General features: G+C 32.3%; 10 protein-coding genes, 1 long non-coding RNA gene and 1 pseudogene across 11 annotated transcripts; 3 read left to right on the forward strand and 9 right to left on the reverse strand.

The window, feature by feature from the left end:
* Nucleotides 1-12,414: 12,414 nt before the first annotated feature.
* Nucleotides 12,415-14,566, reverse strand: LOC137811763 (berberine bridge enzyme-like 21). The gene has a single exon (XM_068613597.2). It carries the CDS (start codon nucleotides 14,153-14,155, stop codon nucleotides 12,524-12,526), a length of 1,632 nt encoding a protein of 543 aa, XP_068469698.1. The 5' UTR covers nucleotides 14,156-14,566; the 3' UTR covers nucleotides 12,415-12,523.
* Nucleotides 14,567-17,996: 3,430 nt separating this feature from the next.
* Nucleotides 17,997-20,465, reverse strand: LOC137811764 (berberine bridge enzyme-like 21). Its single transcript, XM_068613598.2, has one exon. It carries the CDS (start codon nucleotides 19,838-19,840, stop codon nucleotides 18,140-18,142), a length of 1,701 nt encoding a protein of 566 aa, XP_068469699.1. The 5' UTR covers nucleotides 19,841-20,465; the 3' UTR covers nucleotides 17,997-18,139.
* A 5,082-nt stretch (nucleotides 20,466-25,547) lies between these two features.
* Nucleotides 25,548-28,229, reverse strand: LOC137811765 (berberine bridge enzyme-like 21). Its single transcript, XM_068613599.2, has 2 exons — nucleotides 26,263-28,229; nucleotides 25,548-25,853 (listed from the first exon to the last, which is right to left on the reverse strand). The coding sequence occupies exons 1-2, from the start codon at nucleotides 27,869-27,871 to the stop codon at nucleotides 25,741-25,743; spliced, it is 1,722 nt and encodes a 573-aa protein (XP_068469700.1). The 5' UTR covers nucleotides 27,872-28,229; the 3' UTR covers nucleotides 25,548-25,740.
* Nucleotides 28,230-33,010: 4,781 nt separating this feature from the next.
* REME1 (Pentatricopeptide repeat (PPR) superfamily protein) lies at nucleotides 33,011-35,232 on the reverse strand. Its single transcript, XM_068613600.2, has one exon. It carries the CDS (start codon nucleotides 35,181-35,183, stop codon nucleotides 33,270-33,272), a length of 1,914 nt encoding a protein of 637 aa, XP_068469701.1. The 5' UTR covers nucleotides 35,184-35,232; the 3' UTR covers nucleotides 33,011-33,269.
* A 5,724-nt stretch (nucleotides 35,233-40,956) lies between these two features.
* LOC137809732 (berberine bridge enzyme-like 8) lies at nucleotides 40,957-42,611 on the reverse strand. The gene has a single exon (XM_068610821.2). It carries the CDS (start codon nucleotides 42,588-42,590, stop codon nucleotides 41,007-41,009), a length of 1,584 nt encoding a protein of 527 aa, XP_068466922.1. The 5' UTR covers nucleotides 42,591-42,611; the 3' UTR covers nucleotides 40,957-41,006.
* An 8,659-nt stretch (nucleotides 42,612-51,270) lies between these two features.
* Nucleotides 51,271-51,671, forward strand: LOC137809733 (uncharacterized). The gene is made up of 3 exons (XR_011080803.2): nucleotides 51,271-51,375; nucleotides 51,452-51,521; nucleotides 51,598-51,671. It is a non-coding gene; the product is annotated as an uncharacterized LOC137809733 (long non-coding RNA).
* Nucleotides 51,672-55,361: 3,690 nt separating this feature from the next.
* On the forward strand, nucleotides 55,362-57,159 carry LOC137811767 (tetrahydroberberine oxidase). Its single transcript, XM_068613601.2, has one exon. The coding sequence runs from the start codon at nucleotides 55,375-55,377 to the stop codon at nucleotides 56,971-56,973; it is 1,599 nt and encodes a 532-aa protein (XP_068469702.2). The 5' UTR covers nucleotides 55,362-55,374; the 3' UTR covers nucleotides 56,974-57,159.
* An 8,443-nt stretch (nucleotides 57,160-65,602) lies between these two features.
* LOC137811768 (tetrahydroberberine oxidase) lies at nucleotides 65,603-67,320 on the reverse strand. The gene is given in 1 exon segment (XM_068613602.1): nucleotides 65,603-67,320. A coding segment is annotated over 1 exon segment (1,656 nt). The 5' UTR covers nucleotides 67,303-67,320; the 3' UTR covers nucleotides 65,603-65,646.
* Nucleotides 67,321-77,457: 10,137 nt separating this feature from the next.
* Nucleotides 77,458-77,563, forward strand: LOC137813180 (small nucleolar RNA R71; annotated as a pseudogene).
* Nucleotides 77,564-92,732: 15,169 nt separating this feature from the next.
* Nucleotides 92,733-94,566, reverse strand: LOC137811769 (tetrahydroberberine oxidase). Its single transcript, XM_068613603.2, has one exon. The coding sequence runs from the start codon at nucleotides 94,489-94,491 to the stop codon at nucleotides 92,881-92,883; it is 1,611 nt and encodes a 536-aa protein (XP_068469704.2). The 5' UTR covers nucleotides 94,492-94,566; the 3' UTR covers nucleotides 92,733-92,880.
* A 15,733-nt stretch (nucleotides 94,567-110,299) lies between these two features.
* On the reverse strand, nucleotides 110,300-112,154 carry LOC137811771 (tetrahydroberberine oxidase). The gene has a single exon (XM_068613604.2). The coding sequence runs from the start codon at nucleotides 112,114-112,116 to the stop codon at nucleotides 110,494-110,496; it is 1,623 nt and encodes a 540-aa protein (XP_068469705.1). The 5' UTR covers nucleotides 112,117-112,154; the 3' UTR covers nucleotides 110,300-110,493.
* An 8,702-nt stretch (nucleotides 112,155-120,856) lies between these two features.
* On the reverse strand, nucleotides 120,857-122,603 carry LOC137809734 (tetrahydroberberine oxidase). Its single transcript, XM_068610822.2, is given in 1 exon segment — nucleotides 120,857-122,603. A coding segment is annotated over 1 exon segment (1,617 nt). The 5' UTR covers nucleotides 122,581-122,603; the 3' UTR covers nucleotides 120,857-120,963.
* Between the last annotated feature and the right edge of the window lie 21,576 nt (nucleotides 122,604-144,179).

The following is a 144,179-nucleotide window of genomic DNA, read 5'->3' on the forward strand; positions in this document are numbered from 1 at the left end:
CTCAAAAATATTTTTAACCTTTAGTAAGTGTGACAAATGGAGGTTATTATAACCCTTAAAAAAAAGTCTCTTAAAATTAAATATTTTTTAGTAAAATTTGACTTAAATTAGTTTAAATATTCACCGCATATTAAATATTTAAGTAATTCTTTATATGGAAAAATTTATATTTAATGTGACGGTAGTTGAAAAAAAAACTAATTTAAGTAGTTATGTATTATGGTCAATGTTCTTAGTTAATAATTAGGAAATTTGAAAGTTATTTGAATTTTCCTTGAAAGAGTCCTTCATTATAGGCTTGATATGCGTCCTTGACTTGACGTTGTTCCAATGAGCTAAGAGGATTTGAATGAGCTTTTTCAGTGGTCTTTGATCCTTAGGAAATCTTCCCCTTACGTTAAATAATAAAAATAGGTGAATGATAATAAGCATAATGGATCATGAAACTATTAAAATATATAAAATGATAATTATTGAAGAATTATCACCAATCAATTACGGATAAAATTAATTTAATGGATTTGAAGATTTAAAATTAAAATTATTTTTATAAAAGACATACTTAAAATGTTTTACATCACTTAGTATTATTTAAAATCAAAGGCAACTTTGAGAATATTTTTTAAAGATAAAAACTTGATGGGGTTATAAATTTTAAAGAAAAACTATAATATATCAAATGTAATTATTAAACCATAATAATAATATTTTAAAGAACTTAAGACAATTTCTTAGGTCTCAATTAAACTTGTTACAAGACATTCAAATATCAAATCACGTTTAAAAGTAAAAAAAATAAAAAAATTATAAATACATTCCTCCTTAACTCATTAAAATATCTTTTAAAATTAAAATCATGACAAATGATATAATTAATCTCAACCATATTATATTACAGAACTTGAGATATAATAAAAACATAATTTCTCTACCATTTTAGTTTTAAATTTAATTACTGGTTAATTTTTCGATTAAATTAATAGGAAGGTCCTCGTCCTGCAGTTTATTTATTATTTTTCTAAATAATTTCCCTTAATTTAGAATAATTTTAATTTTATAAATTTATCATTGAATCCCAGCTTATTATTATTATTATTCTGGAACAAAAACAATTACTAATGTTAACAAAAGTATCGTGCCATGTTACTTTAATGTTAAATTATTAGTTTAGAACGAAAAAATTAAAATAGTAACTAAAAACTTCAACATAAGAAAATATTGAAAAGATAAAAGTAAACTTTTTTTTTATCTTAAAAGAAGAGATAACTTAGACTATAGAGTGGCTTTGGAAGGAACAAACTCATCATTAATAACCCTACTACAATCTTTTGTTACATTTTTTTTTCAGGACAAGATAGGTGTTAATTTCTGATTTAATTCTTTTCATTGTTATTCTTTCCCCTTTTTATTTGCATTTTATTTGAAACTTTACCCACTTTACTAGTAAGCACAGCAAGTGACTGTTGTATAATATGGAATAAAATAAAAAGTCAAGAAAAGTATACATGAAATAAATGAAAAGTCAAAAGTAAAAAAAATAAAAATAAAGATACAAAATATTTTTTAAATATTTATCATAAAGTAGTGATAAAGGAAGAATTTTATATTATATACAAATAATTTAGATTTATTGTATTGAAGTTCGTTAATATTTTTAGCCTACTTTTAAAAAAAATATTTTACTATTTACTCTTATTTACTTTCCCACTTTTGTTTTCAATTCATCATAATTTTATATATTTTTCTCTCTTTTGTTTTCAATTCATCTTAATTTTATATTTTTTTTTCTTAAAATTGATTGATTTCATATCAAAGTGAAATTGATCTTGTTGAATGTTTTTAGTGATATATAAATATATATATATATATATATATATATATAAATCTTTTGAACCTTTAAGAATTTTGTTAACCATTAAAATTAAGACTTTCTTATCCCAGTTAATTGTTGAAATAATATTGTCAATTTTATAAGTTAATTCATGATAATTTTATTTATTTTTAATATTTATTTAAATTAACGTTATTTTAACTAATATTAACACATTTTTTAATATTTATTTGACTTAGTTAATAATAATCTTATTTATGTGGTATGTGTCTATATAACTTATGATAAAAATATAAATAAAATTTAATTCAAATATGTAAATTTAAATATGATAAGATTTTATGATTCCATTGAACTTTTACTAATGAAAATCGATTAATTTTTTTAAAAATTTATATAAATATTATGTTATATTATAAGAAAATCATTAAATAAAAATTAATTTAAAAAAAATAATAATTAATTACAGTATTGACTAAAATAAATATTATTTTAAAAAATATTATTATTTAAAATAATTCCTATTATTAATAAAATTTATAAACTAATTTTTAAATTGGTATTTAATTAATTAATATTTCTTTTTTCATAATATCAATATGAACGTTCCTCTTCTATAAAAAAAATTATATCCTTTTCTCACAAAATGACCATTTCAATTATTCGTTTAATTCAGTCACTTTTAACTCATTTTATTTTATTTTTTATTTTTTATATTTATTTATTCATTTATTTTTTATTTGTTTTTAATGTGTTAAAAATGAGGACGTGATTATATTTAGTTAGAATTATGAAATATCCTTTTCAAAACATTATTTTTATTAGCATAGACCACACTTACATTGAACAATTTTAATTAAAAATTGATTTAAAATTTAGTAAAAATAAATATCAAGCTATTTAGAGTTAATCCTTAAAAGCTTATACTATGAATTGTGATTATATATATTTCAACCAATGACTAAATAAAAACTTATGAGATTGGGTTTTAAAATCTTTATATTAAAGATTATGGAATCATCCAAAAAGCTCATTCTTACACATTACATTAGACATAATTAAATTGCTGTCAATCACAACAGTTCTATATGTAAAAAAATCACATAAATAATAAAAGTAGCATTGATGGAAAACTTCTAACTTTAAGTTTATTCAAAAGTAGAGAAAAGGTTAAGTGCCAGAAAAAAGTTCAGTTGGGACAAATCAAGAAAGTTCAAAGTTAAAAGAAAAGTAAAATGTAATTTACCCTAAAAATAACATTTGTCAAATTGAACCTTTCTTCTTTACATTATTTTCATTTGATTATAAATATTTTTATTAATCTAAATATTTTACTGTTATGTATTTTTAAATTTTCCTGAAATAAGTATGTATGTTCTCTTATAATTATAAAAAAAATGAGAAAAGAAAACTCTAATTTTTTTTTTCAATATCTGATGTTTGAATCCGAAACATATTGCAAACTTCTCAACTTTTACTAGTAGATCATGGTGAATTGGGAAAATTCTCATTTTAATTCTTCAAAGTACATGTTATCATATTTGTTCATTGAAATTGACCATGATAAGAAGATTAAGCTAAAAGCCCCGACAACAAATATAGATGATAAAAGGATTGAGTAAGAAAAGTAAGGTTGACAAAATAGTTAAATAAATAACTAAATTATGCTTTCTATTATTAACGTACACCTTTCACTTTCTGCTTTAAATTAAACCATGCTTTTGGTGGTATACCCCTCTTATCTAGATATCAAAATTGATTAAGTTTTATATTATACTTATTAAGAGGTCACTAAAATGAACCAACAATTTTAATATCACTTTTTAATTTTTTTGAAAAGAATTACAAAAAAATTCAACACCAATATAAATTATGAACAAACTCATAAAAAAGCTTAAAAAATAATCTACTATTTGTAAACAGGAATAAAGTTGCTTTTGTTTGTTCCAGCAATTTTCATCTTCCTACTTTAGCAACATTTGAGACACAAATTTTGTAAATATGCTCAAATACTGAGATGAGCACTACGTCATATGCTCATCATGGTGATGGTATATTTATTCTTTTATTTTATTTTTTTAGTTTTATCACTTTTGCACATTGAGATGTATAAGTTGAGTCGCGGTAACTCACGGACAAGACGAACTTAGCATTTTCTTTAATTGGAATATTAAGTATTATTAATAGATACTATTAAAATTTATATGTCATTTTACGATAAATTTTAAAAGAAAAACTATTTGTTTAAATAAAATTCAATAATATAAGTATACGTTAACAATAATTTAACACATTAAACAGTTATTTAACAGAAAATAGTAATTTAACATTAAAAAATAAAAAAAATTAAATTGAGAGAGAGAGAGTATAGCAAGGTAAGGAAGATGTTGTCGTAAGTAGCTTACTTTCTTTGGAAAACAAGGACGGTAGCAAGGTAAGGAACAGCAGAAGAGAGAACTTTGTTTCTCATGACGAAAATAATTAGCATGAATGGGGTTATGAGGTAATATGAAAAGAAAATATATTAGAGATTGGGTTAGTAAGGAACATGTAGATATGATCTGTTTACAAGAGACTAAATGTTTTGTGTTCAGGAAGGAGAGTTGTTATCTTCTTTGGGGTTCTAATGAAATAGATTGGATTGAAAATGATGCTAGCAATAATGCAAGTGTGGAATTATTACGTTGTGGAGAAAGAATAACTTCCAGTTGTCTAGTTTTTTTAATGCAAATAATTTCTCCATCATTGAAGGGGTTTGGAAGGTTGAGACTAAAGTACATGTCATAATTATAAATGTTTATTGTCTTGGCTCGTTGAGGGAAATGAAGTTGATTTGGGAGGAGATAAGTCAATACAGGAAGAATCAAATCTTTAAGGCTTGATACGTAGTTAGAGACTTTAACTCTATTCGAAGGTAAGAGGAGAGGAAGAGTTTAACTAACACAATAATAATCTTACAAGACCGTTTTGGTGTTTTTTTTATTACATTAGTTCTTGTTGTGCAATATTTTTGTTATGGGTTTTTGTTATCGTCTTTATGCTTGTGAATGTTTATAGTAATTTTACTCTACTTGAACTCTTTCTTTAACTTTCCAACTCAAACACGCAATGCTTAAAACCATGGTTTTATTGAAGTGCTTGACCTTCTTTGGTTTATTGCTACATAATGGCACACTCTCAACTGACTATTATTGGCGTTGCTAGTGGTTAGTGGTAATTAAGAAAATTGTAATTGAATTTTTTTTAATTGCATTATTATTATAAAATTGAAAAGAAAATTAATGATATTGTATGCTTATTTTTTTAATATATCTAATTAAATATTTTTATCATTACATAAATGGAAAGATAAATTATTAAATTTTTTTCTTTTATTTTATAATTTTTAAAGGTAATATAATTTAATACTAATGTTTCATTTAATTAGAAAAATACAAATTGTTATATTTATGTGTGTGGAGGCTTGCTTGTATCCGAGATTAATGAATTTTACTATTACTAAATAATAATGCAAACGTTTTAAAAAAAATTACTATGACGGTTATTACAATATCTAACGTAAAAAGTCTCATTTACTATGACAGGTGACAGAAATATCTGTCATAGAAAATCACTTACTATGACAGTTCTGATGAAAATCATCATAGTAAATGATATTTTCTATGACTGTTCCAAAAATACCAGTCATAGAAAATTTCGTCTGAATAGTAAGTTAAACTTAATATGACAGTTCTTCAACCAACATAGAAAGTGCAAAGTTTCTATATCACCTGAATTTATATCGACATCAGAACCATCGTGAAAGTTTCATAGAACCGTCATAAAAAGCTCTTTTTGCACTCATTTTTGCAACAACCCTCCTTTGTACCAAAATTCCAATATTTTGTTCTTAGGTCATTCATTACAAGAAAATCAATAAATAAAAACTAATTTTAGAGATAAAAAATAATTAGTTACTATATTGACTAAATTAAATATTATTTTATAGACTAAAAAAATTATTGATATATAAATTAATTTCTATTATTTATTTTATTGATGTAGAGTTTTTAATAACAACGTTAAATTTAATTATTTAATTTTATATATATTATAACGTTCGCAAATTGATATGAAATTCTTTTAATAAATTTTTCACTTATCACCTAAACCCATACTAAAATTTAAATAATAAATAATTTTCTTTAACTTTTGTCAACTTAGTCGACACTATCTTCCTAATTTGTGTCCTGGAAACCAATGCTAATTACGTTTATATGATAAACCAACTTTAATGTATTAGTCACCATCAAATTAGTAGTGTCTATTACCATTGGGATGATAAGTTAACGTTTAATAGAATTTAGTGTGTGTATTTAGACGATGCTAATATCTCTTTCATATAGTGAATGAAACATTTATTTCTCAAAACGATGGATAAAAAAATAAAAAAAGAAAAGAAATGGGAAAGTTCTTTTTTAAAATGGGTTCAATAGCTATAGTTCTTATTTTTTGTGCGCTCTTAACACCCATATATAATGTATGACAGAGCAATTTTTAACAACAAACATGTATATGATGTAGTCATTGACGAAGGGTAAGAGTTGAATAACTTGTTCCCTTACTCCGAAAAAACAGAACCACCATGTGTATATTGGCTTGTTGTGGTGCCCACACGCAGATGGGTTGACCCTATTCATCGAACTTCAACCTTAATTTCAAGACCCATATGAAATGTGGAAACGGGAAACTGCACAAAATAATTGCGAGTGTTTCGTCAAAACAGACATCCGCACCTAAAAATCTCAAACTCTGCAAAATGCAGTTTTAGGTTCTGACCAAGCATTAACAATGCACTTGTTTCAATCATTCAACTAAGTTTTCTGTCGGTTAATGCGCAGGACAAAACCCTTTTCTGCTTTCATACCTAGAGCTTAATTTGCTGTTCAAAGTTATTCTCAACTCAGAAAGAGGGTAAAAAAGTTCCAATTTGTTATCTGCTTCAACTTTATATATATATATGTAAATTTTTATTAAGAATTAACATTTAAAATTAATTTAATATTCTAAAATTAATTTATAAAATCAGATATGAACCTACTTATATAATATAAAATGTTTCAATAATAAAATGTTTTAATTTTTAATCAAATCTCTAACTCATCTTTCATATTATATAATATAAAATGTTTCAATAATAAAATGTTTTAACTTTTAGTCAAATTTCTAACTCATCTCTCAATTATAACACACTATAGTTATAGTGTCAACTAGTGTGACTATATATTTATAGTAATAATCTGATAAGAAATAAACTTTAAATTTAATCAAATCTTATAAAATCGATTTATAAGATAAAATTTACATATTTTATATACTATAAAATGTTTTAATAATAAAATATTTTAATTTTTAGTTAATATTATATTTTCACCGCACTCCACACATGTTAGAGTCATCAACTCATATAATTATATATTTATAATAACAACTCAATCTTATAAAATCGACTTATAAAATAAAATTTTCATATTTTATATAACATAAAATGTTATAATCTTTAATGTAATTTTATAAAATCTACTTATAAAATAAAATTTCCATATTTTATATAACATAAAATGTTATAATCTCTAATGTATTCATGTACTTAAATCATGCAACAAACCTAACACGCAAGCATTGGTTGACAATGTGCTGTGATAAACCATTTATTGTTATTTCTATATCTATTCATGTCTCCACCAAGTTTTGCCTCTAGACTTTTGTACACCACTTTAAAATCCACTGAGGTACCTAGACTTGGCAAATCTTCTGCGGTGCAACTGTGTACAGACTAAAGACTTCTCAGCTCTTAGAAGGATTTTGTTTCAAAAAAATCCTTTTGCTTTCATGTGAGAATAAGAGAAATTATATCGTAACTTTTATTATAATTGGTTAAGAACACATAGGGAGTTTCTAGACTAGCAGTTATGCAAATATCATCACTGAATCATAAATATTCAGACATTAATCAATCCACAAATCAATTATATATCAAGATAATATATTAAAGATGGAATTGAAGAGTTTATTCACAGGAAACTTTTACATATAAGTTAATTTTAATTTATATAAAAGAATGTTGTCTCTGTTAAAAGCTATTTTTTTTAAAAAAAAAATATAGTGTTAATTGAATTAGCTTTACATATGGTCCTTTTACAACAAATGTTGCAGTTGCATCACCTTCAATTAAGCAGAAGATGGATCAGTTTCAAATTGAATTACCATCACAAAAATATGATCATGTAGGAATATATAAGGATAAGTGGCACTAATTTGGAAGAGTGAGTCGTAGTGAATGATTAGGTGTCCATTATTTAGCCAAGTATTGGAATATACATGTGGTCTTGGTGGAAATACACCAGGACTGCCATGAAAGACTGCAATTCATCGTCAGAAAATGCTGAGTGTGTGTAAATATATCTTAATTATCTTTATTTTTGGAAGACCATCAAGTGTGGAAGAAATAAAAAAAAAATCTTTCTTCTAAGAGATGTCTGTATATGATTCGTATTAACTTTTGTATAAGAATAATATTAATTATTAAATTAAATAATTCGAATTGGAATATGTTTAAATTGCATTGCATTGGTTAATATAATGTTGTGAAATGTAATTATGTGGTAATCTCAAAATTTGAGAGTTGTCGCATTAACTTATATAATCACTAAGTGAATGAGACATATACACTTCATTAACCTAATTCTTTCAAATTAAGGTTATAATGAAGAGTCAATAAAATTTTTGTAAATTATTTTATTGAATATGTACACAAAAATTATTTTATGATATTTGAATTATGATAGATGTCCAATATTATGAATTATTACAATAAGAAAGTCATTAAATAATAATTAATTTTAAAGATAAAAAATAATTAATAATATATTAATTAGATGTTATTTTATAAATTAAAAAACTATTAATATTTAAAAAGTCATCAGTATGTAACTTTACATGCACTTAATTTACATATTTTTGTGTAAGTAGTAAATAATATTTTCACCTATAGATTTCTGATATAGGTAATTGTAAATTTTCTTATATAGTTGATAGCCCCTCATTTTGTTCTTAAATAACTTTTGTTATATTCTCCCAATGTAACTTTTGTTTGTATTGTGGACTCTCCCAATGTAGCTGTGTTGTAATCACTTTTTCACGTCTTCCTTCACCTGAATCTGCATTCATTGATCAGTATCATTTTCATTTTCCGTTCCACCCATAATCACTTGAGCATATTTTGAGCTTGTTTTCTTTCTTCATACTTTTACATATCTTTTTGCCCTTGTGTTGTTAAGTTGTCCTTGTGCTCTATTAGTCTCTCTTGTCAGTTTGTGCACTATCTCATTATGATGGTATCTTGGTCTGTTAACATATATCATTCATACTTCTGATCCTTATGCTATCCAGTTGTTTCTCAAGTGCCACCAGTTCTAAAATTCCAATATATATACCTCACATATCCGAATTGTTGCCCTCTAAGTGTTTGAAAATTTGTCCACATTTCATTTTCACCATTGTTTAACAGAAAATGAGTGAAGAAAAAGGATGTTTCATCCATTATGATAGATGATCTGCTTTTGGTGATTACACATATTGCGATAACGGTATGAGTATTAGTTGTTAAACTTGCAGACAAGTGATGGGTGGGGCGAGGAGGACAAATAAAGAAACTCTTTCCAAAAGTAGGTACCACACTTTACATACTGTTCTTCCTCCTTCTTGCACATGATAATATCCCTAGCCAAGTCTTTGATTTCAATGCATTCAATTTCAACCACCTAAAGGTGAAAGAGCTGTAACATCAACTAACTACCAGTAACAAGAAGTCACCCATTTAAGGTTTATTCAGGAACATTTTTCTTATATTCATAAAAAAGGTGCAATAATTCTGGGATATTTCAACTATGAAATGGCACATGGAACTTGACCTCTTCATCCCCTCAAATATCATCAATCAAGTGATATTGCATGTGGAGAAAACTTACATATAATATTATAAATAATTTTGTAGTTATTATCTAATTATATCATATCTAAATTTTGACTTTGGTATATAATGTATTCAATAAAATAAATTATAAATATATTTAAATTTAATTTTTTTTATAAAACTCGTGTTAACATAGTATGATAAATCTTATAAAATATAAATTAAAGAAGTAAGACTCTAAATTCAAATGAAGAACAATACTAGCTAGGAATAATTATATTAAGTTAAGTTGTATCTTCTTGTACCTCTATATTTTTCTTCCTACACCTATACATTATTCAAAATATCCAAATTATCCTTGATAGTTTTGTGTGGTTCTGAAATAGAGGGTATTCGGTAAACTAAAGGTATTTTCAAAATAAGAAATTTGGAAGACAAAAAATCATTCTAGAATATTGTTTCCAAAATACTTTTCTTGACTTTTGGAATGGTAAGTCTGAAATTTATAAAATGTATTTTGGAAAAGATATTTCAAAATGGTTATAGATTATTTTTCTGGGAATAGGTTACAGACTACTCACTACACCAAAAAGTAAAATTAGCTGCAAAAGAAAGTGAAGGTGATGCTAGGAACCCTAAATAGTGTCCACTAAGCCTTCATTATTAAAAAAAATAAAATAAAGTGTGGGTTATATGGACATAACCTAAAAAAAAGTGTGTGAGTCAAATGGTCACAACTGGAACTATAAATAATAATAAAAATTTAAAATTTTGTAGGTTAAGCCTACGCAAACATAATATATATATATATATATATATATATATTTTAAATTAAAGTTAAATATGTAATAAAATTATGAAGGTTAAGTCCACGCTTGTTTAAAAATTGTGTGGTCAATCCATTGACTGAGTCCATGCTTCTTTGAATAAACAATATAAAATATAATTTTGTGTGGGCAACATGTAGACTAAGCCCACGCTTGTTTAAAAATTATGTGGCCAACATGTTGGCTAAACCCACACTTCTTTAAATAAATAATATAAAATATAATTTTGTGTGGGGAACATGTAGGATAGGCCTACGCAAAAAAAAACTACACTTTTGCTTATGGATGCATAAATTTGGAAGTGATTTTTATATATTTTGGATTTTGAAATCTGGAAGGTCATTTTCGTATTTCATTTAAGCTTCTAGATGGTCATATCCGGAAGTGAGTTATGAGTTCTGGATTTTTATATCCGGAATGGTGTCCTATAAATGGTGTTGAGGATTGAGATTCATAACTCATTTATATTTGCTTACAGATTTTGACATTTAGAAGGTCATTTATGCTGTCTAGGTAAGCTTCCGGATGGTGAAATCCAGAAGTGACATATTAGTTACAGATTTGTATATCCAGAACTTTGTGATTTGATTTATGGATATGATTATCCGAAAGACAAAAATTTAAATCATTAAGGACAAAACAAACATTTCACGTTCATGTATTGGGTGCAAGTCTAAATTGATATGGTGTAGGGAGAGTTAGCCTAGTTATAATACTTACAATATGGGCCAAAATCTTGTTCTGAGCTGCTGGCCATTTTTTTGTTTAGAGATTTGCAAGGGCCCGTTAATAATATCAACTATAACAGTCCAGAATACTTAAATGTAGTTTATGCTAAATGAATTATTGTTTGTTATTGCTTTACTCTCCAGACTGCTGTGCAATATTATTTAAATTTATGTCCACTTACATAAACAAGTATCCAGAAAACCAGTAAAAAATATTTTATTTTTTTAGTTCATTTTAACAATATGCTAAATAAAAAAAATGGACAAATACATGTTTCCAGTTTACTTAATTCAACTTTTTAAGCTTTGAAAGACTTCTTTTTAGCAATGATTTAACCTCAATACGGGATTGATGTAGTTATTTTTTCAGCAATGATTTCAGTGAAAGGGTTAAGTTATATGTATAGGATACGAATGCTAGAGTTATAGAATGATCCTAATATTAATTGGGTGTTTTTTTTTCTAATTATCAAGTTTCTCTTTTTAAAGGTAAATAATCTTTATTTTGTCTTTGTGTGATTCTAGTATTTAATTATTGATTTTTTCTCTTTTTAGTTAAACCTAGAATGAGTGTACTACTTATATATATTCAGAACATTTGTTTTGATTTGAATAATAGTAAAAAATGATATTCATTCTCATGTCGTTTACCTTCCTTTTACTCTTTTGTTCATCTTTGTTCTTTTTTATTCATCTATGTTCTATTTCATAATATGGTATCAGAGCTCTGATTAGAACTCTGGTTGCTACATTTATCTATGGGTGAAGTTGTTGATCCTACACAATATCTTTGTTCACCTTACCATGTTAGTTCATAAGATAATTCATCATTGAATACAGTTTACTTTCTCATTACACAACAAGAAAGACAAGTTTTTTATGATCAATCTAAGACAATGATTACTACTAGCAAAGGAGGATATTATAAAAACAATACTACGACCTATGGTGGATACGGAAGAGGAAGCTATATAATCTTATGCGCATATAAGCCTTTTGCAATCCAAACAACCAAAATTATTATACACATTTGATTCATTGCGAATAAAAAAGCATAGTGAAGGAAAAACCAAATAATGAAGGAGTTTTGTCTAACAGGATAAAACTTCCCCAAATACACATTTTCTTGATGTAATAAAAATATACAAGAGTTGAACCAATCTAATAGAGAAAAGTAGCAAAGTCAACTAAATGAATTGATTGGTGCAGTTTCCTTATGCCCTGGATATGATGGAATGCTCTGTTCATTCCAGAAAAAGTTTTCAGGATCAATTTCAGTCTTAGCCTTCACCAACCTTTCAAAATTATTCTTGAAGTACTTCATACTATAAACTTTTCCATCTTGGTAGTTATTTTTACCATGATTATTGATACCAATATCAAGGTCTCTGTAATTAAAGTAGGCACCCCTTGGATTCTTGGACACAAAAGGAGTCATGTAATTGTGCAGCACTTTAATCTCACTCAAAAACCTTTCTTCTGCAGCAGCTCCTAGTTCCTGCCAACTCACAGTGTACTGAATCTTATACAGATTTCCTGCTCGGTGAGGAAACGGAGTAGAATCAGAAGGGACCTCGTTCATTTTCCCTCCGTAAGGGTTGAAAACAAGCTCCACTTTTCCCAACTCAATCATCTTTTTCCATATCCATGTCAACTCTTTTCTTGAAATTGGGGTCTGAACATAATCAGATTTCCTTTTGTTGGAATGCACAGAGTAATGGGTTCGGTCAAGCAATGCATTAACTGAGGAGCCATCATTGTAATTGGCCCACCAAACCACAGAATCAATCCACCTCATTTCATGACAAAGTTCCTTCTTCAGTCCCAGCAAAGGAAACTCCTTCCCCAACAATGTCACGAGCTCATTAGCCTCTCCAAGAAATAATGCCTCAACTGAGGCTCTGATGGTTTTCTGTCCCTTCACAACATTGGAGCGCACAGGTTGTAGGACAAGCCTCAAGAAAAGCCTATCATCTGTGTGTGGTGCAACCTGCTGCCACTGCACAACTAGATCAGTGGCATTCTGCTCCAAAGTCTTGTCAACTTGAAAAACTGTGACCCTATCTGGCACAGCAACAAGTTTAACAGTGTATGATAAGATGACTCCAAAACTTGCTCCTCCCCCTCCTCTTATAGCCCAGAAAAGATCTTCCCCCATGGTTGCCTTGTCAAGAACCCTACCTTTGACATCAACAATTTTAGCATCAACTACATGGTCAACAGATAACCCATATTTTCTTATCATGTTACCATACCCTCCTCCACTCAAGTGGCCACCAACTCCTACAGTTGGACAAGCCCCAGCAGGAAAGCCATGAACTTTACTCTTCTCCCAAATCCTATAATAAACTTGTCCAAGACTGGCACCAGCTTGAATCACAGCAATCTCATTTTGCACGTCCACTGTGACATTCTGAAAATTGAACATATCAAGGATGACAAAGGGTCCCTGGGAGACATACGAAACACCTTCAAAATCGTGGCCTCCACTCCTGATTTTAAGTTGAACATCGATGCTTTTGGCGCACACCACACTGGCTTGTACATGGTTTTCACTTTGAGGGGTGACAACAAGTGAAGGCTTTTGGATGGAGGGGGAGGTGAACCTTGCATTTCTGGCAAAGGCTCGAAGAACTGAGGTGTAGGATGCATTGGTTTGGGCATAGACTATGTTAGAAACATGATCTGGTTGGTTTGTATGGCTTTGAAGACAGTGAAGAAAGGTGTCGTAGATGGATGTGGTTGGCAGAGAGTTAGAGAGATGAAGAAGCAGAACAATAACAGAAAGAAATGGTAGGGAAATTGGGTTTTCCATTTGTTCTATTCCGGAAAGCTTGGTACATGGGTTGTCCTGTTATCACTTTCTGTATTCCTAGTTGGACCACCCATTATCTCTTCCTCGATAGTGGAACATAATAATTGAGTTCCGTTATCAACCCCCTCGAAGATATTTTTATTTCTCAACCCGTTTCGTTTCATAACTCAATTATGCCAAAAGTGTGTCAGTGTTTGTCCTGTGCTCGATCTTTTTGTAGATTTGTTCATGTACTTTGATGCACATGGGTAACATGCGCCCAATATAACGATCAGAAAACTTACAGGGTTAATGAAATTCAAATGACAGAAAAGTTGAATGAAAATCAAATTCGTATTCAGAGAAAATGATTACAGGTTTCATGGGTGTTGGGGTTCTTATAGGCCTCCAGACTTCAAATTCACTACAATACAATTGAAAGTTCAATTGTTCAGAGCACAATAATTAAAGTTCATTCTCAGTGAAGCCTTGTCCTATTTTTAGTTTTTGTCTTTTCTTTTAATACTTTTCTTGAGTAGGAATATGCTTTGATTACAATAATTTTATTAATCTTTTTTCATAATTCTTGAAATCCGAAGTGAGGGGCCGCCTAAAACATCCATTCTCACAAATTCTTGTTCCAATCTTGTTATGTTACAACCTTTCATATTTTCAATTTGGAATAGCAAATTATAGAAGGTTTTTCGATCATATTTTAGGATTATTTCTATTGATCCTATGTCAAGGATTACAAAGTGATAAAATTCTTTTACACTAGACAACTTAATCATTATTAGATGATATAATTAGATGATCTAATACTATGTTAGACGGTCTCATAAGAAAATATGAATTTTGAAGATAAGAAACACTGATATGTTAAAGATATAACAAAGTTAAAGTTAATTGATATGCATGTATCAAAGCTTTAATTAATAGACAATCTACAATTTTAACATACTAGATGGTCTTAGAATGATTAACCTGTTAGACGGTCTCGTTTTGTTAGACGATCTCAGAGAATTACAACTTACTACACGATCTCAAAATGCAGTAAGTTTTGGTTGGTTTATCCTTTTGTTTTCACTACAGATTTTATTAGTTTATATGATAATTTTTTACTGACTTTATTGCATTAAACACTTTTTTGTTAAATTAATTCATTGGGTTTTACTAAATTAATTTACTAACTTTTCACTACATATTTTTCCTCATTTTTTCTCAAATTATACTGACTTTGCTGCATTAAATTAATGGTTTTGTGATTGGATTTTACTAGATTATTTTACTGGCTTTTATATACTGGTTTTTGGGCAAGATTTTTTGCAGAATTTATTGTATACTAAACATTCTTACACTAATTTGTGTCATAATAATTCTACTATATGTATGAATCACATGGTCATGATGTATCTTATTGAAATACTTACATGTGGATGATTAAATTTTCAAGGAATAAATCGGTAAAAGCTATTATCTTGTATGATTGGAGGGTGGTGTTAAGATTACTCATTCATCTTGATTATTCATTACAAATGTTATTCTCAATGTTCTCCTAATGTTATTCTTAAGTATCTTCCCCTAATCTTTTTAAAAATAAAATTTGATTTATTTACTAATTTGGATACCTCAATAGATGGAGGTTGGACCTTGGAGATTTAGATGATAGTAAATACAAGATGAAAATTTCTTGTAATTAACATTGGTGAAACTCATTTATCCTGACTACTCACTACTTTAGGGATCCAAATCTTTCTAAAAACCAAAAAATATGGTTTATATATATATATATATATATATATATATAGCACTACAGTTTTCTCCCATGTTTTCTGAAAAGTAAAAATCTGATCCAATTACTATTTTTGATGCAATCCTAACTAGCATTGTTATGAGTCTTTTGTTTTGTATTTTGGGGTGCAGAATTTTGTGGAATTGGGTGGCTAAAATGGGTGAAAGAAATTGTGAAGCATTGGTGTATGAATGATAATGAAGTTTAAGAGATGTTAGGCCAACTCCTAATAAGATTCAAGCAAAACACTAATAGAAGTGTAAACTTGAGAGTGAGAATTTGAAGACAAAGGAGCTAGCAACTTGGCAACATTTCTTTATCAATTCAAATGTAATTTACAAATGGGCTAACACTTGTATTTATAGTGCTATGAGTAGTCAAGGTACAAGCTTTAACCCTAAAAAAACTCTTTAGATGGTCTAGAGTTGCATTGTTGTCCAAGAGGCTCAATTGTAACTCTAATTAGACTCTTTCTTTTTCTATTTACACCCTACTCTAATTGGTAAAATAGGCCTAAAACATGGTCCAAGATAAAGTATATACTTTGTACAAATTTATAAGACTAGAAAATTTGGAAGAAAAAGTTAAAAATTAATTCTTCATAAAAATAGAGTTTTATGACCTTCTTCTTCCTTTCTTCTAGTCATATCCTTCCGAAGCGGTACTCCATATTTTTTATAGTGTGTTTCATCCAAAATTATTCTAAAAACTAGAAAAATATGATTTATTCATTTACTGCTTTTATGACATTTTTATTTATGTAGAATATATATCACACTTTTTTTTATCTTCTTGTTTGACACATATGAAACCTATATCAATTTAAAATAGATTAAGATGAAACTTCACACCTACCCAACCCCTTTACAGTAGATACTGTAACTTATTTCTCATATATAGTTGGACCACTAATGTAGCATAAATATCTGTCACTTTGAAAGGCATATGACATTCCACTATCACCTTTGCTTAAATTTTAGATGTTCCACTAGTGTTGGATGGTCCAGGTGGTGTCATTTTACCTTTCACCTACAATACCCATGAATCCTTTAATTAGTTTATTTCCCCAACCCATGTAATTATTATTATTATTATTATTATTATTATTATTATTATTTAAGGATAGTAATAGAAGGAACAACTGAATGTAAAAAAACAAAATTTATAAAATTTATAAATATATGTATATATAATTTACCTTATGTAATATAAATGACTCATGATATGAAGATGTATGTGCAACATGTTATATTTATAGATCTTATTTTGAATAGTCTAATTATTTGGTTTAAATTTAGTTAAAACATGAAAAACTGACTAGACCGTGATGTGCAGTAAAACATGTTCATAAACTCTGATTTTGAATTATCTAACCACATAATTATTTTTAATCAAAGAATTTTCTAAATAGAATTCCATGTAAAGCTTATTAGACGCGGTAGTACAAACATTAAACGCTCTCTGCAACTATACATGAACTCTGGTAGATGCTCTTTGCAAACATTACTTTCTTTATCTTTATTTCTTTTTCCATTTAGTACGAGAATTTTAGTATGAAAATTTGAATAGTATACAATATATTCCTTATATAATTTTTACTATTCCATATCGATTAACAACATAATTAGTTAGTATTCATTATTAATGATTTTTAAAATCCAATTATTTGTATTCAGAATAAAAAACATAATACTTATATTTAATTGGATAGACAAGAAAAAAATGTTATATAAAAATTATAAAATACCTTATGAGAAGAGCATATTTCATTTTCTATTCTAAATTGCATCTTGTTTTAGTGATTTGCACAAATTTCATTCATCTTTTCAAAATTGTTTCATTGAAATTTGATATAAAAGTAAAAGAAAATAAATGAAAATTATGTCTTGGTTAAATAAATGATATCTCAAAAATAATTCAATTAAATAAGATAAAATCTACTTTAAATTTTACAAACTTTTAAAATAAACTTATTAGTGTTTATTTTACTTGTATTCAATTAGCTGGGTACTACCAAGAAAAAAAAAATTTACTCTGTTTTAGAAAAAAAATAATTCTAACCTGCATCCATACAACCAAAATTAATGTACACATTATCAAGTAATGAAGGAGTTTTGTCTAAAAGATAAAATTTCCCCAAATACACATGTTCTTGATGTACTAAACATGTACAAGAGTTGAACCAGTTTAATAGAGAAAAGTAGCATAGTCAACTAAATGAATTGATCGGTGAGTTTCCTATGCCCTGGATATGATGGAATGCTCTGTTCATTCCAGAAAAAGTTTTCAGGATCGATTTCACTCTTAACCTTCACCAATCTTTCAAAGTTTTTCTTGAAGTACTTCATACTATAAATTTTACCATCTTGGTAGTTATCTTTACCATGACTATTGATACCAATATCAAGGTCCCTGTAGTTAAAGTAGGCACTCCTTGGATTCTTGGACACAAAAGGAGTCATGTAATTGTGCAGCATTCTAATCTGAGATAAAAACTTTTCTTCTGCCTCAGCTCCTGGTTCCTGCCAACTCACAGTGTACTGAATCTTATACAGATTTCCTGCACGGTGAGGAAACGGAGTAGCATTAGAAGGGACCTCGTTCATTTTCCCTCCATAAGGGATGAAAGCAAGCTCCACTTTTCCCAACTCAATCATCTTTTTCCATATCCATGTCAACCCTTTTCTTGAAATTGGGATCTGAACGTAATCAGATTTCCTTTTGTTGGAATTCACCGAGTAATGGTTTCGGTCAAGCAATGGATTAAGTGAGGAGCCATCACTGTAATTAACCCACCAAATCACAGAATCAATCCACCTCATTTCATGACAAAGTTCCTTCTTCAGTCCCAGCAAAGGAAACTCCTTCCCCAACAATGGCACGAGCTCATTAGCCTCTCCAAGAAATAATGCCTCAACTGAGGCTCTGATGGTTTTCTGTCCCTTCACAACGTTGGAGCCCACAGGTTGGAGGACAAGCCTCAAGAAAAGCCTATCATCTGTGTGTGGTGCAACCTGCTGCCACTCAACAACTAGATCAGTGGCATTCTGCTCCAAAGTCTTGTCAACTTGAAAAACTGTAACTCTATCTGGCACAGCAACAAGTTTAACAGTGTATGATAAGATGACTCCAAAACTTGCTCCTCCCCCTCCTCTTATAGCCCAGAAAAGATCTTCCCCCATGGTTGCCTTGTCAAGAACCCTACCTCTGACATCAACAATTTTAGCATCAACTACATGGTCAACAGATAACCCATATTTTCTTATCATGTTACCATACCCTCCTCCACTCAAGTGGCCACCAACTCCTACAGTTGGACAAGCCCCAGCAGGAAAGCCATGAACTTTACTCTTCTCCCAAATCCTATAATAAACTTGTCCAAGACTGGCACCAGCTTGAATCACAGCAATCTCATTTTGCACGTCCACTGTGACATTCTGAAAATTGAGCATATCAAGGATGACAAAGGGTCCCTGGGAGACATACGAAACACCTTCAAAATCGTGGCCTCCACTCCTGATTTTGAGTTGAACATCCATGCTTTTGGCGCACACCACACTGGCTTGTACATGGTGTTCACTTAGAGGGGTGAGAACAAGTAATGGCTTTTGGATGGAGGGGGAGGTGAACCTTGCATTTCTTGCAAAGGCTTCAAGAACTGAGGTGTAGGATGCATTGGTTTGGGAATAGACTATGTTAGAAACATGATCGGGTTGGCTTGTATGGCTTTGAAGACAGTGAAGAAAGGTGTGGTAGATGGATGTGGTTGGCTGAGAGTTAGAGAGATGAAGAAGCAGAACAATAACAGAAAGAAATGGTAGGGAAATTGGGTTTTCCATTTGTTCTATTCCGGAAAGTTTTGGTACATGGGTTGTCCTGTTATCACTTTCTGTATTCCTAGTTGGAGCACCCATTATCTCTTCCTCAGTAGTGGAACATAGAAATTGAGTTCCGCTGTGATCAACCCCCTTGAAGATATTTTTATTTTTCAACCCGTTTCGTTTATTAACTCAATTATACCAAAAGTGCGTGTCAGTGTTTTGCCTGTGCTCGATCATTTTGTAGATTTGTTCATGTACTTTGATGCAAACGAGTAACATGCACCCAATACAAATATATATATACACCAGATGGCATCGGAGTTGCGCCGGAAGGCTACACAGTAATTTATATAAAAGAGTAAATAATTGAGAAGAAGATAAGGAAACTTACGCGGTTGATGAAATTCAAATGACAGAAAAGTTGAATGAAAATCCTCAAATTCTTATTCAGAGAAAATGTTTACAGAGTGAGCAAGAAGGTTTCATGGGTATCGGGGTTCTTGTCGGACTTCAAACTCATTACAATACAATTGAAAGATCAACAGTTTAAAGTACAATAATTGAAAATCTTGTTTTTCTTTTTTGTTTGTACAAGAGATATCTCTCTCAATGGGATTTTGATGATTTTGTTCAGCTTTTAATTGTTATCCGTTTCGCTTCTCACTTTTTTTCTCGCCAAACTAGAGGTTGAGAGTCTCGAAGTGATCTCCTAAGTGATCTCTCGTTATTGTATTTTTTAAATGTTTAGAGACTACAATGAAATGAAAGGAGCTTCATTTGTTATAGAGTATAAAATATTAGTATGCAGTATATATTGTATATAATAATACTTGTTTTTTTTTGTTATGTAGTAAGGCTTTTTTCACCTCTTTCAAAGAAGGGGGCACTCAACCGGTTTACTCAGCTTCCACCCAATTCAGTAGATAGCTTCAAAGCTTTGTCAGTCAAATTTAACACTCAATACGCCACGAGCCGACTGCACCACATATCATCTTTAGTTCTTCTCAATGTTAGACAAGAGAAAGGAGAACCTCAATTCATGGAAAGGCTTAGCAAGTTGTCTCTAAGCATCAGAAACCTTATGCCAGAGATTGCAATGCACCATTTGATATAAGCTCTCCGACCCGAACAACTCACGGATAGTCTTAGAAAAAAACCAACAAAAAACTTAGATGATTTGAGAAATCTATCAACTAAATTCATGCAAATTGAGGAACTACGTGACTATCACAGGAATGCTCGAGTAGACAATGGAGGAGACAAGGAAAAGGAGAAAGACCAAGGTAGCCGGCATGTACCCGATCGTTCTGATAAATTCAGAGATAACCAAGGCCCTCGATTTCATACATACACCCATTAAATGTTGATCGGGGAAAAATCATGGATGAAGCCGTGCATGCTGACCTGATCCCAGCATTGAAAAAGTTGTTAAGTCTAAGGGATGTCGACATGTCTAAACAATGTCATACGATCGAAGAGTGTTAAGCTTTAAAGGATAAGATTAAAGAACTCGTCCAAGTTATTCACTTACGCAAGTTTGTTCAAACAACGAACAGAAGCTCATATCAATCTCCACAAAGAGAAAGGTCTTCGTCCAGGGAGGAACGAAGAGAACCATATCCTCGACGTGGTCTAGAAGAACGATCATGACACCTCAAGGACGACCGACGTCCTACAAAACAACAAACAAGGAGCAAGAGCCCCAGACAGGGTGATCGTTCAAGAAAAAGTGAAAGTCCTCGGCATAATGACCGCTCAAGACACGACTTTCGTGAAATCATAAACACGATTGCAGGGGGATTTTCAGTCGATAGTCGTGGCACAAAGGAGGGACGATCATGTCATTATGATCGGCGTTCTTCGTCAAGGAGAAAAAGTCCCAAATGTTGTTAAGGATGAGGCGCTCAGAAAGTAATAAACACAATCCCTGGAGGATTTGCATGCAGGGATGCTCCAGTTCAACCCGCAAGAATGATTAAAGGGTTATCCAATCAGTCCCTTCAACTATTAAAGACCGACTGAGAATCCATTCAATTTTCTTTTCAAATGATGATTTCATTGCTATTGATCCAGCTCAGGACGACCCTATGGTCATTACAGTAGAAATTGACAAATTTGCTACCACCAAAGTTTTGGTAGATCAAGGTAGTTCAGTCGACGTCTTATATTGGAAAACCTTAAAAACAATGAGGATTCCAGAGTTAGAAATCCAACCTTATGATGATCAAATAGTAGTGTTTTCGGGAGAGCAAGTAAATACTCGATATTACATTGACTTGTATACAACGTTCGACGAAGGCAGATACCTTTGCAAAACCATCAAAATCAGGTATCTTTTGGTTAATGTTAATACTTTATATAATATTTTTCCCGGACGATCATCCATCAACCGCCTTCGAGCAATAGTGTAAACTCCACACCTTGCTATGAAGTTTCCATCGGCTTCGAGTGGCATAATCATTGTTCATGTTGATCAAAAGGTAGGTCGAGAGTGCTATGTTCCAAGTTTGAAAGTCGAGCCAACCAATCAACTACGTTGCAGAGAATCACCACGCGATTGGTCAACAGAATATAGAAGAGGACGCTCACTAAGGTCCAAAGGGTCGACCAGAGATTAGTCTCGAGAAATAAAATCTCTTAGAGGAGAGCATATGGTTGCATTAGTCGACTTCGACTGAATGATGCTCGTATTGAGCCTGGCAAGGGTCTCCGCCCGCTATCCCTACGTGATGAAGAACATGCAACACTCATAGGAATTTCATTAAAGCTGACCGACGACAAATTAGTAAGTCAAACACTAATTGATAATGTTGCTTTGTTCGCATAAACAACCACTGATATGCCCAGAGTAAGTTCATATGTCATTACACATCGTCTTTCAATTTATAAAGAAGCAATACCAATCACCCAAAAGAAAAGAAAATGGGTGAAGAAAAGCGCAATGTCGCACGTAAGGAAGCCGACAAGCTCGTCAAAGTCGGTTTCATAAAAAAAGCACACTACACCACATGGTTGGCAAATGTGGTCATGGTAAAAAATCTAATGGTAAGTGGAGGATGTATACGAATTATACCAACCTCAACAAAGTTTGTCCAAAAGATTCTTATTCTCTACCAAGCATCAACCATTTAGTTGATGGAGAGGTCAGTCATCATATTTTAAGTTTCCTAGATACATATTCAGGATACAATTAAATCCAAATGCATCCAAGGGACAAGGAGAAAACAACATTCATGACCGATTGCAATAACTTCTATTATGAAGTCATGTCGTTTGGCCTAAAGAACGTTGGTGCAACTTATCAGAGATTGATGAATTATATTTGATCCTGCCTGTTGACCAGAACGCAAGAGCCTTGCCTCGTCAAAGGTAGCTTCCTCTGGATCGGCTTTGCACCGTGTTAGCTTCCGCCCTTCACCTTGATTCACCTCAAGAACCTGCAAAAGACAGAACGGCGCCGCTGTGGCCGATCGCGCTCCGACGCTCAAGTCAGCGACTGAACCACCAAAATACTAAGAGAAAACTAAGAACTCCAGGAACCGTGCAATGTTCTCTCTCAGCGTACTCAAGTTCTCGCAAGCGTAAAAGAAGTATTCTAAAACACGCTACCTCAGAAGTTCGTTAGAATCCCTTATATACCTGTGCACTTTCTCTCTCCTGACAGTTACACATCTGGACATGTGGCTCGCATCCAGCTGTACACGTGTCACCATCTAGAGCATCCTCTGCTTGAGCGTCACTTCTTACTCTTCAGGCTGTTCGACTAAGTTACCCATGCAGGAAGTAACTCGGTGTATAGCTGCCTTGGAGCGCGATCTCTTCTGTGTGGCGAGTATGGGTGTCATCATACACACCTTCCCTGTGGTCTCGCCGACCGCCATTATATTATCCTATTATGAAGATCCTAGCTAAGCATGATTTGGTCGGACGAATGATTAGACGGGTGGTTGAATTATCTGAATTTCAAATCCAGTATCAACCAAGAGGGGTAATCAAATCTCTAGCCTTAGCCGATTTCACGACTAAACTTAGCCCCTGATTGGACGAGGATGAAAATCTCCCATGGACCTTACATGTGGATGTTCATCCAATGACAAGTCATGCGAAGCAAGTGTAGTGTTTGAAGGACTAGGCGAAAGTTTGATTTTGAAACATAAAAAAAACAAGGAGAATATGAACCATTCTAGCCGACCTCAATTAGCATATGACATGGAAGCTCAACAACTTATTTGTAGAAGCGACTCTCAGCTAGTAGTCAAACAACTTAAAGAAGAGTATACACTCAGTCGTTATTGAATTGTATATCAAAAGATCAAACCGACTACATCATGTGTGAAATACACGAAGGTGTATGCATGAATAATTCAAGAGCAAGAACAATGGCTGCTAAGGTACCAAGGGCAAGATACTATTGGCCGACTGTGCAAGGCGACTGCACAAAGCTTATTTGTAAATGCCTAAAGTGTCAGGAGTACGAAACTTTATCTCACCAAAAGCCTGAGAACCTGCACTATACCCTTTTCCCATGGCCCTTTGCAAAATGGGGATGAAAATCTTTGAGCCCTCCAACCCAGGTAAAGGACAATGTAAGTTCCTCTTAGTTGGAATTGATTATTTTACTAAGTGGATAAGGCCAAACCATTAATGATCATTACAACATGAAACGTTCAAAATTTTGTATGGAATAATATAATTTGTCATTTTGGCATACCACATGTCATCATCACTGACAACGGTTGACAATATATCGACCGAGGACTCGCTGAATTTTATGAAAAACTCAACATCAAGCACATCAACAGTTTAGTGGAACATTCTTAAACTAATGAACAGGTCGAAGCTGCAAACAAACTAATTCTTAATGAATTGAAAAAGAGACTCGACAAGCCAAAGACAAATGGACCGAGGAACTCCTTAAAGTCTTATGGACTTACAAGTGGATGTTGCAAACCACCATTCAGAAAACTCCTTACAGCCTAACGTACAACACTGAAGGTATGATCCCAATTAAGGTAGGGGAACCTTCATTACGACATCAATTATTTGACATTAACATAAATGAGGAGAGCCTATTAGTCGAACTCGACCTCATCAACAAATTCAGAGACACTAGAAGAAGCTTGTAAGATTCCGACGCAAGAAGGTATAATTCAAAAGTAACAACTCAAAACTTCCAAAAGGGGGACGTTGGTGCAATAACTTACGCTGTGCATACACATGTACATTACCTTTGCCTGATGTATGAATAATTATATTTATGCTTTGAAATTTTAATGAATAAATTTTATGTCTTTTTCAATTTACAGTAAAAAAAGATAATTACTACATCATTTATCTAAGTAAAGATATGTGTTTTAAATGAATTAAATTCTACATGGCTTTAATTTAAGTTGATCTATTTTTTCAATAAATTATTAATTAATTTAGTTTTTTTTTTAAATTAATAAAGTAATGCAAGTAATAGAAAATATTTTAATACGTTTCAGGTACAAATCCCCACATGCAACACTTTTTAATTCGTCTTTTCAGGTTTCATAATGGATGCAATTCATTCATTCAGCTCGGTTTCACTAACATTCTTTGACCAGAAGCTCAATTTTTGGGGCCTTACATTCATATTGGATTATTGACCTAATTGAGTAATCAAGCTATAGATATCTTTATCTTACAATTTACTTAAATTTAAATTATAGATATCTTATCATAATATGTAACTTGAATTAAAATAGTATATATATATATATTAATCTTATTTTAAGATTTTTTATGTATACCCTACAGTAGATTTTGAATGAGATCATTATCCAGCAACCACTTTCAATACTTCAATGGTTTCCTTTCTTTCCAAAAGAAACATTTGCTTCAGTGTAACTTATTCTCTCTGCTGGATTATTCAACAAATTTTAACATCTTCAATTCGAAAACTCCCACTACACAACCTAATTAAAAGTAAAACAATCTAATTATTCTAACTCCATATTTGATTGCAATAATCATATTAATAACTCAAGGATGAGCAACCCTCCCACCTTTGCCATCAGTTTCCAATAAAGGCTGAAGTGTGACAATTTGGAAGCACCAGATTTACTTGCTCCAGCGTCCAATCCTGCAATCAGTGAAGAAATGACATTAGAAATTTGAGTACTGCATGTCTGCAATCCTAACTTTTGGTTAGAGGGGATCACACTATCATGTTATAATAAAATAATAAGGTATTAACTTCTTCTTTACTGTTATAACCCGGAACTTAGAGAGCCTAATGATTCATTCCAGAAAATCACATACTAAATAAATCAAGTTTTATATTGCATAATTATGTAACTTTTTTACCAACGCCAAGTGCAGTAAAATTCACATCAGCAGGAATCAAAGTGATGCAATTTCTTGAACTACCCAAATTCTACACTATCATAATCAAAATTATTCACTAAAATAGTAGGAACTAATAGGCCAAGCAATTTAAAAGGAACTAACAAGTGCATCAGTTTCATTGTTTGATTATCTATATTGCTAACCTGTATGAGTTGGAATACTCTGTTCATTTCTGAAGAAGTTTTCTGGATCAACGGCAGACTTGATCTTGACCAACCTGTCAAAATTGTCATTGAAGTACTTGACTCCATAAACAGCTCCTTCTTTATAGCTATTATTTCCAAAACTGTTGGTACCAATATCAAGGTCCCTGTAATTTAAGAAGGCACTTCTTGGATTACTGGACACAAAAGGGGTCATGTAACTATACAACATTCTAGCCTGTCTAGTAAAATTATTCTCCAATTCAACTCCTGGTTCATCCCAATTCACCGAGTACTGAATCTTGAACAGGTTCCCTGCACGGTGAGGAAAGGGCGTTGCATCAGATGAAACCTCACTCATTTTCCCTCCATAAGGATTGAAAACAAACCCAGTTTTCCCCAATTCAACCATCTTCTTCCATATCCCTTCCAAACCCTCTTTGGAAATTGGTTTCTGCACGTAATCAGATTTCCTCTTGAGGAAACTTGCTGAATTTACATTCCTGTCAAGCAGTGCATCAGGCTTTGTGATATTGTCAAAATTTGCCCACCAAAGCACCGAATCAATCCAATTCATTTCAGTGCAATTCTGCTTGCTCAAGCCAAGAGTAGGAAACTCCTTCCCCATCAATTTAACAACTTCATCAGCCCCTCCAAGAAACAAAGCAACGACAGTGGCTCTGATGGTTTTCTGGCCCTTCACAACCTTAGAACTCACAGGCTGCAACAGCAGCCTCATGAAAAGCCTATCATCAGTGTGCGGCGCCACCTGCTGCCACTGCAAGACAAACTCAGTGGCACTCTCATTCTTATCCAAACTCTTTGCTACCCTATAAACAGTAACAACTTCAGGCACTGGAACAAGTTTAATAGTGTATGATAAGATGACTCCAAAACTTGCTCCTCCCCCTCCTCTAATAGCCCAGAAAAGATCTTCCCCCATACCCTTCTTGTCAAGAATCCTACCCTTGACATCAACAATTTTAGCATCAATAACATGATCAACAGCCAACCCATGTTTTCTCAACATGTTACCATACCCTCCTCCACTCAAGTGGCCACCAACACCAACAGTGGGGCACACCCCAGCAGGAAAGCCATGAACTTTACTCTTCTCCCAAATCCTATAATAAACCTCCCCAAGTGTGGCACCAGCTTGAACCACAGCAATCTCGTTTTGCACATCCACAGTGATGTTCCTGAACTGAAACATGTCGAGGATGATGAAGGGTTGGTCGGAGACATACGAGATGCCCTCGAAGTCATGTCCACCACTCCTGATCTTGAGTTGAATCCCAATGTTTTTGGAGCAAATCACAGCTCCTTGGACATGGGGTTCTTCCAAGGGAGTGACAACAAGCAAGGGTTTTGGGGTTGAAGTGGTGTTGAATCGGGCATTGCGAATGTAGGCTTGGAGAACAGAAGAAAAGGAGGAGTTGGTTTGAGCAAAAACTATGTCGGAAACGTGGTCTTGAGATTTTGTGTAGTTTGTGAGGCACTGGAGGAAAGAGGTATACACAGATTCTGCTGTCGGTGCTGCCACCGAAGCAGTCACACTGAGAAGAAGAAAAAGCAAAACCCCAGATGGGAAGAGACTTAAATTTTCCATTGGTTTGGTAAGTACAACTGTTGGGGTTATTGATTATGAAAGAGAGTTTTCTTACAATAATATTTGTTTTTTCTTCCCCACGCTTCTAACGTTGAAACACCCACAGTTTGAATTGTCAAAACAAGATTACATGCATCTCCTCTCAGAGCCAAAGACAGAACTAAGACACATACATATAGAACCCTCGTGTTCCAACTACATCGTGCATTCCCTTTAAATGCGGCACCTTGTTGGGGGACACGTAATTGTTAAGCAATCTTGGTTCTTCATAGTTTGCACAATTCTACACGTGCATTTCTTCTGTACACTTCTTTTAAGGCTTTGTTTTCTTTAATAGTTCAGGAGGAAAGATGTGAATAGATATCAATGATTTGGATTAAGGATGTGTAGGGAAAGGAGAGAGTGAAACTGTATGAAGAGTGATTTCTCTCTTCTCTTCATATGCAAAGATTTGAGGAGAAAACCACTTAGGATGATGTTTTTTTTTTTTAGTATTCTTTTTTTTGTTTTGTCATTCATGCAATAATGTATATATATCACAATTATCATATTATGATATTTCATACTTTATTTTATATATTTTTTCTTCTTTATAAATAAATTTGTTGTACAATTTACTCTATATATAATTTTTTTTATTATAAAATATCTACATGGTTATGTATCTACATACAATCTAAATCAATGAATATAGAAAACTTTCAAAATGTATAAATAAATATAACAATATATTTGTATATATTTAAATAATATTATTCTTATGATTATTTTCATGTTTCGATAATATTAAGTAACTCGTATTTTTTTCGAATATTTAACGGTATCAAAATAACTTATTCAATTGTATTAAAAATAATTTAAAATATTTCAATTAACTCAAATCTACATAAAAATACATCATATTTCATTAATTAAATATTTTTAAATACAAGGATAAATTTGTAAAGTTACAGTTTACACTTTTAAAAATAATTTTAAAAACATCAACCATTTCATTATTCACAAACTCGCATAAACTTTCCTCACACACCACCCTAACATACCATAATTTAAACAACCTCACTTTCTTCATTTTCTTTTCACATTCTCAAATTCATTATAAGTTTTCGTCTTCTTCCCATGAAGCATCATAATTTAATATTGGTTCTGTTTTATAGAAAGCAGTAAACAAATGGTGATGATGCTTGTGGCTGCTCCGATAAACATCGTTGTCTTTGTATTATTCTCAGATGTCTTCATGGGAAGTTTTTAAGACATGCATGCTTTCCTACCATTATACAAATAAAAAATCGGATGCTGAATATAAACTACGCAATCTCAAAATGCTTCATTAATCAAGCTGGCAAGCAGATTATTAGCGATTGATTAATGGGCCCAAATGTGGCTTTCTTTTCTACCATTTGATAACTACGTGTTGACCGATCGATTCTATAACCAGTAATCCTGTGTGTTGCCACACTCTTTAAAAATAGAATAGTCTATAATTTAAGTATATTGAAAGAATACATTTAATTTGTACAGGGTTTAATCAATCTTTTAACCCCTTTTTAAATCTCATATTTCTTTTAACATTTATGCTATGATCGTTATAGTTATCTTCTATTCACTATACAAAATATATTACGATTTTTAAAATAACAGAGGTTAAAGGAATCATAGTAACCTTTTTATAAACAAATATAAAATTTACATTGATAATAAATTTATCTGATATAAACAAATATTTTCTACATTAATTAAAAGTAGTAAAAACGAATGTAGTTTGAATTATTCTTGTTCTCTTTTCTATTTTGGTTGGGGCTCAAATTAGTTAAATGTAAAAAAATATTTTTTTTACAAAACTTTAGAATAAGTGTACATAGATGTTTTTATAGGATACAAACTCATATTAGAAGAAATAAAGTATGTTTCCTAAAACAAAACTTAATTATATGGTCTTAAGTAATATTACAAAGTACTTCATTACATATAAACTCATTATACTTTTGATTTACATGCATTACAAAAAATATGAAATAAAGAATTTGGCTTTAAAGGAATATATATGATAATCTAATTTGAAATGTGAAAAATGTCAAGCATTTTCTTATAATAAATATTTTTTTATTCCATAAAGGAGATTTTTATCTCCCAAAATAAATGTATATTTTATCTCCTTAAATGTGTATTTTATAAGTGAAGAAATAGAATTTCAAAAAAAATTTATTTAAGAGTGATTGAATTGGAAATAAAGAGAGTTCTCTAAGAAAAGAACTCGTGTTAGATTTTGTAAATAAATTTATTCAGTTATCACACACAAAATCAGACATTGCTTATGCACGTAAAATATCTCAATCTAGCACAAAAGCTAGATTTGAGCATTTGCTTAAGGTGTATGTGAAGGACTCTAGATGGAAATCATACTAGATGACCTTAAATAAAGATTGGCACCCCTATGCAATTGTACTTTGACGAAAAATTAACCATAAACATTGTCCATAATCTAATACAACATGATAAAATCAAACTTATTGAAACTAACAGACATTCATCAAATATGATCTTGTAAGAGGTCTTGTGGTTACAACCTATGTCCCAATAGAACTTTAGATAGCACCTATTTGCACTAAGGAGCTTACTCGGAGCATATTCTAAGATCTTGTAGGCAAATTGGAAATTATTGATATTCATTTACTAACTTGAGGGGAGTATCATAAATAACACACTATTAGGATAAAAAAAAACATCAATATCTCCATAGTTTTAGAAGATTCTTTTTCATTTCAACATTTTTTATTTTCTTAATTTAGAGAGTTTGATTATTACAAATTGAGGTGATAATAATGCAATTAGTTTAATTGTTATCAATAAAATAATTTTTTAATTCCTTAGTTTAAGTTATATATGTATATACACACACTCTAAAGAAAATTCACCATCCATCTATCAATGTTTTAACAAACTTGAAGACCACATGTAAATATGAAACTGCATAATAACATACTTTGGATGACCAATGATATTTAAGTGTACCTTCCCATATAGGATAAATTTTAATAGAACCCTTTTAATAATATGGTATAAACTTTAAAGTCAAGATTGTCATTTTGTCAACAATTATTTTAGTGACAATCTTAAACTCAAAATTAGATAAGACAATGACATGAAGATTCTTATTTATTAGCACCATGTTCCTTGGAAATGAACACCACCATGTTGGAGTTATAACTAAGAGCAATCTATCTATTGAGGAAAAATCGCAAAACAATTTAAAGACATAAGAAAAGATCAATTTTCAAAGCTTGTGATAAAAGGTATCACCAAAGCCATCAAGGCATAGGACATTCTTTCCGCTTAAGAAGAAAACAACTTTATAACTTCCTCCATAGATGGAATAACAAGAAATTCAACATTATTTTGAAAACTTATGAGTTTAGGAATCATATCATAAAAGTATCATTGTCTTTGTAGTTGTTATCAACTAAGAAAAGGTCAATAAAGTAATGTACAATGTGATCCTCAAATTCATTGTATCAATTATCAAACTACTATCAACTTTAAAAGAAAAGATGTGTTTCGTAGACTATTTTAATTTTTTTAATTTTATTAAAGAAACTAATGTCATGATACTTTAGTCTTCTCTCTCCATATTTTATTTTGGATATCTAATTATTTTTCCAAATATATTAATGCATTTCCCCCAACATAATAAGGTCCACATTATTGTTGCTTTCATCCATTTCTACTTGAATGTTAACGTGAAAATGGTCAAATACATAATAAGGAAGACTTGTATTGTGTATTAAAAAAGTACAAATTGAGTGTTCTTTGGACCTCAATCACTCCTAACTAAACAATCAGGTATTGTTTGAAACAACAACCACTTATGACTAAGATATTAAGTATTTTTTTTAACAATAATCACTCTTGTCTAAATCATTTGTTTGCAAGAAATATAATAAAAAGATCACAGGGTTGTTAACTAAAAGAGATGTTATGTGTTAAGACAAATACAATATTATGTTGCTAGATTTACAAGCTTTTTACTTAAGTGTTTGTGGAATCTTGTTTAGTCATTCCTTTCTTCTTTAAGTATATCTTCTATTTATAGAGAGCTTGGAAAGATAGTTCATGTAAATCCTTTTCTAGTCATTGTGAGACATTAACAAATTCTTCTATCTTCCACTAAGTCTATCCTGTCCTCGTAGATGTTGAGGGTTGCATTAAATGCTCTTTATGCAACAATAATTATAAACTTTTACTTGAAAAAACATATTGATACCTATATAACTTATCAAGTTTAGGTCAAAATACTTGATCTCGTAAAAGTCAGGACCGTACAAGAGAGATATATTATGCAAATGTGGTAGATTGTCCTTTTAGAGAAATTGTAAACATAAAATAATGTTGACACACTCTTCGAGAGATTTTCTGGTATTGACGTTCATTGTGAGATCCTCTTGATGGTCTGAAGAAAGAACATTTTATGCAAAACATAATATAAACATATATAATTTAAGAGGGTACTATAAAATGTTAAAGAAATATCTTATTGTTTGTCTTAAGTGAGAGGTTTTCATATAAAGATAAAAATGTTGTGGGTTGACGTCAAATGAAACACTTTCATTTATCGAGATTTTGTACTTAAAATTAACTGTTATTAAAAAAAATTATTTTGTTTGATTTTTTGTAAAAGTTTTACAATATTATTTTAATTATATTCTTTTTTTTTATATAAAAATTAATGACTGTTTAAGAAATTTTTTTATACAATATATAATAAGATTCGATTCACCATTCAAAATAATGAAGAAAAAAAAAACGATTCATAACTATGCTATAGAACATAAGATCAAGTTGAAGACATATTTATTAAGGCACTACCAAGGATCAAGTTTGAGCAATTATGACTTATGTCTTGCCTCACGGAGGGGTGTTAAATTATGATACAAATTTCTAAAAAGAGCTCAAGAAAATAAAAATCCTAGAAACTACTAGAACTAACAATTCTTAGAATTATGAGAACAATCTAGAAATGTAAGCACAAGATGTATTGTGTGTAAAATACCTAGAATAGACAAGTTATAGAAAATTGAACAAATTTGTGGATACTTATAACTAAGGGGTCAAAATTACGTAAAAGAATTCAGGAACCAAAAATTATTGATGATTAAACATTTAGGGACTAAAATTGTGGATATTGGTAAATTATAAGAAACAAAATTTAAATTAAGCCAAGAAAACTATACAATAAAAAAAAAGAATAAGCTTACTCAACCTGACTGACATTAACTAACAACAATGCTACTGCTGCACACTTTATCCTCGTATAAATATCAGTTGATTGTAGAGTCTTGTATGCTGCTACGAGCCTAAAAGTTGTCATGGATTCTGTCTCATCGTATGTGCTTCTCATCTGCTACCAATAGTCATCACAGGAGCATACCCCATCTCTAAAATGATGGTATCGAATAGGGTCTCTAATTACAATATGCCGTTGCTCTAACTTTCCTATGAGTTTTGCAAACTTATGACAATCTCCACAAATCTTTAGGTTCTTCCATATTCTAATAGTTTTCTCCTTTGGAAAGCTCATGATACCAAAAACAATTGCCAGTTTCTCACTGTGGTATCTAAGAGAGTCTTCTCTCTGTTCCCCTTCAAGATCTTGTAGTACAAAATTTGTGTCAGGTACATAACCAGCACCAGTAAGCCTACAAATAAACTGGTTCAACTGTCTATTGATCTCATCTATTTGAGGATGTGATTTATCTCCCAAAATAAAAGCATGTATTTGCTTATTGACTTCAATCCAGCTGCATCCAGGTTCTTTCCTTATGCCCCTTATTTTCATAGCCCTCCGAACTTCTGCAACCTCATTCCACCTTTTTGAATTTGCATAAATATTAGATAACAACACATAGGCTCCCGTGTCCTGTGGATCCAACTTTAGAATCTTCTTAGCAGCATATGTGGCTAAATCCACATTCTGACGTACCCTGCATGCATCAAGCAAAGTCCTCCACGTAACAATATCTGGCTCACAATTCATTTCATGAATTAACTTAACCATGTCATCAAGCTTCCCAGCTCTTCCAAGAAGATCAAGCATGCACCCATAGTGTTCTCTTTCAGGATCTACCCCATACAAGTTCTTCATAGATCGAAAATAGACCCAACCTTCATTTACTAGACCTGCATGACTACACGCAAACAGAATCCCAATAAATGTAATATGATTTGGTTTTGGACCCTTCACTTTCATGGACTCAAATAAATTGAGTGCTTCCATACTGAAACCATTTTGAGCTAACCCAGCAATCATGGTGCTCCACGAGATTACATCTTTCTTGGTCATCCTATTGAAAATGAACTTTGCATCCTCCAAACTACCACACTTACAATACATATCTAAAAGGGCATTGCTGAGGATAAGATCTTGGTCAAACTTTAGCACAAGAACATGGACCTGCCTCCCTAACTCCAACAACGACAAACTAGTACACGCTCTCAAAATACTAGTAAGCGTTGACTGGTCCGCCCTAAAACCCGCTCTGCCCATGCTCTTGTAAAGATGTAAAGCCTCATCCCCATCACTGTGCTGAGCAAAAGCAGCAATAATGGAGTTCCAAACAACAGAATCTCCAGTGACCATCTCACGAAAAACACTCAAAGCTTCCAACAACTCCCCCAATTTTGAGTAAACATCAATGAGCGCACTGCGAACAAATACATCAGACTCCAAACCCACTTTCATTATCCAAGAATGCAGCTGTTTGAGATCGGACAACCTTTCACACGCTCTCAAAACAGAAGAGAAGGTAAACATGTTAGGCATGACACCATCCCTAAACATAAAAACCAAGAGCCTCAAGGCCCTTTCATTTAGCTTGGCATTAGAGTAAGCAGATATCATAGTCGTCCACGATACAACGTTTCGTTCAGGTATTTTATCGAACAGTACCTGTGCTTCTTCCAAGAGGTTGAATTTGACATACATATTGATGAGAGTGTTGATAAGAAACGTTTTGGGGTGGTACCCGTTTGAGAATATGTGGTGATGAACGCGTTTGCCTTCCCTGACAGCACCGTGAGCCAAGCAACACTTGATGAGCTCAGAATAGGTGATGGCGTCGGCCCAGACTCTGCGTCTTTCCATGGCATCCAACACATGCATGGCTCTGGGAAGGTCTCGTTGGTGACAATGGTTGAGTAGTGATTCCGTCTCTGTGGGCACATAGTTTGAAGACACGAGAGAGGAGTTACCACTGTATGAACAACGATGCAAAGTGGTTGGTCGCAACAATTGTAAGTGCTTTGATACACCTCTCATAGGTTCAGTTCGCTGGTTCTCGCATGGGTTCGAGGAACAAAAAACACGGAAAATTAATGGTTACATAGTTTGAATATTGACAAGTGTTATTATTATTATTATTATTATTATTATATTACTATTAAGAAAAATATGCCTATTCATATTTTTATTATATTAAAATAATATTATTTTAAAAATATATATAATTTTGTAGGAATGATATTAACAAAATTAAAATAATACAGTTTAAATATATATATATATATAATATTTTTTTAAAATGATATAAAAAGAAATGTAATGATTATTTTAAACAATGAAATTATTTAATTATTTTAAAGGATAGAAAATTTGTTTAATTTTTTATTTTATTAAATAAATAAATAATAATTTATTTATTAAAAGATAATATTATTTAATTTCAAAATAATTTTAGAGGAAGTTATTAAGTGATGTATTCTTTATATAATATTATAGATAAACGTTTTAAAAAAAATGTTCTAAAACATCATTTCTCTTTTATCTTTATAAAAGAATTTGATCCATTTCTTATAATTATTTCTAAAGTAAAAAATTTACTATTCCAGACGTATGTTAAAAATGTCTTCTTAAGACTTAATAAATATTACACATCATAAACGGAAGTTTTTAACATTTGTCACTATCATATATTTTTCAAAAAATTTACAAAAATGAAATTTACCAATAATGGAGAAAATAAGACATGACAACCATCTCCAAATGTCACGTGTGTAATTTGTAGTGTAGTTAGAATCATCTATTTTAAGTGCTTTTTTTTATGTAATAATATTTGAGAATAATTCTATGTTATGATGGGTAATCAAAGATTGGAAAAGTGTGTTTACATGTGCATGAGTATTGCAGCAAAGAGCGATTACTTCTGTGATGGAGTGGAGATTTGATATAGTTACGAGCAACAATACTTATAACTCTATTAAGGATATGAGAAGAAATGGAGTAGGACTAAACACCACATGACATATAATCACTAGAATAAGAATATAAAAAGATTCTACTATTAGAGTTATACTTATGTGCTATAGATTTTTAGAATGGTCTATAGCTAAAACTATAGATTGGTTGCAGTATTAACCTACCATGAGTGTTCTTCGTTTATTAGGAGGGTTACAGAAACTGGTTTAGGAGGTGTGGGTTGTCACAAACATTTTGGGTTTGCTTGTTTAGTAAGCTAAAAAATAATGCTAACACTTCTTTTTTTTATACAAGTTGGAGCATCCCTTAAAAGTTGGAACATCCCTTAAATGTTCAATTTCTTTCTATTTACTATTATTTGTTGATAAAAAAAAATCAAATATCTAACCCTCAAACTCTTTGACAAAATACTTTCCTACTTTCTAGACATCAAGAGTCACCAAAGAAGACAACATTTGTACTTCGACTTGACCAAGAGAATCCTTAAGATCTACATCACACATTCATTCTGAGATTTCAAAATTTAAAATTTCATCTTTTGAACCAAGTTTCACTATTTATATGTCTTTACAAGTATCTTCACATATTATTCTATTTTATTTACAAAAGACTAGACAAGAGTACATGTGACTCGAGCGAATCAACTAAGAGCATAGAAACGAGTGAATCGACAATCTTTAGTGTGTAGTACTTGAAAAATGTTATGAAGTTAGAAATAAGCAAAACATTACTTTTTTTAATATTTTTTTATTTTAAATTTTTCATATAAAATATATCTATTTGAGTTTTTATTAATGGAGTTTTGTGTTTGATATATAATATTACTATTGAAAGCCTCAAAACCCTTTTCTTTTTACACTCGAACAACATCTAATGGGATAGCAGTTTGGGGGAAGGGAGACATAGCACCCTCATTCTCAATTTCATTTGTCTCGAAAGAGTGATCATACACGAAAAAACCAAATACATGCCAAAAAGCATTGTCAAATATCAACTATATAGAAAAGTGATTAAATGGGTTAGTATTAGTGGGGATTCACAAAGTCATTCAAATAAAATATACAAGAGATTTCAAATGAACTAAATCATGGGTTTTTGACCATGATGGATTATTTTGTTTAGTTTTTACCAAAATAGGGTCCGTTTAAAAAAAATTACAAATTTAGACAAGTCGTGCCAAGGCACGACTTCATATGCACAAATCGTTTCAATTTGACACGACTTTGTCATGTCATACTAAAGTCGTGTCAACTTGGCACGACTTCTGGCCTGTCATACTGAAGTCGTGCCAACTTGACACGACTTCTGCCACGTCATAATTATTTATTTATTTTTTATTTTAATTTTATTGTTTATATATTGGATAGTAAGTTATGTAATGTTAAAAATTAATTTGATACATAATTTTCTAAGAGTGTTAGTTTTAAAGAAAAAAAAATTGGATATATAATTATTTTTAAATTATTTAATTATTTCAAAATAATTAAAAATTATTTATATTATTTGACTTATTTAAAATTTATATAATTATTTTTAAATTATTTAATTATTTCAAAATAATTACGGTACTTATACCTTTTTATATTTTAATATAAATGACATTAAAAAAATAAAAAATGTATTATTTGAATTGTGATAAAAAAATTATTACTTCAGAAAAAAAATGAATAATTATGATACACGATTATCCAATTTTTTGTTTCTTAAAACTAACACTCTTAGAAAATTATGTATCAAATTAATTTTTAACATTACATAACTTACTACTCAATATATAAAAAAAAAATTAAAAAAAAATTATGACGTGACAGAAGTCGTGTCAAGTTGGCACGACTTCAGTATCACATGACAGAGTCATGTCAAATTAGAACGATTTGTACATATGAAGTCGTGCCAATTTGGCACGACTTGGCTAAATTTGTAATTTTTTTTAAACGGACCCCATTTTGATAAAAACCACAAAAAATAACCCCATCATGGTCAAAAACCCCTAAATCATCATATATTATCTGCGTGCTTTATGGAATATTGTTTTTGTGGTTGCTTTTTTATGTATCATTTAAATTCATCTTTTCCCTAAGTAAATTTGTTCAAACAAATATTATAAATATATTTTTTATTCTATTGCAAATATTTTCACTAGTACAAAAATAAGAAAAGAACGCTCCTTATTTAATGCGGTTCAGCGCTTAAACGCATTAGTAAAAAACGCGGTGGCATTTTTGAAATTATTTTGATTTACAAATGAATAACCGCATTTGTAAATCAAAAAGCTTGATTTACAAATGCGGTTTTTAAGTTTAGCCGCATTTGTAAATGGTTTTTACCCTAAAAAATTTAGGCGCTCAACAGTTTCGTTCATTCTTCGTTTGCGCTCATATCTGTTCTTCGTTTTCTCTGGTTGCGAAGTTCTTCATTTTCGAAGGTACGTAACTGCATTGCCCCTTATTCTCTTGTTTCCATTGCTCCTAACAACTGCATTGAACTCCAATGGCTTTCGCTTTCCATATTGCTTTCGTTTTTAATGGGTTTCGCTCTGCATTTTGAAGGTGTACTCTTCCATTGCTTCCGCCGCTGTCGCATTTCGCTCTCGCCGCTCCGCCACTGCTTCCGCCGCCGCTACCGTGTTTCCTCTTCTCCCCTTTCACTCTTCACCAACAACGTGCCCCTAAAACCCCAGCTCATTCAGAAAAATATACAAATGCGAGCTCATTCAGAATAATATACAAATGCGGTTATTTGAAATAACCGCATTCGTAAATCGCATTTACAAATGCGGCTCTATAGCCGCATTTGTATTTCTCTGATTTACAACTGCGTGCTGATCAAATGCGGCTCTATAACCGCATTTGTAAATGTAAAATAGCCGCATTTGATTAGCAATTATGCGCTAGTGTTTAGAATTAGAATCTTAAATAGGTTTGAAGCAAAATCAAATTAGAAGATTGCAAATCTAAGTCTTTTGTCGATTGCAAATCCTAGTTTTCTGTCAATTAGAAATCTGAGTCTTCTGTCTTAAACATCTACAAAAAGAAAAAGAAAAAAATTGAAGATATCATAAAATTCAAAATTAACATATTCAAGCATAAGAAGATATATTAAAAAAAAAGGAAAAAAAAATAAGCCAATCAATTCAAATTATGATGTATAGCGTTTAATCCACATACCACCGTCTAATACTCACATATTGTCTACCATCTAAGTAGCGTTTATACTTCATCAGCGAAGGGTCTACTCCTTGAAAATGGAAGACCATGGCCAATTCTTGGTTTTCTGATCATCATGGGGCTTTTTTTTTGTTTTTATCAAAATGGGATCGCTGTAAAAAAAATTACAAATCTGGGACAAGTCGTGCCAACTTGGCACGACTTCATATATAAAAGTCGTGTCAAGTTGGCACGACTTTGCTACGTCAGTCTGAAGTCGTGTCAACTTGGCACAACTTCTGCCACGTCAACCTGAAATCGTGCCAAGTTGGCACGACTTTGTCCACATCATTTTTAAATTTTCTTGTTTTTAATAAATAAATATATTATAATCATTTAATTAAAATTAAAATTATAAGTTATGTAATATTTGAAATTAATTTGATAAATAATTTTTTTTATGAAAGAATAAATACTTAGGTAAAGAAAATGAGGAAATTAATAATCAAACTTGAAATTGAATTTTATTATCAAGCTTGTTTGTGCAGACAATTGCTTTTATTGTAACCTTCGGTTATGTAATATGAACATTTTTTTTGTTTATTTAGAATTGAATAATCTATTTCATGGATTAATCTATTGCTTAAAACTAACACCCTTAGAAAATTATGTATCAAATTAATTTTAAACATTAGATAACTTATTACTCAATATATAAATAAGAAAATTTAATATATATATATATATATATATATATATATGACGTGGACTAAGTTGTGCCAACTTGACACGACTTCAGATTGACATGACTTGTCCAGATTTGTAATTTTTTTGAAAGCGACTCCACATTAGTAAAAACGAAAAAAAAAAATACTCCAATTCTTACTTCTTAATAGAATGGCTTCATATCAACTGTTTGACAATCATTTTGCAGTTATTTTTCTATTAAATGATTTAATTTATTTTTTAATTAAATATCTTAATTTAATGCTTTATTATTAAATAAGTTCTCAACTGATTGTTTGTGGAAAAAAAAGTAGATTTCAAAACATGGTTTTCCTTATTGCTGGATATTGGTATCAAGACTAGAGTATTTTAGCACGTATTAATATTTAAAATCATCCCCATGAATTAATTTTTATTTTATATATTATTACTTAATTATATTGACCCCCAAATTATTTTTTAAATATCGGCCACTGTTTCTACCAAAACACTGGATAAGTCTTTATAGGTGATGACAAAAACGAAAAAGCAACCGAAGAAAAAAATAAAAAAATTTATATATAGTTTAACAACTAGTTTAAAAAGTTTATAAACGAAAATCACGCAATAAAAAGTTATAGCATTCGTTATAATACTAATTTTCAAAGTAACGTTTTCCTAATTTTAATTTTACATTTATAATACTAATTAATTGTTTTCTAAACACAGTTAAGTTCCTAAATGACTAAATGAACTAAACACTACATGAAGCAAATGAATAAACACTTAAAAAAAATGATCGAAAAGCCACCAATAAACTATATTCCACTATAACTTTTTATAGGTAGCAATCTCAACATACAATTGGAATAAAAATAAAATAAGAGTTCTTGAATCTGGTTAAATACTATTGCATATAACCAGTAGAATTTTATGGCAAAGTACAAGTCTAAACTGGTTTTCCAGATGCTAATTATAGATACTTGTCCTCAATTGGACCTTTATTTTATACCTCGTTAAGCCTTCAAGGGTTGTTCTATTCTGACACAATACCATGAGCAGATGCAAGTGATGGAATGCTCTGTTCATATCTGAAAAAATTGCTTGGATCTACTCTGGTCTTTATCTTTACCAGCCTATCAAAGTTTGTTTTGAAATACTTCTTACCCCAAACACTAGCCTCTGCATAAGTAGCATTTCCACGTCCATTGACACCTATATCAACATCCCTATAGTTCAAATATGAACTTCTAGGTGAACTTGACACATAAGGGGTCATGTAATCATAGAGGCTCCGAATCGAAGATAAATATCCATTAGCAACATCTTCACCCTTCTCTTTCCAATTCACGGAGTACTGAATTTTATACAAGTTACCAGCCCTGTGTGGAAATGGTGTTTCCTGCTCAGAAATCTCACTCATTTTCCCGCCATAGGGGTTGAATGTGAAAACAGGCTTTTCTAGTTCCATCATCTTCTTCCATATACCTTCAAGGTCCGTTTTGGAAATGGGTTTCTGCACGTAATCTGATTTCTTCTTCAGGAATTTCTCTGGTGCATCATGCCTTTGAAGCAAAGCATTAGCCGAAGTCCCCACTGGATGATTATCCCAAAACAACACGGAATCGATCCAACTCATTTGAGTGCACTGTTCACCAACTAAACCCAATTGAGGGAAGCTCGCATTCATCACATGAACCAGCTCTTGTGCATTTCCCAGAAACAAAGCGTTGAACTTGGCCCTTATCGTCTTCTTACCCATTCTCGTCACAGGACTAATAACCACTCTAATAAACAAGCCATCATGTATCTTGTTAGCAACATATTGCCACTGATGAACAATATCACTGGCACCTTGTTCCAATGTTTTCTCAATTCTGAAAACTGTTACAACTTGAGGCACAGGAACCAACTTGATTTTCCATGAAACAATGACCCCAAAGCTTGCTCCCCCACCTCCTCTAATGGCCCAGAAAAGATCCTCCCCCATTCCTTTCCTGTCCAAGACTCTCCCTTCAGCATCCACAATTAGGGCATCCACAATATGATCCACAGAGATGCCAAACCTTCTCATCATGTTCCCATACCCCCCTCCACTGAAGTGCCCTCCAACGCCAACAGTGTGACACACCCCAGCTGGGAAACCAAGGATCTTGCTCTTCTCGGCAATCTGGTAATAAAGTTCACCAATCGTTGACCCCGAGTCAACCCACACACTCTGGTCCTGCACGTTGACCTTCACTGATCTCAACATAAACATGTCCAAAATGGCAAATGGGGCTTTTGCCACGTACGAAAGGCCATCATAGTCATGGCCCCCACTTCTTATTCTCATCTCAAGGCCGAATTTTTTGCAGCAGATGATGGAGGCTTGGATGTGGGAAACGTGGTTCGGTGCCACAATGAAGGATGGTTTTGGAGTTGTGGGAGAACTGAATCTGAGGTTTCTGATGTAGGCCTCCAAGATGGGAGGGTATGAGGAGTTGTTTGGGAAATAGGTTACAGCAGAGATTGGATGGGAGGGGTCAGAATGAAGAGAGAGACATTGGGGAATGGTGTCAGAAACTGCCATTGCAGACTGGAGCAGAAAGATTGAGATAAAGATTATGATTGTAGACATGGCTGTTGTGCATGGATTCGGAGACTCCTTAGTTCAATACTTCAGTGGCACATTTGAAAGGAGGGAGCCACAGAATATAAAGATGGGAAAACTTACTTTTGACACATCTATTCCTATTACGAAAAAGGATAGTTTTTGGTAAAAATCAATATATATAATAAAAGGAAATTTGGAGTTAAATGATATAAAAGAATATTAAAATAATAGTATTGTAATGAGGTGGTATAAAAATTTGGAATTTTCAATGTATTATTCCCATTCCTATAGAGTGGTGGTGATATTTTAACATAGGGAATAGTAAATACATATACCTAACATCCTAAAATATTAATATAATTATTTTTATTTTATTTTTTAATTAAAAATATTATTATAATATTACAATAAAATAGTTAAATAATAACTAAATTTAAAAATTAAAAATAATTAATTATTATATTTACTGAATTAGATACGAGATTATAAAATTATTAGTATCTAAAATAATTTTTATTATTAATAAAAAATTATAAAAGAGTTTTTAAATTGATATTTAAATTAGCTATCAAAATTTTAGCTACTAATATTTTAGATTATAAATTAGTTTATAAAAGATTAATAGAGACTAATTTAGAATACAAAGAAATAAGTAGTTAAAATTTTGATAATTAATGGTTAGATATCAATTTAGAAGTTATTTTATAATTTTTTTATTAATAATAGAAACTACTTTACATATCAATAATTTTTTTATTTTATAAAATGGTCTCTAATTTAGTCAAATAGTAACTAATTATTTTGTTATCTAAAATTAGTTTTTATTTAATAATTTTCTTGTAATGTAGAGAGTTGTAAAACTTATTTTTGGTGTCAAAGAAAAGTTTTCCATTTCTATAAAAAATATTAAATTATAATAAAATAATAATATGTTAGATGTAAATGGTGTCAACTTACCACTATCATAAGGAAGTCCCTATATTTGACTTATCGTCTTTATTAGGAGCGGTAAGTTTAGAATTTAAGGTTTATGGTTTAGATTGACACACCATTTTCATTCATTTAATATTTAAAGAAATTATTATTTTATTATAATTTAATATTTTATTTTATAAACGGTTGTGAAATATACTATATTAGAAAATTATTAAATATAAATTAATTTTAAAAAAATAATTAGTTGTTATATTCACTAAATTATATATTATTTTATAGATTAAAAAGGTTATTGATATCTAAAATATTGATAAATAATTAAATATCAATTTAGAAATTATTTATCAATAATATGAACTATTTTAAATATCAATAATTTTTTTAGTCTTTAAAATAATATTTAATTTAATTAATATAATAATTAATTATTTTTTTCATCTATAAAATTAGTTTATATTTAAGAATTTTTGATGTATTTTTTTAGTGTTAAAGGTTGGAAGAAAACCTTTGAGTTTAATAAATGGAAGATAAAAATAAGAGAAGAAATAAAGGAAAGAGAAAAGATTAAATGCAATTAATAAGGTCATAAATAAAGAGTTGAGAAATAAACTAGACCAATTAATCATACGAATTTATAACTTAAACGTATAGTAGTTATGGAAGAGGGTAAATAAAAAATAAATAAAACTTCTTCCGTGTTTAATAAATGGAAGATAAGAATAAGAGAAGAAATAAAAGAAAGAGAAAATATTAAATGCAATTAATAAGGTCATAAATAAAGAGAGTTGAGAAATGAACTAAGACCAATTAATCATACGTTTTTTATACGAATTTATAACTTAACGTATAGTAGTTATGGAAGAGGGTAAATAAAAGAAATAAAAAACTTCCTCCGTGTTATTTTATCTTTTTTTTTTGCACATATTAAATAAATTAATGATAATTTGTTACACTTAATTAAATTTCAAGTCTTTAGTAATTCAGGTGTTTTTTTTATATGTTCTTATTAAAAAAATTATTTATTAAATACTTAAATTTTTTATATATTTTATAGAGTATTTTTGGGTTAAGTGGATGAGATGATTATTCACTAGTACAAAATTTGAAAACAACGACCATTTATTTAGTGCGGTTTTGCGTTTAAACGCATTTGTAAAAAACGCGGTGACATTTTTGTAATTAAATTGATTTACAAATGCGGTTCTAGGGTAAGACCGCATTTGTAAATCAATTTTACCCTAAAAATAGAAGCGCGCCACTGGTTTTCACTTTCACTTTCGTCTTCTCCGCTCTTCGTTTCAACGTTCTCAGCTCTCTCCGCTTTGCATTGTAAGTTTCAGCTCTCTCTGCTTCAACGTTTGTTTTCGTTTTCGTTTTTGTCATTGTCATTATTCACTTCCTTGGCATTGTCATTTCGTTTCCTTACTCGTTTTCTGCATATAGGTGGTTACTGTTCTATTGGTTCGCTAGTTTTTTCTGCTCCGCCACCGCCACTGCTTCCGCCACCGCCACTGCCACTGCTTCCGCCACCGCCTTCGTCTTCGTCTCCGATCACCATCAACCTAAAGGTTGGTGTTGTATTTATTTAATATTTTGAATTTATATTTAAAATTTTGAATTCATATTTAATATTTTGAATTTTTATTTTTCTGTATTATAATATATATTTAATTAATAACTAATACAACTTGGAATGTATAACTAATAACTAATAATTTATATATTTGTGTGTATTTTGAATTTTTGTATTATATAATTTCTATTTTCTTAAATTTATATTATATATAAATTCTATTTTTGTAATTATTTTTATTTTTTGCACTTTCTCTTTGCATATCTTTCTTTTTTTCCCTGGCATCATTTATTTTTTATAATTGTCACTTTAAACTACTTTTACTTAAATAAAAATGAATATGATATTAATCTTTATGGAATTATAATTCTATAGTGTATTAAACTTTGTTCTAGAATTTTAATTTTAGAAGTGACATATTTAGTTAGTTGTTAATTACATTTTAATAAAAGTTTTATGTTATATGTTAGTTATTGTTACTTTTAGAATAGAAATATCGTGTTTAGATTGAGTCCGGGGGTGTTCGACCCTCGGCAAATGTGTGAGATTGAAGAGAATACTAATTATTAGAAAATCCTAACTATATTCCAGAATATATAATGGATCGAAGTTGGATTAATGCTGTTCGTATAAGTGATGAGTACGAAAGGGGAGTAGAGGAATTTATACAATTTGCGCAGCGTAACGCGATTATTAGTGGTCATGATGGAGCAAAGATCAGGTGTCCGTGCGTTAACTGTTTGAATGGAAGGATACTGGATGTGAATATCATGAGGGAACACTTGCTATGTGATGGGTTTCTTCGATCTTATACAACTTGGACATGGCATGGTGAATTATTAAATTTACCACGTGTTTCCGTAACTGAAGAATATGTGGGTTCTACCATGGATGAAGCAGTACACGATGATGGAGATGATGATCGATTGGAGGACATGATTCGTGATGTGGGAGCTGAGTGTTTTGCAAAAGCGCATGGATATGAAAGTATGTCAAAAGATGCAGAGACTCCTTTGTATCCTGGATCAACTAACTTCACACGGTTGTCGGCGGTGTTAAGATTGATGAATTTGAAGGCAATAAACGGATGGACTGATAAAAGCTTCACGGAATTGCTCCAGCTGTTGAAGGATATGCTTCCAGAGGGAAATAGTCTACCTAATCGTAATTACGAGGCAAAAAAGATTCTTTGTCTAATGGGTATGGAGTACAAAAAGATACATGCATGTCCTAATGATTGTATATTATACCGGAAAGATTTTGAATTGTTGAAAAGTTGTCCGAGGTGTGGGTTATCACGTTATAAGTTGAAACAAAAAGATGATGATTCTATTGATGACATGGAAAAGCATGAACCCCCAATGAAGGTTATGTGGTATCTTCCCATCATTCCAAGGATGAAGCGTTTGTTTGCAAACCCAGACGATGCTAAGAATCTTAGATGGCATGCAGATGAGAGGAAATGCGATGGCATGTACCGACATCCAGCTGATTCTATTCAATGGAAGAAATTTGATGATGACTTTCCAGAATTTGGTAAAGAATCAAGAAATATCTGACTTGGTTTAGCTACAGACGGAATGAATCCGTTTGGTAATATGAGTACAAATCACAGTTCATGGCCTGTATTACTAGTTATTTACAACTTACCTCCTGGATTGTGCATGAAGCGAAAATACATGATGTTGTCTATGATGATATCCGGTCCGAAACAACCAGGGAATGATATTGATGTTTATCTAAGTCCCCTAATTGAAGATTTGAAGTTAATGTGGGACCAGGGTGTCGAAGTATTTGACGGATTTGCTAATGAAACTTTCAAGCTTCATGCCATGTTATTTTGCACCATCAATGACTTTCCGGCATATGGTAACTTATCAGGTTATAGTGTTAAGGGTCACAAAGCGTGTCCAATATGCGAAGAAGACACTGCTTCTCAACAATTGAAACATGGAAGGAAAACAGTATATCTTCGGCATCGGAGGTTTCTTAGAAGTCATCATCCTTACCGGAGGTTGAAAAAAGCCTTTAATGGACACCAAGAGGGTAGTGGTCCACCAACTCCATTAACCGGTGTTGAGGTTTACGAAAAGGTAAATAACATAGACCACACCTTCGGCAAGTCCAAAAAAAAGTCATCTGTGACAAATATTTGGAAGAAGAAATCAATCTTCTTTGATCTTCCGTACTGGTCGAGGTTAGAAGTCAGACATTGTATAGATGTAATGCATGTTGAGAAGAATGTGTGTGATAGCTTAATTGGTACACTTCTTAACATTAACGGGAAGACGAAGGATGGTCTAAATGCTCGTTTAGATTTGATTGAGATGAACATACGCGGCGAGTTGGCACCCATACAAATGGGTAAGCGTACATATTTGCCCCCAGCCTGTTACACAATGTCAAAAGATGAAAAAATTAGTTTTTGTCAATGTCTAAAGGGTGTAAAAGTGCCACAAGGACATTCCTCAAATGTGAAGAGTCTAGTGTCAATGCAAGATTTGAAGTTAATTGGGTTGAAGTCTCATGATTGTCACATCTTGATACAACAGTTGTTGCCGGTAGCTATCCGTGGGATCTTACCAAAAAATGTTAGACACACCATAACCCGTTTGTGCTCATTCTTCTCTTCCATCTGTTGTAAAGTCATTGATCCCTCTAAACTAGATGAACTTCAAAATGAAATTGTTGTTATCTTGTGTGAATTGGAAATGTTTTTTCCTCCGTCTTTTTTTGACATCATGGTTCATCTAGTGGTGCATCTGGTAAGAGAGGTTAGATTGTGTGGACCAGTGTACTTAAGATGGATGTATCCTGTTGAGCGGTATATGAAAATTTTGAAAGGTTATGTGAAAAATCATTATCGTCCAGAGGCTTCAATGATTGAAAGGTACATAGCTGAAGAAAATATTGAATTTTGTTCAGAGTACATGACAAAAGCAAATCCAATAGGTGTTCCAGCTAATTCATGGCACCACAGGCGTTCTACAAGTAAATGTTTACGTGGTGTGAATATTGTAAGCAAATCTCGATCAGAAGTCTTGCAAGCACATTTGTACATATTGAATAACACAGATGAAGTTGTACCTTACATAGAAGCTCATAAAGCCATTGTGAAGGCAAATAACCCAAGACAAGCAGAGAAATGGGTCTTGATGGAACATAATAGAACTTTCATGCCTTGGTTTAAAGATGAGGTGTTCAAGGATTCAACGGCATCAGAGACATTGACTTGGTTGGCTGCTGGATTGAAGTTTGATGTCATTTCATGTACAGCGTACGAAGTGAATAATTGTATATTTTACACGAAGTCCCTGGATGAAAAGAGTACAGTTCAAAATTCTGGTGTTACTCTTGAAGCCGAGTCAATGCAGTTTTCGACTTCGAAAGATACAAATCCAGTACTTGGATCAATGGCATACTATGGGTTTATAGAAGAGATATGGGAGATTGACTACACTAAGTTTTTCGTTCCAGTTTTCAAGTGTAAATGGGTTGATAATAAAAGTGGGGTTAAAATTGATGAATCAGGATTCACACTAATTGACTTTCGAAAGATAGGGTATCGAGATGAGCCATTTATAATGGTTCAACAAGCATCTCAGGTTTTCTATGTGAAAGATCCTACGTCAGAACATTGGTATGTCGTTTTACACGGGAAAAAACAAGGGTAAGCCATAGATGATATTGAATATGGCGAAACTCGTTCATTCACACCAATGATAACTAATAAAGATGACGATGTACTTGATGATGTACATGCAACCCGTAAAGACCATAGTGAAGGAATTTACATATAAACATTCAACCCACATGCAACATGTAAATAAGCATTTAGAATTTTTTGTATTATTTTTATATGATTTTAATTCGATGCACATTAACTAATGTTTGTTACCTAATTTTTTTAACAGAGACATGAATGACGACCAGACTCCAGATAGACCTCGATCTGGACGAGGCAGTAGAGGACCTACTAGATTGAAGCGTCTTGCATTGAGACGTGTTGCTGGTGAGAAGACACATGTTGACATTGACGTCAACACTGGAGTGGCTTTTGGTCCTAAGGCAGATGAGTTTATGAGCTATCTTGGAGTTGTTTCTCGTGAGAGGCTCTCCATTTTGATTAATTCATGGGATGAGGTTTCAGAGGTTGATCGGAACATGCTATGGGAGGATGTTCTGGTAAGCTTTACATTATTATTGTTATCATATAATGCTTTTTAATATTGATTAATTAATTTTAATTTGATGATGTTATTTTCTAGGCAAACTTTGACATTCCTGATGTGGAACCGCTTCGATCAAAGATATTATCCAATATCGCACTTAAATTTCGTACCTTTAAGTCAATACTGACTTCGAGATACATTTTTGGCGACCTTAAAGACGAAAATCCATGTTTAAAGTACCAACATATTGATGAAGAGACATGGCGTCTTTTTAGAGAAAGCCGTGAAAATGAGGCTTGGATGGTAAGTGAAGTAACTTTTTTGTTTATATAACATTAATAAGTTTATCTTATTTACTTCAGTTTGTTTATTTCAATTATGACAGGATCGTCGGAAGAAAGCTCAAGAGATAGCTTTGAAGAATCTTACCCCGCACGTTATGTCTCGTTCGGGCTATAGAAAACTTGAGCAAACACTGATGGTGGAAAAGGAGAAATCTCAACAGGGGACGTATTCTGAGAATGTGGAAATAGGGGTCACTTCTCCTCCACCACCTTTTCGCCATGAAAAATGGAAGAGGGCCCGAATTAAAAAGTCGGGTGCACCAAGTTCCGAGCAATCCGGGGTTATAATCGAAAAAATTGTAAGTTATTTTTGTTATTTTCAATTTTTTTAAAGCATTAATTATATTAATGATTGAAAATATGATTTTTGTGTACTCTTGCAGGATTCCTTGGAATCCGACGGTACATTTGTTGCTGAAGGTCGTCACGATATCCTGGTTGAAGCAATTGGACGACCTGAACACTCTGGTCGTGTTCGTGCCGCTGGACAAGGGGTCGGAATTAAACTTTATTTTGGAGTTTCAGAACGACAGCCATCCTCCTCCTCCAAGAAGGAAACTCAAATGAAGACTAAGTTACGTGAAGAAATAATGGAGGAGATGAGAAAGGAGACTGATTTGATGTGGCTGGAGATGAAAAAGGAGAATGATCGAATGCGACAAGAGTTTCTATCGCAACAAGTTTGTGCTGAGCCGATTGAACCCCTTGTTAGTCCCACTCCCAAGAGCACAAAGGGGAGTTGTGCGGCTCCTCCAACATCAGGGGATGATATCAATGGGCAGACAGAGGATTGTGAGCTACTGGTAGTGGGCGGCAAACTTCCTCGGGTGGTGGCACTTGGAAAAGTCTATAAAAACGCCACCACCTTACATAACGTTCCTCTCTCCCCTGATGTGGCGAAGGTAACAGTTGAAAAAGTACGATTTCCTGATGCTCGTGTTCCACTACCTTCAGATGAGGTAACCACTGTGGCCGATGCATTTCAGACATTCGTTGCCTGGCCCAGAGAGCTCATTCGATCTATGCCCGAACCTCATGTAATAATTTCATTTCATTATATTATTTTTTATTTATATTTATATATTACATATAATTTAATACAAATGTTGTTTATCTTGTAGGAACCTTTTCAGCCACCAAGTCCGAAAAAGAAGCGTGAGGTTCCAGTTGACGATCCTATGGCTTCCCTACGTCTCATTGCTAGTCAGATTGGCAATGATCCTTTTCCAGTTCCGTGGGATAATACATTTTTCCAAATCAACACTGAACTGCCACTGATGATTTACAACACAGATTTATCAGAATTTATATCTGGGAACCAGGAGCTCAATATAATTATAATTCAATTTTTTATGATGTAAGTATCTTTACCTATTATTCAATTTACTTTATGTTAAATTATTATTGATTATGCTTTAACTAAAAACTTGTAGGTTTTTGCATAAAGTCTGTATCACTGAGGGGAAGGAAAATATGTATGGATTCGTAGATCCTGCATATACTAATCCCGTTGGACCAAACTCAACTGAGACTCAAGCATACATCACTAACATCCTGGAAAAAGAGGGAAAACAAATTTATTTATGCCCTTACATTAATGAGTAAGTTTAATTATATGTCATCAATTATTATTATTTCATGTTTTAAATATTTACTAACTCTTTTCAATGATCATATAGGCATCATTGGCAGTTACTTGTCTTATCAATGGTTGATAAGACTGTTGTGTGGTTCTGTTCCCTACACAAGAAGATGCCCACAAAATTTAAGGATATCATTGATACGTAAGTATAGTATAAACTTAACTTTGTATATGTTACTAATTAACCATCTACTAACGAGGTTTTTTGTATTAACCAGTTCATGGCGTGGATATAACATCCTAAAAGGTCGATCCAGTTCAAATAATTTGAACTACATAAGAGTAAAGGTTTGTAATTTTTTTCTTTCTCTATTATCATTGTTTATCAATATACTAACATATTACTTTTTATTGAATTATATAGTGTAATAAACAACCAGGAAGCTATGAGTGTGGCTATTACATTATGCAATGGATGATTACCATTATAAGACTAGGTGTTAAAACTGGTTGTAAGGAGGTATATGTTAAATCATTTTTATAATTCTTGAACATATATATATATATATATCTAGAAACTAATTTATGTCAACTTTGCAATGCAGTTATTCACAGAAGAAACACCAATGAGTGAGGAAGGCATTTCATATGTTAGAGATTCTTGGTCCACATACTTCATTAATTTTTATAACTCTAGCATAAGTAAACAATATTAGTGGTTTTATTATATGTAATTTGATCACTTGTAAATGTACATTTTGATGATTTCAATTGGTTACTACATTTTTGTATTTGTCTGGCTGGGTTTAATCATTATGCAGGTTATTTAAATATATGGTTTCTGCACAAAACAGGATGTACCAAAAAAAAAAAAGCACTATTTACAAATGCGGTCATTTACCAAGACCGCATTTGTAAATGTGAATTTGCTATTTACAAATGCGGTCTTGGTAAATGACTGCATTTGTAAATAGTGATTTATGAATGCGGTTTTTACCAAGACCGCATTCATAAATCCTAAACCCCAAACCCACTCCCTAATTCAGAATAATATACAAATGCGGTTACCTAAAATGACCGCATTTGTAAATGTGATTTATGAATGCGGTCATAGGACCGCATTTGTAAATTCCAGATTTACAAATGCGTGTTGATCAAATGCGGTTCTATGACCGCATTTGTAAATTTAAAATAGCCGCATTTGTTTAACTTATCTGCACTAGTGATTATCTTAATATTTGTCTCCACGTCACATGTTAACAAATGTGAGATTTTGTAATTAATATAAAATCATTCGGTGATGATTGTGATGATATAAAATGATAAGTGATTTTTATTATTTTCATTGAAAACGTTTTGAATAACAAGTGATTATCGTTGTCACTTATATAAATGATGGTGACTTACTATAGGTGATGACATGGAAGGTATCGAGGAGTTTGGTGACCTCATTATTCAACATGTTTTCAATTAAATGTATAAATGTCACTTATCATTTTACATTAATACAATTTTATATTAATCACAAAATCTTACGTTTCTTAACACATGCAAAAGAAATAAATAAAATGAATCTTACGTTTCTTAACACATGCAAAAGAAATAAATAAAATGATGGAGTAAGATAATAATTATGCAATTAAAATACCCATATTTTTGACAACTTAAAACTTGATTAAATCATTTTTATTAAAATATTCTTACACTATAAATAATTAAGAAACATATTTAATTAATTTTTGAATTACAATATACTAATGAATATTAAGAAAGTAATATTCTTTCTTACTTATATTAGTTATCGCAGGTAATAATAAAATATATAAATTAATATCAATATTTATTTAAGATAATGTTAAAATAAAAGTGGAATTATTACTTTGGAAGAAGTAAATCAGACTTGCTTTAAACAATTATTAAAAACTTAAACAATGAAATGGAGGGAGTAGTAGTAAATATTTCAAGAGATTTTATATAAATAAGAAAAAGAGATATAATAAATGTGATAAATACGGTAATAAATGAAGATAGATGAAAAAAAATGAAATGAAAGAAGGGTTGGAAGAAAGGGTAGATGGTTCAATGAAAATGTATATGGGTAAGTAAGATAAGGAATAAGAATAATCTTTTAGGAAGATAAATGACTTGAGAAGAGTCCCTATTAGAAAAGAGTGTTACTTGGGAAAATGGAAGGAAAATGAGCTAGTGGAACATGGTGTTTTGGCTTGGTACAAGTGTCACATCTACTAATAACATGTTTACAAAAATTCTATCGAATCAAAATTTATTAGATCCTCAGACACAAAGGTTTCCTCTCTGTTTACTAGATGATGGTGTATCAATTAGGATAACAACAAGAATAAAAAAATACATGTTATTATGATTCCATCATACGCAAAAATAATTTAATTTTATTACTTTGTCTGATGAATTATTCTTTAGACAAATGATAAGTAAACTTTGTCTACTAAGCAACATAACTATAATTTTTTTTAGACACACCTCTATTCCATTAAACTATCTATTTTATATCCTCCTATAAGTATCAGACGGATATTGAAAGTATGCTTGGAGAAAGAACATTTCATATGTCATTACAAGATTTTTATTCACAAATTGATATATTTACAATTATGTATACATACATATATTTTTACAAAATTTACAATTTAATCTTCTCCAAATTAATCCACTTGTATAGTTTAAAATGGATTAACAAGGGTTGTAGTTGTGAGTATAGTAAAAGTAATGATAACTAGTCTTGTAATTGAGATATTAACGGTTCCATCTGATAGTGTTTATTTTCCTCGGAAAGTTACTGTATTTTCTATGTGTCCACATTCAACTGAAGTTCTGGAAACAAAACATTTACCACTACAGAAAAGTGTCTAACATATGAAGACACCATGTATACATATCTCAATATATTTCTATCATTTTTATTTAAAAAAAAAAAACAAGATACCTGAAATAAAGTGAGAACAAATATCATAAAAATATATCAATAATATTACTATACAATTATAATCTTAAATCTTACACTCTAAACCCATACAATTATATGTGGAAGATAGATATTTATACTTTACTCGTTGATATAAAGAAAGTTTTTGATGAAGAATCTTGTTTAAATACAAGATTATACATTGGACTGAATTTATTATTATTAAAAAAATGAAAATAAAACATATAGAATATAATAATAATAAAAAACGGTCATCAAACATTAAATTTAAATATAAAAATTTATTAAAATAATATATTTAAAAGTTAGAAGACTGAATACATCAATTTAAAACCATAAGGATCAAAAGATAACTTTGAAAAAGAAAATACAAACAAAAACACACTGTCCCAAAAATTAAACTAAAAAAACCTTAACGTTTTCCTTGACTTTTTACCAGCTTTACAGTTGACTATTTTTATAGTGGAGAAGGTGGAAACCACGATCAAGCGTTTAGTATAATTCTTTGAATGAATGATCTCTTTTATAATAAAATTAAAGTGGCATCAGTAAAAAGCTTCGTTATTTTCTTAAAATAAATTAATTTTGATATACTATTATCTTAAACATTTTTATCCTATCAATAAATTTAAAACATCTTAAATTTAAAATTTAAAGTAATTATTATAAAAATGAACTATCTTAATTATATAATAATTCATATAGGTGGATAACAATATAACATTATAACATGTTATATTTATCTAAATAAATATTAATATAATAATTTCTTTAGTTTAAACAAGTACCAAATTTGATAGACTTTCAAATAAGTTTGCACTTTGCAAGGCACATAAATGAAGTAGGTGTGATGGATTAAAAAAAGGATAAAAAGTACCTACACTACAATTGAGTTTGTATTGTTTTTGTAATATACAATACATTTATTTTTGCAAAGAAGGTGTTGGAATTTGGAAATGTCAAGTAACTTGTTTTATTTGTCTCAAAGTTTGACCCGTGACTTGTGAGTTTCTCCTTTCAATTCAAATCATATTTCTTTTTTTATTAGATTCTATTCAAATGAAATTATATAATAAGATAAAGAAAAAGACAAACAAAAATACTAATTAACAGATTTTTATATAAAAAACACTTTTTAGAATCATAATTCTTCATTTTCTTTTGCTTAAAGTCCATTCAAATATGCCAGCTTCAGTAACATGGCTATATAAACCAATGTTCCCATTTGTTGAAAAGATGAGAAAGGAGACAACAATGGCCAATTCAATGGCTAAACTATTTTTCCTTTTGGTCACCGTCTTCACTTCAATTTTCCCTGCTGCAACTTCTACTTCTGCTGGCTTTGAGCAAGGTTTCCTTCAATGTTTTCAGGCAATTTTAGGGAACAACACAACTTCAGAAGTAACATTCAGTAAAAGTAGTTCTTCTTATGAACCCCTTTTGAATTCTTCTATAAGAAACGCCAGATTCCTAAGCAGTTCAGTCCCAAAACCAAATGTTATTGTCACTCCACAAAGCCTATTCCATATTCAAGTAGCACTGCTTTGCTCAAAGAAAAACAATTTGGAAGTAAGAGTTCGAAGTGGGGGGCATGACTATGAGGGTCTTTCTTATGTTTCTCACGTTCCATTCCTCATCATTGATCTTGTCAACCTTAGGTCCATAGAAATTAATATGGATGAAGAAAGTGCATGGGTTCAATCAGGTGCTACAGTTGGAGAACTCTATTATGCAATTGCACAGAAAAGTAAGGTCCATGGGTTCCCTGCTGGAAGTTGCTCCACCATGGGTGTTGGAGGGCACTTTAGTGGAGGTGGGTTTGGAACAATTTTCAGAAAATATGGCCTAGCTTCGGATAATGTAATTGATGCTCAGATAATAGATGTCAATGGAAAGATACTGAATAGAACACTGATGGGAGAAGATCTCTTTTGGGCCATAAGAGGAGGGGGAGGGTCAAGCTTTGGAGTCATTACTGCATGGAAAATCAAGCTTGTACATGTTCCTTCAACAGTGACAGTTTTTGATGTTTCAAGGTCCTTGGATCAAGGTGCCACTGACCTTTTCCACAAGTGGCAAACTGTTGCTCCCAAACTTCCTGCAGAACTTTTTCTGCACAATGTTGTGGGGGTTTCCAATTCAGCTTCTCAAGGTGGAAAAACTGTGGTGGTTTACTTCACAGGATTGTATCTTGGGACAGCTGAGAATCTCCTTCCTTTGATGCAAAACAATTTTTCAGAGTTGGGTTTGCAGCACAACAACTTCTCCCAGATGACTTGGATTCAATCTGTTCTTCACTTTGCAGGCTATTCAATAGATGAATCCTTGGAGGTGTTGCTCAGGAGAAATCAAACATCCTCAAGTTTCAAAGCAAAATCTGATTATGTGAAGGAACCGATTCCCTTAGTTGGCTTAGAAGGGCTATGGAATATGCTACTCTCGGAGAACTCACCTCTGTTGATCTTCACACCATATGGCGGAAAAATGAGTGAGATTTCAGAATCAGAAACTCCTTTTCCACATAGAAAAGGGAACTTATATGGAATTCAGTATTCAGTAAATTTGGTTTCGAATGAAGAAGCACCAAAGCATTTAGATTGGATGAGAAGATTGTATGAATATATGACACCCTATGTGTCAAAGTTGCCAAGACAGTCATATTTGAATTATAGAGACCTCGATTTGGGTGTGAACCAAGGAAAGTTGAACTATGAAAATGCAAAATCATGGGGTTTGAAATATTTCAAGAACAATTTTGAAAAACTGACACAAGTGAAGGCCAGAGTTGATCCTGGAAATTTTTTCAGGGACGAGCAGAGCATTCCACCATTGTAGAAGATGGAAATCACAAACAATAAATTACTAAAAATTCAAACATCTGTGCTCATAGTTATAATGATGCATAACAATGATCTGTAATTGTTGCAGTTGTTGTAGTTCTGATTCTTGAAGAATCTGAGTGGATGTATTCATCAGAAAGGTGCCCTGTTGCAAGATTAATATTTCACCTCTTCTACTAGCTTATTGCATTGGTAAAATTTTAGAGAGATTTATTTTACATTATGTTATACTAATTACCATTCAAAATAGATATACACATATCTTCTATTTTAATAAAATAACATCTATATTTTACATTTTTATATAATAATTAAACTATCAAATAAGGGATGAATGTCACTTTATTTAAATTTTAGTTAATATAATATTTTAAAACAAAGTATAAGGGACTTTATTAAAGTATAAGGAGAATGCGTGTGATTTATTATTAAACTAAGAAAAATAAAAGTGTATTTAAAAATAATGGAAGTTGTAAATCTCAATGTGCAAAAATTATAAATGTTTATTTTAAAATTGAAAGAGTGTAAATATGATATAGTATCACCAAAAGAGGATACGAAAAAACAATTTTTCCAAAAAAATAATAATCCGTTTTGGTTTTCATCGAACTTAAAAAAATATTTTGAACAATTAGACACCTGGCAGAGGAGTACGGACAAAAACATTAATATAAAAAATAAGAATAAGAAGAGTTTTTTTTAGAGTTTTGAGTTGAAAATTTATGTTAAGTTGATAATTAAGCTAACATCTTAGTCTATTATTTTGTCTTAACTTTCTAGCCTAGTAACCCATCAAATCACAAGTAATGTAGGTTAGTCCACCAACCTATTTGTTTTATATTATACCTATAAAATATTAAAGTTGACTTATTAAAATAAAAATAAATGGAAATATAATTTAAAGAATTATAAATTATAATATATGTGTTGTGTTGGTTGAAAGGTGAAAAATATATAATAATATTATAATTTGAATAATAAGTATTTATAAATTTAATTATTAATTATAATTAAATAATTTTTAATATATGAAAAAATAGTCATTTTAATTTATTCGATAAAATATTAATTAATATTTATATAATTAAATATAATCTTATAATAAGATGAAAAAAATGAGTTTGTTGTTAAGTTGGTGGGTCTATTTAGCACATTTAATCAATATCGCATTTCTTTTCTTTTGTCTATTTAGTCTATCGACCTATCAATCAAAAAGGGTATAGATCAATAAATGTATTTGGGCATCTTGCAAATTCCATTAATCTATAATGGCTAAATTAATAAAAACTTTACACTAAAAACAATTAATAAATAAAAATTAATTTTAAAGATCAAAATAATTAATTACTACTCGACTAAATTAGATATAATTTTATAAACGAAAAAAATTATTAATTGGTATATAAAGTAGTTTTTAGTGTTAATAAAAATTTATAAAAGAATTTTTAAATTAGTATCTAACCCATAGTTTTAGTTACTAACTATTTTATATTCTAAATTAGTCTTTATTAGTGTTTTAAAAACTAATTTAAAATCTAAAATACTAGTAGCTAAAAGCTCGACAACTAATGTAGATATTATTTTAAAAATTATTTTAAATTTTTTTATTAATAATAGAAAACACTTTAGATACCAATAATTTTTTAGTCTTTAAAATAGAATCTTATTTAGTCAATGTAATGACTAATTATTTTTTGTCTCTAAATTTGATTGCTATTTAATAATTTTCTTATAGTATTATTTATCTTTTGTGTTTTCTTTGTCAGTTTGGTTCTCATATTTTAGTTACTTATATTTTAAAATCTCATCAAATTTAATTTTGGTGACAAGATCTTATGTTTAGAAGAAATGACGTTAAAGAAAACTTATTTGGTAAACTTGACCGAAAACAATATTGTTTGATGAATTTTTAAAATGTTGTGAGTAGAAACCTAGGAAGACACATTTGAACTTTCTAGTTAAGTAAGGAAAACTAAGATAAAAAAAGCACGATAAAATTGAATGAGGGTTTAAGGTGGATATTTGATTAATGACGATTTGAAATAAGGAATACTTTTTTATTATGAATTTTTTGTTATTCTTGTTGTGTGCAATCATTGAAGGTATCATTTTTTTTTATATATTTTTATCGATTTTTGATTAGTTATGCATGTATATATGTTATCTTTTGTGGGGCTTTACATGAAGTGTGCGTCTTATTGAGTATTTGTAGGTTATGTTATTTTGTTAAAGGCATGTTCGAGGAGGTTTCGTTTTTGTTGAGAATTTTTGTGAATTTTCTAGTTGGTACTTTGTTCCTTTTAATATAGTTGGCAATTTTTTTATTGTATTTATTGGTTTTATTTTAAAATTGGTTCATTCCTTATGTAGTTTTACAATGGTTTGAGGAATGGACGTTGTTTGACCTGATATGGAGAATAGATGAAATGAGGATGAAAGTGATGGTAGACCATGTGTAAATTTTGTAACAAAGGGATGTAAGGCAATGTGATGTTGAATGATTAACATAATTTTATTTACACTTTAAATCTTTAATCGTAGATTATTGAGCTATAACCATGAATGAATCCAGTGTTTTAATTAAGATTCATCTAATTAGGTTCATTTTGACATTGATTGTTATTTATGTTAATCTTGTGTTTTAGTTACAATAGATAGTCTAATATTTCTCAGAACAAACAGTTTGACCAGACGGACTGAATGAAGCGTCTACCACTATAAATGGACCAAATCATGCGAAAGTAGAAATTGCTTCCTTCAATCAAAACGGGAAACAAAATCTAAGTTAAAGAATTAGAGAATAAAATCTACAATATCTCAGAACTAGAATTGAAAGCAAATCTTTTACAAGGATATTCTCTGGAATTTATGAAATTAAAAATCTCTCGTTAAGCGCACGAAAAATAGAACATTAGAGTTTTCTTAATTTTTTTTATTTTCTTCGTTGTATTCCCTTTTTTTTTGCCTTCGTATGGAAGGCTAATTCTCTTGTGATTTCGTACTGAATTTTGGTGGTTTTTTTCAATAAAATTTTATTCTTAAATTCTCTATAGCAGATTGTGTTTTACTGTTGGTCTTTTTGAAATCTAGTTTATGTTAAAAGCTTTTTTTTTCAATGCTTGTTGAAAATTCAATTATTTTCTTTAATTGGAGTTCTTGGTTAATTCGCTTAGTCTTAATCACTCTCATTTTTGCTTAATTCAAGAGGTAGAAGATAAAAATCTAACGCGTTGAAACTAGTGAGATACTAAATACATTAGTGGACACTTGTTTTGCTGAGAAGGTTCTCTTGAATATGATTGACACTATATGAGTATACTTCTTTGAAAAAATTGGTTCACCTAGACATCAAGGTTGAATCACAAGTTTTAAAGAGAATTTCTTGTAAAAATACTCATAATGATGACTTTTACAAATCATCTTGGAAGGACAAACACAAATTTCAAACATAGACTCTCCTTCCAATTTCTCAAAAGAAACCACCCCACATCATAAAAATTATAAAGATAAACCTTCTACTCCTAAATCACCCACCAAAACCTCAAGTGAAAAATGTTTTAAATGTCTAGGTTTTGGGCACATTTTTGCTAATTGCCTAAGTAAAAGAAAAATAATGGTTAAACCCCAAGTGAGGACGAATGTGAAACACCATGTGAAGGTGATTTGTTTGTAGTAAGGCACATGTTAGGGCAACTTCAAAAACCTTTTAATGAGATTCAAAGGAAAATTTTCTATACCCGGTGCCTTATTAATGACAAATTATGTTCCTTGATAATTGATGAGGGTAGTTGTAGAAATGTGGCAAGTACAAGAGTGGTGGAGAAACTTGGATTACCCACCATTTCTCATACACAACCCTAGAATTTGCAATGTCTAAGTGAAGAGGGTGAAATAATTTTTAATAAACAAGTCCTCATATCTTTCTCAATTGGAAAATATAAAGATGAGGTGTTATGTGATGTTGTGTCCATGGAAGCAACCCATATTCTTTTAGGAATGCCATGCCAATATGATAGGAAAACTTTACATGATGGCCTAACTAACAAGATTTCTTTTCACACCAAATTCCCTTTGATCCTACACATTCTCTACAAACATTACATGTAACTAGAACCACTCAACCCAAACCGCCAAAATTCAATGAACATAAGTTTGCTTCACAACTCATATAAATCAAGTGAACAAACTAACTATGTTATTTGCCAGAGTTCTAAATTCGAGGTCGAGTTCTTTCCAACTTGGGGGGCATGATACAAACCATCTCGACAAACATATGAATAAGGACACAACAGACACTTCACAATTAAGTCAGTCACCTCAGCATCCAAGACAAGGCCCTGCCAAATTTCAAAAGAACCTCAGTAGAAGAAGAACTGGACATAAGCCAGAGCATCAAATATTCTTTCTTCTGGTCTTTTTAACATACAAGTTTATATAAATAAATTGGACTCACTTTGGGGTCCAAATAGAAGAATAAGCTAGAGTAAGGTGTGCTTAGTAAATTAGGCTTGTGCCAAACTCATCTTTCTTGACATGTGCACATAGGTTAAAAGTTTCTTTGACCTACCTTTTAGAAGGTTTCTCACAAATAACACCCCTATCCCTCTCACTCTTGCTCCCCAAGTCACTCTTTCCTATATAAAGGGTGTCTTGCCTCATGTATTTGGACACTTGAAATTGAATAGAAAAGAAACTCTACTTGAGTGATTAGTGAGCTTTGTCTCCTAAAGTTCTTGGGTCTTATCTTGAGAGTAGTGCACCTTAGGTGGCGGCTCCTCACCACTCATCTTGGAACCATCAACCATTCCAAGTGGCGTGATTCTTTGATCCATTTTTGATAAGCTTTCTTCATCTCTTTTCTTTATTATTTGCGCTATTTGCATTCCTTTTTATGTCATTGGGTTCTTCCATCTTGTTTCTTTCCAGTATATGTTTTTATTTCCACACCTCATCATCATCAACACCATATAATTGTGTTTTTCTCTTTGCCATCTAGAAGTGAACCTTCACACTTACTTAACCACTTGGTTAAGTTTGTGTCCAGAGGGAATCTTCTTTGGGTTTCTCACCATAATTGCTAATTCAAAAAAAATCCCAAACAAAGTGCAACCCATAAAATCTGCAATCCTAAAATCAACTCAAATCAGGTGGCTTGCTCAACTAAAGAATCTTGTAACATACCAACAATAATTAAGTATACTCTTTAACTACTTGACTTAGGAATGTTATTAGGTCTATTTATACTTACAATTTTATCAATAATCATTCATGCAAACTAAGAAGTCATTTGACCATCTAGTTTTGTGTGAGCTGCCCTCCACATCTTATAGTAGTGAGGAGGAGATACATGATCAATAGACTCAAACCCTGCTGCCTCATCTTGAGCCTTCTTGAGTCACTGTTCCAATAATGCATACCCCCTGCGACAATAGATGGGGTACATCATTCAGCTCTTGTTGTTCTTGACCAATTATTATTTTCTTTGGCAATGCAAATAAGAAAATAAGACCATAAACATATTGTGTAATTACAAGAGTTGTCAAAAATTAATTTGTCAAAAGGAGTCCAGTGACACAAAACTACATCCAATCCTCATCACTAATTTGATACTTGATAAGTGCCATATTTCAGTAATATTTCATATTAAAATACAGACACTTATGGATATTAATTGATAAAATAACTATAATATAACCCCTAATTTATGAATTTAAACCTATTTACATATTTTGTGATTATAATTTGACTATGAACGATTTATTCCCAAATTTATGTTAATTTCATGATTCTAGGGAAGAATGGAGATGGAAGGGAAAAAAGAGAATAAACAAAGCTAAAAAGAGAAAGCTGGAATGCTCCAACACTCGCCCAAGCCAAAAGCCCTCAGGGGATCTCGCGCAAGCGAACCCAATCTCGCCCAGGCAAGATCACTCTAGTGACATTGTGCCTGTTTTCATCCAACTTGCCCAGGCGAGCCCAATCACGCCCAGGCGAGAAGTCACTTAGCGCAAGCCTAACTAGGTTAAATATGAGGCATGAGGCACAACCCTAGACATCAATGGGGAGAATAAAAGGTGTTAGAAACCCTATAGGAGGCAATCGTCAAAGGAAAACATCATGGATCTTCTTTTCATCCTTTCCATGCTTTTAATGGCCAACATGAGTGGCTAATTCCACCCTTTGTGATGGGAGTAATATGCTCAAACTCTTATGTATTGAGGTGATATTTAAATATAATATTATGTTCTTGATTGATGATTGGTATTATCATTTTATTTGTTATGATTGTTTACCATGATCAAGATCCTTAGGTTTGACTGGAAAGTACTTATAAGTTTATTACCCAAATGATAATACTTAACATATTTGAATGCTAAGAATAGATTTGAAATGTTATTTACTATCAATATCTAATTGTAATGATAAGAAGTTTTTATAAACATGCGAGACATCGATATTTACGAGACTCTCTTAATAATTTTATATGTGAGGAATCGATATAAAAGAATTTTATATGGACATCAACATCAATCAAATGATAGAATATTACCATGTTATCAAAAATACAAAAGAGTAAGAAGGATGAACTTCAATTCCAATTTTCCCAATTGAACCAACAAACTCTTTAACTTGCTTTCTTTACAATTCTTGCAGTAATTATAACAAACTCCCAACAAACTTTATTATTTTGTTTTCTATTTAGTGAATCTTATACTTGATAATTAAATTGTTCCTTGTGAGTTCGATATCCGTCCTTAGAGATGAATTATTATTTCTAACAACACGGTATAAAGCACTAACTTCAATATCGTATGTTCATCCACAAATGTACGAATGTGATTGGAGATAAACGTCCACCAAAAAGGACATACAAAGATGGAAAAAGTACATGCTTAGGGTCACTAAACATTGCACAATTGCTCTCGCTATTGTATAGAATAGGAAGAGGAAGAAGAAACACACACTTGAAAATTCAAGGAATAAGAAGCATTGTTGCATTTTAAAAGGAATTTTATATTGGATGCCCTAGGTTTTTATGTAAAACTCAATATTTACGTTAGTTGACATCAACGTATGACGTAAATATTGAGTTTTACGTCAGAGTCTAGGGCGTCTATGTAAAAATGTTCACACTATTTACAAAAATGTCTCTTCATTTTTTCTACATTGTATTCATGGAAATCATACGTAAAAGTTGCAATATAGTTGCACCATTTTCCACTAGTGTTTAAGACTTTTGGAAAGGTTATAAGAAAAATTATTAGCACATAAAAATAACTTTTAGGATGAAGGGAGGAGGGAAAATATCATTGGGTGAGTTGACAAAGGTGTGTCGACCTAAAGATTATGGAGGATGAGGAATCAAACATATCGAAATTTTCAACCATGCTTTTCTGGACAAATGAAAGTGGGCTTTCTTCCACCTAACAACATAGTTCGTGGAATCCAATTTGGAGCACCAAAAAATTTAAATGGAGATTAAGAGATTCAAGGATTATCAACATGGTGGAAAGGCTTAAAAAAGTGTAGGAGGAGTCTAATACAAATTGGTTTCACCTAATGAACAAATTGAGAATAGGAAATGCAAGAAAATATTTTAGGTCGATACATGATAATGACAAGGGAATCACAACTTTGCAAACAATTTTCCCTACACATTTCAAAATTTACAACAAAGGATGACATTAATAGACACAACGAGAAGATATCACTACAATGATCGATTTTAACAACCAATATAAGTTGATTGCAAATTGTAATAGATATAGAGATTGATTGACATCTGTCACAAATTTGTGACCAAAACAACAACATAATAATTTGTCTAAAAATATGTCATTTAGTGACTAATTTTAGCTATCGAAATAAGTTGTCACAAATTGTGACCGAAATAGCAACTGATTTATATTTGTCACACATTTGTGACTGAAACACCAACAAAATATTTTGTTAGTGGTAATATTAGTTTGTGTAGCGATTGTAATAGCGACAGAAAATGATGATAACTAAATTTTAATTGTTGAATTAGTGATTGTATGAAATAAAATTAAAGTGATATTGTTAGCGACGAAAATAATGACAAAAAACAATTTATTTCAGCGACCATTTGGTTTCAATTGCTAAATCTCAAGAAAAATCATTTAATGACGAATTTAGGGATCAAAATAAGTTGATCGTAAAATGTGATCAAAATAGTGATTAATTGACATTTGTCACAAATCTGCGTCTGAAACAACGATGATATAATTTGTTACTGGTAAAATAGATAAAAAATATTTGTAACTAAAATTTAATCGCTAAATCAACAGTAGTATGAAGTAAAATAGAAATGGGGTCGTCACTAACCGAAAATCAATTATAATTACTTATTAGATAATTAATTATAATAATTATAAAGAGGATAAACCTGTTTGCTCTACACAATATTTTCTTAATTTTACCCTTTTAACTACTAGTGTTTATAATTTTATCTATTAATTAACTATTTTTTAAATTTAAATAACTACTTACAATAAAAAAAATTATATAAAAAGTTAAATGATATTTGCTTTCTTGAATAAGGAATTAAGTAATTTGAGATCATTAGAGTTCCAACTATTTTTTTTTTCATAATTATAAGTGTTATTAGTTATTCTTTTATATATTAAAAATCATAGATATACATCATTTATTTTATTTGAAGAGTAGATACTAGATGATTTACAACTAATTAATAATTTTCTTCCTTATAAAGTGTAGGAATGCTTTGTTCATTTCTGAAAAAGTTGTGAGGATCAACCTTGGTCTTCACTCTAGCCAATCTCTTGAGGTTATTATTGAAATACTTCAAACCCCAAATGCTAGCTTGAGTGTAATTTGTGTAACCATTATTATTTACTCCAATGTCAAGGTCTCTGTAATTCAGATATGCAGCTCTAGGAGAATTTGAAACATAAGGTTCCATATATTTATAGAGTCTTCTAATCCAATCCATATGCCTTTGTGTTGCCTCGTTCCCTCCTTCTTCCCAACTGACCGTATAGTGAATATGATTAATGTATCCAGATCGGTGTGAGAAAGGAATTTCAGATTCCGAAATATCAGACATTCTACCTCCATAAGGAGCGAATTGAAGTTGACCATATTCAACCTTATCGTCATATAACAAACGCCATAAGCCTCGTAATCCATCAATTGGAATGGGTGTTCTCACATAATCAGATTTTCCTTTGTAATTTCCTGAAGGAAATTGAGTTCTGTTAAGCAAAACTTCAGGGGCTTCATTACCGGTAGAATCAAACCCAGCATTCATGAAGACAACTGAGCCTATCCAACTCGTCTCATTACAGTCTTTTCTGACCAAACCCAACTCTGGGAAACTCTTTCGCATCAATGGAATAAGCTCTTCTACACCTCCCAGAAACATGGATACAAAACTAGCTTGTATTGTTAGCTTTCCATGTTGACTTGAATTTACCCTTGCCATGTCCATCCTAATCATTATGCGCTCGTCCAATTTATTGGCCACAAGCTGCCACTTTTGAATGATCTCGCTTGCATTCTCTTCCAATGTCCTTGAAACATTGAACACTGTCACAGTTGATGGAACTGGAACTAGTTTTATCTTCCATGCCACGATGACTCCAAAGCTTGCTCCACCACCTCCTCTGATGGCCCAAAACAGATCCTCACCCATTGCTTTTCTGTCAAGAAGATTACCATTCACGTCTATTATGTGAGCATCTAAGATATTATCAGCAGCAAGACCGTACTTGCGCATCAAGAATCCATAACCACCTCCACTGAAGTGGCCACCAATCCCCACAGTGGCGCACACCCCAGCTGGGAACCCTAGTGTTTTGCTTTTCTGGCTAATGCTGTAGTAAAGTTCACCAAGGGTTGCCCCAGATTGAACCCATGTAGTTCGGTTTTCTGCGTCAACTGTGATTTGTCGAAGGTTTAAGAGGTCAAGGAGGACAAATGGAACCTGGGCAATGTAGGAAAGACCCTCGTAATCATGGCCTCCGCTTCGGGTTCGAATCTGCAGGCCATGGCGTTGGGAACAGATTATAGTGGCTTGAATGTGGGAAACATCCAGTGGTGTGACAATGACAAGGGGTTTAGAGCTTGAATTGGAGAACCTAATATTTTTAATGGTAAGATCTAGGACAGAGGAGTATGAAGAGTTGGTTTGGGTGTAAACAACATTGGAGATGGAGTTGTTGTTATGAGAATAATTGTAAAGGCATTGAACAAACTTTTCATGCGTATCTGCTGAAGGTTTAAATGAAAAGAAAAGAGAAATGGCAGTAACTACGGTAAAATAGGAGCTTAGGCACTTCATTTTTGTGGATGGTTTGTTGTTGTTATGAGAAAGAGTGATGGGAAGTCTCTAATTTATAGTAGTTTGGAGTTGAATGTTAACCAAATCCTCCATAAAAAGTTGGCCTCTATATCCAAAAAGAAAAAAAATAAAATAAAATAAACGTACCACATGGGAGGAGACAATTAAATTATGTGAAGTAGTATGAGATTATTTTACAGATTATGCGTGGCGGACAAAGACATAATATTAAAAAAACAAAGATGTAGACGATGACCAAACTTGCATTTCATCCATATGCGCACGAAATGTGCAATAGAATGTTGACTGCATCATTTTGAAAATCCTTCATAAAATTGAACAATTATTTTTTGAAGATGTTTTTGTTATTGTCTTAAGCCTTCGATATTCAAAAAAAATTTATGCTCGTACTCCCATTTTATGTCCTTTTTTAAATACGAAAAATAATATTTTCATAATATTTTTCTTTATATATATATATATAATAGTAATAACAATTGTCTTTCTTAGATATCTTATTATTATATTAAGATTATGAAATGGTTATATATATAAAAAAAAGAGTCAAAATTTCATTACTTTAAAAACTAAATTTTTGTATTTGTAAAAAAAAACGAGATGGAGAATAAAATAGTAAATGTAAGGTTAAGCATCTCATGTTTTTAGATGAGTTTTACTTATTGCACTATAATATTTTGATACCTGATACATTTTTATATTCATTTTGCATCTACTATTTTATTCTTTATTTTTTATTATAAATAAAAAGTTTATTTTTTAATGGCCATGTTGTCCTAAAAGTGAATTAACAAAGGTTTCTCAACTACCATTTATCTTACTTTGACTTTAAAGATGCAGGGGTACATGTTTTCCTTTTTTAATAGTATTCTAAAACATACTACGATTTTTAATATATGATTTTGTTATTTAATATTTAATAAAGAAAAACTCAGCTAAAAATATTTTTTAATAGATCACAGTATGTAGGATCGAGGTTTTTATACAAGTAGTTTCTTGCACGAGAAGGAGTTAAATAATATGTTCAACGCTTATTTTTATTTATTTACAGTATTAATTCGAACTTTAATATCATATTTTTTTTTTCTGATAGGATCCTAGTAAACACTTAAACAACAGATTTTACATCAGTGAAATCTTTTGTTATAATATCAATTTTATAAATTAACGGTTTCCATCAAATCATTATGATGATGGAAAATTTTATTAAGATAATTGTATCATATTGTTGATGTCAAATTTAGTAAAAAAAATAAATATAAAAATAATTAAATGGTTATTTATATATTTTAAAGGTTTCATATATTATAATATTTTTAAAATATATGTCGATATATAAATGAGGTATTAAATATGTTTGTATCAATAAAATAATTTATTAACATAAATTTCAATAGATATATTTAGAATAAACTATCCTGTTAAAAATTATTGAATCATATAATAGTTTATGTATGTTATATACTTTGTAACAGAAGTCAAACTGTGTTAAGGAAGAAAGTATAAGGTATGAAATTTCTTTTAGGAACATATATTTACACCTACCTACCACTAATAGAGAGATTGTCTCAGGCAAGGAATGAATTACTCTCCAGAAAAGGTACGTTAATATCAACAATTTCTGATGAGGATATCAACAATTGTAATTCTCGGTTTCGCAATCCTGAAAAAAAAAGGGAGAAACTATTGTTTAAGAATTTCAATGTATGGAAGAGAGAGACATGAAGTTCATGAAGAGTTTTGAGGTGGACAATATAAATGGTTTTTTTTATGTTGATTATAAATCTGAATATAAGAGGTCTGGGAACGGAACAAAAGCAAGGTATTTGAGCCAAAAACAGTCACGGTTACGGATGCTAGGTGTTTTTCTTTATGGGAGGACAACAAAGTTGGATGGATTCATAATGAAGGGGACAATGGAGGTGGAGGATTGCTATCAATGTGACATATGACCTAATCGAAAATGCCAAAGGGTTTCTAGATCACTAGCACTGACATTAATAGTATTGATGATGTGTGTAGATTTGATGAGTTTGATTTGAAGTGTCTGGTAAGATGGGATCCTGAGTATATAAAGTATATCTTGCATCTTAGCAGAGCCAATCATTTTCAAGGAGTTTTTGTCTTGAATGTGACAACCATTAGAGTCAAAGGTAAGAACACAAGATAGTTTATCAAACAATTTTGCTACTGAAAGAAGATTAAAAGTGAAGCAAGGAATATACAAAACATTGTCTATTACATGATTTTGATTGAGAAAAACACTTGTAGAATAATTGGCAATGACTTGATTTCCATTTGGTAATTTAACAGAAATAAGATTAATTTGATGATATGAAGTGAAATAACTTAAGGATGAACAAATGTGATCAGTAGCACTAATATCAATAATCAAAGAACTGAAGAAATAAATAAAATTATTACTAGTTTGTGTTGTCATGTTGGAAGGAATAACAAAGACTTGACTAGAAACATTGTCACTGGATTTGACATGTTGTAAAAGAGCTAACAATATTTGTTACTGCTCAGGAGTAAAACCAATTTGTTGAGACTCCACTTCTGACTTTGAACCTTCACGATTTTGCTTATTATTATTAAAATTTGTATTCTAAAAAACTGCATTAGAGTGACCCTAACCATGGTTCTGATTTTTAAACTTGAAATGAGATGGAAAACCATGTTTTTTATAGCATGTATCAATGGTATGCCCTGTCTTTCCACAATGATTGCAAATTTTGGAAGTATATCATAGCTTCCTATTCTGTATCCACCACCTCTGCCATAGGTCGTAGCATTTTTTTATAACCTCCTTTACTAGTAGCAATCATTGCCTTGGATTGATCACCAAAAATTTGTCTATCTTGTTGTGTAACGAGAGAGCAAACTCTATTCAATGATGGGTTATCTGATGAACTAACATGGTAAGGTGAACGAAGATCTTGTGAGGGATCAACAACTTTAGCCATGGATAAATGTAGCAACCAAAGCTCTAATGAGAACTCTGATACCATATTATAAAATAGAACAAAGATGAACAAAGAGTAAAAGGAAGGAAAATGATATGAGAATGATTATCTCTTTTTTTATTATATGAAATCAAAATAAATAGTCTGAATATATACAAGCAGTACATGTTGGGTTTAATAGTGCCAAAGTTCAAGAGGGGGGGTGAATTGACCTTTTAAAACTCTCTCGCAGAAACAGTGTTTAACACAGTTTTACAGAAAATAAATCGATTTATGTGAAAATGAACAGATTTATTTCAGCACTGTTTTTGTTTGAAAAGCTTTTAATACAGCAAGGTTAATCACAAGATTATGCAGATAGATTTTCCAGATGCACACACACAGATATTAGATTGAAAAACAGTGAAACACAAAAACAACAAACCTTAATTCCAATTCGTGTGATTTAGGTTCAGTTAAGGGCTTGACAATTAGTGAGACAATCTATCACACACAACCTGTTTTATTAGTCTTTAACAGATTATTAGTGTTCTTATTGAAACCAGACAGTTTTCCAGAAATTAAGAACAATGAATCACAGAACAGCAAACTTCAACTTTAAGCAATTGTTTAAGGTTCAATTAATAGCTTTGACAATTTCTTGAGCAACCTATCACAGTCAATCTGTTCCAGTGGCTTTTAGCAGATTTTATATGTTCTTATCAGAATCAAACAACTTTTTCAGAAATTAAGAACAGTATACAGAGTGCCCAGAAAGAACAGATTTATTTTCAATTGAACAGATTTATTTCTTTGCTGTTTTATCAATTATGCAGAAACGAAATTGCAGAGAGTGAGAGAGAATGAACACAAGCAGTTATACTGGTTCACTCAACTGAGCTACATCCAGTCTTCACCAAAACCAGGTGGAAATCACTAAAACACAGTACAACCAAGTACAATTCCCACTGTTCTTGAAACCTACAAGAACTTAGGTACTCTTGCTGAAAAAACCTATTTCAGCACACACCCACTCTTCAAGAAAACCTATCAAGAAGAGTGTTCAACCAAACTATTACAAGAAATGAGAAGTGAAACGACTACACCTGATTGAGGATACAAAGATCTGTCTTAAACCAGTAGGCAAAATTGCTAGAACAGTAGCTGCACCTCACACCAAGCTTTTGGAACCAAACAAAGAACAAGCACTTTGTGATTTTTGAAATCTTTGAAGAACAAATGCTAATCCTTTTTAAACTCTTAATTCTCTGCTGTCAAAACTTGTTTTTGCAAATGTATGAACGATTATTAAACTCAGAAACAAGTTTGCATTTTATAGAAATCCAACTTATAATAGATTTTTGAAAAACAGTTAAAGCTGTTATAAAATGAATAGATTGAAAATAAAATGAACAGATTTATTTTCAAAAGCAGTTAGAGAATTTGTTAAGTGAGGAGACTTAGTCAACCATTCTGGTGCTGAGATAAAACTGAAAATCGTTTAAGCTTGACATGGCACCAGAGACAAAAAGAATCTATTCATTTACCGATGAACAGATTTATTTTTCAAAACGAAAACAGAGAAAGTTTAACTATTTAAAACTCAGTCGTTTTGAAAGATAGAAGACTTAGTCAAAATACATGATGCACAAAATCTAATTTTCACAAGACTTAGCCAAGGCATCAGTGTAAAAATGAATCTGTTTTTTTAGAAAAGAACAGATTTATTTTTATGCAGTAAACGTGTTTTTTGTAAAACATGTGAAAAACAGTTTAAGAAAACTTATGCTTGTTCTTATCACATTGCCAGTGGTTATGAGGTGAGTTACTCAGCAAAAAGCCCACTCTTAGACAACCTCTAAGCACTACCTAAGACATACTTAAAGCAAAGCAAAATACAAATGAAATGTACATATAAGTCTTCATCAAACACAATCTTGAAGGGGCAGCAACCATCTTCAACAGTACACTCATTCTAGGTTTAGTTAAAGAGAGAAAAAATCAATCAATAAATACTAGAATCATAACAAATAAAGACAAAATAAAGGTTATTCACCTCTATAAAGAGAAACAACTAAGAATTAGAAAAAACACAATTAATATTAGCATCCTTTTATAACTCTTGTATCCATATCCTTTAATATATATTAATGGTAAGATTACGGGGGTTGTTAGGATTGGAGCTTGAAAGGTTTTGTGTTGTAATAGTTTTTTTGTTCTTGGCTTACTAATGTATGTGGGCCTTGAGCATCTTGTATAAGGGTTCCATTTTATGTTATTTATTTATTGTTGAGCGAAAAAAAACCTATATTAATGGTGACATTCCATGATAATATAGGTGATGATATTGAACTCATCAGATAACACGTTCTTACCTAAAACAATAAAAATCATTTATTGTTTTACATTAACTGCAATGTCATATTATATTAAAACAATAAATAAGGAATTGTGCAAGATCAACGAGAACTTGCCCATGGATCTACAACAACGTGATCGACATTCTACAGGGAGCGAGGGTTGAATTTTCCCTTGAGAGATCATCCCAAGCCATTTTCGCAAGTGATCATGTGTGAGCTTGTGCTACCTGATGACTTTTTACGGCAAGTGCACCGCGTTTGTTAGAAGTAATAATTGTCCCTAAGGACGGATATCGATCCCACAAAGAACAGTGAATTATCGAGTAAAATATTCGCTAAATATAACAACAGAACAATAAAAAAGAGTTTGAAGTGATTATGTTGGCACTGATTAATAAGAAAACAAACAAAGAATTAGTTGCTTCAATTGGAAAAATTGGGATTAAGTTTCATCTCTCTCACTCTCATGTATTTTGATTAGCATGTTAATATTAAGTTCTTTAATTGAAATTGATGCCCGTATAAAAATCATTTATATCGATTCCTCGCATATAAAATCCTTAAGAATGTTCCCTAACTATCGATCCCTCGCATACTTATAAGAACAACTTAGAACGAAGCTCAGACGTTTAATAGCAATTAACATTTCAAGTCTATTCCTAGCACTCAAATATGTTAAGTATTGTTGTTTAGGTCCAAACCCTAAAAATACCTCCCGGTCAGATTTAAGATTCTCAATTTGTCACGGAGAATTAAAAGTAAAACAACAATATCAATAATCAATCAAGAACTGAATATTAATATATAAAATATCACCTCAATACATAAGAGTTTGAGCAGATTACTCCCAATCCCAAAGGGTAGAATTAGCCACGCATACTTCTATCACCTTCCATTCTCCCAATTGGGTTACAATTCACTCTATGGTGTTTTCCTCTCAATCTGGCACACTGAGGTTGAGCCTCTAGCCCTCTATTTATCCTAGTTTTCTAGGGTTAGGTTGTTTATTGTGTCGCGCTAATGGGCTAAATGATAAAACATAAAAAGGCCCAATCTTTCTTTCTTTCTTTTTTTCTTTCATTCTGGGACCTTCTATCTTTATCTTTTTGGCTCAAATCATTCATCTTTAATCCAAATCTCCAATCTTCCTCAGAAATCTGCAATTAACACCAAATTTGGGAATAAAATACTCTTATTCAAATAAAGATCATAAAAAATGTAAAAAGGTATAAATTCATAAATTAGGGATTATTTTATATGTAAATTAGCAATAAATCCTCATAAGTGCCTATATTTTAATATGAAATATTACTGAAATTAGACACTTATCACTCTCCCTAACTTAAAATCTTGCTTGTCCTCAAGCAAAGTAAATGAATATATTTGAATTTAAATATCAAACAGCTTAATTCACTAAACAACAAATCAAATTAGAAACTTATGATGCTTCCAATTTCAAATATAGAAAATTATAGACACAATCAATTTCCAGGATAAAATCAAAACAAATAAATGAAAATTCATCAAGGAATATCTTCTCATATGCTCACGGGTAAGTGTTTCTCTCTATTTTCACTGAATCATAACAAATCACAGTTGCTTTTCATTTCATCTTCAAATCACAAACATATTAGAAACATGAATCTTGAGGTCTTTTACAGGGTTGTAATGAGGCTGGGCTTCCAAAAAATATTGGTTTTTCTTAGATAACAAAATGCACATCTTAAAGAAGAAGAACATACCTACAATTCAATTATAGAGAACATATATGTTATCTAATTACCACTTTCTTTCGATGTCACCTTTTTCCTCATTTTCTTTCTTTTCATGATTTTCATGAAATTATTTTCTATCTTTCTTTTTTTTTTTTTATTTCTTTTGCTTCTTCTGTTTCTGTTTTTTTTTTTCAATAATAGGAAAAGATTCTTCCTATTTTCAACTTTTTGAACTTTCAAAATCAGAACCAACCATTCCCTTTTCTATATGTATTGCATCTATGTTCTCCTTCCTTAGACATGCTAAAGGGTAGAAAATTATATCAATAAAGGTTAAGGTGCAATATTAACAAAAAATTTCTTAGCCCAAAGGGGATATAAAAAAAATTGGAATTCTAATATAAAGGTTGGCTTTTTGGCCTTGGCTCCTAATTAACACAAACAAATGCCTCAATCATCTTCATGATCTTTTATGATGCAACAAAAATAAAAATCAAGCAACCACAACTGTTAATTCATCAGTAAAACTCTCAAAACTGTTTAAGGTTCACACACTCACTTGGTTTAAATGGTCTCATTCCTTTTTGTCTTGTCATTATTTGTCCTAATCAATCATCCTGTTAAATTTTCATGTATCATAATTTTAACTACATTTGAATAGGGATTCAATCATATTTTCTTTTCTAACCTGTGTCTAATTCATCTCACTGTTTAATATCTAAACACAAATTCTTTTTTCCACAATTCAAAATTAATATTCTAGTTCTTTTTTATTTGAGAAAAATAAACTATAAAGCAAACAAATTAAAACTGAAAATTTATTCAAGAACGATAATTCAAAACCTAAAACTAACAAACTAACAAAAACAACAAATTTATTCAAAACACAAAATAAGCAATTAAAACAAACTAAAAAAATAAACAAATAAAAAAAACAAAATAACCAAAAAATAAAATAAAATAAATAAAAACGAAACAGAAAATAAAATTTAAATAATTGAAAAGAAAAGAGAATTAGAGAGATAGAACCATATTTTTGCTCAATCCTCTCTTCTTAAGAAGTCATCCAGCTTTTTGTTAAAAATTTTATCTATAGTCTTGCTTCATTTGCTGGATCTGCCCCCTTAACTAATAGAACCTGTCCTCAGGTCAAAATACATAACCTGCAAAATGATTAGGAGGCATACAAGATTTTTTTTTTTTTTTTTTGAAAAATAAAATAAACAAAGGTAACAACATAAAACTAAAATGTGGACTGGGTTGCCTCCCAGTAAGCGCTCATTTAACGTCATCTAGCTTGACGCCTGTTTATTTCAAGGAGGATATTTATCTTGTTCCACCCGTGCTTTTGTTATCACTTTTATCCGTCTTGAATATGGCTCTTCAACTTCAATTTTTCCGTCTTTCTTCAATTCCTTGATGACCCATAATTTTCTTGTTTTCTTCCTTCCTCTACCCCTACCTGCGTTGAGCATGATAGGTTGTCCTGGACGATACTCCTCTCCTTCCACTAGCTTTCCTTGATTGTCTCCTTTTGCCTCTAACTTTTCATGACGTATAACTTTCTCCTTTGACTTTGAACTCTTCATCTTTTCACTATTTCTTGGAATTTCCTCTTGTTTCTCAGTCTCATCTGCAGTACACTTGGTTACATCATTAAAAAGATTAAATTTTACCTCTTCATCATGAGACCTTACAAGAATTTCTCCCTTGTCAACATCAACTATGACTTTAGCAGTTTTCATTAAAGGTCTGCCGAGAATCAAAGGGACATCCTCATCTTCTTTCATGTCCAGGATAACAAAATCCACCGGAAATATGAATTTGTCTATTTGCATAAGGACATCTTCAACCACACCATAGGGATACTTCACTGTTCTGTCAGGCAATTGTAACTGCATCTTTGTGGGTTTAACCTCCAAGTTACCTATCTGTCTTAACATGGATAATGGCATCAAATTTACACTTGACCCTAAGTCCAATAAAGCATTATACACAAATAAATTACCAATTGACACAGAAATAGTAAAACTCCCTGGATCCCTGAATTTCTTTGGCAAAGTTTTTGAGAAACTGCTCCCTGCTTCCTTCTCTCCATATTTATTTTTAAAACAACATATCTTCCTTCTAACTTCATCAAAATATGTCTTTTTCTCTGGCCATCCTGCAAAATAATTTTTTGGAAGCAAATTGTCAGAAAATAATCCTTCCTTTTCTTTTTTTATGTTCCTGTGGGATATTTCTTTTGCGATTTCTACAATTTCACAATTTTCTCCCTCTTCCTTATTTTTTTCCTTTTCTTTTTCAACCTTCACCATCTCATCATTTTCTTCTCCCTCAGTAGTGATGTTATTGCACTGCTCCTTGGGGTTGGTGGTAGTGTTAGCTGAAAATTGGCCAATTTTCCCTTCTACAGTTTGTGTGAGTTGTGACATTTGTTTAGCTAGCTGTCCTATCTGAGTTTCCATGCTCCTAATCGTAGCCATACCATTTTCCTGTGTACTCACAATCTTTGACAAAACATCTTCCACTTTATTCATCCTATCAGGAATAGATGGAGAATTCGATTGATGCTGCTGTTGGAAAGGCCCTTGCTTGTTGGATGAATTATAGTCTTGCTTCCATCCAAAATTCTGATTTTGATTATTTTTCCAACCTTGAGGATAATTGTTGGAAAAACCGCCTTGCCTTCCTTGATTGCCCATATAATTCACCTCAACTTCGGATGCGTTGTTCTGATAAGAACAGTGACCATTAGGATGATCACCTCCACAAAAATCACACCTGAGAGGTACATTCTGACTTTTGAGTGATTGAACAACATGCAACTTTTGGGGTAATTGGGTCATATGTGCGGTCAGTTGCTCAAGTTGCTGTGTCAGAATTTTGTTTTGAGCTAGCAATGCATCTGCAGTGTTTAACTCCAATACTCCTCTTTTTTGATGATTTTGTCTATCATGTTGAGCTTGATAGTCAGTTGTGGCCAAAGCTTCTATAATCCTCGTTGCTTGATCTGCATCAACAACCATCATTGTGCCACCAGCCGCGGCATCTAGGAGCATCTTTGTATTTGATCTGAGACCATTAATAAATATGCTCAGTTGAGCAATATCTTCAAACCCATGGTTTGGGCATTTTCTCAGCATCCTCTTGAATCTCTCCCATGCCTCACAGAAAGACTCTTCTACCCCTTGTCTGAACATAGATATTTCAGACTTAGCATTGATGTAGCGAGAGATTGGGAAAAATCTTTGCAAAATTTTTTCCTCCACATCCTTCCATTTGGTTAAACTCTGATTAGGATGAGATATAAGCCACTCCTTTGCTTTCCCTGCCAAAGAAAAAGGAAATAAACGCATGTATATACTCTCAAGATCACCTGATTGGAAACCCATAGTTCCCACCAATTCATAAAAAGTAGCCAAGTGTGTATGAGGATCCTCATGATCCATCGCCGTGAATTGATTGGTACTAATGAGGGTAAGGAATGCAGGCTTCATCTCCAAGGCCCTGTCAGTTGCAGGCACTGCAATGCTAGAAAAGTGTCTAGGCCCTTGATGTATGGCGTAATCTCCAAGAGTTCTCCTAGGAGGTGGTGTTTCCTCCCCCTGTTATTCTCCTGAAAAATATCAATGGAAAAAGAAGAAGATGTTGAAGAATACTCTCTATTATCTTCTTGATTCTCTTTTGTCTTTGATTTTTCGATTTTTTCTGGCCACCTTCTCAATTTCTGCTTCAAATAGCAAGTGGTCTTCTGGAATTTGACCTCTCAATATCATATAAAAACAACTAATGCAAGGGTTAGAAGGAAAAAATCACAAGTAATAACCCCAATTTTATATTTTATATTATTATTTAATTTTTTTTTATTCAAAAATTCAAAAATAAACAAGAATTTAAATAGCTAACTAAAATAAAATCAATAAACTACAAATTAAAACTTAAAGATAAAATAAAACAAAAACAAAACAGTAAAATGACACTAAGAAAATAAAACAAAGATATTCAGAAAAAAATAAAAATAAAAAATATAACAAAAATAAAAATAAAAATATATAAATAAAATAAAAACTAAAACAGAATAGAAGAAAACAATGAAAACGAGAAATAACTAAAATCAAGAAATAAAAACAGAATAAAATAAATACTAGAAATAAAAACAAAATAGAATAAAACAGATAAAATAAAACGTAAACAACTAACGTAAAAATACAAGCTAAAACTAGTAATAGATAAATAATTAAAACAAATAAATAAAAACTACCTAAACCTAAATAAAACTACGTAACTAAACCTAAAAAGAACTAAAATAAAATAAAATCAAACTAAATCTGAAAATAAATAGAAATAACTAAAATCAAAATAAGAATTAAAATAATAATAGCAAATCAGCAAACTAAAATAAAATCAAATAAAATAAAAAAGAATCTGTAAAAAAAAATAAAAAAAATAAAAACAAATCAAAACAATTAAAATATTCACAATATTTAGGAAATTATACTCAACAAATCAAAACCTGTCCCCGGCAACGGCGCCAAAAACTTGATGACTTTTTACGGCAAGTGCACCGCGTTTGTCAGAAGTAATAATTGTCCCTAAGGACGGATATCGATCCCACAAAGAACAGTGAATTATCGAGTAAAATATTCGCTAAATATAACAACAGAACAATAAAAAAGAGTTTGAAGTGATTATGTTGGCACTGATTAATAAGAAAACAAACAAAGAATTAGTTGCTTCAATTGGAAAAATTGGGATTAAGTTTCATCTCTCTCACTCTCATGTATTTTGATTAGCATGTTAATATTAAGTTCTTTAATTGAAATTGATGCCCGTATAAAAATCATTTATATCGATTCCTCGCATATAAAATCCTTAAGAATGTTCCCTAACTATCGATCCCTCGCATACTTATAAGAACAACTTAGAACGAAGCTCAGACGTTTAATAGCAATTAACATTTCAAGTCTATTCCTAGCACTCAAATATGTTAAGTATTGTTGTTTAGGTCCAAACCCTAAAAATACCTCCCGGTCAGATTTAAGATTCTCAATTTGTCACGGAGAATTAAAAGTAAAACAACAATATCAATAATCAATCAAGAACTGAATATTAATATATAAAATATCACCTCAATACATAAGAGTTTGAGCAGATTACTCCCAATCCCAAAGGGTAGAATTAGCCACGCATACTTCTATCACCTTCCATTCTCCCAATTGGGTTACAATTCACTCTATGGTGTTTTCCTCTCAATCTGGCACACTGAGGTTGAGCCTCTAGCCCTCTATTTATCCTAGTTTTCTAGGGTTAGGTTGTTTATTGTGTCGCGCTAATGGGCTAAATGATAAAACATAAAAAGGCCCAATCTTTCTTTCTTTCTTTTTTTCTTTCATTCTGGGACCTTCTATCTTTATCTTTTTGGCTCAAATCATTCATCTTTAATCCAAATCTCCAATCTTCCTCAGAAATCTGCAATTAACACCAAATTTGGGAATAAAATACTCTTATTCAAATAAAGATCATAAAAAATGTAAAAAGGTATAAATTCATAAATTAGGGATTATTTTATATGTAAATTAGCAATAAATCCTCATAAGTGCCTATATTTTAATATGAAATATTACTGAAATTAGACACTTATCACTACCGCACTACATCACGCCCAAGATTGTTTTCACAGGGGTATAAGACCCTGTGAATCATCTCACGACATTCAATGCCAGATGATTGTTTCTGGAGGAAGGAATGTTATTCAGTGCAAAATGATTATGAGCACATTCACAGGTACAACCCTACAATGGTTCAGTGGGCTTCCTGATGGCGACATCACCTCTTTTAAGCAGTTCTCCAGACTGTTTAAAGAATAGTTCTCTGTCAACCAGGTTAAGCCTCCAATGTTGTATGATCTCTTAAACGTGAGACAGAGGGAGGGGGATTCGTTGAAGGATTACCTCAACAGATTCTGGGCACTTACGGTAAGACTCCAAACCCATGATGAAGTTGTGATGGTCAGCGGTTTTGAACAAGGGATCACGGCAAGACCATTCAACGATTCGTTTATCAGAAATCCGATGGAGACATTCTCCGAGATACGGCAACGGGTTATTGCCCATATTAGTGCAGAGGAGGCTATGACCACGAAGGATGTCAACTCGTCTTCAAGGCATCCTAAGCCTAAGGAGAGCAGCCGAACCCAACCTTTGAGGGTTAACGAAACCTCAACCGAGAAGAGAACATACTTGAGGTACGCACCATACGCAACCAAGAGAAATGAGCCCAAGTCAAAGGCCAGGGAGGAGTCAACATTCTGACCCAAGTTCCAAGTATCCTACAAGGAATGGCTAGGCATGCCAGGGGTAGTCGACAAACTGAAGTTTTCTCAGAAGACTGACAGGAATCTGGGGCCACGAAAGAACGTTTGGTGCGAGTTCCATGAGGGGTTTGGGCACAACGTCGAGAAGTGCATAACTATGGGTCACCAACTAGCGAGCTTGGTGAAGGAAGGGTTCCTGAAGGAGTACCTTGAGGCTTATCAGGAAGAGCCAAAGGGAGCAGTTGCTCTCAGGGACCAAGTGCATGGGACACCAATCCTTGGAGAGATGAACACCATCTTAGGAGGATTTTCTGTAGGAAAGAGCTTTGCTTCCAAGCGTAAGCGATACACGTAATGGAGGCGAGCAGACGTGACCATCCACCAGAGCTCGATCTCTGCTTCACGAGCTCTGACTTGGAAGACATGGTTCCGCACGAGGATGATCCGGTGGTGATATTTGTTGTCACCGCGGGAAGGAAGGTACACAAAGTTCTCATTGATCAGGGGAACTCGGCTAATGTGATGTTTTGGGGAACATTTATTAGAATATATGACCTTAAACGAGAGGGGGGTGAATTAATTAATAGGGGTTTTTGAAAACTTTTTCAGGTTTAACAAAATTATTTGTATGAATCCAAAACAAGAATCAAGTTAGCCAAGAATATAAACAATTAAACAACAAAGCAACAAAAAAACAATCGGTTGTTTATACCAATAAAGTTAAAAACAGAAATTAAATAAGTTCAGAGTGAGAGAGAGATACACCAACAGTTTATACTGGTTCACTCTTAAGCCAAGAGCTACATTCAGTCCCCAGAAAACCACTGGGTAATCCACTAAGCAATCAAACCAGATTACAACACACAAACCACCAAAGTAGTGAACTTGAACCCTTCAAGAAACACACTCCCTTTGGCAAAACACACCAAGAGTATTGATCTTGACCACCTCAAGAACACACAACACTCCTTGGCAACACAACACCAGAAATACAGTAGGTTTAGAAGGGATTGCACTTGTTCACAGTACAAACTGAAATCAATACAATTGCAATCCTATTCCACTCTCTTTGAAAACCCAAAGCTTGATGTGAATGTTTCAAATCATAAAATTAACTTTGTCACAACTGAAAAACTCATATTTGTTTCTCTTGCTTGTTTGAATACATAAACAAACCATTTATATTTTCCAAAGATTGGTCTAAGCAATTAATGAAGGAGCGTATTCAGTTGAAAAACATTTAAAGCACATTCAACAACCAAAACAGAATTCTGTTAGGATTTTCAAATAAACAATAGATTGAAACCACGAAAAAACTGATTGTTTGGCTTGACAGTTTAGTCAACCAAACTAAAATAAATTTCAACCTTTTCAAAACTCCTAAGAGTAAAACAACCAGTTGATTCGACAAAACAACATGTTGTTTTTCACTTAGTTGGAAAAACACTTCATTTCAAAAAGGTTTTAGATCACATCAGTTTTAGATTCAACAAAGGAGTGGATTCACATTCTATTCTACCCAGATGCCTCCCAGAAACAACAACAACACTAGCCTTTGATCAAACACTTGGATTTGGATTCTTCAAAGCACTTGATCATTCTTGATCAACAATATTCACCAGCCTACAGTTGTCCCCCGACCAACTAAGGCCATACGATGGGTGTTTGGTCGTATTCGCGGGAGATCAAGTAGTAGTACGAGGGTACGTTGAGTTAAGACGACCTTCTTAGACGATATTGTGGCCAGGACGATCCCCATCTCGTATATCATTGTTAAGGCATCTTGAGCTTGTAACTTTCTTTTGGGGCGACCTTCCTTAAATAGGTTGGGTGCGGTGGACTAGAAGACAACGTGGAAGTGCTACGAGAGTAGCCTGAAGAATAGGAGAACTTACGCAATCAATGTTCAGGAAGGGGAGCTAGAAGGGATTCCAGAGGTAGAAGTCGTCAATGAGTGTGATCTGTTGGGTTTAATAATGCCAAAGTTCAAGAGGGGGGTGAATTGACCTTTTAAAAGTTTCTCGCAGAATCAGTATTTATCACAGTACACAAAAAATAAATCGATTTATTTGAAAATGAACAGATTTATTTTGGCATTGTTTATGTTTGAAAACGTTTATATCAGCCAAGTTAATCACGAGATTATGCAGATTGATTTTCCAGATACACACACTGATTTTAGGAGTATATTATGAAACACACAAAACAATGACCTTCAATTTTATAGGCAAGTGATAAAGGTTCAATTATTTAGCTTGACAATCAATTGGGTAACCTATCACAATCAACCTGTTGCAGTTGTATTTAACAGATCATAAATCTTCTTCACAGAACCAAGCTAATTTTCCAGAAAATAAGAACTGTATGAACAAGCTCAGAAAGAACAAATTTATTTTTAATTGAACATATTCAATTTCTGGTAGATTAACAGATAAGCGTGAATTAGAGTGCAGAGATTAAGGGAGAATGAACACAAAACAATTATACTGGTTCACTCCAATGAGCTACATCCAGTCTTCACCTAAACCAAGGTGAAATTCACTAAATCACAATTCAAACAACCACAAACACAACTGTTCTTGAACCCTACAAGAACTTTGGTACACTTGCTGAAAAACCCTATTTCAGCATACACACTCTTCAAGAAACCCTATCAAGAAGAGTGTACAACCACACTTTTACAAGAAATGAAATGTGAAACGAATACACCTGATAGAGGATGCAGAAATCTACCTTAAACTAGTAGAACAGATCGCTTAAACAGTAGCAACACCTCTCACCAAGCTTTGGAACCAAACAAGAACAAGCACACTTTTGATTTTTGAAATCTTTCAAGAACACATGCTAATTCTCTGTAAATCCTTAATTCTCTGATGTAAAAACTTGTTTTCTCAAATGTATGATTCGATGTTTAAACTCAGAAACAAGTTTTCTTTTTATAGAAAACCAACTTATAACAGATTTTTGAAAAACAGTTAAAGTTGTTATAAAAAGAACAGATTGAAAATAAAATGAACAGATTTATTTTCAAAAGCAGCTAGAGAATCTGTTATGTGAGGAGACTTAGTCAACCATTCTGGTGCAGGGACAAAACTAAAAACCGTTTAAGATAAGCATTGCACCAGACTAAAAAGAATCCATTCATTTACAGATGAACAGATTTATTTTTCAAAATGATAACAGAAAAAGCTTAACTATTAAAACACAATCGTTTTGAAAGGTAGAAGACTTAATCAAAATACTTTATGCACAAAATCTGATTTTCACAAGACTTAGCCAAAACATCAGTTTAAAAAAGAATCTGTTTATTTGGAAAAGAACAGATTTATTTTTATGCAGTAAAGGTGTTTTTTTTGTAAAACATGTGAAAAACAATTTAAGAAATTTGTGCTTGCTCTTATCACATGGTCAGGGGTTAAGAGGTGAGTTACTCAACAAAAAGCTTACTCTTAAACAACCTCTAAACACTACCTAAGACATTCTTAAAGCAAAAGAAAATATACATGAATTGTACATAAAAGTCTTCATCAAACACATGTCTTGAAGGGGCAACAACCATCTTCAACAATTTCCCCTTGTTTTATGGAGACAAATCCCTATAGCTTTGTTGCTTTATAGAAAGTTGAAACATTGCATAGCATGTGAATCAGTTTTAAGGTGCAGAATGTGACTTCCTATTTCAGCTAGCTTCACCTAGCATGGTGAGTTATTTTTCTCCCCCTTTGGATTCATCAAACAACATTTAAGCATAGGGAAAAATAAAACAGAAACATAACCATAATAGTCCAGAAAATAAAGACAAATTGTTGAACATGACAGAATTTTAAAAAAACTGATAAAAGAAAGCATGAAAAGCAAGATACTTCTAATCTTTGTAATATAACTCTGCAAGCTGCAACTGAACTCATTCAATTTGATCATCCAAATGCTGAAACCTTGCTTGAGTGGTCTCAAAATATGCCCTCTGTTCTGCAGTCATGACATCAAGGCGATACAAAACTTGTCTTTCAAACATGGATAATGGTTCACCTCGGTATTCTGGAGTTTGATAGGCAACAATGGCATTCTGATGAGTTGCAACAGCTTCTTCATGCACTGATTGGGGGAGGAGGTGAGTCTTCTCTGACTTCTACAGATGGGGAGCTTGTCCTATGACTTCCAGCATGACCAACAGATGGCTCTTGCTCGTAGGAGTGATGGATAACATAACATGAGTGTTCTGCAGCTTGAACCGTGTCATCTTCCATGGGAACAGCCTCATCTCCATCTTCATTGTTGAGGTTTGAGGCTCCATGTTCTTCTTGAGGATTCTTGCCTTTGAGAACCACCCAATTGTCCTCTACTTTGTGAAATCCCATTTTTGTGAGAGTTGAATTGTCAATCTCACTTATAGCCTTAATGGGTTCGTTTCACTCATTTGAAGCATCAACACCAAAGAAATCAATCAATTTTGAAACAAGTATAGCATAAGGAAAGCGATAATCAGCCAACCTTTTGGATTTCAGCATATGTTCATTGATGATAAAAACCCAGTTTACCTTAATCTGGTTCATGATGCAATATAAAAGGATTAAATCCTCTTCATGTAAAACAACATGATTTGTACCTCTTGGGATGAGTTGCCATGCTATAATGTAGGCAACAAGACGTGGTGTAAGGTTCAAATGACCTGCATGGAATCTGCTTATACTCTGGGTAGGGGTCCTCATACAGCTCTTGTAATATTGCAGTTTATTGAATTCTTGAATCCTACTGGTGTTCCCTTTTCCCACTTTCAGTCCAGCATACTTAATTCCAGCCACATAATTCCAAACATCACTTGTGACCTTCATTTTGATCCCTTTCACATAGGAGACAATGTTCGTTCCATCCAAGGTTAGATTAGTGTAAAACACCTTAACTAAATCAGGATATACATTACCCGTTAATTCCAGCAGCTTTTTCAGTTTCGGGTGCTTTAATGCAACCCTTGTTTCTGCCAATTTTTCTGATTTCAACCAGTTGAAATCCAGCACCTTGGGTATGTTAATCTGCTTCCTGCTCATCTCATGAATGTAGGCATTGATACCCTCTTCATCTCCAGCGAACCAGCTTTCTAGCACTCCTTGAAAGGTGCTTTGCTTTTCCTAGTTTTTCTTTTTGTGTCTTGAGGAGGAAGCCATGGTTGAACCAGAATTTTTGTGTTTGAAATGGTGAAAACCGAAAATGGACAACCAATGTGGGTAGAAAATTTTTTACACATATTTATATTGTAAAATGAGATGATGGAGCAGTTATGAATGGATATGTACGAAGATATTATGCTCTGAAATTGTGCAGAGAATCTTTGAAAATATGCAGCAAATATTTAGGGTCACGATGCACACATACCATACCTTCATTGAGCAACCAAAGCATCAAATCGGTTACATAACCATGACCAAAACCATCAAAGGTACAGTGGTTAATGCCCACTAAGTCAGTCAATCAGTCAAAGATCAGAAATTCTCTTTCCTAGTCATCAAAGCATATCAGTACCAAAAATAAACACATTCAATTACGAATAAACAGATTTAATTTTTCACTGCTAGGCACAATTGACATTTATAATTCCCAATTCATTAAGCAGAAAATTAAACCTATCTTTAGCCAATGGTTTTGTGAACAAATCAGCAAGCTGTAAATCTGTACCAATGAACTTAATCTCACATGTTTCATTTGAAATGTGTTCCCTTAGGAAATGATGCTTAATTTCAATGTGTTTGGTTCTTGAATGCATGACAGGATTTTTGGTTAAGTTGATTGCACTTGTGTTATCACACAACAGAGGTATATGGTTAAGTAAGATACCAAAATCATTCAATTGCTGTCTTAGCCATATCGTTTGAGCAAAACAACTCCCTGCTGCAATGTACTTTGCTTCAGCTGTGGAGAGAGCAACACAAGATTGTTTTTTGCATTGCCATGAGATCAAGCTTGATCCAAGCAAGTGACAGGTTCCACTGGTGCTCTTCCTATCAATTTTGCAACCTGCAAAGTCTAAATTAGAATATCCAGTTAAGCTTAATGAAATGTTACCTGGATACCACAAGCCAACTTCTTTAGTTCCTTGCAAATATTTCAAAATCATTTTGGCAGCATTGTAGTGTGATTCTTTAGGAGCAGATTGAAACCGAGCACACATGCACACTGCAAACATTATGTCAGGCCTGCTAGCAGTGAGATAAAGTAGTGATCCTATGAGTCCTCTGTATTTGGTTTCATCAACAGAAATTCCAGCTTCATCAAGATCCAAGTGACAGCTTGTTGAGAAGGGTGTGCTAATTGGTTTGCACTTATCCATTTCAAATTTCCTCAGCAGATCTTTGCAATACTTAGCTTGATTTAAAAAAATGCCATCCTTTGCAAGCCTAGAAAGTAGTTCAACTCACCCATCATTGACATTTCAAACTCACTCTTCATGATTTCCACAAAAGTTTCACACAATTCCCCATTGTTTGATCCAAATATGATATCATCTTCATAAACTTGTACTAGAATTGTGTCATCCCCTTTCTTCTTGATGAATAAGGTCTTATCTGATGTGCCTCTGTCATAGCCTTGTGAGATGAGGAAATCACTTAGCCTCTCATATCATTGCCTAGGAGCTTGCTTGAGCCCATAGAGAGCCTTTTTGAGTTTGAACACGTGTCCTGGATGCAGATGGTCTTCAAGACCTGGTGGTTGTGAAACAAATACCTCTTCATTTATATAACCATTCAAGAAGGCACTCTTCACATCCATTTGGAATAGCTTGAACCCTTTGATGCAGGAGAAGGCAAGTAGCAATCTGACAGCTTCTAGCCGAGCCACTGGTGCATATGTCACATCATAGTCTATTCCTTCTTCTTTTTTATACCCTTTAGCCACTAGCCTAGCCTTATTTCTGGTAATCACCCCATGCTCATCCATCTTGTTTCTGAATACCCATTTTGTTCCAATTATATTCATCTCAGGTATTCTAGGAACAAGAGTCCAGACCTCATTAAGAGCAAATTGATTCAGTTCCTCTTGCATGGCCAGAATCCAGTTACTGTCCTTGAGAGCTTCATTCAGATTTTTGGGTTCCACTTGAGATACAAAGGTCATTGCTTCACAGAAGTTGTTCAAGGATTTCCTAGTTGATACTCTTTTCTCAATGTTCCCAATGACATTATCAAGGGTTAGGTCTCTCGGGGTTTTCCACTCTTTTGGCAAACCTGCAGACACAGTAGGTTCTTGCATAGCATGTGTATTAGCGGTATCAAAATGAATCGATTTATTTTGATTTAAAAAAGATTTAAATTCATTATAGTCAAGGTCATCAACAGCAGTTTTAGATATGCTATGATCAGCTTCATCAAATACAACATGCATTGATTCTTCTACCATAAGCAACCTTTTATTGAAGACTCTATATGCATGACCATTCAAAGCATAACCAATGTGCACACCTTCATCAGATTTAGCATCAAACTTACCTAGATTTTCTTTGCCGCACATCTGCAAAACAGAATAAAAATGATACAAATGGTACCCTTTTCAATATAGGGTCCAACATAGATTAAAATCTTCCCTTTGGTAGCCATTTTGCTAAATTCTTAGGAACAAGATGCTTTCTAGCAATGCATGGCCTAGAGGTATGACCAGATTTCATGCAATAAAAACAGGTTACTTGAGATGCCTTTTTGCCACTGTTAAAAGCTGAAAAAAACTGATTTTGCTGGAACAAAAAAACTTGAAAGCTTTTTGACATTGGTTACATTTCCAGGGGTATAACCAAGACCATTTTTATTGAAAAAAACATTCTGTGAGCCAAGGAGAGACTCGATGTTTTCTCTTCCCTTGGTGAAATTGGAAAGGGTTTTTAGCAAATACTCCACTTGTTTTTCCAATTTTTTGCAGTTTTCACAGGTTTTAATAGAGGCATGCAAGCATGTTAGTTCAAGGCTTACCAAATCTGTTTTGGCCTTATGCAGTTCTTACTCAAGTGTTTTTACTTTAGGTGCAAGCACATTATTTACCTTTTGCAACTTACTGCATATTACAACAATCCTATTTGCTTCATCATGTGTTTCCTTGAAAGCAGCAAGCAATTGATCATAGTTATCATAATCCATAGAGAATTCACTTACTGAATCAGAGATTGACTCTTCATCCTTCACCATGAAGCACAGATTGTTTTCCTCACTCTCAGTTGAAGAGCTGCTGGTTAAAGATACTTTATTTTCTTCCCATGAGATGTAAGCTTTTCTTCCCTTGCTCCTTTCAACCTTCTTGCTGGCAGATTTGTCCTTTGATTGATTGTTTGGACAATCCATTTTGATGTGCCCTATTTTGCCACAGCCAAAGCAAGTATAGTTAGAGGAATTTGAATCATTAGGTTTAGGATACCTTCTTTTCTGCTAGTTCTTATCTCTTCTTTTCTTCTTCAAGAATCTGCTGAATCTCTTTGTAAGAAGACTTATTGTTTCATCATTTTTAGCATCTTCTTTTTCCTCCTTGATCTCATTTTTTTGGGTTTTCTTTCTGCTGTTTCCTGCTCTTTGAGTCTCTTGAGCTCCATCTCATGCTCCATTAATTTTCCAAAGAGTGCAGCAGTTCCCAGCTTTGACAGATCACAACTTTCTGATATGGTAGTCACCTGGGTTGCCAGCTTCTGTTGAGGCACTTCAACACTTTTATGTTGAGTTCTTCTCTGTCAAATTCCTTTCCCGAACCAGTAAGGTGATTCACATCAGCAATTCTCTCATCGGGTTGCATTCTAAACAATTCATATTCTTGGATGAGAGAATGTTTTCTTGACCTCTTCACATCTTCAGTACCCTCATGAGTGACTTCTAAGACTTCCCACATCTCCTTAGCTGAATTACATTGGGATATCCTGAAAAACTCATCCATTGTTAATGTAGAGGTTATGATGTTCTTGGCCACAAGATCATATTAAGCCTTCCTCCTTTCGATCTCATTCCATTCAAATCTTGGCTTCACCACTTCTTCATCCTTGACAACCTGCATTGGCACATAAGGTCCATGGACCACAGCTTCCCAAATTAATGCATCAATAGATTCCATGAAAATTTGCATTCTAATTTTCCAAAATGCATAATTCATTCCATTGAACATAGGTGCTATTAACAGCAGATCCCTCAGCAAAAAGCACTTTAAACTCAGACATTATTACAAACAAACTTTATTAAAATACAAGTCCTAGCTCTTGATACCAATTGTTGGGTTTAATAGTGCCAAAGTTCAAGAAGGGGGGTGAATTGACCTTTTAAAAGTTTCTCGCAGAATCAGTATTTATCACAGTACACAAAAAATAAATCGATTTATTTGGAAATGAACAGATTTATTTTGGCACTGTTTATGTTTGAAAACGTTTATATCAGCCAAGTTAATCACGAGATTATGCAAATTGATTTTCCAGATACACACTCTGATTTTAGGAGTATATTATGAAACACACAAAACAATGACCTTCAATTTTATAGGCAAGTGATAAAGGTTCAATTATTTAGCTTGACAATCAATTGGGTAACCTATCACAATCAACCTGTTGCAGTTGTATTTAACAGATCATAAATCTTCTTCACAGAACCAAGCTGATTTTCCAGAAAATAAGAACGGTATGAACAAGCCCAGAAAGAACAGATTTATTTTTAATTGAACAAATTCAATTTCTGGCAGATTAACAGATAAGCGTGAATTAGAGTGCAGAGATTAAGGGAGAATGAACACAAAGCAATTATACTGGTTCACTCCAATGAGCTACATCCAGTCTTCACCTAAACCAAGGTGAAATTCACTAAATCACAATTCAAACAACCACAAACACCACTGTTCTTGAACCTTACAAGAACTTTGGTACACTTGCTAAAAACCCTATTTCAGCATACACACTCTTCAAGAAACCCTATCAAGAAGAGTGTACAACCACACTTTTACAAGAAATGAAATGTGAAACGAATACACCTGATAGAGGATGCAGAAATCTGCCTTAAACTAGTAGAACAGATCGCTTAAACAGTAGCAGCACCTCTCACCAAGCTTTGGAACCAAACAAGAACAAACACACTTTTGATTTTTGAAATCTTTCAAGAAAACATGCTAATTCTCTGTAAATCCTTAATTCTCTGATGTAAAAATTTGTTTTCTCAAATGTATGATTCGATGTTTAAACTCAAAAACAAGTTTTCTTTTTATAGAAAACCAACTTATAACAGATTTTTGAAAAACAGTTAAAGCTGTTATAAAAAGAACATATTGAAAATAAAATGAACATATTTATTTTCAAAAGCAGTTAGAGAATCTGTTATGTGAGGAGACTTAGTCAACCATTCTGGTGCAGGGACAAAACTAAAAACCGTTTAAGATAAGCATTGCACCAGACTAAAAAGAATCCATTCATTTATAGATGAACAGATTTATTTTTCAAAACGATAACAGAAAAAGCTTAACTATTAAAACACAGTCGTTTTGAAAGGTAGAAGACTTAGTCAAAATACTTGATGCACAAAATCTGATTTTCACAAGACTTAGCCAAAGCATCAGTTTAAAAAAGAATTTGTTTATTTGGAAAAGAACAGATTTATTTTTATGCAGTAAAGGTGTTTTTTTTGTAAAACATGTGAACAACAGTTTAAGAAATTTATGCTTGCTCTTATCACATGGTCAGGGGTTAAGAGGTGAGTTACTCAGCAAAAAGCTTACTCTTAAACAACCTCTAAACACTACCTAAGACATTCTTAAAGCAAAAGGAAATATACACGAATTGTACATAAAAGTTTTCATCAAACACATGTCTTGAAGGGGCAGCAACCATCTTCAACATGATCAACAGGTAGAGTCCACTCTGTCTTAACAAAACCACGTTCCAGTGCAACGAGAAGACGCAAAACAGAATCTATAGGAGACAGGTTAGAAGCAGAGCTTTTGACTTAAGTCAACCAGCATGAAAGTCAACCAACGAGAAAGTCAACCGACAAGAACAATACTCATCAAAATAAAAAGTTTAATAAAAACTCAACTAAAAATACTCAAATTTATAAAAAAAAAAACTTAAAATTTAATTAAACAAAATATTGTTGCTATTTTTTTCCTTGAAACATATAAAAAAATGTTTTAAACTTCAGTAAATAACTATTATATTAATCGACCGGGCAAGTTTATTTATTCTGGTCCATTATTTTATTTTATTTTTATATCAACGAGTGAAAAATTGTTGTCAATAAATATAACATATTTATAACATATTTCATAATAATTACAAAATAATTTACCATAAATAACATATAAACTATTCTTGGATCAAGATTTCTTCAGTGCTAATTTTTGTTGTACTACTTGTAATATAAGATTTAATAAACATATATATTACTCGGTATAATTAATATTAACACAAACACCATATATAATTATATCAAAAGAATATCTTACAAAAATCTTCAATTACATTTTTAATTCAAAATGTATTTGCCATATTATACCTTTCAAACAACTCATTCATCTTAAATATGTTCTAGCAGATAATAAGACCTATAATCCAATCAGGATAGTTCATGTACCTGTTAGTTCTTGGATGTCATTTGACAATGAGATACCACTTAAGTGATATCTAGCCTCAGAGCACTAATTCTCAACATATACCAAAAAGAAAAATAATGAAATATAAAAATTAATTTAAATATTGACTTAGAGACAAATAAATACTTTAAATAAAAATTAATTTAAAAAACAAAGTCGTATTTAATATTTACTAAGTCGATTATGCAATCGTCCATCTCTAAAAGTCAAGTACTAGTTAGCTTTCATACTTTTAACGTGACACAAAAATTAACTCGACTTTTCTTTATCGACCCAAAATTATCTCCCACTTTTCTTTATTTGATAGCTTTGGATATAGACTAATTTATATTTTTCTTGTAGTCACGTACTTCAAATAAATTTATTATGGAAAAACGAGTATATTATAATAAAATAATAATTTATTTAGATGTTGAATTAAAATAAATGACAAGTAAATAGTAATATAATAATTTATTTAAAAATCAAAATTAATGTAAATGACAAGTTAGGGTTTCAACCAATCGGTGCTCATTTATTATGGACCAAACTATACACCAAAACTTACTAAGGAATATTGATGAATGCTGCATTTTATAAACGTAAAAGTAAATTAACAAAGCAGCTTATTTTACAATGACATGTAATGCACCGTAGGAAATCTATTTACGTCCCTTAGAGATAAGAGGAGGTATGCTTTGTTCGTTTCTGAAGAAGTTTCGAGGGTCAACCTTGGTCTTCACCCGTGCCAATCTGTTAAAGTTATTATTGAAATACTTTGTGCCCCAAATCCTGGCTTGGCTGAAGCTGGTGTAACCATTGTTATTAACTCCAATGTCAAGGTCTCTGTAATTCAGATATGCAGATCTAGGAGACTTTGAAACATAAGCTTCCGTGTAATTGTACAGTCTTCTAATCCAGTTCACGTGCCTTTGAGCTGCTACATCCCCTTTTTCTTGCCAAGACACCCCATATTGAATGTGGAATATGTTGCCAGATCTGTGTGGGAATGGAGTTTCGGATTCTGAAATCTCATTCATTCTGCCTCCATAAGGAGTGAATTGAACGAAAGCATCTTCAGCCTCGTCTTCATAAAGGAAGGGCCATAACCCTTGTAACCCAACATCTGGAATGGGATCTTTCACGTAATCAGATTTTGCTTTGAAGAACGATAAGCCGTTTAATTGAGTTCTGTTCAGCAAAACATCGGTGGATTCACCGTTTGTGAACCCAGCCATGTAGAGAATTGATTCTATCCAACTCATCTCAGTGCAGTCTTCTCTCACCAAACCCAGCTCGGGGAAGCTATTTTGCATCAAGGGTATTAGGTCATCTACACGTCCGAGATACAAGGATTCAAACTGCGCTTGTACAGTTAGATTCCCATTTTGACTTGAATTTACCCTTCCCATGTTGATCCTAATGGTTAGGCTCTCGTTAAGTTTGTTTGCCACACGCTGCCACTTATGAATAATCTCCGTTGCATTTTCTTCCAACGTCCTTGGAACTCGGAACACTGTCACAGTGGATGGAACTGGAACTAGTTTTATCTTCCAAGCCACGATGACTCCAAAGCTTGCTCCACCGCCACCTCTAATGGCCCAAAATAGATCCTCACCCATTGTTTCTTTATCAAGGAGATTACCATTGACGTCAACTATGTGAGCATCAATTACATTATCAGCAGCAAGACCGAACTTACGCATCAAGAATCCATAGCCACCACCGCTAAAGTGGCCACCAACGCCCACAGGGGGGCACACGCCTGCTGGGAACCCTAGTATTTCGCTTTTCTGGCTAATCCTGTAGTAAAGTTCACCAATAGTTGCCCCAGCTTCAACCCATGCAGTGCTGTTTTCTACGTCAACTACGATTCCTCGAAGCTTTATGAGGTCAACGACAACAAATGGAACCCCAGCAACGTAGGAGAGACCCTCGTAATCATGGCCTCCGCTTCGGGTTCGAATCTGCAGGCCATGGCGTTGGGAACAGATTATGGTGGCTTGAATGTGGGAAACAGTGAGTGGAGTCACAACGACAAGGGGTTTTGAGGTTGCGTTGAAGAACCTAAGATTTTGGATGGAAACATCTAGGACAGAGGAGTATGAAGAGTTGGTTTGGGTGTAAACAACATTGGAGATTGAGGTGGTGTTATGGGGATAATTGTAAAGACATTGAACAAACTTTTCATGAGAATCTGCTGAAGAAGGTGTAAGTGAAAATAAAAGAGCAATTGCAGTAACAGCGATAAAATAAGAGCTTAAACGTTTCATTTTTGTGTATGTTGTTGTTCATGTATGAGAGGTGCAAGTTGAATATGAGGAATGCCGAACGTGTAATTTATAGTAGTCTGGAGTTTGATGTTATGGTCCTTAAGTGTAGACACTAGATTTATCAACGAAAGCCTTACGTTAACGAAATTTTGTGTATATAAAAAAGGTCAGCGCATGCCAAATTCTGCCATATGAGAGAAGACAATTCAATCACGTAAACTATGAGACTATTCTACAAATTATACGCTGACCAAATATTATATATATATATATATATATATATATAATCATTTTAAGGTGATCCAACAAAAAAAAAACATAAACACCCTGCAAGCAACAAGTTAAAAAGTTAAAGCGAAAAAAGAAACCAAAGATAAGACACTAATAATCATATATATAGCATACATGAGGCATATACATGAGCAAACTTGCTTTTCATGCATATATATGCACGCAATTATGCAATAGAATCTTAACTGCTTCATTTGGAAAATCCTTCGTAAAATTGAACAATTATTTTCTAAGATTTTTGTTTGTTGTCTTAAATTATCTATATTGGAAGTAAATTTGTATCCTCGTACTCGCCTTTTCTAGCCCATTTGTTAAATAAACCACCCATTTTTGTGTGTGCACGTGTGTATATTTTTACTTTACAGATCATTTAAATTTGCAGAAGGTAATACTGAAATAGTTGGTTTCCTTTCTATTTTAAGAATTATATATATATATATATATATATAACAATTAAAAAAAACCTTAAATGATATGACTTATAATATATTATTTTATTATTTAGTAGTTAATAAATGGAAAAATCAGTAAAAGAAATATTTGTAATAGATGTTGGATGGCTGTTTACAATCTAAAAAGGGTCAATTTTTCCTTTATTTCACTCACCAATTCAAACGTAGGGTGGGGCCCAGATTTTCAATTAAGAAAAGTTGCTTGCACGTATAAGAGATTAATGAGGAATGGTCTATTAAGCTTAATTTATTTTCTCAAGTAGGAAAATAGGGTTGAGTAAGAAACATAACATTAATTTTTATTTTATTTTCAATATTCAAACTTTAATATTTTTTTTTTTAAATATCGTAGACTTTTATCTGTTAGATTGAAATATTTGATCACAATATAAATTTTATAAATTATCAGTTATCGTCAGTCATTATCAACAATTATTTGGTAGTTATAATAAAATCAATAATTTGTAATTTCTATCAAATTCCAAGAACTGGATTAACTTTATAAGTGTTGTTTTTTTAAATTATGAATAAAATGGTAGAAACAAAATTTCATAAAAGATGTTTTTTCGATTTAGTATTTAATAAATATATTGAATACAAAAATTAATTGCATTAAATCACATTCTCATTTCCAGAACAATATAAAAGGATACTAAAATAAATTTGTTAAGATTTAAATATGTATGTCGTGTGAATCAACTTACATGAAATAATTTTATTTTAATTAGTAATATCAAAATTAATTTACGTCGAAGATATGTGGTTTTATATATAAAGAGAATATATCAAATTATATTAATGTAACTTACCTACATTACACTGATAATATTTTTTTATAATCATTTTTAATATAGATATAAGGTATTAATAATTTTTCTTTGTTAATTTTTATCAGCAATTTGTTTTTTATTTTTTTATTTAGAATTTATGGTTTAGGGTACATTTTTATAGATAGAGTATTGGTGAAAACAACTTTCAATGCACCATATGTATTTAGAATAAATTATCCATTAAAAGTTATTGAATTGTGTATTAGTTGAGATAAATTACAACTATATATATCAAACACATATACCGATACTACAATATCGTATAAAACTTTTTTTTTCTGCAACCATGTCAAGTCAATTTGTGTTCTTTGATTGATTTTGTTGTCTTGAATGTCTTGATGTGGTTGTGTTTAGTTTTATTTTGTTTTTTTATAAAAAAAAATAACAATATCGCATAAAACTGATCTTTATTTAAATTTTATTTATTTTTCCGAAAAATTATTACACCAGATTTGAAAGTCAATATTCATTAAGGACTCCTGATCACACAGCATTGGAAATGGTCTATTCCTTGCTGGCAATATATAGACTATATACTAATTCATCGATCAACAAGATATCGTGTCATAAACCATTTCCATTTTACGCATTAATAATAATCTTATTAGTAAAATAATTACAAATATATTTATTAAGTTCTTGTGATGAAAAACGTCAAAAAAATAATTAATATCAATAAACTATTAACACATCAAGATACCGTTTTCGATCTAAAACTTTAAAACAGTAAATAATTTGTTGATCTTACTCAATTCTATTCAATATATAAACTCATGTTTAGAATCCAAAAAGTAGTTAATATATAATGAATCTCCCATAAAATGTTGGTCTTTCACAAATATTTAGAGTTACTTTGACAAATAGGTTAATGGTATTAGGTTATAATTTCAAAAATTCTTTTGCCTTTTTTACGAAAAAGGTCTTTATATTAAATTAAGATATTCAATCAAACTTTCAAATAATATAAATTAAGCTTGGATAATAATTTTTTTTAAAGAACACAATAAAACTAAACTTATAAAGATAGTATTTAAAATATAGAAATTTTGATAAATTATTTTTAAGGTGGACTTTCGATAGATTGCCTGTAATTTTTAGTATCATTTATGAATACCACTTCTAAAAAAAAATCCACCAAAAGCTTTGAGACTTTTCTATATTCTCTATTTTTTGTTGCTTCTTAAAATTTTCTTCCTTTAAACATAATTCTTTTTTTTTCTTCATTGAAGACGGAACTGATGCCCATTTACAGTTTATACCTTGTTTTTTTAAGAAAAATAGTTTGATAAAGTTTTAATTAAACAATAGAAAAATCTTTATTTTCGTTATTACTAAATAATAATGACCATAACCGGAAATCTATGGGTCAAATTTAAAAACAAAAATGAGATTCTATTATATGAAAGGCTAGTCAAAATGAACATTTAGTTATGATCAATAATTCTTAAAATATCTTAAAAAACATATTAACTCCTTTTACTTTTCTTCTCCAAGTTTATACTTTATTATTTTCATTAATTTTTTTGTAGTTTTGAACATTTTCTTAAAATCATGGAGTTCTTCCATCTTATATATACATAAAATCCTTTCACATGTTTTAAGTTCTTATAATATATAAAAAATCTACTTAAAAATATTTATCATAAAAGATCTTTAAAAATATTAATATATAAAGGTTCTTTTACAGAACCTTTCACGGTAGACCTATTATACCTAAACAAGTTCATCTCATGATTTTATAAATATTTTCATAATTTTTTTTAAAAAAAAGCCAACCAACAATATATATAATAATAATATAGTTTCATATTCGTTCATCCAAATAGGCTATTCTAGTTCTCCAATCCTAAATATAATGAGTTTCATTATTTGAAATAAAATTTATCACTCTCACTTATCCTTTATAATGATATATAAAATTCATCTTTCCTATCCAAGTATACAATATCTCTCTAAACTAAATACAAAAAGCAAATTCAAGTTATCTACTAAATTTTCCTTGAGGTTAGTAATAAGTACACGACATCTAGAAAAGTATAATAAACATAAAATTTATGAGATTTTAAATAAGAATATTTTAAGGGATTAAATTATCTTTTAATCAATTAAAATTATCTTTCAACCAAAATGTTTTCTAACCAAGATTTAAATCAATTTTCTTAAGTTCTTATAAAGATTAAACTAATTATAAAGAGGAAAGATAAAAACAAATCAAAAGAGACACAAACATACACTTATACAAAACTAAGTCATCAATCTTCAAGACTTCTTTAAGAGTGGACTCGTTAAATATCGCAACATCATCAACTTCAACAAACTCCACCTATTTGATGAACACATTTCAATTGAGTATGTGTAGATTTCTATAGAAATTATGCTAAAATAACATACAATAATACACGAAAAAAAAATGTAGAAGAGCACATAAATAATAGTGACAACACATAAATACATAAGCCATCAATTAGTTAAAAACATAAAATTGACTACATCAAATAGGGTAGAAATCAAACATTAAAAAAAATGCAAATGCAAATGCAATTAAAGATTACAAACCATAAATAAACATGAAAAACAACAACACATAAGAAAATATGATGAAATGTCAATCCTAATTATCCTTAGCAAACTTGACTTCATCATTCTAATCTTCAACTACTCTTATATGATCATTTAGGTACTGAAATCTCGCAGCACAACTCAATGATATTTTTGGTCATCTATCATGGTGTTTATCCTTGTCAATAACAACTTCTCAAAAGGTGACAATGGAATGCCACAATCAACTAATGAAATGTAAGAAATCAGTGCATTAATAACATAATTGAGTGTTGTTGGGACCTACTTTATTAACTTTTTCATTTTCTGATGCAACAGAAGAATCTTCATCATCTTTTTTCACCCAATGATCATCTACTTTGGTAAAATCCATCTTATGAAGTGTCACATCAGTGATCTCATATATGTTCCTTTAATCACCTCAAATAGCTCCCCTTAAGATTTACTCCAAAGTATACAAAATACTTAGAAATCAACACAACATAGGGAAACCTATAATCTGATAACCTCTTAGATTTTAGCATGTGATCCTTGATGACATAAATACAGTTCACCTGAATCATGCTTTGAATTCAATACATTATTAAAACCAAGTCCTCTTCATTCATCATGTCTTGATTACTGCCCTAGGTGTAATCTGTCAAGCAACAATGAAGGCCAACAATCTTATTTCAAGCTTAAGTTCTCCAGTATGAAAACCTTTTATTGAAACAAAAGATTTGTTCAAACAGCTTCTGAAATATTGAACTTTGTTGAAGTTCTCAATAGCACAAGTATTACCTTTACATACTTTCAGTCCTTCATACTTGAGTCTAGAAATTTCTTTCCCCATTTCAAGAGTTCTTTTAAGATCAACACCTTTGACTTGAGACTTTAGAATAAAACCTTCAAAGGTCAGGTTGGTGAAAAAACATTCACCCATTAGATCCATGGCTAAAAGGATGGAAGAAGATGAAGTTTAGAAAAAGAAGACTATATTACTTTACAAAGTAGAAAATTTGAAATTTCTTCTTCTTAGCCTTGTAAAAATTGTATGTGTACTTACTTGTTTGAAATGTTTTAGGATTTTGTAGAGACATAATTAGACTTCAATTTTGGATGATTATGAGTCTTTATTTCACTACAAGAAAAACGTGAATTATATACGGATTATTACATCTGTATGCAACTTTGGCATCATAAAATAAAATTTGCAATGGATGGGATTCAAAACCAGGTTCATTTAGGGACCAAAGAAAATTTAACCACTACCCCAAACAAATTCTTTAGTAATATTATGATTTTTATTATACTTATTATTATTATTAATAATAATAATATGAGTATAATTTATATTATTAATAATAATAATAATATAATTATTAATAATAATAATATGTATAAATTATATTAATAATAATAAGTATAATAAAAATGATAATATGATCAAAGAACTTATTTGGTCTAGTGGTTAATACTTCCTTAATCACTGGGGTCGAGTCAGTTTGAAAGTTTGTTTACTTCCTTGATACAAAAAGAAAGTTATTTTATTGGGTAGGTATCATAAATAAAATATTTATAACAAAAAATTGTTTAAAAATATTAATAAATCATAAAAATTCATACACTCTCTTTTAAAATTTGGAAGACTATTTCAATATCCTTTTAAATAATTTTCTAACTAAAATTGTTTTCTATAAATTATATATGTTAAAATGCTAATAAAAAATTTATAGATTTAATGTGTTTTCAAGTGAGCAAACAAGAAGTGTCTTAGTTGTAAGAGAAATCTTGCGTGTTCTCTTTCTTAACAGAAAGAAAGATAATAACCACTTACTTTTATCTTGTTCAATAACAATCTTGTTAAGTTTGACTTTGCTATTTTGAGATGCTCCTTTACAGTATTTCTGATCACTATATCAAGTTTCTCTCTCTCTAAGAAAAAAAAGTTACATATTGTTAAATATTCTTTTACATGCAGTGTTATGATTTATTTAAATAATATACAACAATATCGTGTTTTGGGATGTTTTTTCATTTCAATTATTTCTGGACTTGATATAATGATGGACATAATTGAATGTTAAAGATAAGAAATACTCAACGTTTTTCTTTTTGGTGTATTAATCCTTGTATTTATCCATCTCTATAATTTTGTGTTGATAGATTATTGTTCTTAAGTTTAAATATATTTACACAGAAATTTATAATGGAAGGGTCATATTCAGATCTTATTTAGAATCTTTGTGAGTTTTACAGATCTCTTAAAATAAAAATTGAAAAAAAAAATCTAAAAAAATGTCACATAATACATCACAATTAAAATAAAACGCCATGACCTTTCATCTAAGATTTTGTTATAAAAATAAAGTAGATAGAATTCATAACCTTTGAAGTTATTGACATTTTCTTCATAGGATAGTCTGAAAAGTCAAAGGTGATAACGTAATTAAATTATATCCAGGAAAAATAGAAATTTCTCAATCATGGATCTATGAATTCGTATGAGATTATAACTCACAGCATGCATATGTAGTTTCCCTGAAGATTACCTTCCAAATTTTCTAGCTTCATTCAAACAAAAAAAAAAAAAGAGAAAGTTTTCTAGCTTCATCAATTATTTACCAATTATTTACATAAATTAAATTCATATTACCCGTTCTCATGGAGCATCTATTTTTTTACTACATTTATCCGATATGTGATACTTCTTAGAAACATGACCAACATTTTTTTAATATACTAGATGTAAAAGTTTATGGACATTATTTTTCACAAAATATTTAAAATAAATAAAAAAAATTCCTTTTTCATAAATTAAAATCATTTTCTATACAAGTTAAGTAAAAATTTAGAAAAACTGTATGATAATTTCTACAAATTAATTTATACATTAAATATTTTTAATTTATATACGCATGCAAGTTAATACATTTTTTACTTTTATATGTTTACTATGGTGGAAAAAAAACTTATGTTCGTATAGAAACACTAGTTCTTATATATCTACATAAATAAAATAAAAAATATCACATATATTATTAAATTTTTTTATTAAAAATATATTTATATTTAGAGGATATTTTTTTCAGTAAAATATAAATCTAATGGTTGATTTTTTACACTCATTATTTTAATAATCATATTAAAAAAATCACCAATTTTATGTATAGTTTATAATTGTATACAATTACTTTTTCTCTGTAACAGTCATTAATAATGATTATTTGTAATGTTATTTTTTAGTATTATTAAATTATAATTTTATTATATTTTCTTAATATTTATATAATATTAAACTCTTTTACATATTATTATATTAATATTATATTAATTTAAAAAAAATATAAATATAAATTTAGAATATAATTCAATTACTTCTTTTTAATAAAAATATGAATTTGAATTTAAAATCCAATTTAAATATTTGAATTTAGATTTATAAAATTCTAAATTATTTTTATAAAAAATATGAATTTGAATATAAAGTGTGAAATTTTGGATTAGATTTGGATTAAATTTTATAAAATACAATCCATGATCAGCTTATCATTGAGTTGAGGGTTGACAAGAAGCATGCTAAATGCATGCAGAAGTACGTATATTACAAAAGAAAAACAATCCCTATATACATAGAAGTGAAAAAAAAACATAAAACTTAAAGAAAATTAGAAAATCTGAAACAGGAAAACTGAAAGACATTATTACTTGAAGATCATTAAATAAAATTTAATTTAAAGATAAATAATAATTAATTATTATATTAAATAAAATTATTAATATCTAAATTAGTATAAATATTTTCTAAATTTGTATTTAATTTGTTATTAAATTTTTAACTATTAATAAAATCTTATAAATAATTAAATATTAATTTAAAAACTATTTATGAATTATAAAAATTAATTTAAATATTAATAATTTTTTAATATTTAAATTAATATCTAATTTAGTTAAGATATTTATTAGTTATTTTTTATTTTAAAATTAGTTTTTAGTTAATAATTTTTTAATATTACATAAAAACCTAATTAATAACAATAATTACTATCACGGTACTTGTTTTCGTTAGGTATAAATATCACATATATTTAAAACAAATAGAATTAAAAAGTTTTAAAATTATTGAGACGAAATTTGGAATAAGTTAATAATTTGATTTTTTTATTGTTGGTTAAGAAAAAATAAGAAGAAAATAAATTAGTATTAATTGAAACTATTACAAGCAATCTGATGTATAATTGGGGTTTTTTTTTTTTTTTATCACCAATAAAAAATAAATAAATAGGGACCACTTCAAGGGTGGTCCAATCCTTATACAGAAAAACAAGACATCAAACACCTAAAAACGCGTCTACCAACCCAACACACCGGCACCCAAACCAACTCTAACCAGAATCAATGAAACAGCCTCATACAAGCCAAAGGATTTAGAACCCAACTAGAATAAGGGAAATAAACAGAATTAGATTTTGCAACAAACCAAGACCACACCTTTACTTGCATCGAAGCAAACACTTCAGACAGATCTATCACACCTCTATTGAAGATGATCGAGTTCCTATGTTTCCAAATTTCGCTCACTATACCAACCCAAATTGCACTTCAGACATCATTAACAGACTCAGAAGCCTGACTCATCCTGAACTGTGAAAAGTTTGTCAAAGGGTCCTTGTGGAACACGAACGATACACCAAGCCACTCGAAGCACAAACACCAAACACGCCAAACAAACCTGCAAACAAAAAACAAGTGACAAGACGACTCTTCCTCCTCCCCACACAGACAACACAAAGAATTTTCAACCACCACTCCACGCCTTGCCAAATTAACCCTAGAGGCAACCCTATTCTCCAACACCCTCCAAGCAGTGATCAAACCCGAAGGCAAGACTTTACACCTCCACAACTTACTGTACACCGAAGAAGACTGCCCACCTTGAACCCTCCTTAAGTGAACATATGCTGAGTTTACAACATAAGTTAGACACCCCCCAACCTTCCAAACCCAAACGTCCTCCTCTCCCACAAACGGCTTCACCTCTTGTAAATTCTGAACCAGCTGTTCCAACAAAGCCTTCTCCCAGTCGAAAAAAGATCTTCGCCAGTCTAACTGCCAGACCCAAACATCATTAAGCCAATGTCCAAGCTCAGCCACCTTTGCCTCTTTGGCCGAACTTAGAGAGTATAATCTCGGAAAAACTCCCTTCAAAGCACCACAACTCAACCAACTATCCTCCCAGAAAGAGATATCTTTACCGTCACCCACTTTCCACTTAAACCCATCTTCAAAACTTCTTCCCCAACCCTCTGAATCCCAAACCTGCTTCAAATCTTTCCACCATAGGAGCCCCTACTAACCTTACCACCCTCTCTTAAACTTCTCCACCCACCGTATTTAGAAACAAGAATCTCTTTCCACAACCCTCCTTTATCCGTTCCCAGTCTCCAAATCCACTTTCCTAACAATGTCAAGTAAAATTCCTAATCTCAACGATTCCAAGACCACCAACGTCTCGAGGCTCGCACACCTTGTTCCAAGAAGCCCAAGCAATTTTCCTTCCTTCGGAGCCCCATCCCCCAAGAAAATTCCTTTGTATACGAACTAACTTGTCCGCCACCACAGAGGGCATTTTAAACAAAGACATAAAGAAAAGCGGGATAGAGGAGAGAACAGACTTGATCAAACAAATCCTCCCTGCCATTGACAAGCACCTGCCTAGCACCACGCTTATGACACCCCACCTACCGGTAGTCCCAAGTACACAAAGGGAGTTGTCATCACATTACAATTAAGCATAACCGCGAACCGCTGGATCGAACTTTGATCCAACCCTATCCCGCCCAACCTGCTTTTTAAAAAATTCACCTTAAGCCCAGAAGCAAGTTCAAAACACAGCAAGATCGCCTTGATATTAAAGATACTTTTAGAATTAGCTTCGCAAAAGAATAAAGTATCATCAGCATATTGCAACATGTTTACCTTCACTCTATCTCTCCCAACTTCTAGACTATCAATCAAATTCTTCTCTTCTGCCATCCTAGAGACTCCAGCCAACCCTTTTGCAACTAAAAGAAAGAGAAACGGAGCTAGCGGATCGCCTTGGCATAGTCCCCTCCTAGGGATAAACTCCCTAGTTGGACTACTGTTAACAAGCACAGAAACTGAAGCGGATTCTAAGCAACACTTTATCCACCGGATCCATAAATCGCAGAAACCCAACCTTTTTAGCATATAATAAATAAAATCCCAACTTACCGAGTCGTACGCCTTCTCATAGTCGACTTTGAAGAACACACAACTCTTCCTTTTTCTTTTATATTCCTCCAGCACCTCATTAGCTACTAGTACATTGTCCAACAGACCCCTACCTTCAAAAAAAGCCGACTGTCTCATATCAACAACTTTACTAATTACCTTTTTCAAACGTAGAGACAACGCTTTTGAGATAATTTTATACAAACAACCAACTAACGAAATAGGTCTGAACTCACCGAGTTGCATAGGATTTTCTACTTTCGGGACAAGACAAAGGAAAGAGGCATTTGAGCCTCTAGGCCAATGACTTTTTTCCGCAAAATCCTTCACAGCTGACACCACATCCAACTTTATAAAATCCCAACAAAACTTTAAGAAACCAAAATTAAATCCATCAGGACCAGGACTTTTTGAACTTTCACAATTCCAAACCGCAACCCTTATTTCTTCCTCAGAGAAGTCACGAACCAACATCTCGTTATCAGCTTCCGAGATAGAATTGAACCTTACATTATCCAACCTAACCGCACAAGTTTCGTTCCTGGCAAACCTATCTTCAAAATAATCCCTGACCTTTTCCTTGATCACAACCTTATCCTCGCACCACCTTCCATCAACAAACAATCCATGGAGCTCGTTCCTTGTCCTTCTCCACTTTACTGACGAGTGAAAAAACTTTGTATTAAGATCCCCCTGTTTCAACCACTTTTGTCTTGCTTTTTGAAAGATGACTGCCTCTTGCTTAAACATAACTGTAGTAAGTTCAGCAAGGAGCAACCTTCTCTCCTCCCTTTTAGACTCTTCTAACCCCCTATCATCATCCAGTGTATCTAACTCATTAATCCTTTTTTGTAATTCTTCACTAGCAAAATTAACGTCCCCGAAAACTTCTTTGTTCCAAACTTTTAGGTCAGCTTTAAGCTTTTTCAATTTTTCTTTGAAGATATAAATCCCACTTCCTTGAACATCGTAGCTAGCCCACTTCAAACTCACAAAGTCTTTAAATCTACTGTCTTTTTGCCATACATCCAAACTCCTGAAGGGTCTTGGTCCCCAGTCAACAAACACATCCTTAAGGACAATTGCACAATGGTCAGAAATAGATCTGTTAAGGACAAACTGTTGGCAACGAGGCCAGGCTTCGAGCCATTCCTTTGATACAAGAACCCTGTCAATCCTACTCTTTACCAATCCATTGGGTTTATACCAAGTAAACTTCCTGCCTACCAACGGGATGTCAACCAACTCTGATTTTTCAATAAACTCGTTAAAACCTTTTATTTCTCTAGAATAATCTGACACCGATAACATACTCTTCCTCTCTTCTTGCCGTCTAATAGAGTTAAAGTCTCCAATAACGCACCAGGCCTTTGAACGTTGATTCAACCTGTAACTATTAATCTCTTCCCAAACCTCTTTCTTCTCCCGTAAGGAGCCCGTAAGGAGCCCGTAAGGAGCCCGAGCAATATACATTTACTATTGTAACTTGTAACCCATTGCCAATCTTCCAAACAACTCTCAATAATAGAGAAGTTCCTTCCGATAGAGACATTAGACACGTTATCAATGTGTTGTTGATTGAGTTGAAATTTACGTGATAAAACTGATAGAGTAGTTTGTTCAACGTCTTTCTAGTGATGATGTTTTTTTTTCTCTTTTTTCTGGGCACATTTACACAATACAACAAGAAAAAAATCATCCCAACAATTTAAATAAACAATCTATCAACATCAATAAAACAACTTAGTTGACACATTTACAAAAAGGAAGTATATTCCAATGGAAATTCAGTTTCAAATGGCCCTCCATGCTAGACTGATGAAAGAGCAGTGCTAGATCGCCTGCATTCTTTCTTTTTCATGGTGCATTTCTGCACCTACCTTTTGTTAGATCAAACGAACACATCCTATTAACATCATTCCTTAGATTATCTCAAACGTTCACCAGTTTTATATAATTTTCACTCCTTGTCTTACTTCAGAGATCTTAAACATGTGATAAGATTTAGATACCAACCTAAATAGGTGCGAAAGTCTCATAACAAACTCAAAAACCAGAACAAGGAACTAACACCACCACCAACATAGCAGTATATGATGAAGCTTGCTATGCACCCAATATGTAAAAACTATATAGCGGAGTCACCTAACATATATCCAATACCAAATACTAACATCACCCCAAAACATTGTCTTAGCAGAGTTACCACCAGCAAGCTCAAATATTTAAAAGGAATATCCATTATGGTACACTGAAGGACCTTGGAGAAAGATTGTACCACATTTCTATCCACCCCTAAAGCACCAATTTTAATTTTGTGGAAATTCACCCTAGCCCAGACTCTACTTTGAAGCATCTTAGCAGACTCTACTTTGAAGCATCTAAGCAGTGATTTAATAGCCAAGATGTTTTGAAGGCAGGGTTCATGAAGAGTGTGTCATAACAAACTGTGGTAACTTCACTTCCACTTTGTTAACCCCAATTTTAAAACCTGTAAAAAGATTTTTTCTAGCTACTTGATTTACTAGCCTGATAAACCTTGTGTCACAAATTAGAAACAGGAAAGATGCAATTAGATCTCTTATCTAAGATCTCTAGAAAGTTTTGAATTTCTTGGTAGGGCTACCATTAACAAAAATAGAAATTGAAGAGGATTCTAAGCATGCTCTCATCCATTGTACCCATTGACTACAAAATCCATCTATACTCATCATATAGTATTAGAACTCTCAATTAACCGAATTATAAGTTTTGTCATAGTCAATTTTAATCACCATGCTCTCTTTCTTTTTCTTTTCAATTAGTCAAAAACCTCATTTGTCACGAGTATACTATCTAATAAACCTCTTTGGAATACCTTTTTGAGATATGAATGTAGATTGTGAATGATTAAGTTTTTCTAAGACTTTCTTGATTCTAATTGAGATGATTTTTTAAAGAAGTATGTAAGGTCCTTCGTGACCGCTTGAAGAAGTGTCTAGTGAAGGGTTTGGAGGAGTTTTACAACTTCATTTTTTTTAAGGAGAATGGGACGAGGCTTACTTAGGGAACTATTGTTGGGTATGAAGTGTATTGTTGACTAAGAAAAATTTAACCACTACAACAGTCAACTTCTTTAGTATTATTATGATTTTTTATTATACTTATTATTAATAACAATATTAATAATACTAATAATATTAATAATACTAATAATACTAATAATATTAATCATACTAATAATACTAATGATATTAATAATACTAATAATACTAATAATACTAATAATCTATACCTATATATAAAGGGGATTCCCCTCTTAACTACTCTTCATTTTTTTTTTCATTTTATCCTTATATTAATATTTAATTTTATTATTGTATTATGTTCATTGTGTCATTTTTTATTTTTTCTACAATATTTGGTATACGTAGTGGAGACGGTTTTGAATTGAAAGAGAGGTGGAATAGTGGTTTTGAATTGAAAGAGATGTGGAAGAACAATTATGAATTGAAAGAAAGGTGGGGGAACAATTTGGTTTATTTTCAAAATCAGTTACATTTTATTAATATTAGTAATACTAATAATATTAATAACACTGATAATATTAATAATACTAATAATATTAATAATACTAATAATATTAATATTATTAATAATACTAATAATACTAATAATATTAATAATACTAATAATACTAATAATAATTTATAATACTAATAATACTACAAATATTTTATAATACTAATAATATGAATATAATATTATTAATATTAATAAAATAAATATAATATTAATAATATGAATATAATAATAATATGAATATTAATAAAGATAATAATGATAAAGATTTATTTTTATTTTTATTTTTTGCATTACATACGGATAAATTCGTATGTAATTACATACGGATATTACATACAGATTTTTTCGTATGTAATTACATACGGATTCTGGATCCGTATGTAAAGCTTACCTACAACAATTTTACATACGGATTTTTGTCCGTATGTAAACCTGTTTTACATACGGATTTTGGGCCTTACATACGGATTTTGGCTGTATGTAATTCCAATTTTTCTTGTAGTGGTTTCGTGACTTCAAGTGAGAGATTGTTGGGTATGAAGTCAAGACCAATTGGGTTGGGTTGACAAGACACCATATACACAGTTGAAGCGCAGGTGAACATTGTTCCGTGACTTCAAGTGGGAGATTGTTGGGTATGAAGTCAGGATCAATTGAGTTGGGCTGAGTAGACACCATGTTTTAGTGAGTGGGCTTAATCATTGTGTCCCTTTATTATCTCTATTTAAAGAGATCATTGTACTTGTAATTGGTGTGCAACAATATATAATGTAAACCTAATAGTTGTCTGTGTGGATGTAGGTTGCAGTTGACGACCGAACCACGTTAAATCATGTGTTGTTTATTTTCTGCAGTTGATTCGTGATTGTGTGTGTTGTTTCCGCGTGCATTTTTCCATCAACTATAACTTTGGGCCGCAAGAATGAAGGTGAATTCTCCTTTGATGGATCAACGAGCTGAAGGATGGAAAACATAGGAAGATTTAACCTGTTGGTTGGGTTGGGAACATTTATTTTGTCTGGTTAGTAACTCTTGCAAATTTGGTAGGACATTGTTGCATCTTTGGTCAACAATTTAGCTTTTTTTGTTAGCCTGTGGATTTTTATGTAGCTGTTACAAGGTTGGGACACCCCTAAAGTGTCATTTTAATTTTAATTTATTCTTTGCTGATAAAAAAAAGAGATGTTTTTTAAAAATAATATTATAGGAGTAATTCACAATGATTTCCCTATAGTTTAGGTTAATTCGGTTAGTTGGTAAAATAAATAAAAAAAAGTTACATTACAAGAAAATCATGCAATAGAAACCAATTTTAGAAACAGAAAATAATTAGTGGTTATAGTAACTAAATTAGAGATAATTTTAGGGACTGAATAAATTTTTGGTTTCTAAATTAATTTATATTATTGTTAAATGATTTCTAAATTGGTATCTAATTAGTAACTAAGGTTTTTGCTACTAAATTTAGAATCTAAATAATTGGTAGTTAAAACTTTGATAGCTAATTAGATACCAATTTAGAAACTATTTCACAATAATATAAACTAATTTAGAAACCAAAAATTTTTTAGTTTCTAAAATGGTCTCTAATTTAGTTACTATTGCACCTAATTATTTTTGTCTCTAAAAATTGGTTTCTATTTGATGATTTTATTGTAGTGTTAGTTTAGATAGATTTTTTTTCACAAATTTCTTAGAAAAATAATTAACAAAAATAATTTTTTTTATAAGTTAAACTTATTTTATGAGTAAATTAATTTATAAAAATTGTAAAATATACTTTTTTTCTAAATTTTTATCTTTAGGATATAAAAGCTTTGTAAAATTAAAATTAGTAAAAATCTTAAACTTAGTACTGTTTCAACTAAAATTAAATGGCGCATATATTTTTTTCTCAATTAAAAATGGTAAACAAAAGTTATTACAATAAGTGACTTTATTCCAAATATATTAAAAGGTAAACCTTTAATATTTAGTAGAGTCTTATTAGTTATTTTTTATAAATTTAAAACATAGATATACATCATTTATTTTATTTGAAATGTAGATACTAGATGGTTTACAACTAATTAATATTTTTCTTCCTTCTGCAGTGTAGGAATGCTTTGTTCGTTTCTGAAAAAGTTGTGAGGATCAACCTTGGTCTTCACTCTAGCCAGTCTCTTAAAGTTGTTATTGAAATATTTGAAACCCCAAATGCTGGCTTGAGTATAATTTGTGTAACCATTGTTATTATTTACTCCAACGTCAAGGTCTCTGTAATTTATATATGCAGCTCTAGGAGAACTTGAAACATAAGGTTCCATATATTTATAGAGTCTTCTAATCCAATCCATATGCCTTTGTGTTGCCTCGTTCCCTTCCTCTCCCCAAACAACAACATAGTGAATATGATTAATGTATCCAGATCGGTGTGAGAAAGGAATTTCAGATTCCGAAATATCTGACATTCTACCTCCATAAGGAGCGAATTGAAGTTGACCATATTCAATCTTATCGTCATATAACAAACGCCATAAGCCTCGTAATCCATCAATAGGAATGGGTTTTCTCACATAATCAGATTTTCCTTTGTATTTTCCTGAACGAATTTGAGTTCTGTTAAGCAAAACTTCAGGGGCTTCATTGCCGGTAGATCCAATCAACCCAGCATTCATGAAGACAACTGAGCCAATCCAACTCGTCTCATTACAGTCTTTTCTGACCAAACCCAACTCTGGGAAGCTCTTTCGCATCAATGGAATAAGCTCTTCTACACCTCCCAGAAACATGGATACAAAACTAGCTTGTATTGTTAGCTTTCCATGTTGACTTGAATTTACCCTTGCCATGTCCATCCTAATCATTATGCGCTCGTCCAATTTATTGGCCACAAGCTGCCACTTTTGAATGATCTCGGTTGCATTTTCTTCCAATGTCCTTTCAAGTCTGAACACTGTCACAGTTGATGGAACTGGAACTAGTTTTATCTTCCAAGCCACGATGACACCAAAGCTTGCTCCACCACCTCCTCTAATGGCCCAAAACAGATCCTCACCCATGGCTTTTCTGTCAAGAAGATTACCATTCACGTCTATTATGTGAGCATCTAAGATATTATCAGCGGCAAGACCGTACTTGCGCATCAAGAATCCATAACCACCTCCACTGAAGTGGCCACCAATGCCCACAGTGGCGCACACACCAGCTGGGAACCCTAGTGTTTTGCTTTTCTGGCTAATGCTGTAGTAAAGTTCACCAAGGGTTGCCCCAGATTGAACCCATGCAGTTTGGTTTTCTGCGTCAACTGTGATTTGTCGAAGGTTTAGGAGGTCAAGGATAACAAAGGGAACCCCGGCAACATAGGAGAGACCCTCGTAATCATGGCCTCCGCTTCGGGTTCGAATCTGTAGGCCATGGCGTTGGGAGCAGATTATGGTGGTTTGAATGTGGGAAATTTGCAGTGGTGTGACAATGACATGGGGTTTTAAGCTTGAGTTGGAGAACCTAAGATTTTGAATGGTAAGATCCAGGACAGAGGAGTATGAAGAGTTGGTTTGGGTGTAAACAACATTGGAGATGGAGTTGGTGTTATGAGAATAATTGTAAAGGCATTGAACAAACTTTTCATGAGTATCTGCTGAAGAAGGTGTAAATGAAAAGAAAAGAGAAATGGCAGTAACTACGGTAAAATAGGAGCTTAGGCACTTCATTTTTGTGGATGGTTTGTTGTTGGTATGAGAAAGAGTAATGGGAAGTCTCTAATTTATAGTAGTTTGGAGTTGAATTTTAACCAAATCATTCATAAAAAGTTTGCCTATATATCCAAAAATAAAATAAAATAAACGTACCACATGGGAGGAGACAATTCAAGTACGAGAAGTAAGTAGTATAAGACTATTCTACATATTATACGTGGTGGAGAAGCTTCACACGATGACATAATACGAAGAAGAAAAAGAAGTACTCGATGACAAAACTTGCATTTCATCCATATGCGCACGCAATGTGCAAGAGAATGTTGACTGCATCATTTTGAAAATCCTTCATAAAATGGAACAATTATTTTTTTTAAGATGTTTTTGTTATTGTCTTAAGCCTTCGATATTCAAAGAAATTTTATGCTCGTACTCCCATTTTCTGTCCTTTTTTAAATACAAAAAAAAATATTTTCATAATATTTGTCTTTATATATATAATAGTAATAACAATTGTCTTTCTTAGATATCTTATTATTATATTAAGATTATGAGATGGTTATATAAAAATAAAAAAAGTCAAAAATTCATTACTTTAATTATCTATAGAGGTGATGTGTTATTAAAAACTAAATTTTTGTATTTGTAAAAAAAAACGAGATGAAGAATAAAATAGTAAATGTAACGTTAAGTATCTCATGTTTTTAGATGTGTTTACTTATTGCACTATAATATTTTGATACCTCATAAATTTTTATATTCATTTTGCATCCACTATTTTATTCTTTATTTTTATTATAAATAAAAAAAATTATTTTTTAATGGCGATGTTATCCTAAAAGTGAATTAACAAAGGTTTCTCAACTACCATTTATCTTACTTTGACTTTACAGATGCATGGAAGGTACTGAAGTGTTTTTTTCCTTTTTTAATACTATTCTAAAAGAGACTACGATTTTTAATATATGATTTTGTTATTTAATATTTAATAAAGAAAAATTCAGCTAAAAAATATTTTTTAATAGATGACGGTATATATGTAGGATCGAGCTTTTTATACAAGTAGTTTCTTGTACGAGAAGGAATTAAAGAAGGATTTTTAACGCTTATTTTTATTTATTTGCAGTATTAATTCGAACTTTAATATTATATTGTTTTTCTGATAAGATCCTAGTAAATACTTAAACAACAGATGTTACATCAGTGAAATATTTTCTTATATGGGTTTTATAAATTAACGGCTATCATCAAATCATAATGATGGAAAATTTTATTAAGATAATTGTATCATACCTATATATATTACCTTGTTGATGTCAAATTTAATAAAAATAAATAAAATATGAAAATAATTAAATGGTTATTTATATATTTTAAAGGTTTCATATATTATAACATTTTTAATATATATGTAGATATATAAATGAGGTATTAAATATGTTTGTATCAATAAAAGAATTTATAAACATAACTTTCAATAGATATATTTAGAATAAACTATCACGTTAAAAATTATTGAATCATATAATAGTTTATGTGTGTTACATAGTAGCAGAATTCAAACTGTTTTAAAGAACAAAGTATAAGGTATGAGATTTCTTTTACGAACATCTATTTACAGTTATCACTATTTGACAGGATGTACTGTTTTGTTTGATTTGAAATGTATAAACTCAAATTCACAGTTGTTTTTTATAGAAGCAATTATATTTGCTTTCCATTATAGTTTAGATCTGTATTTTTGTATTTGTATAAGGAACCATCAGATCTAACTGAGATATGAGGGACGCAGTATTTTGAACAGTAAAAAAAAAAAATATTTTTTTTTGTATGTAATAGGATTGAAATATCTTTCAATAAAAATATTGTTGATAAAAAAATATATTTTGTAACAAACACATATAGAGTCTCATTTTACGTGTTTTAAACATGAGCTAAATAAAAGTGTTTTTTTTATCAGAAAAAAATTAATAGAATAAAATGAGATAAGATTTAAAGCACTAACACTAGAAGGCTTAAACTACGGAGGAATCCCAATCCAAGGAGCTTGTTCTGCGCATAAACCAGCATAAAAAACAGACCACTGTAATTAGCAGCTGCTGGAAAGACACAAGATAATAAGTCCCTCCCATCCCTTTACATCTTGACAGGGCCAGCTGCATCTTAAAGCATCATAAATTGGCAAAGATAAGACCCTAGCCTCTACCGCTAGATATATTCCCTGGCCACTTACTTCTTCCTTCTTACTTCATGTCATGATCTCTACTTTGATCCTGCAGAACTCTTGCTTACACCTTGGAAAGAAGCTACCTCGGCTGCCATCAAATTTATCTATAACAGCAGCACCAGCACTTCAGCGTGCATCACCCTGCATCCCTGCAATTTGATTGTGTTATACCTGGATAAATTACAAACAAACGTTAATTAACAGAATTCCGGCAGATGTTGCTTGCTGTCTTTAAGTTTGTTCCAGCACAAGCTTTCCTTCAAGACAATCCCAACATAGATTTCTTTGCCTTGACATCAACACCAGCAGTTATGACATCATTGGCAAAATATGACCCTTGAGTGTATCCTTCTTTTCTTTGGTAAGAGCAGCATCATGAGTTAAGCCAACATCCATGTAATCCAGCATCCCTTTCCCCTCCCAGCTTTGGCATCACAACAAATGTTCCTTCCAGGGTCCCATACATAAGAATATGCCCTCAATAAACCATCCAAATTCAGTCCAGCCAATAAAAGCTGCCAATCAACACCAGCACTGACAGCCAAGTCACTTTCCCATGTTGAGGTTGCCAATTCAGTTCCCCCGTCACACATTTTATCAGCACTCTCTGTAAGTGGAATGACACGCCATCCATATTGACCACAACTACAGACCATGCTTTCACAAAACCAGAGTCTTCCATCAGCAACTACGTAAGCTACCCATCAGCAAATAGAAGTGTCTTGTTAGATATATCTTGCGTTTTGTGTTTCTTATCGTAGAGAATGATTACTTTTATCTTGTTTGATAACAACCTTAGTTATTACATACAACTCATGCTTGGCTTAGGTATTTTGAGATGTTGCTTAATAATATTTCTAAGGGTCATCCTGATGCTTACTTGGGATGACTTTTTGTATGGAACAATGACTTTGGAGAAAATGATATGAGAAGGATCTTTCAATGCTGGGGAATTCATGAGGTATTAATTGCCAGGAAACTGAATCAGAAAGGGGAGAGGTTCGGATTCGTGAGGTTAGAGTACAAAATAAATGGTGCTGGAAAGGGTGGAAAGCACAACACAAGGAGACGATAAGGAAGGGCGCAAACAAGACTTATGTACAAGTTGTCAAATGAGGTAAACATATGAGTGAGGTAACACTACTATAAAAATGCTTTTAGATAGCAATTTTTAAAAGTCCCTAGACGACGATTTTAGAACCGTAACTTATGAACACGTCGTTTATAGTTTAGAATTATATACGAAAGCCAAGAAAGCCAAACAATCGTAGTCTATTACATTACTATAGATGATGATTATTAACAGAATTATTGTATATATTGTAAGTGAAATAAAAAATAGAAGACTCATACAAAGGTATAGACAAAGATTATTAACAAAATCGTTAGCTTATATCCTTCTATAAGTCTTCTATATTTTACTGCATGAAGCCATCATAAACTATAATTATAGCCAGAACCGTAATGCATTTTTTATATCAGCAATGAATGAATTTAATTAAAGAGACACTTTTGAGGTGTCTCAACCCTTATACAAGATCCTACATCAAACAAACAGAGCAAACTGATTACATGTTAATATCTATCAGCACAACAAGCATCCAAATTGATTCACATATAGCTTTGCTCATCCTGTTTTTTGCTCCATAGAATTTTCTGCAGACACCTTCTTTTCCATAGAGCTTTGCTCCACATATACATACCGGTAAACCGTAGTGCACGATGAGTTTGTTTATTAGTTCAATTTGTTTAATGCATTTCCTCCTCTTAGTTAACCTGTTCATTTTAAAAGTCCAACTAGATATACAATATATTCAGACAACCAGATTCACATTTATTTATACAATAAATATATATATATATATATTGATAAATCAATTAAAATGAGTATATCCACTAATATATATTCCTATCTATTTGGCTAATTTCCTATACATGAGAAATATGTAATATAAAAAAAACACTTAAGAACATATAAATTAAACCTATACTATTCATCATTTATCCTAGAGTTATAGAACCTAATGAAATATGTGGCCCAAACATTCTTCACATAGTTCATTGATTCTGAATTTAGTGGTTGAGCATCCATAAAATACTACAACACAAAATAAGTTAAAATTAGTGTTTAATGTACACATAATTTATTATAAACAATAATTTAAATATGATTACTTGTTTCCAACCTCTGTTAATGTTAACTCTTATAATGATAGCCACACTCATACCCCGTGTCTGTTTATTACACTATAATTCAATATTAATGAAAAGTTAATATTGAAATTTTGACAAACAAGGAAGACAAAAAGACAAAACATTAATTAATGAAAATTACAAACCTTTAGGTTCAAGCATGTGAGCTTCTAGGACATTGCACTTGGTTGACCTCTCACTGTGTAATATCCAATGTATGAGCTAATTAATAAAAACAAACTTATTAGGAGACGTTTAAGTAATATACACAAGTAAGTTGATAATATTATTACATGTCCACTAATTACTTGAAATATGTCGGTGACTTCTTATGCAATGAACATAATCACACAACAGTGTTATCAATTAATGATATAACAAGTAATTGTCAATGACGCTTGCGTCATTCTTGAAAACAATTAGTAAAACTTTAAAGGATAAAATACTATAATAATTAACGACTTAAACATTGTATTTACTCATATATATGTTTTCCTCTGTAACTAGAAACTTGGTGGTGTATGATTGCGTTTCAAGTTGCTTATTTTCCACTGAACTAATTAATTGGGGATCCATTAATCCTTAGATATCATATTTCTCCTAATTACTAAAAAGTCCATACAAATACCTACAAGTATAATTAGTTAAAACATAACAAATAATTTAATATATTAAATTAAATTTATCCTAGATATAGTGGAGTCTCTGCATCGATTCCATATCCATGCACTTCTGTAAAAGAATCAGCCTCCAACATCACGAATCATGTCCAATCCATCATCATCTACTGCATCATCCATGATGGACTAAACATATTTTTGAGATACAAACACACTTGGTGAATGTAATAATTCACCATGCTAAGTCCAAGTTGTATAAGATCGTAGAAAGCCATTATAAAAGGTGCTCCCTAATTTTGTTAACATCCAATTTTCTCTCGTTCAAACAATTAATGCACAAACACCTAAAGTTTACTACACCACTATTGTTGCCATTACGTTGCACAAATTGTATAAATTCTTCTACTCCTCTTTCATACCCATCACTTATGTGGGTTGAATTAATGTAGAAGATGAAGTAACAATCTATCATGTATAAGCTCTAATGACCATCTAGCATGACCAGTAGCATTGTTTCGTTGAACTTTCCACGAGCTCTAGAGACATCTAACTAGATATGTCTTTAGAGACTGTCTGGCATGTCCTACTATGAGACTGTCCAGTGGGTATATGCATCCCGGATGGTTTTAATTTTGGGTTCTTAATGTTCAGTTGGGAGTTCATTAAGGAGGACGTTATGTCGACAGTGAATGATTTTGCGACCAGAGGTGTCTGGCCTAGGGGGTCAAATGTGTCTTTCTTATGCCTGATTCCTAAAAATGACAATCCTCAACAGCTTAATGATTTTAGACCTATTTCTCTGGTTGGATGTATGTATAAAATTATGTCAAAAGCACTATCTCTAAGATTGAAAAGGGTGATTGACAAAGTTATTGATGTTAGGAAGTCTGCTTTCCTTGAAGGACAAAGTTTATTGGACGGTGTGCTTGTGGCCAATGATGCCCTTGAGGAAATGAAGAGAAAGAAGAGAAGTTGTGTTTTTTTAAAGGTTGATTACGAAAAGGCATATGACTTTATTGTTTGCGAGTTTATTTACTATATGTTGGGAGAGGTTGGGTTTTGTGATAGATGGATTAATTGGATTAAGTCTTGTTTAGAGTTTGCCTTAGTGTCGGTTCTAGTTAATGGGAGCCCCACTAAGGAATTTATTCCAAAAAAGGGGTTGCGACAAGGGGATCCGTTAACACCTTTTCTGTTTCTTATTGCGACTGAAGGCCCGACAGATGTGTCAAGGATGGCAGATGAGAAACAATTGATTGACAACTTGAAAATTGGAGATAAGAAAGTTAATGTTAATATGCAAATGATACTTTGTTTTTTGTGAAGCTAATGCTAAGAGTGTTTTCAACATTAAGGTGACATTAAAATGTTCGAATTGTGCTCAGGGCTTAAAGTGAACTTTATGAAGAGTAGAATTGGTGGGTTGGGGATTGATCAGACTACGTTGCAACGATTCGTGACTATTCTTGGTGTTGAGGTAATGACAACACCTTTTAAATACTTGGGGGTTGGTGGTTGAGGGTTATCACAAGAGGGGTGTTTTCTGGGGTGGGGTGATTGAGAGATTGGAGTCTAGGTTGAGAAGATGGAGAGGCAAAATCCTTTCTTTGGCTGAGAATTTACCTGATTAAGTCTGTGTTGTCGTTAATTCCACTTTTCTACCTTTCCCTTTATAAAGTGCCTACATTTGTACTAAAGGAGTTATAAAGAATTCATAGGCGTTTCCTTTTGGGGGTGGGGGTCGGAGGGGAGGAAAATTGCTTGGGCTGCGTGGAAGAAAGTCTGTGAGCCTCATGAGGCAGGTGGTCTTGGTATTATTGACTTGAAAGTTTTCAATATAACACTTTTAGGGAAATGGGTTTGAGGTCTGGGGATAGATAAGGGCGACTTATGGAAGGATGTTATTGAGTCTAAATACGAAGGGTGGAAAAGTCTGAGAGAACAAATGAGTCCTACTAAGATGTCCCTTTGGTGGAAATATTTGAAGGAGGTTTGGGAGTTGGAGAGTTGAGGAAGGAGGTTTGAAGATTGTTTCAAGTGGAAGATTGGAAATGGGAAGTCTATCAGTTTCTGGGAAGACAATTGGGAGGCGCGCGGTAACCTAAAGAGTGTTTTTCCAAGATTGTGTTCTTTAAGCTGTCTGCCAGAGTCTAAAGTGACTGAGTGTGGGTATTGGGTTGACGAAGTCTAGAAGTGGAATCTTGTTTGGAGAAGGAACCTGTTCGAGTGGAAAAAGGATATGGAAAGGCAACTTTTTTAGGTGCTCCAAGGATTGGGGCTAGTTTTGGATATGGATGATGGTTGGGTCTGAAAGGACGGTGAGTTCTCTACGTACACGGTTAATTCTGCTTATGTTATCTTAAGGGGTGAGCCTGAAGGGGGGATCAATACTGGGTTTGTTATGTTTTGGAAGACTAAGGCTTTTCCTTCGGCCCACGTCACTGCTTGGAGGGTATTTGAAAATAAGTTAGCCACCAAAGGAAATTTGGCAAGGAGAGGGGTAGAGCTCAGGAATGTTTTATGTATTATGTGCAGGGTGGAAGAGGAGTCCTATCATCATTTTTTAGTGCAGAATAGCTTGGCTGGTCAGGAGTCAGTGTTACGCTTGGTTAGGTTTGGCGTCCGTGGACCACTCTGATGCTTTCTTTCACTTCCTACAGTTTAGGATGTGTAATGCATAAGAATCTGTTAATGTGATTTGGCGAACCATTTGGACTCCTGTAGTAAACGAGATTTGGAGACGCAAGAATAAGGTAATTTTTAAAGGGGGAGTGGTGAATGTTTCGAAAGTGTTTACGCTTATTCAACTAAAGTCTTGGTCGTGGGTTGTATCCAAGGTACCTTCAACTGTTTTCTCTTATTCTGAATGGTGTCTTGATCCTTTGGCTTGCATGTATTAGATTTAGAGGTGTTTTTCAGTTTTGTTTTCCTTGGTTGGGTGTAGGTGGGTGTGCCCTCCACAGTTGTTAGGAGGTAGATAAGGGTTTGATCAACCCTGAAATGGTTCATATTTATTATTCTTTCTTACAGATAAAAAAAAGTGGGTTTATGCATAGTTGGATATTTTAATGAATCAATACTTTATATGTTTTTTACTATTCTTTTAATAACATAGAAACACCCAGGTGTTGTCTAATGAGTTTGACACTGAGAGACCGTCTAACAATTTTAATATTACAAGACTGTATAACAAATTTACATCTTAATAGATCGTTTCATCTGCCTTTGCCATAAGCATTAGAAAAAATTAATGTTGATCTAACTTGCACTAACTTAATAAATATAAATAATAAATAAATAATATTGACTCCTAGCATCGACTAAGTTGACACTAATTTAACATTAATATAAATATTTTTAATTATTAAAGGATGATTTTATTAAGTGAACTTTATTAGTTTTAGATAATCCAATATTAATTTGACATTTACACGAATACTTTTATTTATTGAAAAGTTAATATTGACTTACAGTTAGCTAAGTTGACTCTCTTTTAATAACGAGTATCAGTTTAATTGACGTAAATATTTCACAAATATAAAATTAAATCTAATGATTTTATGTTTATCAACTTTTTTTATCATTTTAGAGTAGTCATCAACTCTAATTTATAATATTGCACTTTTGTCAATAATATTCTAAAAACATGACATTTTTCTGAACACTATTATTAAGTGTAACTCTAAATATTTGAATTACTATAAAAAAACATAAATTAGAAGCATAACAACATATTTTATTTGAAGGGTAGATACTAGATGGTTTACCATTCATTAAATTTATTTTATTTGAATTCTACATACTAGATGGTTTTAAAATAATTTAATATTCTTCCATGGACAGTATAGGAATGCTTTGTTCGTTCCTGAAAAAGTTTTTAGGATCAACCTTGGTCTTCACTTTAGCCAATCTCTTGAAGTTATTATTGAAATACTTCAAACCCCAAATGCTGGCTTGGGTGTAGCTTGTGTAACCATTGTTATTTACCCCAATGTCAAGGTCTCTGTAATTTATATATGCAGCTCTTGGAGAATTTGAAACATAAGGTTCCATATATTTATACTCTCTTCTAATAAAATTCATGTGTCTTTGTGCTATCCCGTCCCCTTCCTCTTGCCAGGTGACCCAATAGTGTATATGAAAAATGTATTGAGATCTGTGCGAGAACGCAATTTCAGACTCTGAAATCTCGTTCATTATGCCCCCATAAGGAGCCAATTGAAGTTGAGCATATTCAACCTTAGCGTCACAAAGCAAACGCCATAATCCTCGTAATCCCTCGATAGGAATAGGTTTTTTCACATAATCAGATTTTCCTTTGTAATTTCCATAACGAATTTGAGTTTTGTTGAGCAAAGATTCGGGGGGTTCATTTCCTGAAGATCCAATCAACAAAGCATTGTTGAAAACAGCTGAGCCAATCCAACTCGTCTCTTTACAGTCGTTTCTGTCCAAACCCAACTCTGGGAGGCTGTTTTGCATCAATGGAATAAGCTCTTCTACTCATCCCAGAAACAAGGACACAAATCTGGCTTGTATTGTTAGCTTTCCATGTTGACTTGAATTAACCCTTGCTATGTCCACCCTAATTATTATGCGTTCGTCCAATTTATGGGCCACAAGCTGCCACTTTTGAATGATCTCGGTTGCATTCTCTTCCAATGTCCTTGAAACATCGAACACTGTCACGGTTGATGGAACTGGAACCAGTTTTACCTTCCAAGCCACAATGACTCCAAAGCTTGCTCCACCACCTCCTCTAATGGCCCAAAACAGATCCTCACCCATGGCTTGTCTGTCAAGAAGGTTACCATTCACATCGATTATGTGAGCATCTATGACATTGTCTGCAGCAAGACCGTACTTACGCATCATGAGTCCATAACCACCTCCACTGATGTGACCACCAATGCCCACACTAGAGCACAAACCAGCTGGGAACCCTAGCGTTTTGCTTTTTTGGCTAATGCTGTAGTAAAGTTCACCAAGGGTTGCCCCAGATTGAACCCATGCAGTTCGGTTTTCTTCGTCAACTGTGATTTGTCGAAGGTTTAAGAGGTCAAGGAGGACAAATGGAACCTGGGCAACGTAGGAGAGACCCTCGTAATCATGGCCTCCACTTCGGGTTCGAATCTGCAGGTCATGGCGTTGGGAACAAATTATAGTGGCTTGAATTTGGGAAACATCCAGTGGTGTGACAATGACAAGGGGTTTTGAGCTTGAGTTGGAGAATCTATGATTTTCAATGGTATGATCTAGGAGAGAGGAGTATGAAGAGTTGGTTTGGGTGTAAACAACATTGGAGATTGTGTTGGTTATGTGGGGATAATTGTAAAGACATCGAACAAAGTTTTCATGAGAATCTGCTGAAGAAGGTTGAAAGGAAAAAAAGAGTGCAATGACAGTAACATAGGTAAAGTAGGAGCTTAGATACTTCATTTCTATGTATGGTTTGTTGTTGATAAGAGAATTGTAATTTGAGAATGAGCAATGCGAAGTCCCTAATTTATAGTAGTCTGGAGTCTGATGTTATACCACTCATCCTAAACTGTAACATTTACTTTATATTTCAATAAATTATTATTTTATTATAATATTGCTTTTTATATTATTTTAAGCAAGATGCGACAAATGTGCCAATGTATATATATTTTTTGACTAAATTTTTTGTTAAAGTAAATAATATACATTTGATATTATTTATAATAATATAATAATATTTTAAATTATAAAATAAATAAATAAAATAAGATATTAATATATTAAGATATAAAGTGTATGTTTTTAGTATAGAGAGTATTAATATATATCAACACCCATATTTGACCAATTAATGTGAGTTTAATGTCAACAACCATAATTAGTGTAGATACTAGGTTACGCAAGCGCCAGAAAAGAAAATACATTATTTTAACTGATGTTGACCAATGTCTAAATTCTTTGTTATTTCCTTATTTCATATTTAATAAAGAAAAACTCAGTTAAATAAATATTTTTAATAGCTATCTATATGTAAGACCGAGCTTTTTTATACGAGAAATAGTTGCTTGCACATAGAAGGAATTAAATAAGGGATGTTCAATGCTTATTGTTATATTTACCATATTCAAAATTTAATAATATATTTTTTTGACATCTTTTTTTTATTGAGAAGTGATATATTAATATTTTAATTTAATTTAATTTATTTTTTAATTTAAAATATTATTATATTATTATAAAGAGTTGTGAAATGTGACATCCTAAAATATTAATATTTTTATTATTTCTATTTTATTTTTTTATTAAAAATATTATTATATTATTATAAAGAATTGTGAAGTGTGTGCTTTACTGTCAAAAGATAAGTTTTCCTTTTTCATTTAAACATGTTATACTAATGAAATCTTTTCTACTATGAATGTTATAAATTAACGATTATCATCAAATCCTAATCACGGAAAAGTTTTTAAGATAGTTTTATCAATAATATTGAACGAATTAAAATTAAAGTATTTCCTAATGTACTAGTTAATTTTTAATTTCTATCAAATTCGAAATACTATAATCAGTTCATAAGTACTTTTAGTACACATTGCTACTCATGATCATGTACGAGACTAAATACTTTTAATATTGTAATGCAGACACACTTTTCAGTTTTGTAACTGTGCTATGTTGGGGTAGATTTTGAATATATATGATGAATATATATAACAGTTTACGTACGCTGCATTGTTTGTGGGAAGCACATATTCAGTCTCAGTTACTCTGTTACTTTTGGAGATCCCACATCGACTAGAGATTAGAGTTTTTCATTGTATATAAGTGGATGCAAACATCAACCATATGTGCCGATAACATTGCTCATAATACTGAGAAAAATCTTGTGACTGGTAATATTGATTTCATTGGAAATAATGATGTTCATATTCAATCTGGTGATTCTTTTGAATCCGATGGTCATGTTAATGAGGCACAATCCCCTTAAAACAACTGGATGTCAACAATTTTTTCCTACATGGAGACCTTGTAGAGACTGTCTACATGAAACCTCCATGGGGCCTTCTTCTTCCTAATAGTACTCATGTTTGCAAATTACAACGATTTGTATGGTCTTCGACAAGCGGGAAGGCACACTGGAAATGATGCTGAGGAAATTTCTCACATTACAAATCTGCTGGACCAACAGTTCAAAATAAAAAATCTTGGAGACCTCACCTTCTTCTAGGGTCTTGAGGTGGCACACAACTCCATTGGTATTCATCTCTGTCAAAGAAAATACACTTTATATCTGTTACATGATGTTGGATTGTGCACCCATGCCCACTCCTATGCTCCACTCTTCTCGACTCTCTCCATCCCAAGGTGTTCCCCTCTCTGACACAGATGCTGCAGCCTACCGCCGCCTCATAGGTCGTCTCCTCTATCTCACAAACACAAGACCTGGCATTACTTTTAGTGTGAACAACCTTAGTCAATTTGTCACAGCGCCAACGAAAGAACATCAACAAGATGCCTTTCATGTTTTACGGTATCTCAAAGTTGCACCAGGATCAGGTATATTCTTCCATTCTTCTAATTCCATTCAATTAAAATGCTTTAGTGATTCTGATTGGGCAACATGTCCTACAACAAGGAAACCCATTACTGGATTTTCAGTTTTTTTAGGCAATTTGCTCATCGCATGGAAATCCAAAAAGCAGCAGACCATTTCAAGAAGCTCCTCAGAAGTAGATTATAGAGCCATGACAGCTATTACATGTGAAATCTAGTGGTTAATGTACCTTCTCCAAGACTTTCGGGTTACTAGTGTTCAACCTGCTATCCTCTATTGTGACAACCAATCTGTAATTCAAATAGCCAACAATTTAGTCTTCCATGAACGTACCAAACATATAGAAATTGACTGCCATATTGTTCGCGAAAAGGTTGCAGTTGGGCTTCTCAAACTTCTTCCCATTTCCTCCTCCATGCAAGTTGCGGACATTCTAACCAAACCACTTCCCCACAACACCTTTATCTTAATACATTCCAAGCTAGGAATGAAGAATATCTATTACCAGCTTGAGGGGGGCTAATGAAATTTTTGGTTATATATGTTATTTTTTCTCTCTTGGGTTATTGGGCTGCATATAGTTTTAGGGCTCATTCTCTCTTTTGTTTTACATGTATTATATACTCTCCGCTTCTCTGCTTGTACGGAACTTGAGAGAATTTAAAAAAAATTCCCCCTTTCATCTTTACTCTATTCTAGCTTTCCAGCACCTCTTTTCTTCTAGGGCTCCTATCTTCTTTTGTTCCCTTTTCTTCCGCTTTCGTGCTTTGCCCTTTGTCCCCTTTTTGGGCTGTTTTTTGTATTGCATGAAGGAGCCTAGCAGCACCTCTCCGCCCAATGAACGTCACAGTCATGGCAGAAGCGGCAAAAGAAACGTCTGATCATCCCACATCTGATCAGACCTATCTGTCTTTGCATCTTAATGAGAATCCTGGAATCTGCTTGGTATCACCCGTTCTTGATTCAACGAATTACCATTCCTGGAGTAGATCAATCATGACAACTTTGAGTGCGAAAAATAAACTAGAATTTGTCCTTGGCACGCATCCCTGCCCAACGAAGGATTATTCTACTTATGCCGCATGGAATCGTTGTAACAACATGGTGGAGTCATGGTTGGTGCATTCAGTCTCTCTTTCGATAAAGGAAGAGCATCATTTGGATGGATTCAACTGTTGATGTGTGGAACGATCTCAAAACTAGGTATTCCCAAGGTAACTTTCTAGATTTTCTAATATATAAATGGAAGCTGCTACCCTATGTCAGGGAGACCAATCTGTTACCGATTATTTTACTAAACTCCATATTATTTGGGATGAAATTGAGAATTTTAGACCTAACCTAACCTGTGCTTGTAAGACAAATTGCGCTTGTTATTGTGATGTTATGACTCTTCTGAATCAAAGAAAGCTTGAAGAACAGGCAACGCAGTTTCTTCGTGGACTAAATGAACAATATCACAACATCAAGTCTCACGTTCTTTTGATGGAACCAATTCCTCCCATATCAAAGATTTTTTTCTCTAGTGGTACAACAAGAACATCAGTTGGTTAGTAATACCTTGGTTACCAATATTAACAATGTTGTTAGTAATATTAGTGTTAACTGCAACCCTAGTTTTGCTTTTATTACTTGTAACTTTTGTGGTAAGATTGGTCACACTGAAAAAGTTTGTTTTCGAAAGAATGGCTTTCCCAATAAGGACAATAGAACGTACAAAAACAACAATAATAAGAAAATTTGCACTCATTGTGGTATAAGTGGTCATACTGTTGAGAATTGCTACAAGAAGCATGGTTATCCTCCTGGATATAAATTTTCAAATGGTGGAAAACCCAGTCAGATTAATAGTATTGTGTCTATTGATGATGTTTCCTCTGAAAATTGTCAAAAAGGACAGGAAGAGGGCAACATTACCCTCACTCCTTTGCAGTACCAGATTCTTTCAGACATATTCAAGCAAAGTAAAGGTACTGCTAATAACAACAATATGATCAATCCAACACAAGTGAATCAGGTGGGATCTTTCTCCACACATTCAGCTCACCAAGTGACGGATCAACCTTCAACAGGTAATCTTTCTATCAAAACTAATTCTTGCTGGGTTTTGGATTCAGGAGCTACTGATCATGTATGTGTTTCTTTATCAAATTTTGCCTCATATAAACCTGTTCCTATAAATCTTCCAAATGGTCATCATGTTCTGGCTAAATATTTTGGCACTGTTGTCTTTAATAAAAAAATTTACCTTAGCAATGTTCTGTATCTACCAAACTTTGCTTTTAATTTGATATCTGTCTAAAAAATTACTTCTGATTTTGTTTACAGATTAACTTTCTCTTCAAATAAATGTGAAATACAGGACAATTTTACCAACGAGAGGATTGGTACAGTTAAGACCACAAATGGCTTGTATATTCTTGATTCTGCTGTTTTTTGTAATTCTAGTTTCAAAACTGTTGCTTCTTCTTACAGTACTACTGATAAAAATCATAATCTATGGCGCAATAGAATGGGTCATATTTCTGATGAGAGATTATTTGTTTTGAGAACTCAATTTCCTTTTATTACTACAAATAAAACCCATGTGTGTGATACTTGCCATAGAGCAAATCAAAAGAAATTGTCTTTCAATTTGAGTAGTTCCCGTACTAATTTCTGTTTTGAATTACTCCATATGGATATTTGGGGTCCATGTTCTGTCTCTTCTATGTATGGTCATAAGTACTTTTTAACTATTGTTGATGACTTTTCACGTTTTACTTGGCTTATACCCATGGTCACTAAATTTGAAACTAGAATTCATATTGAAAATTTTATTGCATATGTTAAAAATCAGTTTGAAAGCAGTGTTAAAATTATTTGTACTGATAACGAAGTAGAATTTACCAAGAAATTTTTTTCTCTTCTAAAGGTATTATTCATCAAACTACTTGTGTTGAGACACCTGAACAAAACGATATTGCTGAAAGAAAACACCAACATATCTTAAATGTAACTCGTGCTCTCATTTTTTAAGCAAACTTACATCCTTTATTTTGGAATTTTGCTGCTTTACATGTTGTTCTTTTGACAAACTGCACTTCGACTCCTTTATTAGACAATAAATCTCCTCATGAGAAATTGCATGCTAAATCATATGATCTAACTATCCTTCGTGTTTTTGGATGCCTTTGTCATTCTAGCACTATCACTGCTAATAGAAAAAAGTTTGATGCATGTGTTGTTTCTGGTGTTTTCTTGGGTTTTCAGCCTCATACTAAAGGCTATGTTTTCTTAAATCTCAAAAATAAAAAAATTGAGGTCTCAAGGCATGTAATTTTTCATGAACATCAATTTCCTTATAAATTGAATGTTGATAATAATAAAAGACCCAACAATTTATCTCTTCCCATTCCCCAAAGTTATGTTTTTACTAATGATTTTATTCATGATAATTCTCCTGATAAAATCGACTCATAGGGTTGAGGTTTGCACCCACTTATATACAATGAAAGGCTCTAATCTTTAGTCGATGTGGGATCTCCAAAACACCCCCCTCACGCCGAGACTGTCAACTCATGCGTGGGACTATATATTATGGGTGGTCCGATAGCGGCCTGATAGCGGGTGACACGATAGACCCAACACAAACACATGCTAGGATATGCTCGAAATTGCTCTGATACCATATTACGAACTGGACTTTAAGCCTAACTCAACCCCATAAAACCGGCTCATAGGGTTGAAGTTTGCACCCACTTATATACAATGAAAGGCTCTAATCTCTAGTCGATGTGGGATCTCCAACACATCGTAATACTTACGTATATAAACGAGAGCCAAAGAAAATGTAGCTGGAATATCTTCCGTGTTGCCTCACGTTAAAAATGTGATTGAATTATATGACAATTGTTCTGACAATAGAGATACAACTTGTGGGTTGTTTGAGAGAGGAAACGAGATTCAACTCTGATAACAATACAGATACAACTTAGTGAGATGTTCTAGCTTAAGGAAGTTAATTTATTTGCGAATGTGATATCAGCTAAGGAAATCTCCGTAGATTTGGTCGAGGTGGAAGGCAGTGTTTTAAAAGGAATATCTAAGAAACATATAAGATAGTCATATAAATAAGGAGTTTTGTGAATCTAGTTTTGTTTCAGATATTTTTTTCAAGGAGGCACCTTGACACAATTAACTTCTGAAAATCAAACTTTTGCTTTGACTAACAGATACTAGAGAGTTTCATGGAGTTGAAGAAAAGGTTTGTTAGTACTTCAATGTTGGTGATTTCTCATATAGAAAAATCTTTCGAGGTTTATTATGATGCTTCACATAAAGGATTGAATTGTGTTTTAATGCAAGAGAAGAGAACAGTTGCATATGCTTTAAGGCAACTCAAAGTTCATAAGAGAAATTATCCTATTTATAACTTAGAGTTGGTAGTTGTGGTGTTTACTTTGAAGATTTGAAGACATTATTTGTATGGAGCTCAATTACAGGTGTTTAACTATCACAAAAGTGTGAAATACTTGTTTGATTAAAAGGAGTTGAATATGAGGTAGAGAAGATGGGTGGAGTTTATGAAAGATTATGATTTTCAGTTGATGTATCATCCAGGGAAGGCTAATGTAGTTGCAGATGCTTTGAACAGGAAGTCATACAAGTGTCAACCATGAAAAATAAAGAGCAGAAGTTGATTGAGCAATTTAGAAATCTGAATTTGGGAGAAAAATTCTTTGTTGATCATATTAGTTGTAGTAAGTTAACAATAACTAATGATTTCCTTGGAATGATCAAGGAAAAAAAGTTAGAGGATTCTAGTCAGAAGAATACAATGGAGTTACTAGGTACAAATCAAGCTAGGAACTTTGTGATGGGGGAAGATGGGATCTTAAGATTCAAGGGCAGAACTTGCATACCTGCAAATGAAGAGCTAAAGAGAATGATCCTAAAGGAGGGTCACAAGGATCATTTTAATCTACTTCCCATTATGAATAAGATGTACCAAGATCTGAAGGAGTACTTTTGGTGGTCAGGCATGTGGAAAGAAATAACTCAATATGTTGTTGCATGCTTGACATGTAAGAAGGCAAATGTAGAGCATTAGAGACCTAGTGGTTTGTTGCAACAATTGCACCATATGAAGCTCTGTATGGGAGGAAGTGCATAACTCCTTTAGGTTGGTACCAAGATGATGAGACATCATTGGTTGGGCCAGAGTTACTAAAGCATACCACTGAGAAGGTGAGACAGATACATGAAAGGATGAAAGCCTCTCAGAGTAGGCAGAAATCATATGCAGATTAGAGGATAAAGCCTTTGGAGTTTGCAACTGGAAATGGATAATGTGCAAATCAAAGATAACATGTCTTTTAAAGTAAAATCAATTAAGATTGAAAATCATCAGAGTACCCAGCTCAAAGGCATGAACATCAGTATGGTGAAGGTAGTGTGGGTTGATAGATTTGGAGATTCGTCTTGAGAAATAATTGAATATAATGTTTATAATAATTATAGTAATAATAATAATAATATAAAAACTAAATTTATATAGTAATAATATTGATATTATTACTATTACTAATATTATTATCATATTATTATTATTAATGATAATAATAATTTTTTTTATTGTTAATTTTATTATTATTATAAGTAGTAATGATATTTATTATTATTATTATTATTATCAATAAGAATAAAAATAATAAATAATAATATTATTATTAAGAATAATATTAATAATAATATATGAAATTTTACGTACGAATTTTGTTTTCCTAGTGACTAGATGCATTTATATATGAATTTTTTTTCCGTATGTAATAATTATTACGAGTATTCACTTCAGATTTTTTTCCATATGTAATGATTAGGAGCTTTTACATGTGATTTTTTTTTTATTTTTTGTAATGACTAAGAGTTTTTACATCGGTTTGGAAACTCCATTACTATCGGCGGTTTGAGAATCTCGTAATTCTTGATAGTTTGAGAACTCTGTAATTCTCAACGGTTTGAGAATTTCCATAATTTTTGACGGTTTTTAAATTTCTGTTATTCCCGACGATTTTAAAATCATGTTATTTTCGATAATTCTAACTCATTGTTATCAGCGATTTTTAAACCCACGTTACTTATAGAAGGTGTATATATAAATAAAAATAGGTGATAAATAATAAAAATATTGAGTCAAAATAGCCCAACAATTTTCTCAAACCCTTTGTTCTTCTTCTACCACCAAACATTAATACATTATTGTCCTTCAACTTCTTCAACTTTTTATTTACTATATAGGAGTAATTTCGTATTAATACCAAATAATTATATTGATATTTCTTAAATAAAGATAAATTACTAAATTATTCATCTTATTCATTAAGATCCATTTAGTGACCGGTGTTAGAATAATATACATAAAGATTTATGTTTGATTTTTTTTATAAAAAATAAATTCATTATATTAATAATTTTTATCAAACAAAATTTATGAAAATAAACAATGTTATCATCTAAAAAAAAATAGATAATGTTTTCTTTTTCAGACAATGCATATTTACTTGGAACCTATTCTACGTTGACCAAAATTCTAATACAGCTATGAATACAACAAATATGGGTATTTGTGAATCTGAGAAATTGCACTCGATTAATATTAGCCTAGGAAAGGAAATAATATTTACTAAAGGAACACTTACAAGAGAAAATAAAAGAAAAATAAAAAATGCAATAAGGTTTTTTAATAAGCTAAGACTACCTTACGCAAAAAAAATTAAAAAAAAATACATTTTTGGGCAAGTTAGTATAAAAAAAAAACTTGTGGAGAAGTTTATTCAAATAAACCAAAGTCTGAAAATATGGATGATATGTAGAACCTACGAACTACATTCTCTCAAACAATGTTGTTAAATAGCCCTTATAGTAACACTATATTCTCATTATTGAATAATAAAGTGAATATTTTCCCCTTCTAAATTCAACTATTCAACAACTATTATGTTGAGAAAAAAGAACGACATATAAGTTAGAACTAAAAAAATCAAGCTTGAATCCTTTCAAAGTGAAGCACACCAATATTATTTAGTAAATCAATTGGTACTTCTTAACCTCTCTTCAGTCTGAGCCTCTACCACAATTACAATATCTATATCATAACAAATTATGAAACTTCAAAAGTCTATTCATAAAGATAAAATTTCCAAACCAAAAAGAGAACATATGATAAGCTCTTAATCCCTCACATTTTTTAATGCACTCATGTGTTGGAAAGAATAAACAATTCTCCCAGCTCAAGAAATGCCTGCAAGATAATGAATCTTTTTCAAGAACAAACCAAAAGATGAAGCTAGATCAAGAATGTTGGTCCGATTATCAATTTCACCTTTAGCAACACCAAAGGAATCAATTCGAAATCTATTGAATTTTAATTAATGAAATTATATACGAAGAAATGAAGAATTGCATCAGAAAAAGGAAGAGCTAACAACAATATTAATTGAAAAAAAATACTTCACCAAAAACAAAAGACACCGAGCAAATAAATTTTTTTATTCTAATATATCTAGTCTCATATTTAGAAAAAGAAATTTTAAATATCTCCACCAACTCAAATAAAGACATAAATAACAACTTGAACCTGATAAAGTTTTTCATCGTAAAACAAGGACTCAAAGAGTAATGAAACAATATTGTATCAAAACATTATACTGCACAACACATGGAACACTAAATAATTAAAAATATCTATGCAAACTGTGTTCAATAAATTAAAAAAAAAATACCAAAAGCATTAACCAAGGCATCTGGAGATCAATTTTTGTAGCTCTCCTAATAAAGTCTTGCCTTTGTCAGTTTGACCAAGCTAAACATATATATGCCCAAACGCCTATAGAAAAAGACAATATATCAACACAACAATACGAGAGATGGAAGAAAGAACATCCAATGACAGATAAAAAGAGATGATCTAGTTGTTCTAACAACTTTCACTTTATGCACAAACTTAATCATCAATTTTGTACCTTAGTCTACAACTTTCTTTTACATTGATTACCTTTGGTATCATTCAATAACTTTCTGTGAAAATTTGGGGAAATTATAAAAATATTTTTTTGTTAAAAATGTTTTGAATTAAATAATAATTAATAAACCTAATTGGTCAATGAGTAAGTGAATGACCACTTTGGTGTATGAATGTTAAATCTTTCACATTTTGTAAACCAATCCTTCTTTAACTAATATTTTTACCAAGAATTTCCTTCTTCAACTTTTCCCAAACAGATTTGAAGAAAACAATTATTGTAAGCTTATTAGCATACATAAATATATAGATGATCATGAAATTTGGAGTTATTGAAGTTCAACAATGCATGATTTTAAAGATTGTTCTACAATTTATGGTCTAAACCAATTTCTCCAAATAGAAAGAGGCGTACCCAACTGATTTTATCCAATCTAGCACATTTCACTATGGCATACCTAATGTTAGATGTTAAAATAGTCTTAGGTTGCTGCTGCAAAAGCATTCAAGCCCTAGAAAGAGAAATGATGCAAAAGAGGGAGGGGGAGGGTTGTGAACTAAAATTTCTTTCAATTTGAAGCACTTACTTTCAATGTCTCACAATTATCCGGGTATACCTCTAGGACCTTTTTCAAAGTTTAGTGCACTTTTAAAATCTCTCAACTTTACCTGCACTTGTCCCATACCTGGAAGCAATAAAAATTAAAATAGTGAATTAGGTGAGCAATGTTGAAGAAATGTTGTCAAAATGAAGATTTCATATAGGATAGGGAAGGGGTGAAAGATTGTTAGTTGTAGGATTGTAACATAGATAGTAAGAATCTTCTAAACTGTAAAATTAAACAGAAACTAATTTTCAGAAAATATCATAGATATTGAAAATAACTTCCAAATCACGTCATCAAACAAAAGCAGATTGATTATTTAAAGAACACAATAAACATAAGCTATTAAAGTGTCAATTGGTAGGTACAAAAGCATGTAAGCAATGAAGATTTTACAACATTGGCTTTCATATCTAATAATTGTACGTTCAAAGTTGCAGAAATGGTAGAGTTTCAAACATTATGGAGCAACTGATCTTATTAAGGAAATACAAAGTCGTGGGGCTTGTTGACTTCCTTGAAAAATGCCATGTAATACACCCCAACTTTGTCATAGTCTCCCTGTGGTGAGAAGAAAAAATCAGTGCCATCAACAATATTACAGCTTGAAAGTTGGAATGCCAAAAAGAACAAAGAGATAGTGACTTGTGAACATTTTTAGAATCATTCTTAAAACACAAGAAATTCAAGAATATGGTTGTAGAAAATAAAAGAGAAAAGGTAAGTAAGTGTTTGAAAAAGAAAAACATGGATATGTAGCAATTTATTGCAAATGTAGATCATCATAGGGCTGATGGATAATCTATTGTGCAAGAGAGCATAATAAAAGTTGGATGGAAGGAGGATGCTATTCAATGTCTATCACACTAGATACAGAGAGACTTTCTATGAATGTCACAACTGTACACAATATATAGGGTTTTGAATCCATGTTAATGAGAAAAAAGGAGACTTTTTTAACACTAATTCTTAATTATTATGTTTTTTTTTCAGCAAATAGCAATGAAACTAAATGAGACCACTTCACGGGTGGTCCAACCCTATTACAGCAAAATGATGCTCCCAAAGAACCTTTCCATATACATATCAACCAAAAATGCCTCCTACTGTCTATCTCATCTCTACCAATAATAAAAGAATCACGAGGATCAACCTTTTAAATAAAACTAAATTGAATGCATACATATCAAGGGTTCAAGACACCAATCAGAGAATGAGAAATTAGTTGACGATATCTTTGATGAGATTCAGGACCAAACTTTAATATGTGTCAGAGAGAAAACCTCAGTATGATCAACCACTCCACCTTTAAATAAACAGTTATTTCTATTGCTCCATATCTCGCTAACCAACGCAATCCACAAGTTGCCCATAATAAGATTAAGTGAAATAGGTGCATCTAGAATCTAGAAATGTTCAAAATGAGACCCATGATCCATACAGTCGACTGATCTTATTCCTAACCAGTCATAACAAAGATTCCAAATTAGCCAAGCAACTCTGCATTCGCAAAACAAATGATTTGTTGTCTCATCTGACCTCCTACACAAGCAACACAGATTACTCTCGATCTCGATTCCTCTTCTCTCCAGATTAACCATACAAGCAACCTTGTTTTCAATCACTCTCCAAGCTGTGACTTGAGCTGAGGGGAGCGCCTTAATTTTTCAGAAAAATTTATATCTTTTTAAGTCTTCCTCACTTCCTTCTCCCCTTAAAAACCCATAAGTGGACTTAACTGAAAACTCTATTGAATCATCATCCTTCCAAACTCATCTATCGACTGTTTCCATCTCTAGCGTCTTATTAGAGATCAACTCTAAAATTTGACTTTCTTGCCCCTCTTCCCAAGTGAACAGGCCCCTTTTCTACCTTAGGTTCCACTCCTACGTCCCGTTCTCCCATATTCCACAATCACATAAATATGCCTCTTTATTAACAGACAAAGAAAATAACCTGGGAAATCTGCTCTTCAAGTCTTCTGAGTCTATCCAATTGTCTGACCAAAACATAACCTCTCTCCCGTTTCCGACCTCCAAATTCAAACGATCTTCAAACTTCCCTCCCCAATTTGTGTTGGAGTCGTGAGTGAAATTTGGAAACATAGGAACAATGTCATTTTTAATAGGGGAAAGGTCAATGTGTCTGAAATGTTTGCAATGGTTCAAGTCAAGATTTGGTCTTGGATTTATTTTAAGTCTCGTTTTAGGATGTTTTCTTTTTCTAATTGGTGTTTGGATCCAATGATTTATGAGTTTGAATTTTTGATGTGAGAGTCTTATGTTAGTATTGTGGGAGTGAGAAAGAATTTAAAGTGTTGTTTGTATAAGGGTAGGAACACCCCTGAAGTGATTTATTTTTATTTTTAATTCTTTTTATTAAAAAAAATGTAAGGACTAAAAAAAATTACATTATTTTAACTTATATGGATCAATGTCTAATTTTTTATTTATTTCATATTTAATATAGAGAAACTCAGTTAAATAAATATTTTTAGCTTTTTTATAAAGAAAAAGTTGCTTGGAAACAAAAGGAATTAAATAAGGGATTTTCAATGCTTATTATTTTATTTACCATATTCAAAATTTAATAATATATTTTTCTGATAACTTTTTTTTATTGAGAAGTGATATATTAATATTTTAATTACTTTTATTTTATTTTTAATTTAAAATATTATTATATTATAAAGAGTTGTGAAATGTAACATCCTAAAATATTAATTTTTTTATTTTATTTTTAATTAAAAATACTATTATATTATTATAAAGAATTGTGAAATGTGTGCTTTCGTGTCAAAAGATAAGTTTTCCTTTTTCATTTAAACATGTTACACTAATGGCGTATCCGTGTCGGACACACGTATCCGTGTCGACACTCGTACGACACTCGTAGGATACTTATTGGTGAAGTGTTTAATTTAAAAAAATATGTGTTGGATTTTTGAAAATTATAGCACGGTTCTAACACAATTTTAAAAGGTATAAATACAATAACTTTCTAAAAACTCAAATTTATTGTATAAATTTTTATTATGATTATAAAAATAAGAACAAATTCTTTTGAACCAGTCATGAAAAATATCTTCCTGCTCCCCAAAGAATCTGGAACATACTTTTGCACATAAATATTTATTTTCAATTTATATAATTCAAAATTATATAATATATAGATTTGTATCTCCGTATCCTACATTTTAGAGATTATACTTATCTCCGTATCCATATCCGTGTCGTGTCAGTGTCCTTATCCGTATCTGTGCTACATAGGTTCTACTAGGGTCTATTATGTTCCTTGCGTTGTGGTCTGGATAGTTTTCCCTGCTTAGGGATGGTAGGGTGCCATCCCTGTTGCTGCAGGAAGGAATGTGGTTAGTAGGTGCACAGAGAGCTTTGGAATTGTCGTAGATGAGTTGGTACAGGGTGAGGTGCGGTGAAGGGTCTCATGGTGCAATCCCTTGCCTGATGCCAACAAAGCCTCATATAGATGTTGATGTAAGCTGAAGAGGGATGTATGCACTGGGAGCAGATGGAGCATAGTGGCGTAGGCCTTCTCGAGGAGGTAAGTAGGTGGATATGTGGAAGATACATTGTGTAGTTTTTCCAACTGGTGCACGTGGAAGGTCTCTGTCACTGGCTCAATGGAGGTTAGGCAGGTTGGCTAGAGATGAAGGAGTGGTGGATGGGTAGCTTATGCAGGTTTTGTTGGAGGTTGCTGGTGTGGAGGAAATTTTAATACATGGCGCAATCTGCAAAGTAGATCTGTAGAGGTTTCTGCTGCTTGACGCCAATAACAAGTTGGCCTGCTGGTTACAATGGCTACTTGTCTTCTGGTGGACTTGGTCGCCCTTCAATAGCGCAGATGCAGTCCTCCTTGTTAGAAGATGTAGAGAGAGAAAGATAGATTGGAAGGAATATTATTATTATATTCTGTATCTTGAGATACGTGGGGCATGGATATATATACACAGAGTATGTAGTTGTAACGGTGATAACAGAAACACACTCTAACAGCCTAATATCCTTCCCTTAAAGTTATGGTTTTATAGTAACCATAAGTTTACTACGAAAGCTAGAAAATGAAGGCCCAGATATTGACTTTGTAAAGGCATCCGCAACCTGAAACCGAGCAGGAAGATGGATTAATTGGACAAATTTTTTTTGAACGTAGTCTCTTACAAAATGAAGATCCAGTTCAAAATGTTTTGTACGAGAGTGCATGACAGGATTTGCACTGAGTAAAACAGCACCCAGGTTATCAGAAAACAGTTTGGATTGGCCAGTGGATATGTGCAGTTCATGAAGAAGAGAACAAATCCAAATGACTTCAGTGAGAACAGCTGCGATGCTTCGGTACTCTGCCTCTGTACTACTTCTCGAGACCACTTTCTGTTTATGAGAAGACCAAGTAATAATATTGGCTCCAAGGTAAACACAATACCCAGTTGTAGATTTTCGATCGTCAACGTCGCTGCCCCAGTCTGCGTCACTGAAGGCAAGAATGTCCATGGAATGACTGCGTCTAATAAGCAATCCATGCGAAGTGGTTCCAGCAAGGTATCGGAGTATACGTTTGACTGCTTTCCAATGGTGTTCCTGTGGATTTTGCATGAATTGGCAAGCTTTGTTGACAGCGTAGGAGAGCTCGGGACGTGTGACGAGGATGTACTGTAGAGCACCAACAACAGAACGGTATAAGGTGGGATCTTGAACAGCAGGAGAAGCATCTTTGGAAAGACGAAGCGCAGACTGCATGGGAGTGGGAACAGGGTGAGCGTCTGTCATGTGAGTGCGCTGAAGGAGGTCATTGATATATTTGGTTTGAGAGAGCAGAAGATTGCCATCTTTGAGATGCAGGACTTCAATGCCAAGAAAGTAGTGGAGATGACCTAAGTCTTTTAGTGCAAAGAAGGAGCCAAGACGTTGTATCAGGGTTTGAATTTGAGTAGGTGAGGACCCTGTAATGACAATATCATCTACATAAATTAAAATGAAAATAGTGTAAGATTGATGAAACTTAACAAATAGGGATGGATCACTCTTAGTAGAGGTAAAACCAAAAGATTCTAGAGTGGAACGTAGCTTTTCAAACCATGAGCGTGGTGCTTGCTTTAGGGCGTATATGGCTTTTTGTAGCATGCACACAAGATTAGGAGATGAAGATTCGAATCCTGGGGGTTGCTGCATGTACACGTCTTCACGAAGATCACCATTCAGAAATGCATTGTTGACATCAATTTGATGTATGGGCCATGCAGAAGAAACAGCGTGGGAGAGAACAACACGTATGGTTGCTGGCTTGACAACAGGGCTGTACGTTTCAGTGTAGTCGGTACCTGCAGTTTGACTGAATCCTTTGGCAACCAGGCGAGCCTTGTGCCTCTGGAAAGAGCCATCAGCGTTATATTTGTTTTTGAAAACCCACTTGGAGCCAACAACTTTGGATCCCCTTGGAAGAGGCGTGAGATTCCAGGTTTTGTTTTGAAGAAGAGCATCATATTCAATGCGCATAGCTTGAAACCAGTGTGGTGAGTGAAGAGCTTCAGTGACAGTGGCAGGTATAAAGCAGTGCATGTCAGTTTTAGTAGTGAAAGTTTTGGGTTTGAAAATACCCGCTTTAGAGCGAGTGGTCATTGGATGATTATTGGTGTTTGGATCATTGCAAGAATCAGGGGAAGAAGAGGACTCGATTATGGTAGGAAAATTATTATCAGTGTGATGAGTTGGTGGAGACGGGGGGGGAGATGAAGAAGTATGAGGAATAACAGATGATGGTTGCGAATGAATTAAAGGAATGGACGTAGAATGAGAAGTAGCATTGTCAGTGGTAGAGGGTTTGATAAAATTGTATTGGGGTATATTATAAGGAAAGAGATCTTCTTGAAAGACAACATGACGAGAGATGTAAATTTTTCCAGATGAAGAAAGACAAATGTAGCCACGATTGTGTATGCTATATCCAAGAAAAATGCAACATGAGGAACGAAAATCGAGTTTGTACCTGTTATAGGGGCGAAGGAGAGGATAGCATGCACAACCAAAGGTGCGTAAAAGAGTATAGTCAGGTGCACTTGGAAAAAGAAGGGAATGTGGAGATCTGTTTCCGAGAACAGGAGAGGGTATTAAATTAATGATGTGAGCAGCGGTCATGAAAGCTTCAGCCCAAAACTTGATAGGTAAGGAAGCAGCAGAAAGAAGGGTGAGCCCCATATCAGTAACATGTCTGTGCTTTCTCTCTATAGATCCATTTTGTTCGTGTGTGTGAGGGCATGTGAGACGGTGATGAATGCCAAAATCAATGGTGAACTGTTTGAAACTTAGAAATTCTTTTGCATTATCCGTTTGTATCGCTTTTAGTTTATATCCAGTTTGATTTTCAGCAAAGATCTTAAAGCGAGATAAAGCAATAGAAGCATGAGACTTATGTGAGATAAGAAACAACCATGTATATCGACTATAAGCATCCAGAAATGAAATGTAATATCTTGAGCCATTGGAAGCACATACAGGAGAGGGTCCCCAAATATCAATGAAAACCAATTGTAATGGTGCAGTGTAATGTGTGGTGGAAGCATGAAAAGGTAGCTGGTGTGACTTACCAATCACACATGCATTACAAAACTGTTTCTTAGAAGTGTATTGTATATTACAAGATTTTAAAACATGTTGAACAACAGGAAAACTACTATGTCCAAGTCTGTTATGCCAGAGTTGCAAGGTAGGAACATGCGGTTTGTAGGAAGCATGATTAGCAGTGTGGAAGAATGAAACTGTGGAAGAAGGAAAAACATATAGACCATCCTTAAGAAATCCTTGAAGTAATATTTGATGTGTGTCCTGATGTTTAACAAAGCATGAGTAAGGATAAAATTCAAAATAACAATTATTGTCTTTTGTAAACTGTGCAACACTAATGAGATTTTTGGTAATATGCGGTACATGCAGCAGATTACGTAGAAGAAATTTCGTGTTTGTGTTTGGTGCAATATAGAAAGCAGAGCCAGTGTGTATAATGTGCATACCTTGGCCGTTGCCAACCTTTAAAGTTTCGGATCCCTGATAAGGGGATTTGGTGTGAAAAACAGAAGAATCTTTGGTTATATGATTGGTAGCTCCACTGTCAGGGTACCAAAGAGGATCCTCAATGGTGGAAGGTGCACCCAGAATGGATGGAGCACAGTCATCATCTGCTGAGAACGAAGCCTGGGATACGTTAACATTGTAAGAAGGATGAACAGGGGGATCATACCTATGCCAGCAAGTATCAGCTGTGTGGCCTTGCTTGTGGCAGATCTGACAGTGCGGTTTGGTGGAATTCCAAGGTGTAGGAGGACGAAAACTGGGTCTTGATCCATGGAAAGAGTTGACCATTGTGGGATGCGAGGAACGTTGTGGTGTGTGACCACCACGATAGGGTTTGTGTTGAAGATTGGATTTCTTGTTCGGACGAGAAGAAGACCATGACGTAGAAACGTGATTAGCTTGAATAATAGAGTTTTGCAAGAGTTTGTGTTTTTCAAACCTTTCTTCTTGAGCAAGGAGTAAAGACTCGATCTCATCAGCAGTGTAAGGTTCAGATCGAGAGAGAACAGCCGTGATGAAACTATCATACTCTTCCGAGAGACCATCTAAGATTGCATCAATGTGTTCCGCAGTTGAAATGGAAGCACCTATAGCGGAGAGAGAGTCAACAGTCTTCTTGATATCAAGAAGATAGTTGGTAATGTTTCTGTCGTTTTTTGGTGTTCGAAGAAGAAGACGCAGCTTCTTGACGGTGGCCTTGGTGTGAGACGCATAATACGTTGACAGACAACTCCAAATGGCAGTAGAAGTGTCTAAACCTACCATTTTTGTTAAAATGGAGGATGACATTGAGGCAAGTAACCAGGCTACAAGCAACTGGTCTTGCTTATGATGGTGTAGAAAAATAGGATTTGCAGTGGGTTCTTGATCTGGAGTATCAGAAGGAAGAAACTCTGATGGAATATCAGTGCCATCAAGAAGGTGCATGAGGTCAAGACCGCGGAGGGTGGCAAGGATCTGTTGTTTCCAGGTCAGAAAATTTTCATCTGTGAGTTTGAGTGTAATCGGAGTAGAGAAATGATGTAAGGAGGGTAAAGCCATGGGTGAGTTTGGTTGCGAAAAAACAGAGGAAAAAGAGGATGGGGAGGAAGAAGAAGAAGAAGAAGAAGAAGAAGCAGCGGAAGAGATCATGAGAAGAAAGCTCTGTATACCATGTTAGAAGATGTAGAGAGAGAAAGATAGATTGGAAGGAATATTATTATTATATTCTGTATCTTGAGATACGTGGGGCATGGATATATATACACAGAGTATGTAGTTGTAACGGTGATAACAGAAACACACTCTAACAGCCTAATACTCCTGGAAGAGTTTTTTGGTTAAAATTTTATTGGATTGGATCCATTGTGTTGGAATTCTCTCAGTTCCATATGCTCTTGCATCAGGAGGCTGGTTAAGCTTGGCTCTTCTGTTTTCTATTGCCGCTGCTGCATTTTACACAGGCCTTCTGATTAAACGATGTATGGACAAGAACTCAAACATTAGAATCTTCCCTGATATAGTCAGTATCCATGTACACCGAACTCTAATTAGTTTAAATTGGATTCTTGATTCTTGAAGGTGGTAATCTGAGCAACATGTTCCCCATTGGGGAGGTTCAGATGGCTGGCTTAGCAATTGGTGGGATGCAATTCTTTGTGATAATGGTTGCCCTCATCTTCTTGCCCACAGTTTGGTTGGATAACTTGAGTATACTCTTTTATTTATCTGCAAGTGGTGTCTTTGCTTCTGTTGTCATCATCCTTTCAAAAATATGGACTGCAACAGTTGATGGAGTTGGTTGTCAACAAAAAAGAACTCTCGTGAATTGGAATGGTCTCCCCACAGCTGTTAGCTTGTATGCCTTTGGTTACTATGCACATTACCCAAATAAAGAAAAAAGATGAACCAGCAATTCACTCATATGATTAATCTTGCAAATACATGAACCAAGCCACTCATTATATAACAATTGAGGGCTGAAAATTCAAATGAAAGTGGAGGTAAATTCAAATGAACTTTCCACCAAAAAGTGGCGCCTAATGAAACACATGGGAGGGGTGTGACTAGTGTTGTACGCTCACCCCCTTTATGAGCTTTCTAAACCGACCTTGGTTAATTTAGAGGTTTTAGAAACCCTAAATTAACCTAGGTTGGTGTTTTAGGTGCCAAAATTAATTCTAAGAAAAAATACAAATAATTTCCTATTCTAATTAAATTCTACTCTAAACTAGAGTTACAACATCTTTGATCATGTATTGGGAAGTTTCTCTACCATCAGTAGCCATATCCCAGTCTTCTTGGATCTTCTTGGCCATAACTCTAGTGGTAGGCCCGAATCTTCTTTTTGTTGGACTTGTATTTGAACTTGTCCTTGGACCTCTTCCATCAGTAAGGTTCGCATAAATCTAGTTGATGCTAATATTATTTATTGTCTATTTCTATTATTTATATTTATTAAGTTAGTGTAACTTAGATCAACATTAATTTCTTTATTTTATTACTTATTTAAGTTAGTGACGATTAAGTCAACACTAGTATAATATATTTTTAATATTTATTTAAGTTAGTTTTAGTTAAAATGATGTTAATTCATATGTTATGAATTTATGTGTATTGGTAAAAATAAATATAAACCATGAATTATTTTTAATCAAAAGGCATTCATAATTTGAAAGTGAAGATCGTCCTCAACATATCATTCATAATTTCTTTAGTTTTAAAAAATTACATAAAAAGAAAATAATGTAATATATTTATGACACGGTAATAGTATATATTCTATAATAAAAGATTGAATAAACATAATAGTATATATTCTATAATAAAAGATTGAATAAACAGGAAGAACCATAATGTAGATTTTTTTTTTTGTTTTTTTTTTTTTGCAAAATGGCTACAACAACTATGAGTTTATATGAAAAAACAATGAATTAGAATAAATGCATTCTCTTATACACATAGGAGAAATTTGTCCCTATGATTTATTATAGTAATGATAAAACTTAATTTTACGAGAAATTGTTTCCTAAGAAGAATAAATGGAAGACTTGCATTTTCTGTTGTTTTATGTTTAATTATAGGTGAGAAAGATCTTTTCCCAGCATGATGACTTGTTAAGATTTCAACATCCAACATGTTCATGTAAAATCCACAACATAGTAATCTTGTCCCATTACATAACACAAATTTAGGGTCTATGTTTCACAAGAATGGTGCCCCCTTTTTTAAGCTTTAAAATATGGGGTGGCAAGCCATCTAAAGCAATGGAGTGCAAATACTCTTGTTGGTATATATTATGTGCGTCTCCTTCAACCTCGTCAAAAGACAATAAATGGTGTTGTTTTCCCGAATAATTATCAATAATCATGTCATTAATTTTTTTTAGCAACTTCATGTTTTGGAGTCAATACTCTCTTAACCATATAAGATGCAATCCATATATGAAATTGCAATTGAGGAAATGTTTCTTGTGTAAGTTTTTGTATTAAACTCACTCATTCCCATGGTATTGCTAGTTAATGGAGTATTTTCACCATTTTTTTATTAGCAAAGAATAAATAAAATAAAATGAGGCACTCAAGGGTGTCCCAACCCTTATACAAATAATCCCAACACAAGCTTTTTATCACCCAACCAATTAGAGATCCAATAGACATTACGACACATCAACAACATTAACATACCATAATAAGATACAAGAGCACATCAATATACAATTACATCAACCCTCCAAAGGAACACATTCTCAAGACAAGACACAAAAGTCCAACAACTAAACTCAGTCTTTGTCAGCAAACAAAAGTAAACCAAACACCCAAGCGCCAAATCCA

The sequence above is a fragment of the Phaseolus vulgaris genome, chromosome 2, assembly GCF_051622355.1.
Source record: "Phaseolus vulgaris cultivar YP4 chromosome 2, ASM5162235v1, whole genome shotgun sequence".
Classification (NCBI taxonomy): domain Eukaryota; kingdom Viridiplantae; phylum Streptophyta; class Magnoliopsida; order Fabales; family Fabaceae; genus Phaseolus; species Phaseolus vulgaris.

Excerpts from the sequence above, each read along its gene's own strand:
- LOC137811771 (XM_068613604.2), bottom strand. The coding sequence starts at position 112,116 with ATGAAGTGCCTAAGCTCCTATTTTACCGTAGTTACTGCCATTTCTCTT.
- REME1 (XM_068613600.2), bottom strand. The coding sequence starts at position 35,183 with ATGAGAGGTGTATCAAAGCACTTACAATTGTTGCGACCAACCACTTTG.
- LOC137809732 (XM_068610821.2), bottom strand. The coding sequence starts at position 42,590 with ATGTCTACAATCATAATCTTTATCTCAATCTTTCTGCTCCAGTCTGCA.
- LOC137811763 (XM_068613597.2), bottom strand. The coding sequence starts at position 14,155 with ATGGAAAACCCAATTTCCCTACCATTTCTTTCTGTTATTGTTCTGCTT.
- LOC137811769 (XM_068613603.2), bottom strand. The coding sequence starts at position 94,491 with ATGAAACGTTTAAGCTCTTATTTTATCGCTGTTACTGCAATTGCTCTT.
- LOC137811764 (XM_068613598.2), bottom strand. The coding sequence starts at position 19,840 with ATGGGTGCTCCAACTAGGAATACAGAAAGTGATAACAGGACAACCCAT.
- LOC137811765 (XM_068613599.2), bottom strand. The coding sequence starts at position 27,871 with ATGGAAAATTTAAGTCTCTTCCCATCTGGGGTTTTGCTTTTTCTTCTT. Across the intron at positions 25,854-26,262 it reads GAGTATTCCAACTCATACAG|GATTGGACGCTGGAGCAAGT; the intron begins GTTAGCAATATA and ends CACTGATTGCAG.
- LOC137811767 (XM_068613601.2), top strand. The coding sequence starts at position 55,375 with ATGAGAAAGGAGACAACAATGGCCAATTCAATGGCTAAACTATTTTTC.